We start from the raw sequence: 144,179 nt of genomic DNA, 5'->3' as shown, positions 1-144,179 counted from the left end.
GGGTGGGTTGCTGCCTGCATTACTGCTGGTTTGGTGCATGTGCAATTTTGCATGTGTGCTCTCACTTTGCTCGCGCATGCACCAGACATGCACTCTACATGCATAAATACGTTTGCCCATAATGCAATTACCATTATTCTCTGCTGGTGCAGAACTAAAAAACAAGATGGTGACACTGCCCGGGGAACCAGTTCAGGGGTGTGGAAGGCCTGTGTCGCTTCCGGTTCCAACAACCCAGGCTAGCAAAGCACTACCAGTTCGGCCCAGTTCGGCAGTAATCCAATAGTCCACATTGCTGTTGGTAAGTGAGAATCCCACAGGTCATTGTTCTGACCCTCCTCTTCGCTCATTACAAACGACAGCCAGACAGAACTTCAAAGGAAATATCTTTATCAGTCCCGGCTCAAGCTGGCTGCGAGCCCAAAATAAACATAGATAAAGTCTCTGGCAAAAAGTTACACAGCAAATGCAAAAACAAAACTCTTACAGCAAACCAGGTTTACAGAAAGCAAATCACTTATCCAAGTGCCTCTTTGTATCATGGAACTGAACTCACGAATAAACGAACGACGTTGACTTCTGCAACTAAGGCGTGGCACCATCAGTCTTTTATCTTTAGGAGAAGACCCTAACGAGCAACAGCTGCTCATTATCCTGCAACAACTCACAGGTTTCTGCTGAGTCACAACAGGTCATTAAGCAAGGACCTCATGTGAGCATGACTTCCAACTTCCTGCTGGTTTCCAACAAACAAAGTCATTAGAAAGTCAGCAGGGTTACAATCTCAACCCTTTCCTTCTTAGGTGTCTCACAAGCAGGATGGCAAGCAAGAACTATGAGTGGGTGTATGGGTGAGATGGTGTTATGGACAGGCGTAAGTGCATGCATGTACTATAGAATATGAGGGCCCTGCTACCCAGGGGGTCCTCAAGAAAAAAAGTGCATGATATTTTGCTGGCTTTCCCATTGACTTTGCTTCTGGGAAACCTGCAGATAAGGTCACAAATCATGATCATGTCTCCACAAGACATGCTTGCTGGGGAATTTTGGGAGTTTACAAGTCTTAAAGTTGCCAAGATTGGACAACCCTGATCTAAAACAAACAGGTTATGGAGCTAGTTATATCAAGGCTAGAGTCCAGAATCATCTAGCAAACAATAATCTCTGTAATCCAGGTAATTCTAGACATATATATACACATATACATATACATATACATATACATATACATATACATATACATATACATATACATATACATATACATATACATATACATATACATATACATATACATATACATATACATATACATATACATATACATATACATATACATATACATATACATATACATATACATATACATATACATATACATATACATCAGGGGTGGGTTTCAAAAATTGTTCGAACCACCTCTGTGGGCGTGGCCTCCTTTGTGGGAGTGGCTTGCCGCCCATGTGACTGGATGGGAGTGGCTTGCCGCCCATGTGACTGGATGGGAGTGGCTTGCCGCCCATGTGACTGGATGGGAGTGGCCTGCCACCCATGTGACCTGGTGGGAGTGGCCAAGACGATGTTATTACTAGATATTACTAATCACTAGATATTATTAATATTACTAGATCATTATTAATGCATAGATAACTGTGGGACATTACACACCCACCCACACCCACAAACTATGACAGTGCTAGGAAAACACCAAAAAAATAAAAATCCCCCCCCCCCCCAAAAGAAAGACTGCCAATGAAACCAGTTTTTTTTTTCCTAAGCCTAAGAACAGGAAAGACAAAGTCACTGGAATAAAAACCATCAAGGCAATGTGGAAAATTATAAAGGACAGGCACTCACAGAACCATCAACCACCTCAGAATTACCTAAACAAGTAAGGTGACCAGATTTTCAGATTGGTAAAGAGGGACACCATTGACCGGGAGGGGGGAGCTAGGCCGCAGCAGTTACTGCCAGCCCGCGACCTCGCTAGGGACGTCTGGTCACCTTAATTATATACATCCTCTCTCTCTCTATCCATCCATCCATCTGTCTGTCTATCTGCCTGCCTATTTAGTTATGGTATCCCTCTCCCTCTTTCCCCCTCTCTTTCTCCATCCATCTATCTGCTTGCCTACCTATCTCTCTCTCTTTCTCTCTATCCATCCGTCTATCTGCCTGCCTATCTGTCTATCTAGTTATGGTCTCTCTCTCTCTCTCCCTCTCCCTCCCTCATTATCATCTATCTCAGTGTTTCTCCACCTTTTTATAAAAATTATTTTTTTATTTTTTTTTGTTACATAGACGACACATACCCACAACAATAAAAACAAAACAAAACAAAAAGAAAAAAACCCATCATCACATATAGCATGTCGTTTGGTTACAAGTGTTTTAACATTTATCATTCTTATACATTTATTATTTCATTTAATAGGTTATAATATACAGTTTGGGTTGCTTTGTTTACCATCCCTTCCTCCTGTTATAACACCATCTTATTTTCCCTTTCTTTTCTCCCTTCCTCCCTTCTCTACTTTCTTCCTTCCTGCTCTCCTTTCCCTTCCTTCTTCCTGTACCTTTCTCCTACTCCTGCTCTTCCTCATCCCCTTCCTACCCTCTCTGCTCCTCTTTCTCTCCTTTCCATCCTCCTCTCCTTACCTCTTTCTTTTCACCCTCCCTCCCTTCTCTACTTTCCTCCTTCTTCCTCTCCTTCCCCTTCCTTCTTCCCTTCCCTTTCTCCTACTCCTGCTCTTCCTCTTCCCCTTTCTACCCTCTCTCCCCCTCTTTCTCTCCTTTCCATCCTCCTCTCCTTACCTCTTTCTTCTTTCCCCCATCTTCCTTTCATTCTCTCCTCCTTTCTCCCTTTCTCCCAACTCCCTTTCTGGGAGTTGAAGTCCACACACTTTCAAGTCTCCAAGATGGAGAAAGACTGATCTATCTAATTGATATAATTATTTCTCCCTCTCTTTTTCACTCTCTTTCCAGCGCACACACGCAAATGCATAGGGCAGCCCACCTCACACACAGGTAACTCCGGGCGGCTTACGGGAAGAGGACAGCCAACCACACACCCACGCAGGGGAGGGGGGGCAGGATTTCGCCAAGAAAAGTTAACTTTCCTGCGAAAGGGGCCGGCAGCCTCTCAGCTCTTCCCGGCCGGGAAGACCTCCCCCCACTTCCACTCCTGCGACCCTCCTCCTGCCTCCTCGGAGCTTCAAGCAAGCTAACTGGGAAGGCTGGGGAAGAAGAAGAAATGGAGGCGCGAGGTCAGCGGTCCTTGGGGGCGCGGCGGAAGCCCTGCAAAAGCGCTCCTTTCCTGGCTCGGCTGCCGTTGCTGCTGCTGCGGGCAGAAGGGGAGGAGGAGGAGGAAGAAGATAAAGCGACGGGGCGGTCCCTGCAGCCGCCGACGCGGGAAAGGTGCGCTTTGACAGGGCTCCCACAGCCCTGCTAAAGCGCCCCTTTCCCAGCTCGGCTGCCGTTGCTGCTGCTCAGGGCAGAAGGGGAGGAGGAGGAGGAGGAGGAAGAGAAAGCAGCGGGGCAGTCCCTGCAGCCGCCGAGGCAGGAAAGGTGCGCTTTGACAGGGCTCCCACAGCCCTGCTAAAGCGCCCCTTTCCCAGCTCGGCTGCCGTTGCTGCTGCTCATAGCAGAAGGGGAGGAGGAGGAGGAGGAAGAGAAAGCGGTGGGGTGGCCCCTGCAGCCGCCGACGCGGGAAAGGTGCGCTTTGACAGGGCTCCCACAGCCCTGCTAAAGCGCCCCTTTCCCAGCTCGGCTGCCATTGCTGCTGCTCAGGGCAGAAGGGGAGGAGGAGGAGGAGGAAGAGAAAGTGGTGGGGTGGTCCCTGCAGCCGCCGAGGCAGGAAAGGTGCGCTTTGACAGGGCTCCCACAGCCCTGCTATAGCGCCCCTTTCCCAGCTCAGCTGCCGCTGCTGCTGCTCAGGGCAGAAGGGGAGGAGGAGGAGGAGGAGGAAGAGAAAGTGGTGGGGTGGTCCCTGCAGCCGCCGAGGCAGGAAAGGTGCGCTTTGACAGGGCTTCCACAGCCCTGCTAAAGCGCCCCTTTCCCAGCTCGGCTGCCGTTGCTGCTGCTCAGGGCAGAATGGGAGGAGGAGGAGGAGGAAGAGAAAGCGGTGGGGTGGTCCCTGCAGCCGCCGAGGCAGGAAAAGTGCGCTTTGACAGGGCTTCCTCTCCGGAGAGGCGTTTTTTAAAAAGAAAAACCCTGCAGGCACCCAGCGACAGGGGCTAGGAACCCGGAAGTTAATTACTTCCGGGTTCACTGACGAACCGGATCGCAAGAACCGGTGCGAACCGGGAGGAACCCACCCCTGATATACATATACATATACATATACATATACATATACATATACATATACATATACATATACATATACATATACATATACATATACATATACATATACATATACATATACATATACATATACATATACATATACATATACATATACATATACATATACATATACATATACATACATACATACATATATTCAGGCTCTGGAGATATATATATATATCTCCAGAGCCTGAATATATTAGGAGAGCAAACCGAGGGATCTATAGACCAACAAAAGCCAAGTCTTTGTTAGATATTTATGTCATCAACACTTTTGCTTTCAAATTCATCATAGACTTCATAGACTTCTTTTTTGGCAAGAGACCATTGCATCTGCATAATTTTTTCAGAGTTTACTGTTCCCCCAAAATGACACATTGTACTCAGGTGCTAATATTCTTTTTTCCCCACTTTTCTTTACTCTTATTGTGTTTGCAGTTATTCTACAACTGTAATTTGTTCCATCACAAGCCTTAGCAAATGGTCTTCTAAACTCTGAGTTTATTCAGTGTTTGGTTACTTTATTTATACCCTTCACACTTCTGCCAAATTTTAAATTAATTGATTTCAAGAATATAAGGCTCTACCTACAGCTGACTAGACTCTTATTGTTTAAGTTTAATTAGTGTTTGCAAAGGAAGTTCTTATAACATCATCTTCCCTCATGGGTGTTTTATTACATCATTAAGAAATATTCTTTCCTTTGGAAATAAAAGTAGTACTAGAAAAAAAAGGTCAGGACCAAATACATTTCCACAATAATCTTGCAGAATTCTCAGTAGGCTACATCTGAATCATCTTCTTATGAGCTATATCTTGTACTAACTAAATGCACCTCACAACCATTCTTGTATCTTCCTGTACTATTTTCCAGATGCTTGTAATTGCTGATCAGATATATTAAAAAAATATTTCTGATGGCTAGATGGACAAATCCACATATTCCTCTCTGAGAGCATAACAAAAGTAGTTTGCTGTTACCTTTCTTCTGAGAGGACTTTTTCAATTTCTCTCAAGTTGATAGATTTAGCTTTTTCTGATGATTTCCCATCCAAGTACTTATTGCTATCTTGTGAGGCTCAGATGCAATCTTATTCCATTGTATACCTTGCTCTATGGAATACTGTCTCTCCAACCAAGATCTGAAAGCCCCCAACCATTCTATCCTTCTGGAGAGTACTTAAAACCTGGTTCTTTCCCCAATTTTGGGATAGGGTAAGGCTAAGGTGGGTTGAGAAAGTGAGTGAAGGCAGGAGGTGGGTCTATTCCACTAGGTTTTTCTGTTATTTTTATATTGGTTTTTTTTACTGTTTTTATACTTTGTTGTTGGTTGTAAACCTCCCAGAGTTGTTTTAAGTTAGGTAGCTATATAACCTTTTGGAATAACTGACTAACAAAGTCCAATCCTGCTTAGCTTTTCAAGTTCCCCAAGGTCAGTTAGGAGCTGTCCCCATCTGTTTTGGTATGTGGGAATAACTTTGGGAAATGTGGGAAAGAAAGGCTGCCTAGGGAACAATCAGATAAGAAGGGACGGGACCTCATGGATATGTGTGTGTGTGTGTGCATGTGTGTGCACGTGCGCATGTGTGTATGTGGTGTAGTAGTAGTAGTAGTAGTAGTAGTAGTAGTAGTAGTAGTAGTAGTAGTAGTATACTGTATATATTGTTCTCAAGAAGAGAACTCATTGACCTAAATGTACAGCTGTTAGGTCAATGAAGAACTAATTTCATTTTAATCTTAGATTATCAATGAATGAGTTCTGAGAAATGCTACCTATACTTTTGTCCAAATTAAAATGATCTTTTAGTAACTGAAGCAAATCAGCATATCAGTGGCTTCCAACATAGTTCCATATTGTATGTTAAGTCATAATATTTTTTGGAGTCTGACAAAATGTGTTTTAAAAACCATTCAGTCTTCATATCAAAGAGGGGGGATTACAAGCTATATCAAGTCAGTGATTACAAGCTGTATCAAGTACTACTTTTTCTGTAGTATGTCATGGAAGCTCTGAAGAAAACAAGACTATCTTAATATACTAACAAATCCTAGGCAAGAAAGAGAAATATTGCTGAGATACTGACAGAGACATACTGTACTAAGGCAGAATGCACTTAACCACAGATTCTTGACTTGCCATAGATGGTTGTGTTTACACAATATCCTAAACCAATGGTTCTTAAACTGTTTGATCCAATTACCAATTTTACTAGTCTCAAATAATGTTAACACACACAAAAATTCCCAAATGGTTTTACCTATGCTTCTCAGTGGTGGCAATCTCAAATTGGATCTCAATTCATAAACAATTCCATGTAGTTCTATGTTAACAATGGTAATTAGGAATGGAATTTCTGTTGCTAAGCAATGCAGTTGTAAAGCATTTGTTATTTGGCCATGTCAGAGATGGGTTGCTCCCAGTGACGTGTGGTGAGGTTTATGGCTGGTGAGGCACTGATACAGTGGTGGGTTTCAAATTTTTTTAGACTTGTGGACTTCAACTCCCACAATTCCACAGCCATGCATGCTGTTCCAATTTAAAGCGACAGCATTTGTTTTTCTCCTTTGCGAAAAAGTTTCCTTCATTCTTTTTCTTCTTCCTCCCCCTTCTTCTTCCCTTTCTACCTCCGTCCCCCATCTCTCAAACAGACACACACACAGAGAGAATTTGGATTGGACTATCTCTCCTACCCCCTTCCCTCTCTCACTCACTCACTCTCAAACAAACACAAATACAGAAGTTGGATTGGTTATATTTTCCAATGTCTTGAAAGCAGCTCCTCTGCCATACCCTCTCCCATTCCCCTGCTGCCTTCCCCAAACACCTCCACCATTAGCAAATGCAGCCTGCTTTCTGGGTGGGAAATGCCTGAAATGCAATAAAGCCGACCCACCCACTCACCTCCTGCTTGTAGGCTGGGGTGAGAGAAGAGGCAGAGAAGCCGGAGGGGAGCCAATCTGAGCCTTTGATTGCAGGTGGAGCCATGTTACCTTTTCAAACTTGTAATCAATGAAGCTGGGCTTATATAGTTTTATCCAGAGCTGTGTGTGTGTATGTGTGTGTGTGTGTGTGTGTTTGAAAAGGCAATGTGGCTCTGCCTGCAATCAAACTACACTTAGGGAGAGATCTACACTTGAGGATGAAGTTTGAATTCCTCCCCCTCCCTCCGACCCACACATACCTTTTCCAGCTGTTTCAGAGAGCATTTCAACTCTGCTCTTGCCTGTCATCATGAAAAGAAAAAAAATGTAAAAGGAAAAAGGCAAGAGCTGAGGTCAGGCTGAGCTAGTTGGTGCCAGAGACACCGTGGATGACTCTGCTTAACTGTTTAAAAAAGCCTCTAAAAAAGTGCCCTCTACAGGAGGAGGCAGAAGAACGACGTGCCTCACCTACGTCAGGAATTTTTCGGCTTTTAACCCTTGCTTAACTCTGCTGAAGTGATCATAAAACACCTAAAGTCAGACTAGAATAGGCACGTCATTGCCTAATTCACTGTGACTCTGGCAGCAACTAGCTCAGCCTGACCTCAGCTCTTGCCTTTTTCCTTTTACACTTTTTTTTCTTTTCATGATGACAGTGGTGAGGCTCTGCCTCCCCTGCCTCCCATGACTGCACGTCCCTGGTTGCTCCTGGTTCGGCCCAGATCAGGCGAACCAGTAATACTGGCAATGGGAGGCTCCGCCCACTCACCCAGACACTTCTGAACATGCACAGAAGTATAATGCATGAGCACACCCAAAGCAGTAGTAAAAAAATTGGCAACCCACCACTAAGCCATGTCACTTAGCAATGGCAGATCCAGCACTTCTCAGTTGCTATTATCAGGTGACTCCAACGCCATCATTAAGTGAGGGTATTACATGGTCTCCATTTGCAACTTTTTCCTGGCTTCCTCATTGACATTATGTATAGAAAGCTGGCAAAAGTTACAAAGGATAAACATGTGATTGCTGCAATGGCCAGATCTTCAGGAATCAGTTGTAAGTTCCACTCATTCTATGCCATTGCACATTTGAATGGTAGTCAAGCAAGAACCTCCTATACCAGAGGTGTCAAACTTGCATCATCATGGCATCATCACCTGACATATCATGACTTTTTCCCCCTTTGCTAAACCAGGCATGGGTATGATCAGCACGCGATGCATCAGCCCTGCGGGCCACAAGTTTGACACCCCTGACCTATACAAATAGCTCTATTTCACCTGGTTTAAAAAAACACTATCCTAAGCATTAACCTTGCTCCATAAACTGCAATGTCACCCAGTGAACTTAACCACATTTGGCTTAGTGTAAAGGTAAAAAATCTAAAGGCCCAGGGCTATGTGCAGCCAACCAAGTCCTGGGTGTTTTTCCAAGTATCTTTTTCCAAGTTGCCACTGAATTATCATTTTTAATGTGGTATAAGTGGAAACTGAATACATGTAATGTATAATTAGACTATAATTAATCGTAATGACACATGAATTAAATCAAGGGTAGCTTTTGAATCAACTCCATCTACTTTGTGTGCTGTTCAACCTTCTATTGGCTGATATTAAAATATGTATAAATAGTGGTCCAGACCAACATTACGGCTGTCAAACAGAAAATACAATGTTAAAAGATTTCATCTGAGACACTTTCTCACAAAACTCTTGTGAATAGAGTTTTCTACAGAATATTATAAAATGCATAAACTGTTTGTGTTCTTCAGTTTGTTTACCATAATAGCCACCAAGCCCAGGAAACTAACCCGATATCATTGCATCAATAATGAATACATTCACTCTGATACCCTGTAATGCAGGAACATCTTTCTCCATCCAGTGGCAATCAGAACATTGTTGTTGTTCAAAATACTTTGCTCTTCTAAGCTTTTATGACACATTGCATTTCTGGTACTTGCAAACTCTGAAAAGATTTTAATAATTTATTGAGGCACTGGGGAGTTACCATATGAAATAAAGATGAGGCATTATTTCTGTCACAAAGGGGCAAAGCATCCTTCTGATCCTTTCTCACTTCCCTACTGATTCTTGAAGACTTTACATTTTCTATGTACAAAATGCTTCCCACCTGAGAACAACAAACTGACTTGATCAGCTGCAATCTTCAACGCAGAAGGCTGAAAAAGCAGAAGAAACACATTGTAATTGTAGCTTCAGAAATCAGTTTCAACTGGGAACTCCAGGTGGGCTTTGTGCTTTTATACACAAGAAATAAATGGTTATCCCAACCCAGTAATATGTTTGGTTGCACAGTCAGTCAGATGTTTAGTCTGGTTTTGGCATTTTGGTCCACCTATCAAGTCCTTCCCAAGGGACCCAGAATAGGCAGATGTTGTTCAGCAAAGTTAAAGGTACCATTGTAGGATATAAGCTATTCCAAGTAAAGCTGCATTTTGCCATTGACTGATAGTTATTTTGTCAATGTCAATGGAGTTCAAGTGGTGTTCCAGATATTTTGAGAATATACCAAAGAGACCTATTGCTGTTGATATTATTTTTTGCTTTCTTTTGCACTGTCATTATGTTACAGTTTGCAAGTCTTTGTAATTTGTGATTCCCTCCACTTGTTTTTCATCTATTTTGCAGCCTCTACTATCATCCACTAACCAGACATTGTCTTTTTTCTTAACAATTGTTATGTCTGGGGTGCTATGTGGCAGGTATTTCTTTAATTGAATCTAAAGTCCCAGAATACGTACTTTAGCTTCTTTGTCAGTGGTGGGATTCATTTACCTTCGCTACCGGTTTGCAAATGTGAGCATGCTCTCACAGAAGGTCAAGGATTACATCGAGACAGGTGGGCGGAGCCTCCAGCAGCTCCCACTACCGGTCCATCTGAACCGGTAAGAACCGGCAAATACCACCACTGTTCTTCATTTATCTGTACTTTGTCTATTTTGAGTTCCTATCAGTTCTTTGTAGTAATGGATCAAATGCCCTTTTACAATCAATCCTGATCATATGTAAATTCCTTTCTCAGCTTTTGCAATTCTCCAGAAGTACTTTATCAATCGGAAATTTATAACTTGATAAATTGTTTTTTATCAGGACAACCTTGTCTACCCAAATATGGGACAGAGCATGCTGGCTCCACTTTTACTTTTCAGCCCCAATCCAGGAGCCTTCCCAGACAGTCGCTTTCATGACAAACTATTTTTGTGTTAATTTGTGTTAATTTGTTGGTAAATATAAATTCGATAAATTGAAGTTGACAATGCATGATATTGGTGTGTAGTTTCCAGGTATCATCCCTTTCACTAGGTCTTTTTGAATCAAGTAAGTTTTGCCAGTTATTACCCAGTCACTGATGTCTCCTTTATGAAATACTTCATTAAGTTATTTAGCTTTAATTAGATTTAAACTAGTCAGATATTTGAATCTAAAACCATGTAACTGATCATTTCCAGGACATGTCATCTTTTAACCCTTTTTACCATTTCTTCTACTATTATTAGTTCTTCCATTTGATTTTCACTAAATATTGTATTATTTAGTAACATTTGTGTGTTTACTTACCTACTAGGAAAAATATTGGCAATGTTTTTAGGGTTATTGTGCAATCTTGGGGGAAAATGATTTAAGTAAAATTTTAAAATATCTAATAAAGAAGAATATTTGTAGTTCAGGATTGAAATGAGAGCTCCTTGGTGTTCTCTGAGTTTGGTTGTTTTCTTGAGGACATTTCATTACCCAAAATAGATAACAATAGGTAATAATAAAATATCTACACAACAACAACCAAACTCAGAAAGCACTAAGGATCCTCATTTAAAATGTCTGTTGATTGAAAGGTTTTTGCCAAACTTATGAGATTTGCAGCATTTTAAAAGATATATTTATAGGGATTTTGTAGATGCCATCTGGAATATCATGCTGTGACTCATGGATCATAATTGTTTCCATAATATTGTTATCATTAACCTCAAGCAATATTTATTTACTTGTCTTACATGTTGCTTCATAGAGCCAAACCTCTGTGCTCAGAGAACGTCTGTATTGTGATCAAGTAATACCTTAAATGTATAAACACACACACACAGAGAGAGAGAGAGTATAAGCAACTGTGAATAGCTGAGTCTGTAAGGAGATACTGCAGTCAAATCCAGACTGGAGTAGAAAAGCATGTGGATGAACATTTGTTTTCATATTTTATATATCTGTTCTGGATAATACAAGCTAAATTCATGGAACTGCAAGAAAGGAAACTTTAACAAAGTATAAAGTATGTAGAATTTGTGAGAGCAAATGTTTAAAATCTGGTGCATGGTTTAAATATACAGAGCAGGAGTCCTCAAACTTTTTAAACAGGGGGGGCCAATTCATGATCCCTCAGACTGGACTGGCTGGATGGTTATGGCTATGTGGTCATGTGACTGGATAGGTGTGGCTAGTCCATTCAACAATGCACACAAATTAAACTTTAATTTGTTTTGCTCCTGGAGGTATTTTATTTGCTTTTGTTTGCATGTTGCTCTTTTGATTGCCTTTTCTTTTTACTAGATCATTTTTTCAGTTGTTTAGGAGTCTAGTGGTCCACTTCAGGAAATGCAGTTTTGCAGCAATTCTTCTCAGCCCCAAGAGCTTGAGAAATATATATATATATCTCCCTCCCCCCCTCTCTCTATTTCTTTCTCTCTTTGTTTCTGTCTCTCTTTTTTATCTTTCTCCCTCTCTCTTTCTCTCTCTCTCTCTTTCTGTTTCTCTCTCTATCTATATCTATATCTATATCTATATCTATATCTATATCTATATCTATATCTATATCTATATCTATATCTATATCTATATCTATATCTATATCTATATCTATATCTATATCTATATCTATATCTATATCATCTATATCTATATCTATATCTATATCTATATCTATATCTATATCTATATCTATATCTATATCTATATCTATATCTATATCTATCTATCTATCTATCTATCTATCTATCTATCTATCTATCTATCTATCTATCTATCTATCTATCTATCTATATATATATATATATATATATATATATAAAATAAAAATAAAAATAAAAATAAAAATCTAATAGATACCTTTCACCCTGGCTTCGCTGATAAACGGATGAGAGCCTGTGGCCTAATGGCTAAGATCTCTGCCTAGTATGCCTAGTGTGCAATATAGCCCAGGTTTAAATCCCAGTAAGGGTATGGCTAGCTGATGAGAGCTAAATAGCTTGAAATAGATCTATACTAGTCTCCCTTTATTTATTTATCAGCACAAATAAAAAAACACAAATATAACAAAGGCAACAGTAAAAATATTGGGTTTCTGTCATGATGGACTCTTGTGACGAGCCGAAGGACAGATGATGGAAGCAGTTAGCTTCCTCCCATAATTGGGGCTTACCAGGGGTTGTAAAAATAAAAAATAAAAAAATCTTATATATATATATATATATATATATATATATATATATATATATATATATATATATATATATATATATATATATATATATATATATATATATATATATATATATATATATATATATATATATATATATATAGTGAGGCACTTTTTAGACTTGTGGACTTCAACTCCCAGAATTCCACAGCCAGGCATGCTCAGTTCCGATTTAAAGCGACAGCATTTTTCCCCCTTGCAAAATAAGTTTTCCCATTCTTTTTCTTCTCCTTCCCTCTCCTTCCTCCCTCTCTCCCTCCATGCCCCCTCTCTCAAACAGACACACGCACACAGAGAACTTAGATCCCTCTCTCATTCACTCACTCTCAAACACAAACACAGAAGTTGGATTGGATATATTTTCCAAAAGCTTGAAAGCAGCTCCTCTGCCATACCTCCCCCCTTCCCCTGCTGCCTTCCGATCAAACCTTTTGAATTCCTCCCCCTCCCCACATGCACCTTTTCCAGCTGTTTTAGAGACGATTTCAACTCTGCTTCTCCCTGCCCTGCCCTGCCCTCCCCTCTTGAAAAGCCAGAGCTCTGAGTCAGACTGAGCTAGTTGCTCCCAGAGAACTCTAAAAAGCCTCTAAAAATGCCCTCTATAGGAGGCAAGATAATACGTGCCTCATTTGCATAAGGAATTCTTTGCTTGTTAACCCTTGCTTAACTCTTAAAAGGCGAAAAATTCCTTATGCAAAAGAGGCCCCTAGTTCTCTGGCCTGCTCCTAGTTAATACTGAGAGCAGACACCAAGCCACCGTGACTTGAAATCTGGTAGCAACTACCCTGGCTTTAATTATTTTAAGAAAATTATTTAAAATCCTTTCCTTTCTCTGAGGAGACTGGTGAGGCCCTGCCTCCCTTGCCTCTAGTGACTGCACGTCCCTGCTATCTCTCTCTCTCTCTCTCTCTCTCTCTCTCTCTCTCTCTCTCTCTCTCTCTCTCTCTCTCTCTCTCTCTCTCTCTCTCTCTCTTTATCTTCTGGAAGCAGGGAAATGGGCAATGGCCCATTTTCACCAGTTGTTTGGCCTCCTGGGGCATCTGTGCACCCTGTTTTCCACCCTCACTACCTCCAGAAGCATTCTACAAGCCAAAATATGGCAAAAATGGCTCGGGTTTGGGCTAAAAATGCGCCTTTTTCATCCATTTTTGGCCTCCTGGGGTGTCTGTGCACCCTGTTGTTCACCTCCCCCACCTCCAGAACATCTCTGCAGGCCAAAATTGTTGGCCTTACCTTTCAGTTCCATCCTGCCCTCGGCCAAAGGGTGGGTGGGGCGAGGTGGGCGGGGCAGCCTTGTGGTCCTGCAGGAGCCGGATGAATGGTTTCAGAGGGCTACAAGCAGCCCACGTGCCATAGTTTGAGGACCCATGGAACAGAGGTTGAAAAGAGGCAAACAGAAATCCATTGTAATATTCCATTTAAATTAAATTTAAATTCAAAATTATTTATTTTAATTAATTACAAAATTAAAAGACTCGGAAAATAATCTTTAACAGAAACAGCTGACATGCTCTCTACTTTTTCTTCAACTTTTGAATTTTAGGTTATTATCAACTGATTAAGCATGCCTGTGATTTAGTACTATCACTCAATTGACTTGGGCTGCCTGTATATCATGCAATTTTTGCAGACTCTCTGGAATTACTCTTTGCTGAAGTTTCATTAAATCTGCTGCTCACTCTAGTCTTTGTTTGATCAGTGGAAAAGACACAATCTCCTCCAGTGCCTCTTGTCTAACACACAAACAAAATAGTAATAGGAAAAAAAATATTACAATAATTGCACCCATTTAATTCAAGGAAATGAACATATGGAAGTTAGTGTTTTTAAAGCACTAGCCATTTTTTTTCTTCTACACACAAACTGTACACATTTTATAGTACTGACGTATTTTTCACTTCTGTTGTTGCCTTCAGTTTCAGCTATTTTAATGCTTGCTTCAACTAGAGTAAACTGCTGCACTAATTGATTGCCACTTATAGTAATTTGTATTTTATGTGTTAATGGACATTTTTTGCTCAATGCAAGAAAGCTCAGCTGTATTTAAAAGGCAGAACTAATTAATCCAAGAAACCATTTTGATGTTTTATATGTTTTTATTATTGATTTCCTATGCAGCTTATTTTTGTATTTTTACTCTTTAAATAACTTCATAATCCATCCAGGGGACTCAGATTATTTATCAGATTAGAAATAGTAATAACAGTAATAAAATAAAGTTATTCTGAATTTATTTTAATGTTGGTAACCACTTCCATATAATTTTAATGGTAATAGTATGGTGTTTTGCCATCTTCTAACATCCTCATAAATCAATTAATATAACATCAAATATAAATTCCTCAAGGGGTTGTTGCAATATTTGTATTATTGTCTGTTCACAACAGCTGCCACCTCTTTAGCTAAGGTTGACCTTCATATGCATCAAGTTCTTCCCAATAATCAAGATGCTGCATTGTAATGGTATAGTATATGTGTGGATCAGAGGTGGTATTCAGCAGGTTCTGACCAGTTCTGGAGAACCGTTAGTGGAAATTTTGAGTAGTTCAGAGAACTGGTAAATACCACCTCTTACTGGCCCTGCGCCCATCTATTCGCTGCCTCCCGAGTCCCAGCTGATCAGGAGGAAATGGGGATTTTGCAGTAACCTTCCCTGGAGTGGGATGGGTGTGAAGATTTTACAGTATCATTCCCCTGCTACACCCCACAGAGCCAGTAGTAAAAATGTTTGAATCCCATTCACTGGTGTGGATCCCAGAGAATGGCCTTTTGCAATTGACAGATGACAATTTTGTAAGGCCATTGTCTGTATTCAGTCTATATGATCTTGCAAGCAGCTAACTACTGTACGTAGTCCATTGTTTCTTCAGCTTCTTTACAAGGGCAGCATTGTTGGTTGCTGTCTTCTCAATTCTGATTTTGTATGCATTTGTTTTGCTTAGTCTTTTTCAGCTAGAATTAACCCCTCTGTTTCTTTCTTCAGTTTTCCTTCTCTTAGCCATTGTCAGGTCTTACTATTATCTGATTTGTCTGCTAGGTTTTTTTTATGTACTTACCATGTAATAGTTTGCCTGGCCTTATCTCTTTTATTCTTCATATTATCTTTCTTGAAGGCCAGTTTGGTCTCTCCAATACTCAGTAAACTATCATGGTATACTAGCTTCAATGCATTTTCTTTACTTTCCTTCAAATATTTTGTCAATGCCCATTTTTCTTCTTCAACTGTCTCTTGTACTTGCAATATTCCTTGCTTAAATATGATATTACAGTTTTGTCATCTTTTAGGATGTATGATAGCTATTTCTTTGGAACAAGCTTCATTGCAGGCAACCTTATTCTTATGTTTTTGTGCTATTCTAAATGCTCAGTTATTCTTTATTTCAATTCTTCTTTAGTTGAAGGCTTGTTCTTTCTGAGGAAAAGGCAAAGGATAGGATGTCTGGTTTGGGGATGAAAATGATTCAGTATCAATGCTCACTTCCTCTTCCACTGATTCCTCCTGGTTTGCCTCTACAGTCTGAACTATATTTGGCAAGGCTTCAATTTCTTTGAGACCTTTACAGTTCTTCCACATCTGCTTTTGTGAATATTTTATTTCATATTATAAACATTATAAATAAACATTGATCTGCTAGCCTCTGTTCATTGTTTCGGATTCTGGAAACAACGTGCAGAAATAATGATTCTGCAAGTTCTCTCACTTCTCTCTGAAATGGTATACATATCCTCTTCTCATTGGACTTGATTTGTAATAACAGATAATTATTTGTTTTCAATCTTTATATATTTGCAAAAAGTAAATACTTTTTGTCCTAGTAAGAGCTGCAGTAATTAGAATGCAGTATTGCAGGATGCTTCTGCTGACTGCAATTTGGCAGATCAAAATCTCACCAGGCTCAAGGTTGACTTAGCCTTCATCCTTCCCGGGTCAATAAAATGAGAGCCCAGACTGTTGGGGGCAATATGCTGACTCTGTAAACTGCTGTAAAAGCACTGTGAAGCGGTATATAAATCTAAGTGCTATTGCTATTACTAGTAATTCTGCAACTGCTGGTCCTGGCTGCTCAGCCAATCGTTCTGAGTTCTTTAGCCCATTTGTCACCAGTTATCCAGGAACTTCAATACCAAGTGTAGTTCTAACAGACCTGGGCAACCACTTATCTGATTTGAGTTTCTATAAATTAAGTACATATTGTTTAGGAGGGAAACATTCTTCCTTTGGTTCCTCTGATGAGATCTGTCCAGCTTGGTTGGACCCCTTAGGATTGCTTTCATCTTCTTCAGAGCATGTGAGCCTCACAAGCATATCAAGGTAGTGCCTGATAGAGGGATTATTATTAACTATATTTTAATCTTCACCCCTGCTATCACCATTTTTATATAATAATTTTATATAATCATATAGTGTTTCTTTAATCTGTGTAGTTATTTTTATCTGTCGCACCCACTATTACAATTCAAGTTCTTAATCATAGAAAAGACATGACATGACATTTCCAACATAACAACTTTCCTCTGTGTGTAGATAACATAAATTCACTTCTAGCATAGAACATGTCTAGGCAGGAAATGTTCAGATAACCTGAAGGTATTTTATACATAACAATGGTGATCATGCCATCTCTTGCGCTCTCAAGGTGCAGATAACATAACTGAGTTCATCTGAAGCAAAATTAGGCATAATGTTTCAGGTTCCATTTAATTCAATGGAAGAGTTAAGAACCACTCTCTTGAACTTAATGAGACTTAAAATTGCTTAATTGTTTTGCATTCATGTCCATTCATAAGTTTGAGATCTGGTGTGGGATTATTGAGATGTGTCCGTGAACTAAGAGGATTCTTAGGCACAAAAGAATCATTCTTCTAATCCTTTCCAACTTTTGATTTCATGTATTACTTTTTGCAGCTAATCCTGAAGAAATTCTACATGAAAGAAAATAGTGTGAGGATAAAGGTTTGCTACTCAAAGGACAATTTCTACAGATGGCATTTTTCTTCTTGCAAAAGATGGAATAGAAATGCTGTCATAAATGATTCAAAGAAAAAGTCAATAATGTGTTGTTTGGAAAATGTTAGCTGGCACAGCTCTACTCTTTGTTCACTGCAACCTTTTCCCTTGACACAATCACATCTAAGCACCCAGCATTCTTTTGACATTAAAAAAGGGGGAACCACTTCATACATCAGTGTCAGAATTACCTATGAAGTGCACTCATGGAATCTTTTATTTGGAAGACAAAGCAGGATGTTTTCAGAACATTGAGATGAATTTTACAGAAGATAATGTGTGAAAGAGAAAGGGTTCCAGCAGTCCAATCATTTAAGGGCTAGTCATCAACAGCATTGCAGTGGGCAGAGCTTGGTGTATGGAAATGTAGTCTGGCTAAACTTCTGCACAATTGCTCTGAGGTTCCTTGGACTTTTCACTAAATTAAATGACCTCCAATAGAAATCAATATGAATATATTGCAGCTGTTTAGCATTTGTATTAACTTTGTCCTAAAAACAGGTTACTCTTCCTGTTCACCCTTTGAGATTAACCAGACAAGAAGTATTAACTATGAATATTAACACTATCTTTATCACAGTGACATGCGGTCAGCTTTATGCCTGGTGAGGCACTTTTTAGACTTGTGGACTTCAACTCCCAGAATTCCACAGCCAGGCATGCTCAGTTTCGATTTAAAGCGACAGCATTTTTCCCCCTTGCAAAATAAGTTTTCCCATTCTTTTTCTTCTCCCTCCCCCTCCTTCCTCCCTCTCTCCTTCCCTGCCCCCTCTCTCAAACAGACACACACACACAGAGAACTTCGATCCCTCTCTCATTCACTCACTCTCAAACACAAACACAGAAGTTGGATTGGATATATTTTCCAAAGGCTTGAAAGCAACTCCTCTGCCATACCCCCCCCTTCCCCTGCTGCCTTCCAATCAAACTTTTTGAATTCCTCCCCCCTCCCCACACGCACCTTTTCCAGCTGTTTCAGAGACGATTTCAATTCTGCTTCTCCCTGCCCTGCCCTCCCCTCTTGAAAAGCCAGAGCTCTGTCAGACTGAGCTAGTTGCTCCCAGAGAACTCTAAAAAGCCTCTAAAAATGCCCTCTACAGGAGGCGAGAGAATATGTACCTCATTTGCATAAGGAATTCTTTGCTTGTTAACCCTTGCTTAACTCTTAAAAGGTGAAAAATTCCTTATGCAAAAGAGGCCCCTAGTTCTCTGGCCTCCTCCTAGTTAATACTGAGAGCAGACACCAAGCCACTGTGACTTGAAATCTGGTAAATAAAACTTACTTATTTCCTTGGGTCAGCTGATAAGGGAGTAGAGCCTGTGGCTTAGTGGCTAATACAACTGCCTAACATGTAAAAAGTAGCCCAGGTTCACATCCCAGTAAGGATATGGCTAGCTCATGGCTAGCTATTTCAAGCTAAATAGCTTGAAATAGATCTATACTAGTCTCCCTTTATTTATTTATCAGCCCAAATGCAACACAAAAATGGTTTCCTGCCTGGAAGGCTCCTAGGGTGGAGTTGAAAGGCAAAAGGAAAGCAGTATGCTCCCTCCCATATTTGGGCATATATTCTAACACATTTGGGCATATATAGTCTAACACATGCTTGATGAAATAAATAAATAAAGTTTCATGAAGCAGGGCCCACAAAACCCAGGAAGTGCATGTCAAAGCAAACATGTGTTCCTGACAAACCATTTCTCCCAGCATCTAAATCATTCTACACTCTGAGTATGAGCAGTGCTGCTTCTTCGTGAGCAATTTCACAGAATGCCTCTATGCCTCCCTCTGCTCTGCTCGCCACACCTATGGACCGGGGGGGGGGGGGAGGAAGCTGTTCCTCATCGGAGGTGATCTAGGGCCTGTCATCGCTGCTAACTTAGAAGGTATGTTTGTCACTTGAATTGACCATATAAATATATAGATGCATCTATCTACCCATATATACTCTATCCTCTATCATCTATTACCTATCAATTATCCATCCACCTATCATCTATCAATCTATATCTATCTTAGGATATAAATCTAATTATCGTCACCTTCATTAAGGCCAAAAATTGTTCTGCATTTCCTTAGATTGGACATTCCAATTGTCATTAATAAACACAGATTTCTAAAGATTATAAATTAGTCTGAAGACCATGTTAATACTGGTGTTTTATGGTGCTCTAATCTATGTTATATGGAATGGGTTGCTGTAGTTTGGAATAATATTTTTAAAAGCAACAAGGCAGTTATCTATTAAAATGCAGCAAAATCATTTTAAAATGTATGGTTTCAGCTATAAAAAATATTTACAATGGTACCTCAGTACACAGCCGCTTTGAAACCCATTGAATTTGGTACTCGATGCATTTTGATGCAAAAAAAATGTCCTGATAGTTGTCATTTGTTTGCTACTTTTTGGTGTTGGCTACCTCCTGATTCACTATCTTTTCCAGCTTAAACAAAAGGCCACGTGTTAGTCACGCGGTTTGTTTGATACTCATTTTTAATAGTTGTTGTACCTCCCTTAACCAATTAACAATGACTGCTGAGATATCATTGTGTTTAGAAAAAATATTTCCCCAAAATCTATGAACTAAAAATACGAAACAAACAGCAATTTTTAGAACATACTACTTTATTGAAAGCAAAACCCTTACCCTTACTGCAATTGTCAATGTACCAGTTTGTCAACACTTATCAAAACACAGCTAGGTCAAACCATTTTATTTTTGTTTTCCCATCATTAAATTCACTTGATCCTATTCAAAGGGGTTATAGAAAATTGTAACAATGCTTGCATAGATTTATTCAGAGTATTGATGTTTCCTCTGAATAATAAATAATATGTGTTACAGCTGCTTTACATCAAACTAGAGAAGTATCTACAGCAGGGGTGTCAAACTGGATTTCTTTTTTCTGGTTGTATTAATTTTTATTTTAAACACATAAGCACATCAACAGAAACAACACATGACTTAAAAACAACATAGGAACAATAAGTTCCATCGTATATCATACAGCAGTTCAGAATCGGTTTCTTTGCAGTTAGTGTTTTCCCTTCTATACATTTCTATCTTGCGTTCATAATCTCCTTATTCGTTATCCATTTTTATGTACAATTCTTTATTTATTTATACTTAGCTACTTATGACCAAATATTATTTACCTATATTGTGCTTTATATTTTTACTGTCATTTATTGTCTTACATATAGTTATAGGTATACATTCACATAGTTATTCTTTTTCTTTGCCATTCTTATATTATTATTATTCCATTTAAAAGGTTCTAAGGTATAGTTTGGAATGCTTTGTTTACCATCCTTCGCACCTGCTATGACACCATCTTATTTTCTCTTTCTTTTCTTTTCTCCCTCCCTTCTCTACTTCTTCCTTCCTCCTCTCCTTCCCCTTCTTCCTTCCCTTACCTCTCCCCTACTCCTACCCTCTTTCTTCTCCTTCCTACCCTCTCTCCTTCTCTTTCTCTCTCTTCCTCCCTCCTCTCCTTCTCTTTCTCTCCCTTCCACCCACCTCTCCTTACCTCTTTCTTCTTCCCTTACCTCTCCTCCACATTTCTTCTTCCTCTCCTACTATCTCTCCTTCTCTTTCTCTCTGCTCCTCCCTCCTCTCCTTCTCTTTCTCTCCCTTCCACCACCTCTCCTTACCTCTTTCTTCTTCCCCTACCTCTCCTCCACATTTCTTCTTCCTCTCCTACTATCTCTCCTTCTCTTTCTCTCTTTTCCACCCTCCACTCCTTTCCATTCCTTCCTCCCTCCATTCTCTACTTCCTTCCTCCCCTCCTTTCCTTCCTGGATTTCTTTGAGGGCTGGATCAGCATCGTAGTTCTCCTCTGCAGGCTGTCGGGGGGGGTGAGGAGTAGGGAGATGGGATGAACGCCCTCCTGCAGCACTTTGCTGGCCAAACAATGGTGCAGGGGGGCTCACATGGGCCCCTGCGGCCCATTTTTGGTATCCACAGCATCCTGCAACACTCTGCCAGATGAAAATGGGCCTCACAAGGATCCACCCCACAGTCCTTGAGTTTGACACTCCTGATCTATAGTATATGACTACAAATATCTTGAATTTGAAACATTTCTCACCTAGGACCTATAACCCAGGAGTCAAAATTTGGTGGAGCTGAGGGGATAGCAGATAGTTTCTAGACATTTCTGAAACAAAGACAGAGATACAGCTGGATCATGATTAATGCACATTCAAATATGTGATATTCCATTCATTGTAAATTGTACCATGATCCAAGGTCACATTATCTTCTATTGATCCCAGGTCACGTTTAATAAGAACCAAAATTTAGTTAACGCAAGGTTGGCACACGTGCAGTTGAAGTTAATGAGGTTAAACCTAATGCAGTTAGGGTTATAGGTACTCCTACTTCAGTCTTCACTTGTTTTTTTCGTGTTACGTACTGCCATTCGGCATTTCCGTTTTTTCATTTTTTAAAGAATATCCATAAGAAAATCTACCAATGGTAGATTCCTTTATACGTATACAAATACTACTACAAATGCAAAAAAAAGAAGCTCCTGGAAACATTTTTCATTGACTATTTTAATCAATCTGGAATCAATTACCATGTTTTATGCATAATATGGGAACATTTCATGGGACTCATTATCTGCACTTATGGAGACTTAGCTGTAAGCATATTGGATGTAAGCCAAGCTTTATCCAAGAAAAGGTTTTTTTTCATTCATGTTCATAGATTTGTTACTTGTTTGCATTCTTTTTAACCAGGTGCTTTCCAACTGATTGACACCATCTACTGAAAAGGGACCAAACATTCTTTTCCCCTCAAGATCTGTTCATTTTTAAAACCTGTCTCTGGATGAACCCAACCAAGGTCAACTGGCTGTGGATAATGAGTTCATCTACATTTGCGGGAAATCCATCTTTAAACTTCAATATAGCAGTAGCAGTAGACTTATATACCGCTTCATAGGGCTTTCAGCCCTCTCTAAGCGGTTTACAGAGCGTCAGCATATTGCCCCCAACAATAGCAATAGCAATATAGCAGTAGACTTATATACCGCTTCATAGGCCTTTCAGGCCTCTCTAAGCGGTTTACAGAGAGTCAGCATATTGCCCCCAACAATCTGGGTCCTCATTTTACCCACCTCGGAAGGATGGAAGGCTGAGTCAACCCTGAGCCGGTGAGATTTGAACCGCTGACCTGCTGATCTAGCAGTAGCCTGCAGTGCTGCATTTAACCACTGCGCCACCTTGGCTCTACAACCTACAATGAGGTTGTACTTTTCCCTTCAAGGGTAGTTCATCGTCCGATTTTTTCCTTGTATCCATAGCTTCTGATTTGATGAGCAGGCAGCAGCTCTGGCCAAGAAGGCCATTGCTTAGCTTCATTTGGTATGCCAGGTACATCCTTTCCTGAGTCAAGAAGCTCTTCAGACAGTCACTCAATATCCTAGTCTCCTCATGGTTCAATTATCGCTACGATGGTGCTGCTCTTGAATATTCTATTCAGAATATTCAATTGATCCACAGTGCAGCAGCACGGGAAGTGATAAACATGGCTAGGTAGTACCATATGACAACCCTACACCACCAGTTACACTGCCTGTTTGCTTCTGGGTGCTTTTCAAGGTGCTAGTTATGGCTTATAAAGCTCTAGAGGTCCCCCAGTTTCTATTTCTACTCTGGTTTGCCACACAAGAGCAATTTCACATTATAGACTAAGCTGTTTCTCTCCCATGATGCACCTAGGCATTTCTTAACTTCAGAAAATCCAGCCTAAATTGCTGTGCATTGATTGGTGCTCAGTCTGGAGACTGCAAAACCTAACTGGTGGTTTCCTTACTTTCTGCCTTTCCCATCCAAGCAAGGAAACTAAGCTTTCCTGACTGGGTCTTGTACAGACCTGTCTATAGTGTGTGCCTTTTTCTTTTAGGGATAGTTTCATCATCTGTGATCCTGGTAGCCTTGTACCAATGTTTCAGTCATTGATGCCTTCACATATTGATGCTTCCTTTCCCACATTATGTCCTTCAACGCTAAAACAGGCCACTTCTTTTTAAATTCTACCTCCCTTACTGTAGCATTATTGCTCTGAATGATCAAACCAAAGACTGGGTTTTTTTTGTTTTTGTTTTTTGTTTTTGTTTCCTCTGTAGATCCATAGAAACTCTGCTATAAGGAGAGTTCAGGTCTGTAGAAATGAAATAAGTACGAACATTCTTGTGTTCTGGCTGGCGTATTTTTCTTTAAAAAATAGTAAGAAAAATTTCACAGTACTAGATAAAAGGAGTGGAAAACTAAGGGGAGAATGTTTCATGCTGCCTGGGCAGAAACCAAAAGGGTGCCCACTGGGAGACATAAGACTTGAATGGAATGTGAGTTTCTAAGATTTATTGACTTGAGTTGGATTAACTGCAAAATTATTATTTTTTAAAAAAAATAGCAACTGCCAACGAGAACAGATTATGGCAGCCTGGCAGGCCAAGATAAAACGGCTGCACAGGGCAGTAACCAGCTGCTGGAGGGTAAGGGGATATCAGCTCTGCTACCAGTTGATCTGGGGCTACTTATAGAGTGGAACTAAATGATGTAGACCATCCATTTGGAAAGGTTTAACTTGCCTTAGGTTGGAAAATCAAAATTTTGAACTGGGGGGGGGGGCATTTCCAATAGATTGGGGACGACAATGTTATTATCCATTCTTACACTTAGGAAAGAATACTAAGCACAAAGTGTGGAATAGAATAGGTCTATAGGGAAAGGATTTGTTTAATCCAGAGTGTTAGGAAGCTCATTTGCCTATTCCATAAATTTCTGTACTCAAAACAGTTTAGCTTTAAGGTTAAATCCTGTGTTTTTATGAGTTCAGAATGGAGCCATTTCATGCTCAAAATACTTTGGAATTGTCGGAACAATGTATGGAATACCTCCAGTAAATCTGGAACATATATTTACAACTCAGCACCAGAGAAGTGGGGGGAGACCTCTCATGCAGAACTTTTAGCTCAAAAAATACTTTCGATTTGAAATATCTTGCACATTATTAGTATACGTGTAATTATGTGAGAAGGCTGAAGTATACTTAAAAATAACAACAAAAAGTATTCTCTAATGAAGCAAATATAGTTTAACCCTACTGTTCTTCACACTGTTTATGCTTGCATAAAAATATAACACATTTTTCAGGCATTGAGTGGAATCCCATACCAATATTTACTTTCTTATATCACCTTGTCATTTCATGAAAGGACTGAAAATAACAGCTTTAAATTTAAAAAGGCAAAGAATTAGTCTCTAAATTTAATTCTATGAAAATGTTTAAGGGAAAAAAAAGCATTTGTCACTGCCTGCATTCTCTGAGGCACAGAAACACCAATAACCATATAGATATTATTTGCCTGATGATGTCATTTTGGCTTCTCCTGATTTTTTTTATTTTGCTATTTTCATTGTCTTCCTAAATAGATTGAACCCATTTCAAATTAATGCTATTGTGGCTTGTAAAATGTGGAGAAAAACCCACTTAACAATGCTCTTGCTTAGCAACCAAAATGTTGACTCAGAAACTGGCATTTGAAGCACGCAAGTCTTAAAGCTGTCAAGTTACAAGATCCTTACACCCCTAACTCTTTAGGGGGAAAAAACCAGGGGTGTTCAAACTTGACAGCTTTAAGACTTGTGGACTTCAACTCCCAGAATTCGTCCTCTCACTCTTCATCTTGATGATGTGAGGATGGGCAGGGGGAGGGAGCTGGAACCGGTTCTAAATGGCACTGTAGATTTGTGGAACCTCTTCTATAGAAGAGGTTAGAACTGGCAGGAACCCACCCCTGGTGCTGAGGAACCATATGCTTGTTTTAATATATTGCTCCTGTACAGTGATCCACAGTCATTTTTCATACTTGACCAAAAAAAAAAACCAAAATGATATGGCCAGGATAGTTTCCAATTATTTTGCTTATGTCACATTTTTGGCTGAATTGTAAGAAAAGGATTATTATAGGTCACTTAGTTTATACAGCTACAGTAGAACAAGAAATTCTGTTATATAAGACAATGACAGTTCTAAATTGTGGTGGTGGAGGGGAGTAAATCAGTAAAATAAGCAGAAACAGATGGCAAGCTTAGAAAACTTTCTCCACAGAAGTTCACCAACTTCAGAGAGGGCTGAAAGCCCTATGAAGCGGTATATAAGTCTAATAAATAAATAAATAAATAAATAAATAAATAAATAAATAAATAAATAAATAAATAAATAAATAAATAAATAAATAAATAAATAAATAAATAAATAAATAAATAAATAAATAAATAAATAAATAAATAAACTATATCAAGGATCTACCACTCTGAATGTCACAAAAGGCAACATGAGGATTAATTTATTAGCCTGAGGGCTACAACTCTGAAGCCTTTTCATAATTGGTTATAAAAGCTTCTAGTGAGTCAAAAATTAATAAAATTAAATATATCACAGGATGATTAAACATTGGACATTTATTAAATAAAAACATTTACTCCAAAACAGACTGCTTTTTTTTACCATTTCAGTTTGATATTTTTTCTGCAACCTGCTTTGCACTGGGTTTTATACTCTTAAGGTGAAACTAACTACTGTGTTGCTGGCAAATATTTATCACTTGTCCTTAATATCAATGCTCTACAGATTTGTTGACTTTCAGAGATTAGAAAAACTGTTTGTATAAACCTCCATTGTTAGTAAGCAATGACTAACATCGAATATGTTTCTGAAGAATGAGGGTTATAAAATTCTGTTATTCGAACAACCATATACTTTTGCTTCAAAATGGTGTTATGCTGAAATTCAACTAATTTCATACTTCCTCTTAAACATTGTCAATTTCTGTAGGAAACTGGTACAGAAAAAACTGAAATTGTAGATTAAATTGTTCCAAATCATAAAATTATCCTAAGTAGCTCTCATGACAGCTTCATAGAAGTAGTTGAGGATTTCTTCTAAATTTGGCATTAGACATGAAGAGTAGCAACAGCACCTCCTTACCCATTCCTAGATAGCCAAACCTAGGCCATTTACATGAACTGGGCTCATTCAGCCTGTAATGGTCTCCTGAACCGAACCCTCTGTCCACTTGAGGAAAAGTAGGGCACATATCATCAAAGCTAATGTTGGAACCAAAAATGGGACCTACTCCCTCTGCCACCATTGCATCTTCTCCTAGCTGTAGCTGACAGTTAAAAAGTGAGATTACGGAAGAAGGTGCCCAATATATGCGTACAACATAAGGAAATGAGATATAAATTGTAAACAGTGATTTGGAAAGAAGGATAGAAAACTTTGTTATTAAATATTACGGATGTTTAGCTAGAATAGGACATAAGGATTTAGTGTCATTGGAGGATTTTAGAAATAGTAAATGAAATGCCAATATGTGGCTATGTATTAAATCTTGGTGTATTTTATGATGGGACGTTTAAACAATTATAGTCAAATGAAAATGGAGGTATGATGACGGTAACATGTATAAATATCTGAGTTAAAATACTTCAATTAATATGAATTATGCTTGATGACTGTGGAAGAGATGCATGAAAGTCTTTTGTAACCAACTGATACACTTTCTACAGTATGTAAAAAAAGGAAGATTTTATGTGTTGTGTTTATTTTGAAAATTAAAAAAAAACTTTAAAAAAGTGAGATTGCATTTCTAGCCTCACACTGAGATGTGGTCACAAGAGTTAGGACTGGGACTATTTCATTGCTTCTTTGCCAAATTTTTAGAGTGAAAGATTCAGCCCAGATGCAAGCAGTAAACTGACAGGAGCTTTGATGTGGTGTTAAGAATCTAAATACCTATCAGTCTTCCCCACCCAGTCACTGAGACATAGTTTGATTCCTGACAGTTTAAGGAAGAATCCATTTTATTATGTAGTATTGAAGTATATACTGCTCAAAATCAGTAGAGAGCTACAGGTGACTTATGGGCCATGAGTTTAAAAACCCTCTTCTACACATTGCTAAAGATGAAGAACTAGCACATTTTATTCTTTCCCACAATCAAAAATAATATAGCTAACAATGCTAATGATAGAAAGACATATCACACTGATTATAGTTTTTTTTTCTGATTCTGATAAGTGTTATCTTACCAAAAAAATCAAAAAGATGTGAAATTTTAAGGAGAGTATAATACATATATTCTGCATTCTTCATTTTTGTATTAACCCTTGCCTTTGTTTTAAAGATAAAAAGGGGGAAGATGAAAGCTTTCCAATCCAGCATTAAGTTATGCTCATTTAATATTACTGAAACCAATAATATAAGCATTGACGTATGGCAGAGTTGTAGCCAAGGGACATTGCTCTGCTCCCATCTATTTGCTGCTTCCTGAGTCCCAGCTGATCAGCATCACAGCTGATTGGCTGGGTCTTCTTCTATTTCTATGCACAGGAGAACTAAGCTGGAAAGCAGGTTAGTGGGGTGGGGAGGGAATGGATATTTTACAGTATCCTTGCTTTGGAGTGAGGTGGAAATGGAGATTTTACAGAATTCTTCCCCCAGGAGTGGGCAGAGAATATGGATTTTGCAGTATCCTTCCCCTGCCATGCCCACAGAACTGATAGTAAAATATTCTAGGCTTAAACCTTGTTTTATGTGATAATTGCCTGGATAACAGATCCTCTTCCCTGTGTCCTTCAAGACCATTCTTTATAGTCTCAGCAAACACTGAAAGAGCAGTTCATAGAAAGTTGGTCAACAACATTGCTGCCAAGAAGGAGGACTTCTACAGCTCTGCCATGATCAACATGCCACCAAATAGCTGAGTGGTTTGCTTGCTAAGAACTGACTTATGGTTCCAGCTCTGGCTGCTTCATTGCTTTCACCAGTGCCTCTCTTCACTATCAGTGCCTCTCTGATCTCTGACAACAACTCCTAAGAACTATTGTTCTATCTACTCAACCAGGCCAGTGTATCAGGGAGAATTTTATCACCTTGCCAAGAATGCTGTTCATAAGCTAGGAAAAATGGAACTGGCAAAAACTGTGCTTGTCTACTGAGAGTAGAGTAATCTCTCCTACCTGTCTACAAACTTTCAAAGCTATGAGACATCCACCCAACCACCTCAACCTCCTCAGTCAGCCTTACTATCTATGGTAATAAAATTGCTCCAGACCCATCACCACAATGGGAAGGGGAAAATGTGTCCATCTGTGTTTTTAATTTGGATTTTTTTTCTACATGTAATAGAAGTTGAAATCTTCTAGAAGAAAACCTTCCACCTAATGGACCTCATAAACTGAATTTTTCATATATTTTCAGCACCATCTCCCAAATATATCTTTCAAGAAGTATAGGAATCAAACAATTACAGATTGGTATATAGTCCTGATAACAATAAGGTGACAGGAAGAAGTACTGAAACTTCCTATTCTCTTCACTAGAATTCCATTTGTCAGATCAGCCTCCCCCTACAACTTTTGTAAGAGGAAACACATCATACTCCTTGCAAGGCCTGTAATCAAAGAAAAAAGCAACTGAGATGATGACAAGATATCTCAGGCAGGAGGCATAAATCAATCTAGGAGAGAGGAAAAGAGAGGGACAAGAAGAACAGATATAAGAGCACCTCCTTAGCATCAAGGACAGATAGCCAGAACTGATAATTTCCAGAAACAAGACAGCAAATATCAGATCTCTCTGCCGTTCTGTACATTGTTGATGCAAGCAGTGATCTCAAGTAGCATTGTTTGGCCCATCCTTGTGTATTTATAAATGATATCATGTGAAATTATGGGAAGCACCTTCCTTTAGCCTTTAGAAGCAAGAGCAAAAGTAGTATCTAGTTAATTCAGTTCAATTCAAGCTGCTGTTAACCTGTTCTACTCACTGGAGCATCTAAGTCAAAATCACAGTCTTTTTTACATGTTAATCTAGGAAGGAGAGCCTAGGCAAATCTACAGTCATGACAGTCCAGACTCCAGGTTTTACAGGCAACTGGTTGGTCCAAACATATGGAAAAAGTGCACTGGTATTATAAGATTGGGGGGAAATGGGATTTACCTGAAGTGCTTAATAAATAATTTTAATTTCTATCTGTTCTATTAAGTGGAACTTGCTTACATAATTATAGTTTATGGATGAAAAATGTACAAAGTAACAGGGCTCAGAATCATCATGAAATCCCTCTCTCTCTCCCTCTCTCTCTCTCCCTCTTTCTCTCTCTCTCTCTCTGTCATGCCATTGTTCTCATCTCTCTTTTTCAAGAACTCCTTTCAATCATGACTTTCTAAATCTTTCCGTTCCTCTTGATTCAGACTTCTTTCATATATTTGCTTTGCAATTCAATCCTTATTCATTCTCTCTATGTGATCAAAAACATCCCAATCTATTTTTTTATACCCCTCGGTGATTTTTGTATTCGGTCCACGTCCATTCAGCACTAGCTCCTTTCTGATCCTATTCTTTCTTACTTTGTCACACACATTTCTTAAATATCCTTTTCCCATTGCATTTCGCTTCCTTTCATGTTTTCTTGACATACCCAGCTCTTATTAATAATAAATACAAGTAAACGTGGGCACACTAATAAAACGTTCTAAGCCAGGAATCTGGTTACTGTGGCATAGCTGTCACATGTTCTGAATACTAAGATTCATTTTTAAGGAGTGTGTGATTATCAAGGTGACAGAACAATGCTTTTTGAAACCTCTTGAAGCCTCTGAATGTAGCATAGGTGTCAAAATACACATGAGCCTGTTAGGTTCAAGCCAAATATGTTCTCACTTGGGTCAACAGTCAAAAACTCAAGCAGAACAAGCATTTCTCACTATGTATGAAAAGTGTAAAATACGTAACCTTGGAAGGAGGCCATGTACGGATATCGCAGCAAAAGAAGGAAAACCTGCAGAATTTTTCTGCAAATGCTAGTCCGACTTTAGTTTCTGAGCTGTTACTGTGACAAAGAAGAAAATTTGAAGGTCAAAATATATCCCATATTTTTAGCATTATAGCAGACTAACATTTCATAAGAAATGCAAATAAGACAATGCTATATTATGTGTTTTTCATGTACAAGCTTGAGTGTCAAACTCACGGTCCACGGGCCAGATATGTCATGCGCTGGCCACCCAGTTTAGCAGCTCCAGTTTAGCAAAGGGCTAAAAATAATGATACATCACCTGACGACAACTTGACATCACAAGTTTGACACCCATACAGTATATTAAGGCAAATGTGACCTTAACTATTAATATGCATACTAACTGGTCAATGTGATTATTTCTTACTCCTAATTGTGAATGTGCAACTGCTTATTCCACAAAAAGATTGAATTGGGCATATTTCCCAGTGTATATACATTTCCAAAATAACTTTGGACATTACTCAGGCATACAGTGTGAATACAGTATTCTCTATTAGACCTTGTGCAATAGGCAAATCTGAATGGCATTCTTTATACTGTCTGGTCAACACACACACACACACATACACACACAAATTAATAAGCCTATTATCCATGAAATTTAGAGCAAAGGTAAACTATCTCTCAGGGTGTTTGTTTCTCTCCATATCAGTTGAATCAGACCTGTCTGTCATATTCATAGGTTGACCTGACCACAGCTTTATATATGTTTTAATAACCTCCTTGTTTGATTACTGCAATTTGATATATATGTGTCTGCCTTTGCAAAGGCTTCAGAAATCTCAGATTCTTTGAGCTGAGGCTATTATCACGCAAACACCCTTCTTTCAAACAGCTAGCACTACCAGAGCAGGAGTCGTCCATCTGGAAGAATTCTCCACATTGTTCGCAGCATATAACACATAGGTTCTTGGTGGGATTCACAATTATAAAGAAGTTCAGGCAGAACTTGAACTTCACTGGCTTCCTCATCTGTTATAAGACATAATTGGTTTTCAACTTCAGTGCCTGAAGCAGCCCAGCACTCAGTCTATTTTGAACAGGCTCACAGAGGGTTAGGCTTGTACTTATGATGAATGTGCCTGGTTCCTGAAACATGCATTACAAAGCCAGATGCTTGGTTCTTGTTTGCAAGTTGAAAACTGTGATGAAGAGAGCGTTTTCTTGTTGATGGAACTCTCTTCCATGGAAGATCTGCCTTTTTGTTATCGGACTGATGCCGGGATCACCTTTTGATTTTAAATGTTCTGTGTTTATTCTTCAGCTTAATTTCACTCCTTTTGTTTGTATTCTAAGGGAGAACCCAGGGATGACATTTAGTTGCAGAAGTAAAATTCCTCTTTTAAATGAAAAGAGGCCACAATTGCCCAGTGAGCTTATTTCTTTTTTTTATTAAAAGTTTTTTAGTTTTAGTTTTCAAAACAGACACACACACAAAATCCTCTTTCTTTCTACATACTGTAGAAAGTGTATCAGTTGGTTACAAAAAAGTTTCGTGCATTTCTTCCACAGTCACCCATGATTCATATTAATTCTAGTATTTTAAATCAAATATATTTGTATATATTACCATCATCCTACCCCCATTTCGTGCATTTCTTCCACAGTCACCCATGATTCATATTAATTCTAGTATTTTAAATCAAATATATTTATATATATTACCATCATCCTACCCCCATTTTCATTTGACTATAATTGTTTAAATGTCCTTCATCATAAAACATACCAAAACTCAAGACATAACCACATAATGGCATCTCATTTGCTATTTCTAGTATCCCAATAACACTATTCCTCATGGGCTATTTTAGCTAAACTTCAATAGCATTTAGAACAAAGGTTTCTAATCTTCCTTTCCAAATCACTGTTTACAATTTACATCCAATTTCCCCATGTACCTATACCTATATATACATTGTTATCATTATCTCTTCTTTATTTGACTATATCCATTATCATAATTTAGTTATTTTTTATTAATCTTTATATGTAACCAGACCATTTCTCATCTTCCTTTCATAGGTACCATTCAATATTCATATCCAATTACTACTTCTTGTACCAATACATATGTATACATTATTATCATTTTCAATTGTTTATTTAACCATATCTATTGTCACTAAATTTCACTAACTCCAACTAGTTTTAGATTAAACACTTTCATCTATCAGCCTGTATCTTTCCAGTTAGGTAAACATCCATTATATTTAATAAGAAAGTTTTCTAATCCTCCTTTCCAAATCACTGTTTAAAATTTACATCCAGTTTCCTTATGTTATACCCATATCTATATATGCATTGTTATTCTTATCCCTCCTTTATTTGATTATATCCTGTATCATAACATTTTCCCCCTAATAATCAAAACTTTAATTGTATCTAACTTAGTTCTATTACTATTATTATACAATTGTATCACAGCGGCCAGTTGTTTTGCCGGATTTGGCATTGGTTACTAGTCGGGCCCCACCCAGGGGCCTAGGACGTCGTAACGTATTTTCGTAATATGCATGCAGATCCAAGCAGTGCGGCTTTTTGCATTTGACTGATGGTGATTTTGTCAATTTTTAACTGTTTTAAATGTAATTCCAGTGCTTTTGGTATAGCACCCAGTGTGCCAATTACCACTGGAATTATCACTGCTGGTTTGTGCCATAGTCATTGAATTTCGATTTTTAAGTCCCGGTATCTTGCGATTTTTTCATGTTCCTTCTCAGCGACCCTGCTATCACCTGGTATTGCGATGTCTATGATTGTGACCTTATTTTTCTCAACCAATGTGATGTCTGGTGTATTATGCGCCAGTATTTTGTCTGTTTGTATACGGAAATCCCACAAGATCTTGACCATCTGATTTTCGGTGACTTTTTCAGGCTGATGTTCCCACCAGTTTGTTGCTGTTTTAATATTATAATTTTTGCACAAATTCCAATGGATCATTTGTGCTACTGAATTGTGCCGCAATTTATAATCAGTCTGCGTGATTTTTTTACAGCAGCTGAGTATGTGATCAACAGTTTCATCAGCTTCTTTGCAAAGTCTGCATTTGGCATCATCAGAGGATTTTTCGATTTTGGCCTTAATGGCATTTGTGCGGATAGCTTGTTCTTGCGCAGCCAGGATTAGTGACTCTGTTTCTTTCTTTAATGTACCTGTTATTAACCATAACCAAGTTTGTTCACTGTCCACTTTATCTTTTATTTTTTCCAGAAATTGGCCATGCAGTGCTTTGTTCTGCCAACTCTCTATTCTTGATTTTATCACATCTTTTCTGTATTCTTGTTTTGTCGGTTGGGCCTTCAGTAGATTTTTGTTCTTTACTTCGATTAATAGATGTTCTTGACTTTCTTTTAAATAATCAGCCAGTGCATGTTTTTCTTCTTCAACTGTTTGCTTCACTTGTAATAATCCTCTGCCACCTGATTTTTGGGGCAGGTATAGTCTATCAGTATCACCACGTGGATGTAAACTGTAGTGCATTGTCATTAGTTTCCTGGTTTTTCGGTCCAAAAGGTCCAAATCAGCTTGTGTCCAGTTAACTATACCAACTGTGTATCTTATAACTGGTATTGCCCAGGTATTTATGGCCTTGATTGTATTTCCACCATTCAATTTAGATTTCAAAATTTTCCTAACTCAGTTGGTGTACTCTCGCCTGACAATAGTTTTTACTTCTCCATGCTTGATGTTATCCAACTGCAGAATGCCTAAGTATTTGTAGGCTTCATTTTCTTTGCATTTAATTAATTGGCCATTGGGCATTTCAATTCCCTCACATGCAGTGATTTTGCCCCTTTTTATGGATACAGTGGTGCATTTTTCCATGCCAAACTGCATTGAAATATCGGTGCTGAATACTCGGACTGTGTTTGTCAATGATTGGATTTCTATTTCTGACTTTCCATAGAGTTTCAAATCATCCATATATAGTAAATGCGAAGTTTTTTCAGCTTCTTTGGCTGTTTGGTAGCCTAATTTCATTTTTTTTAAGATTACCGATAGTGGGATCATTGCGATGATGAAGAGAAGAGGTGAAAGTGAATCACCCTGGAAAATTCCTCGCTTGATATTAACCATTCCGTAGATCTCATTCCCTACTGCCAACTCAGTTCTCCATTGTTTCATCGCCTTTTCAGTAAAGGATGTAATATTTTTGCTAATGCCAGTTGTTTCTAAGCATTTTATGATCCAACTATGTGGCAGTGAGTCAAATGCCTTTTTGTAATCAATCCAGACCATATTCAAGTTCGTTTTTCTGTTCTTACAATTTTCTAATATCATTTTATCAATTAGGAACTGATCTTTTGTGCCCCTGCTCCTTCTTTTGTTGCCTTTTTGCTCTACTGGCAAGATGTTGTTTGTTTTCAAATAATCCATCATGTTATCTGCAATAATGCCTGTGAGTAATTTGAAGGTTGTTGGCAAGCATGTTATTGGTCTGTAGTTTTCAGGTGTTGTTCCTTTAGTTGCATCTTTCTGAATCAAGTATGTTTTTCCAGTTGTCAACCATTCATCAATTTGGCCCTTTTGTAAAATATCATTCAGTTGCCTGGCCAATATTGCATGTAAACTGGTCAGATATTTGAGCCAGAAACCATGTAATTGGTCCTTTCCAGGTGATGTCCAATTCTTTACCTTTTTAACTTGATTTTTGACCATCTCAGTTGTTATTTCTAATACTTGCATTTGTTTGTTGCCAATGCTTTTCTCAAAGTCATGTATCCACTTTGCTTCTTTGTTGTAGTCCTTTGCATTTTCCCACAATTCTTTCCAGAATTCAACTGTGGCCTGTTTTTCTGGTTTTTCACTTTTGGTGTCACCATTCACATTAAGACTTTGATAAAAACGCCATTGGTCTGATCGAAATTGCTGATTTTGTTTATATTGGATGATTTGTGCCTCATATCTTTCAATTTTTCTAGCTGTTGCTGTTATCTGCTGTTTTACAATCTCTACAGCTTCACTGATGTTTCTTGTATCCAATCTATATCTTCTGATTAGTCGATCTATGATTTTGTTGTTTTTAAGCCGTTGCTCATGCCTGTTCTTTAAGTTACTAGCATCTGCCCTTAATTTTTTGATTTTTTGTTCTAAACGGATTTTCCACTTTGGCTTTGATGCTTTTTCTGTTGTGTGACTAGGTACTTTAATTTTAATGCCTAGTTCATTAGTGACTATTACAGCTGCGCTGTACATTAACTGGTTTGTTTCCAAGATGGATCCCGGTTCAATTGTTGAAAACACTGCATTAACCATTTTCATGACAGGGGCCAAAATTTTCTTAGGCACAGTTTTTAGTGATGGTACACGTTGCCTTTCCTCATTAAGCAGAAAATGGTCCATGATCTTATCCTTCAATTCTTTTTGTTTTTGAGTTAGTTCATCAGTTGGTTCAGTGATAACTGGTTTTAGTGGTGGTGATGTTATTTCCTCCCCGAGAGCTTCTTCTGGGAGTTCTACTATAATGTCTTTAATTGTGTCTTGAATATCAGTTATTTCCACTTGTGATATTGTTTTTTGGGTTTTGTAATTTGCCTGAATTTCCTCATGTTCAACTTCACTAAACACTTTATTCCGTATAATAAATCGCCTTTGATCTGCTAGTTGTTGTTCACTAACATTTGAATCTGGATATTGTTGTTTCCATAATTCATACATTCGCTTTAAATAGCCTCTTTTTTCTGGCTCTGAGTTGTAGTAACAGGCCATTATGGCACGGTTTTCATCTGCACTATATTTTTGTCATTTTGTTGGCTGGTCCACTTGTAGCCCACTTGTCGACGGATGTCCAGGGACCCCAACATCTGCCACGGCCCTTGTTAACCCGCACGATGACCGATGCAGTATGGAATTCTTATTTGTTTTTTTCACCATATTGTATAGGTTGGCGGGGTTTTTTTTACGGGACCAGATGCCAACCTGACCCCAACCCTCCTCCTTTCTCATCCGGGCTTGGGACCGGCAACGGCGGAGTTTTATTATTATTATTATTATACAATTGTATCACAGCGGCCAGTTGTTTTGCCGGATTTGGCATTGGTTACTAGTCGGGCCCCACCCAGGGGCCTAGGACATCGTAACCTATTTTCGTAATATGCGTGCAGATCCAAGCAGTGCGGCTTTTTGCATTTGACTGATGGTGATTTTGTCAATTTTTAACTGTTTTAAATGTAATTCCAGTGCTTTTGGAATAGCACCCAGTGGGCCAATTACCACTGGAATTACCACTGCTGGTTTGTGCCATAGTCCTTGAATTTCAATTTTTAAGTCCCGGTATTTTGCGATTTTTTCATGTTCCTTCTCAGCGACCCTGCTATCACCTGGTATTGCGATGTCTATGATTGTGACCTTATTTTTCTCAACCAATGTGATGTCTGGTGTATTATGCGCCAGTATTTTGTCTGTTTGTATGCGAAAATCCCACAAGATCTTGACCATCTGATTTTCGGTGACTTTTTCAGGCTGATGTTCCCACCAGTTTGTTGCTGTTTTAATATTATAATTTTTGCACAAATTCCAATGGATCATTTGTGCTACTGAATTGTGCCGCAATTTATAATCAGTCTGCGTGATTTTTTTACAGCAGCTGAGTATGTGATCAACAGTTTCATCAGCTTCTTTGCAAAGTCTGCATTTGGCATCATCAGAGGATTTTTCGATTTTGACCTTAATGGCATTTGTGCGGATAGCTTGTTCTTGCGCAGCCAGGATTAGTGACTCTGTTTCTTTCTTTAATGTACCTGTTGTTAACCATAACCACGTTTGTTCACTGTCCACTTTATCTTTTATTTTTTCCAGAAAGTGGCCATGCAGTGCTTTGTTCTGCCAACTCTCCATTCTTGATTTTATCACAATAATTTTTGTTTCTTAAACAATACATGCCCACACCAGTGGGAAAAGAAAAAATCAAAAGAGAACCCCCCCCCCCAAAAGGAACACAGATATATATTATTTAAAAAAAAAGTATATCAGCTGGTTACAACATGTTTTGGTGCATCTCTTCCATTAATTCATATTAATTCAAATATCTTAACTCAGATGTTTACCATATTGACATCATTATACCTCCACTTTTAGTTGACTACAGTTATTTAAATATCCTTCATCCTTAAATATGCCAAAGATTTAATCCATAACCACATGCTGACATTTCACTTACTTGTTTATAAAATCCTCTATTAACATCAAATCCTCATATCCTGTTTTAGCTGAACATCCATAATATTTAATACCAAAAATTCCATCTTCCATGCAGTATAGTTTATTATCATTCTCCCTTCTTTATATAATTATATCGTATATCGTAACATTTTCCCCATATTAGTTAACATTTAACTGTATATATTTTATTCTATTTTTAATAGTGATAATTATTGTGATTAATAACCTTTGTATATGGTCCAAAAATATTTCCAACCTTCCCTTCTCATATCCAATTATTATTTATCATATCAACTCCACATTATATACATTACTATCAATATCAATTATTATTCAGCTATGTCTATTACAAATAAGAGTAATTAGATTTAGCTAATTTTAAATTGTATTCTTCCATCTATCAGCCTATGTCTCTCCAATAACAAAACCTTCTTAGTCCTATTGCCATTTGTGGAACAGGTTTACCAAATGTTTTTATAAGCAAGTCCAAACAGGAATATCTTCGCACCTTTTTGCTCAGGATGCCTCTGATGTAATAATAACGTTGTCCTCGGCTTGTTACACTTTTCAGTTTGTTTTTAATTCTCAAGGGTGATATCGAAAATTCTGCAAATGATGTTTCATAAAGTATAGATTCTTTAATGCTTCACATTCCTCCTGCACTCTGTCTTTTGAAATAAATCTTCTGTATGGCTGCCCCCCTTTCAAACGTTGCATCTCTTTCTCCCTCCGAAGTAAACCAGACGCCCAGCGTGTCAGCAAGTTGAAAGACTTCATTTCTGACATTCTTCATTTGTATTTCAGGAACATTCAAACATTCAACGTTCTCACTTTTTTCTTCATATTTTAATGTTAAATAGTCCAGTTTTTTTTCCAAATCTTTCATATGAGTCAAACAACTTTTGAAATGCAGAGAAAATCATTTGAAAGAAATCATTTGAAGTGTATGTAGTCGCCATGTTGTGACGCAGCTAGAAGCTTTAAAATATTTGCAAGTAAGAACACGCTGGGAGCTGTGCGATCTTATCTGATCTTAGACCAACACAGCCAAGCAATAAAAGTGTCAGATTGTGAAAAGCCAGATTGTAGTAAATTGGTTTACAGCCCACTTAAGAAGAGTCAGAGGGAATGTTGGAGTAATCTTTCCTTTATCCACGTAAATATCATTAAAAGCATTTAAGAAATAGGGTAACCACCGACCATAAATCCATTAAAAAAAAAACAATTCGCCGCTAGATTTTTCTGTTCTTTGGCTTCAATTAGCTTAAGTTTTAATGCGGACCGTATCTCTTTGAGTAATAAAATCAGCTTACCAGTTGAAATCACTTCCACCATTCTTAGGGGCAACCTGCAGTTTCGGTTAGCTTACAGCTAATCCAGAAGGAGCTGGCAAAAGGGGTTAAATTCCAAGCCCGCAGAGACTTGCGAACGTCTCTGAGGTCACTGGATCTCCCCTAACCTTTCACTGTCTCTCCGGGACAGCTAGGATCGGAAACGACCCGTCCAATTTCCTTCGGAATAGGGGAATTTCAGGAATAGCCTGAAACTCCATCTTCTCACTGCTAAGCCCCGCCTTCTTCCTCCTCTAATCATCTTCTTGAATAGCTTTGTATGGACTTCTCTTAGCAACTCCTTGCTTGTAATATCTCTCATATAATCTTTATGCCCTCTTTCTGTTTCCTCATTCAGCTTATCTTTAATTGTCAGCAGTGTTATCAATGCTTTTGCTAATAGAATTTCTCTCCTTAAATCCATAGATTCTTTAGTTTTTTTCTTCTTCTGTATCTTGCCCTCTGGAATAGATTTCCCCTCCATTTAATTCCTCTTTCAGTATTCCATTCTTTCCATTTTCACAAACAAACCAATTACCATAAATATCAGCAAGTTTAATCTCTTTATATTCATTTCCATTTTTTTTAGTTTCAATCACCCCATTTCAATCACCCCATTCATCATATTTTATTGTTATGTGCTCTAAGTATTCCAGTTTTTTCTCTATTCTTTCATATATATTTGATAATTTCTGTATTTCTGAAAGTATCTTTTGCAAATTTGCCATTCTAACAAACATGGCTACTCTAGCTTGGAAGTTTAATAAGATTAAAGCATAGATTCACAAAGGATGTTATTTGCACTTCAATGGGCCATCTGTGTGTTTCCCTTCTTATCACCCTTTGTAACCAAGCAGTAAAGTCTTATGGTGCCAGGTCAAAAACAACCCGTGAAAGAACAAAAGCCTCCCAGCCTCCGAGCAGCGGTAGCACTGTTAAAAAGTTTCCTTTTGTATCTTTGTAACTTGTATTTCAAGTTAGAAAAAAGAGTCAAATCTTTAAATGAATTAGAAAAATACCCATAGCAATGAAAGAGGAAGACTTTAGCCTATAGATTACAGAGAATCATTAATAGAAGGTGGAAGAAGAAAACTTAATCCATCCATTTCAAAAGGCTTGCATAAATTCCTTCCATGAAGATAGCATTTAAAAAGTAAGATAACTGTTGTCCAAAACCATTCCAAATTTAATTCCGCTGCTTGACTCTTCTATTCTTCAATTTAAATTAATTTTTAAGTTTTTATAGGCAGTCTCTTTTTAAAACAATAAAAGTTCCTCACCACCTGGAAACATTTTCACTTTCTGTATCCTTCAGTTTTGAAGCCGCCCTGACTTTGTCAACCTTGGCTGGATTTTTTACCACCAGCTTGAAGAGCTTCTCTTGCTTCTTTCAGGGATTTTGCGATATCCCCGAGATCAGCAAGACGTATTCTTCCTGTTCACCATATCTTTGGGATGGTTTAGGTCCGTTTTGACCACCGAGCAGCAAAAGTATTGGCTGCGGTCTCAGAGCATCGAGACCGCACGAACATATTGTCGCGACTTTGGCTCCTCCTCCCCCAGTGAGCTTATTTCTTAAGACTTTGTTCCAACAACCTTTTCCACCTGCACCAAGATGAGTAAATGCCACATTTAATGCTGTTTCAATAAAAAAAAATATTTGTTTTAATATTTCTGAGTTATCACACACACAATTTATAAACCTCTGTAATCCACCCTCCAAAATTTGAAATGTCTGTTGTGATAATAAGATAAAAAGTTAGTAATTTAGTACATTTAGTCAAATCATAGTTAAAACATTATGCTAACTGTACAATGACAATTTTGTTGTTCAAATCTTATGCTCATGCAACATTTGGAAACAGAAGGTTTTGATGATGTATCCATAAATTTGGCCCATGGCAATTTAGCCCTGAGGAATAATCTTAGGCTTAATCAAAGATATGCTTTGAAATATGATTTCCCATTATATTAAATTCAATGGTTAAAAGCCAGCAAAAGTCATTTGTATTTTAACTGAGTGCATATATTCCAATATTCTTGTTAAAAATTACCTAGCACAAAGGAACTGAGAAGGGAAAGAAATGGATATGAACCAATAAGTAAGAAGCATTAAAAACACTCAAAGAAACATTAAACTTGACATTTGGCAGCATGTAAAAAGCAAGGAAGCATTTCCATAAAAAATGTTTCCTTCAATTAAACTTATTTGGTTCATATTTTAATTCTATGTGGTATCTTGATACCTACAATTACATTTCCTTTGGCTTATCAAAGTGATATTTCACAATATTGCCAGTGAAGCCAACCAACGAATCAATGACTGGATGGGATAGAAATTTATCATGTCAATGACTCAATAATATGAATTATTTGACCTAGTTCCTTTATGTTATCCTTGTTTAGATATTTATATAGTGTTTTAGATGCATCAAAATAAAATACTAGCTGTTATTAAAATCAAACTGGGCATAAAATTACTTCCAGATTTAGCCTTATCACACTTAAAAATAACCACAACATAGACAGCATGGGAAAGCCTAACCCAGTTCAGAACTACTACATGAACAGAAAAAGGCAGATTATTTCATGGTGCCAAGGCACCAATTCAGATCTTAGACCATTATGCTAGTGGGTTTTTTTAATGGGAAGAAGACACTAGCTGGCAAGCAAAGAGTCATTTGCGTTCCATAGCAAATATTTGAGATATTTTTTCATATAAAAAGCAAGACATATAAATATTTTTTAAAAGCATGCATGTCAATGGATAGCACTTTGCCTAATTTGAGTCTTACATCATCATTTTATAATTATGATTTGCTCCATTGCAACCAATACTAAATTGCTTGTCACAACTTTAGGTTTGATAGTGTTCTTAGCTAATGCTTCCAAATAGTCTGTAGGAACAGACACTTAGAATTTATTATTCTTCCCACTTATTAGGTCGCAATAAGTTTATCAGGTATTTGGACAGGCAGAAGAGAATATAGACAGGAAAAGAAATCAGAGGACATGTAATGGGATGAGGTAAGGAAGTGGATTCCCAAGAGAGAGGGGGAATTCTAAAGAAATAAATGGAAACTCAGTCCCAATATTATGTGTGAGAGAAAGAGGGTGAAGACATTTTCTCCCATAGCTCATAGAGCTCATAGAGTATATTAAAGATCAGATAGTAGAGTGCTCAGTCTGGAAATATTTTCTCTATAGGTGTAGAAACAATAAAGAACTCAGCTTGGCAAAAAAAAATCACATGTCTTTCTTGGGTTTTAGCTTTACAGACAGAAAGACACTATTTAAATTTTTTGGCAACTGCACCAAATCACAGGTCTGCAAAAAAAAAATTTCGATAGCTGTTTTAGTTATTCCATGTAATTGTTATGTTTTTTGGTGCGCTGAATCCGAAAATGACCTCCATTTGGTCATAGGACATCACGTTTCCTGACAATTTAGGTAACTATGTTAAACAAGGCAATACCTCAAAATAAATGGAAATAGACTTATAAAATTAAAGTTTTATTACAATATTTTCATGAAAATCCTTTTTGAACCTACAGACACTAAACTCAATTCTTCTTCCTTCTGAGGCTTCTCTTGGTGCATTTACGCTTGTGAATAGCATCTGGAATGTCTCTCTGAAGCATCCAACAGTAGTCTGCCATCATTGTAATGCTCCATTTTCCCTGGTATCTCCTTTCCATCTCTTTAATGTCTTGGTGGAATCATTCACCTTGTTCCTCACTCACAGCTCCCAAATTTTCAGGAAAGTAGTTAAGGTGGGACTGGAGGAAATGCACTTTCAAACTCATCAAGCAACCTAAAGCTTGAAATGCTTTCAGCATTCTTCCAAAAATCTTTTTGTAATGAGGATCTTTGTTATTGCCTAAAAAATTCTGTACGACTTCTTTAAATGCAATCCACCATTTTGAGGATCTGTCATGGCATTGACAAACTCTTGATCAATTATAACCCTTCTAATGTCTGGTCCGATGAACACACCTTCCTTCAATTTTGCCTCTGACAGGCATGGAAACTTGGTGACCAAGTATTTGAAGCATTCTCCATCTCTTGGAAGTGATTTTACGAATTGCTTCATCAATCCCAATTTTATGTGGAGAGGTGGTAGAAGACTTTATGGGAAGGTACCAAAGTTTCTCAGAGGACATTTTTTTCACTGACTGTTAGCACCCTCAGTGGCCAATTCTTCTTGGTCCAGTGATTTTGTCGGTCTCGACTGTCCCATAGACACAGAAAACAAGGGTATTTGGTATACCCAGCTTGTTGCCCGAGCAGCATGCACAAGACCTTCAAGTCCCCACACGCTTGCCAACCATAGTCTTAATAATTAAGTTTACGAAGAACCAATTCCAAGTTCTCATAGGTTTCCTTCAAGTGTATGGAATGACCTACAGGTATGGAAGCGTAAAAACCGTTGTGAAGTAAAACTGCTTTGAGACTTCTTTTTGAAGAATCTATTAAAAAACGCCATTGCTCTGAATCATATTGGATTTTAAATTGACCCATCAGGCCTTCGACATTGATGCAATAAACCAACTTGTCTTCCTGGGTGAAGTAAGGAACAAACTCCTGTTCACAATGTCTGAACAATAAATTCCTGCTTTTCAGCTTTAATCCGAGTAACTCAGTGGCATCTTTGGAAAGTTTCAAGTCTCTTACCAAATCATTCATCTCTTCCTGAGAAAACAATTTTGGTCTTGAATCATCTTCAAAGTCAGAACTTGATTCGTCATCTGGTTCAGATATGACTTCACCTTCATCGGAGCTAGGTATCTCTTCCAAGGTAGCAGGGGGCTTGGGTATTGGTATATCTTTGCCATGGGGGATTGGACAAATTGCTGAGTAAAGATTTGGGTATGAAATGGAATTAAACCCTTTCACATTGCATGAACAAAAGTAACAGTCATCACTATGGTTCTTCTGCTCTCGCCATACCATAGGAATCCCATAATGGAAAGATTTTTTACCTTGAACCAGTTTTGGAGGTCCTCAACACACCGTTTGCACACTTTATGAGGCACCCAAACTTTATCTTGATCTCCAATTTTTAGTCCAAAGTATGCAAAGTATACTTTTTTCACAAAGTCTGTAATATTCTGCTGTTGCTTCAACACTGTATATTCACCACAGATGAAACAGAAACTGTCTGGCGAATTAATACACTTTCACGGAGCCGTAACATAATGGTTGAAGAATGATGAGCTAACATGAATTGCGATGAAAAAGTGTGAACAGCCTAGAACCAAGAACCTGATGATGATTCATGCACAAGTGTGGCATGCAGGAGAGAGCAGCTCTGTGTCTGTACACGAGATGTCACAGTGCTGGGTTGCCCCCTGCACTGACCGGAGATGCTGCTATCTGCCCTGAGTCTCCCTCCCACTGGATTCTTCAGGAAAGATTAACCCCTTCTACCATTAGAAGCACAGACTTAAAACTCGCTTAGCTTATGTATATATTGCTGACCATCAGATTTACAGTGCTATATATTTTTTACATAACTCGGACAAACCCTTTAAGGTTTTTTTGGCATTTTATATCTTAAATACACTTATGTGAATTAATTAATAGTAATTTGGACTTTAAATTTGGTTAAAAACTCATAATATAAAAAAATATCAAAAATTTAAAAAAAATTGATAAATTTAAAGACAATTTTGCATGTTGTGGCAAATCATGACGTCTAGGAGTTTTTTAAATATTTTATTTATTTTCAGCACACCAAAATACATGGAAATTAGATGAAAATAATCAAACAGCTTTTTAGTCGCAGACTTATATATAAGTTCCATTATCCTCCCCAAACATTGCTCTGTTGAAGCCTTTCCACTTTTGTGCATATGATGGTCCTATTGTAGCATATATAAAAGCAAAGTTTTGTGGCTTTTTCCTAATTGTTTGTCCATTAGTCCAAAAGAAAAGTCTTTGTTGTACTTTAACCTTTAAAAATCCTGTGAATTAATGTATCCATTTGTATCCAAAATATTTTGGCTTTTTACACTCCTTCATGTTATTTGCATTTCCAGCAGTGATTCAAAATACCCTCATGTGTTCCAGAAATTTGTTTTGGACAAATATCAACAATGCATCAATTTGTAAAAAGTCTCTTTAAGAATATAACATAATGTAAAATGTAAATCCTTTCAACTACAGAGTTTCCCACTGGTCTATTTGTATATCCAACATTCTTAATCCATTTTAAAATATATTCTTTCATTTGTTCTTTTTCTGTCTCACATTTCAAGAAAAATGTATACATTTTAGGCTCATCATAAGTACATAATTCTATTTTAAATTCACTCTTACTCTGTTCAAAACTTACAATATTTACATGATTAAAACCTGTTAATTTTACGTAAGAAAACTATTGATACGAATATACTTCTTCTTCACATCTTATCTTGTTTCCATTTTACAATCCCCTTTAGAAAATTCTAGTATGTCTAAGGAGCCATTTACGCTTTCTTAACATTTCACATCTACAAAAAGCTTCTAGTGCTGAAAGCCATGAAGGTGTTTTCTGAAAAAAATCTAAGTTTATATTTATTCTATACTGTTAGGAGTAGCGGATTTGTTTCTTTTTATCCCAGGTTACTACTTCTTTAAAAGCTGAAGCCATTTTGGTAAGCCCATTCTCACATCAGCTTTTCTCCTTCTGCTTCTAAGGAAAGGTGAATTATAAATATCTATATATAAATAAAAATGTAAATGTTCATTTGTTCAAAATCTTAAATCTCTGAAAGTTCTTCAACGATTGCTTTGAAATTTTGACACAACGTTGCATTTGAATACGCGTAAGTTTTTATATACCTATATTATATAGATGTCACACCTGTGACAGGTAAAAACATGCTTTTTTGAAAGCCAGCACCATCTATTGGATGTAAAAGCAACACACACTATACTAAATATTTCACAATTCCATTTCAATGTTTCTGATTGCATTGTTATATTGAATTTTCATAGATTTCGATTTATTTTCATTTTGATTTAATTATTTCGTGTGACATTGCGTTGGAATTGAGCTGTGTCATTTACCGTAGTGTTCATTTCATGAGAATAGTATATTCAGAACAGTTCGGCCTCCCTCCAGCTCTGTCCCAATGGTCCCTTTATATATGTGGCTGGGCTGCGGTCACATCCTTTTCCCTTTCCGTCCCCCCTCCGATGAGCTTTGGCCATTTCTGCCAAGAGGAGCCAAAGCCCTTCGGCCTCCCCCTCCCCTCTCTCCCCTCTCCTCCCGCTGGGCCTTTGTTGTCTACGGTGGGACAGTGCCTGCACTATCACTCAGCCGCCTCTCCTGCCCTTAAGCTGGCCTCCTCGCACCCAGCCCAGCAGAGCTCCAGAGAAGCAGGGTGTCTCTTCAGCCAGGCTGGCTGCATGCGCTCTCCACCCCCCTCACAGCGAGCCAGCAAGATGGCTCCGATGGGAGGGGGCAGCGCCTGGGGAAGGCATCATTGTCATTGGTGGTGGTGGTGGGCCTTCCTCCTGCCAACCCCAATTCAGCAGCAGCCGCAGCAGCCACAACCTGACTCAATGGCAGAGGCATAGGAGAGGAAAAAGATGGCACAGCCCGGGATGCTGCATCGCCGGGCCAGCAGCAGCAGCAGGAGCAGCAGCAGCTTGGAGGACTTCCTGTCCAACCTGCTGGCCCAGCCTATGCCGCCTCCCCCCGCCTCCGTTTCGGTCTTCTCCTGCCCTCCTGGGGCACCTCCGGCGCAGAGCCTGGCGTTGTTCTTGCAAGAAGGAGGAGGCATAGGGGATCTGGCGGGCACCTAGTTGAAGAAAAAGAGAGTCTTCCAGATCACCAGCGTGATCCTGGTGCAGATCTTGGCCAGCCTCAGCTCCAACAATAACATTGCAGAGAGCTACGATGACCTGGATGAGTCGCACACCAAGGACTTCTCCTCCTGCGAGATCCTGAACATCTTGTTCTCCTGGCCACCGACTCCTCTGAGGAGACGCTCAAAAACTTCCATGAGGCCAACAGCCCTGGCGCTGTCTCCCCTAACCAGCCTCACCCAGCCCAGTAGCCCTGAGGCCTGACCAATGGCAGCACCCACCCACCGCCTCACTATGCCCACAGGGGACACCCCCAGCCTCCCTCCCATGCTGGGGTCCCCCGACCATGTCCTGAGGGGCCCCATCCAGCCCGTCATTTTGGAGGCTGCCCATTGCAGGGAGCTTGGAGAGCGCCAAGCCGGGGCCTGCATGAGCGTCTTCTGTGGCAGCTCTTGAAGGGCCACCATGGTTCATTTCCTCTGGTGGAGAAGCCATGGCCAGTGCAGCGAATGGCAGGGCCTGCCAGGTGGGCAAGACCCTCCGAACCTTGCCGCTGCTGGCAACAGCATGACCCAGCCCGGAGAGAACCACCCTGGGAATGTTTCTTTCTTCACATGCTGTTGGTAAATGTGCCCGATCCAACGTCTTTCCAGCAATTGAAAATTGATTCTCACACGGATAATTATATGTTGCGTGTTCTAGAGTTGGCAAACCAGACAATCTCTATATCTGCACAGACAATGGAACAACAAAAAATATTGCATACCCACAAGCATTGTGAAATTAAACATATTAGAAACTTGCACTTTCTCTTTTCTTTCTTTTCCATTTAACCAGACTGGGCCACAGCAACGCGTGGCTGGGTACAGCTAGTAACAAATAAATACATTTCTTGTCATAATATAGCCTTTATTGTCATTGTACAAAATAAATAGAACAAAATTGGTTATATTTCATATGCCTTCTTTACCTAAAAGCACACTGCAATATAAAATTACTAGCATTCTTCCCAAATTGCTACCAGTTTGTGTCAGCTGAATAAAATGAGATACATTGAGTTATTTCTCTAACCAAAAACAAGCAACTTCTTGCTACATGTCTATAGTATATTAGGTTACAAAATATTTTGAATTATGCTGGGATATTTGTGTACTTTTGCAACTTCCAGTTATAGTATTTGCCTACAACATAAAAGGTAAAGCAAAAAAGAATAGGTAATTGTAAGGTTGTAATAGAAAGGTCAGAAGGTCAGCAGTTTGGTGGTTCAAATCCCTAGTGCCGCATAACGGAGTGAGCTCCTGTTATTTGTCTCAGCTTCTGCCAACCTAGCAGTTTGAAAGCATGTAAAAATGCAAGTAGAAAAATAGGGACCACCTTGGTGGGAAGGTAATAGTTTTCCGTGTGCCTTCAGCATTCAGTCATGCCGGCCACATGACCATGGAGATATCTTCAGACAGGGCTGGCTCTTTGTCTTTGAAATGGAGATGAGCACCTTCCCCTAGAGTCAGGAATGACTAGCACATATGTGCGAGAGGAACCTTTACCTTTACCTTTACATAGTCAGAATAGGCTGGGACTGCACATTTCAGGTGTAACTGATATTCAGAATTAAACCACTAGGCAGTAGCCTGTAAAGGGGTTACCATTAATATTTTAAAAGAGTGGGTGGCATGAAGTCCGATTATTCCTTTTTATGCTTCCATATAGTTGCTGAACTGCTTATTAATTTGTTTCTGGGTCCTCTTCAAAGTGATTGTCACCATAAAAATCCTACAATATTATGATACAGGATACAGTCAAATAAAGGAGGGATAATGATAACAACGTGTGTGTGTGTGTGTGTGTGTGTGTGTGTGTGTGTGTGTGCAACATAAGGAAATTGGATGTAAATTGTAAACAGTGATTTGGAAAGGAGGATTAGAAATTTTTGTTACTAAATATTATGGATGTTTAGCTAAAATAGGCCATAAGGATTCAATGTTATTGGAGGATTTACAAATAGCAAATGAAATGTCAGTATGTAGTTATGTTTTAAATCTTGGTATATTTTATGATTAAGGACGTTTAAACAATTATAGTCAAATGAAAAAGGAGGTATGATGATGGTAATATGTATAAATATCTGAGTTAAAATACTTGAGTTAATATGAATTATGGTTGATGACTGTGGAAGAGATGCACGAAAGTCTTTTGTAACCAACTGATACATTTTCTACAGTATATAAAGAAGGAGGATTTTTTGTGTTTACTTTGAAAAATAAAAATAAATATTTTAAAAAATCCTACATGGTTTGGCATACAATATTTTCTGGAGTATAAGATGCTCCAGAAAAGTTTTTGGGGAGGAAAATAAGAAAAAAAATTCTGTCTCTGCCTACCAGCAACAGGAACGCTGTTACCTTCCCACCAAAGGTGGTTCCTATTTTTCCACTTGCATTTTTACATGCTTTCGAACTGCTAGGTTGGCAGAAGCTGGGTCAAGTAACAGGAGTTCACTCCGTTACGTGGCACTAGGGATTTGAACCACCGAACTGCCAACCTTTCTGATTGACAAGCTCAGCATCTTAGCTACTGAGCTACTGCGTCTCTGGCTATATGGACATGAAGTAAAGGTTAAATAATTCTTTCTCATGAGAAGATAAGTGTGAGTTTATCCTAAGCAACCTTTCTTATCCTGCCATCCTCCTATATTAAAACTTATATCCCATCATTCTAAACTGAGTAACATGTTAATCAAGGATTATGGAAAGTGTCACATTGGATACAACCAAATTCTGAAAGCATGGGCCAGAGATTGAATTTAAATATGGGGCTAACAGAGATCTAATTATCAAGTAGATGCAATGCTTCAAGGAAACTCACTTAGAAAAAACACTAGCCACCGGAGAAGCTTGCATATTCCATCACTATATTCCCACCTTTTTTTAAAAAAAGCTTGCCACAAACCTCAGGAGGAAAAGACTCAGATCAGATATAGTTCACCTGCAATTTTTTCTTTATAACATTCAAATCCCCAAAGTTCTAACTGAAAAGTTCGGTACCTCAGGATAAAAGTAGACGTGGCACGGAAGCCCCATGATTAGAACTCCTCATGTCTTTTTCTGCTACATAAAAAGCAGCTGCCTCAGTGGCAGCGTATGTGACTTACATGCAAACAGTCCTGTCTCTGGCAACTCCTGACTGATACCTGGAGAAAATATCAGTGTAGAAAATGAACAAGGCTGTTCCTTCTTCAAATCAGTAAACGTATCACCTTTATTCAGGGCTCGATTAAGAATTTGCAGCAAAGAGAGAAGGAAAAAAGAAATCTTTTCCTTTGGGATCTTAAATGAAAATGTTATTATTTCCAAAGCTTTGTTTCTCCCATATGAATGTAACTAAAAAAAAAGTACTGCAATTTTTCCAGTCTGTCCAACTGCATTAAATGGCAGTTTGGGGAGAAACAGAATTTTCTAGAAGAAAATAATACATCTGGAAAAACAAATGTAGCCCCTTCTTTCACTCTCTACTCCAGACTAAAATCTCTTGAGTATATTTGGAGTTTGGAGTTTGGAGTTTATTCAATTTGTAGGCCGCCCTATTCCCCGAAGGGACTCAGGGCGGCTGAACAAAGCCAAGGGAGGGGAAATTACAAAAAGTAAGACAAAGACAATCAGACAATACGAACAATTTAAAAGCACAACAGACACAGCAAATTCGAGTGGGGGGGGGGAACTCAACCCCAGGCTTGCTGGGACATCCAGGTCTTCACAGCCATCCGGAAGGCCTGAAGGGTGGAGAGGGTCCAAATCTCCACGGGGAGCTCATTCCAAAGGGCTGGGGCAGCCACAGAGAAGGCCCTCCTCCGAGTAGTCGCCAGCCGACATTGGCTGGCAGATGGAATACGGAGGAGGCCTAATCTGTGGGATCGAATGGGTCTGTGGGAGGTAATCGGCAGAAGGCAGTCTCTCAAATACCCAGGTCCAATACCTGGGTATTTTTTGTTCCCCCCAAAAATAAGGATACCTAAAAGCTTCAATTCTAAATTTACAATGTTTCATCTATTTTGATGGCCGAACTACATTCATACAGCCCAATTCTTTTCCAGTATATCACATACAAAGTAACTTCATCCATGGAATGGTTTGGAAAACATAAATGGGAAATTTCTAGGATATTAAATGAGATCAGAAAATATTTTGATCACAAGTACGAACAGGAAAACTTAGTCTCAATAATGCAATGGTTTAAAAAGAGGTACAATTATATTACATTCCAAATCTCAACCTTAGATTAAACTCAAATTCATACCCAGTACAAAGAAAAGGTCCTTCATTTTGATCAAATGCTTCAGTTGCAACTCAGTGGTGCAGAGGACCTCAGCTGATGCCTCGTTTAATACCACCATCATGCTAGAATCAAGAAATGCCACAACTAGAGAACAGAGTTAGTAGCTGAGATAGTATTCGGCTGGTTTGGACCGGTTCAGGCGAACCGGTAGCGGCCCTTCCACCTGTCTTCACTCTATGCAGTCCTATTTAGAAAAGTTTTTTAGGCATGCGCATGCGTGGAAGGCACGTGCATGAATAAAGCACATGTGCAGAAGATGTGCATGCACATGAAGCGAGCATGCGCACGCACGGACAATTGGTGGTAGAAATAAGTGAAACCTACTGCTGGTTAGTAGGAATGTATAACTATCAACCTATCCTGGGTATTCATTCCAGGGATTTAATTTCACATTTTTCGCTGGAACTAAAGTAGGTCATTCTAAATTGGTTGGATTGTTCCTGGAGAGCTGTTTCTTTCTTTTTCAGAGTTCTATATACAGCAAAAACATTTACTGTGCAAAATCTTGCTTGTAGCTATTTGCTCTTTCTTACAGCAGTTGTAATCCCTTGATCTGTACAGGAAGTCAATAAAGTGAATACCGTTCCAAGACAAAGGAGTAGATCAGATAATCTTCTTGAAAATTTTAGTCTGTAGTTGTAAAGATGAAGTTGTGATTTGTGTAAACTCCATAGATATTATATAAATAACATTGATCCAGAAATAAGAAGCCTGGTATTTTGTATTCATTTATTTACTTTTTTGGCTAATTTCATATCTAAGTAAAATTCACATTTTTTTAAAGATAGCAAGAGAAGGATGAGGTAAAATCATAGATCAAGGTCATGAAATTATTATATAGAGTATCATGAAACTATATATGTGAAATCAGAATAAAAAATATTAAAATGGTGGTGCCGTTTTCATTTTAACAAATGTCATGGGAAATCAGCCTTCATTACTATGCATCCTTCATCAGCTGGGGCCAAAAGAGTTCAAGACTTATCTCATTTTCATTGCTTTGTAGAGAGAAATTCCCTCTGGCATTTAATAACTGTATAAGATGTGCATCACACTTCATTTCTACTAATTTGATTCCATTACACTCCCCATTCATCTGTCAAATATAAGGAAAGGAATTCTAATTGAGGAAATAAAGTATGTGTGGATATATATTTATATGCCTGAGAGGAGGGAAGAAAGATTTTTGATAAAATGAAACCAAGTTATATTTTCTGTTCTTAGCTAAAGCAGTATCCAGCGCTTGTTTTTCACTCAAGTGTTAAGAACTCTTCAGTTTAGGACTTTTTAAAAGAGAAGTGAGGGAGGGGTGGAACTGTAAGTCAAAAGATAGTTGAGTGCCTATAGTTCAGAAGTCTACTAATTCCAAGCTAAATAAGTTTTGTCTTTTGATGGTGTTATGCTCACCAAAGAGAACTGATGTAGAACTTGGAAGGTCCTTCTGTTGTTTCCAGAGCAAAAGAGTCTAAACTCCCATTTTTAAGTAAAATAGGGAGAAAAGGAAAATCACATCTAAAATTCTAGAAATTTCTGTATATAAAAAATTGGACCAATAATAGCTTTCAGTTAAGTCGCTAATTTTGTAGAACTCATTATTGTTGAATATTGAATATGCAAATACCAGCTGCGGCCTGATTGGCTGGTCATTTTGACAGTTGGTCTGAGTGCTAGTATAAATACCCTGGCCGTTCAGAGAAAGTTCGAATCGCTGTCATCTCTGTCATAATAAAGATCTGTCTTGCATCCATGGCTCCTGCATCTCTTTCCCTCACAACACACATTTACAATACTGGCGACGAGGATGGGATTTGCGATTCCCGCAGAGCCTAAGACAGAAGCGAGGGAACAACATCAGCCAACGTGAACGCAGGAAAAAAAGTTTCTTTTCTTTCCTCCATTGAGGGCCTGTCAGAGCCGCCCAAGTTTTAGCCAACCTGAGTAAGCAATCAGGCGCGGCCTCCATCCGTCCGAGGGACGGGCTTTCTACGCTTAACCTCGACTGGAGCCGCCGCCGCTACTCAGGGACGAGCTATGGACCGCGACGGCTAAACCGCACTCTCAGCATTACATGGCTGTCGAGAGGCCCAAGGAACCAACCGACGTGTTCAACCAACCGCCTCGTTCCAACTGCCGCGTTCAGAAAACCGCCTCATTCTCCAAGCTGCCACCTAGCATGCACCAGCTACGCTCGCTCAGCCTGTCTAAATTTGAAGGGGCTCAGCCTGCATAAATTTGAAGAGCTGAAGCTTTCATCAGTAACCGAAGTTTCCACCAGTAACCGCTTTTAGCGCCTCTGAAGTCTGCCCTCTGGTAGCAGCCGCTCGACCGATCCCTGCTAACAACCGCACAGCCTCTCCAACATGGCCGTCTCGCTATATACACTCGCTAGCACACTCACTATATACACCAGGCTGACCTACTCCTCTGGCCACTCCTCGTTACACTATCAGACCTGAATTATTCCTCAACTTAACTATAAAGCCGCTTGCACGCCTCTACATCTGAGCACGCCTCTACACCTGTGCAATCTGTTTGCCTCCACCTACAGCTCTGCCGCTAGCCTCTCCAATGCCTAGTTCCGCGCCGCTTCTTCCAAAAGAGCACTCGAGGAGCACAGGACGACTGAAGCTCTCTCTACGCGGCCACCGCTTGCCTCTCGACCCAGCGAGAGCCGTCCGAGACTCTAAAACCCAACGAGAACCTCCCTAAAACACAACGAGAGCCTCCCCCGCCGCAAAGACCCCAAAGGACCTGATTTCTATCCTGGTTCCCAATTTTCGCTACGTAGGACTCACCAGCAAGCCAGCAACAACGACACATGCGCAGAACTGGGGGGAAGGAGAAAGTTTGAATATGCAAATAGTCTTTAGAACTGGGGGGAAGGAGTGTTGAATATTGAATATGCAAATAGTCTTTAGAACTGGGGGGAATGAGTGTTGAATATTGAATATGCAAATACCAGCTGCGGCCTGATTGGCTGGTCATTTTGACAGTTGGTCTGAGTGCTAGTATAAATACCCTGGCCGTTCAGGGAAAGTTCGAATCGCTGTCATCTCTGTCATAATAAAGATCTGTCTTGCATCCATGGCTCCTGCGTCTCTTTCCCTCACAACACACATTTACAATAATTATACCCTACCACGACTATAGGATAAACGTCATTAGTATTTCTTACAATTATTTTGAGCATCCACATGTTAGATTGATGCTAAAATATGCCTCAGCAAATCATCTCGACATCAGAGGTGAGGCTGGTGATGATCCATTTCTAGGATCTTCTTACTGATGCAGTTCCATCTGCTACAAGTAATTTTTGAAAAGATTTCCTGCACCAATTCCGATTTTCAACAATATTTAAATTAGACAACAACTATTTCTGATGTTAATTTGCAACTGTCAAATTATTAACAAGCAAGCAATTGCCCTTTTTTTGGTCCAAACTGTACATTAAATGGTAAATTAATATATCACAATATATTAGTAGTAGTACCTTGAAAATAAGACAGAGTTTTTTCTTTTGACCGCTGAAATAAGTGCTTGACCTTATTTTGGGGGAGATCTTATTATTTTTGAGGTACAAGTAGCAGTGAGTATGGTCACCTCATGGCTGTTGCTGTATTGCAATATTTTGGGGAGGGCTTATTTTCAGGGGAGGGCTTATTTTAGCACATGCGCTCACAAGCCCAATTGGGCTTATTATCCATGGAGGTCTTACTTGCAGGGAAGCAGGGTAATAGTTCCGTAGTAGTAGCAGTAGTAACAGCAGCAGCAACCATCCTTGTAAAACATCAACAAGACCAAAATCCCAATTGTAATAATGAACTGGATTAATACGTTCAGATGTATTATAAATTCCTACAAGAAATTAAAGGAATTGTCTTGTAAAGCATAATCCCACAATTGCTAAATTCATATTCTGAAAGTTAATTAAATAATGCATAGTATGCAATGTACTAAGCCATTAATGCGACATTGTTTGGCTAAGGTGCTTATAGTGACTGATCAAATAATTGGTTCTTATTCTAACAAATAATGAAATTAGTATCTGGATCAATGAAGGCTGAAAATTAGATATAACTGCTGTACTTACTAGATGCATAATAATCAGGCACTCAATATTACTGTCAAAGAACATATCCCATGGACTAAGCAAGTCAATCTTTGAGCTGTAGTCTAAGAGCTGTGTATTGATGGTTGGCTTTTCTCAACTTCTATATCTTTTGCTGCAATTTTGTTATGTTCTTTTATCTTGCTTTTAAGTATTGTTAACTGCCCAGAGTCATGGATTTGAAATGGACATCCATGAAAATTTAATGAATGAATGAGGGTTACCATAGGATTAGACCTATTCCCTATCCTCTTTAAAATCGTCATGAAACAATTGTAGAAGGTTATCTAATGGTTTGGGGTGAAATACCATCATTATGCTTAAATTACCTAGCTGTGTTCATCCTCGGTTGAGAAGAAGAAATGGTGGAAGTCCAGATCTGGCACCTGATGGTTGTGAAAGACTGGATCAGATTAAAAAAAGGCTTAGAACTGGTATCAGAAAAGTAGAGATGCTGTTTATACATACACCTTCAATATCTGTAGCTCCTCTATATTTAATTCTATATGGATTAGCACCTTATCAGAAGGAGCAACACTGAAAAGGTTTTCCAGAATATTTCTTCTGCTGCTGGAACATCAAGTCAAAAGCTAGGATGGCACTTGCTCAACTTCGACTGGTGCACCAGTTGAAGCCTTTTCTGGATCAGAAAACTGTAGCAACAGTTATCCATGCCTTCATCATCTCAGGGTTAGCCTTACTGAATTTACTTTAGGGGAATACTTGAAAAATATTTTTTGTATTTATTAATTTTATATCCTAACCATCTCACTATCCAAAGTTTGATATTGAATAGCTATTATTCTCAAAAATATTGGGAAGCTGGTTCACAGTGTAGTTGCCTGCATTTGAAAGCACCAGCATGGCAAATAACATTAACTACAAAAGTAAAATGTCTGCCAGCTTCAGTCTGATTTATGTTGCTAGTTACCACCTAAAACCCCTTTATGGCCTTTGTATGGTTAAGACAGTAAGATGAGAATCCCTCTCAGGATGCCATGGAAATTTGTTCTGAAACAAGATTTTAAGTAGCAGTCCCACTCCTGCTAAAATTCAAATAGCCCCTTTTCTGCCATCAATTTGGATGACAATGAAGACTGTTGTCTTCCAGGAAGCTTTGGTTTGGAAGGTGAGAACTTCTGAAAGGGTATAACAAGTAAACAGCTGCATAATGTATTATATTTGCCATAAGTTAGAATGTGTGTTTGGTATATAAGCTACTATCTATAGAAGTAGTACCACACATATACGTTTTTAAAAAGGCAAATCAGGTCACTACACCTTGTTTAACAAACCAAGCTTAAACTAAATCATGGTTCAGCATAACATGAATACAACTTCTGCATTTAATCTACCCTGAGTTTGATTGTTCTATTTATCTTTCCCACTGAAATCAGGTGAGGTTGTAATCTCATTCGCCCATTCACCTCATTCACCCATTTGCCCAAATGTGAGAAAAATATAAGGGGAGAGGATTTTTGTAAATGTTTCCCCAGCCTCTCTATATTGAGATAAATGAATCGAAATGGAACCTTGCTCAGATTCAGTTGAATGTAGTAGAATGATCTAGGTAGAAGTATAAGTATAATCTTTATTGTCATTGTACTTAAATACAACAAAATTGGTTGTAGGGCTTTAATGTTAGATCCTGTGGAAAACTATACTCACATGAAATACTGTACAGCCCTCTTCCAAAACATCTGCCTGGTATAGAAAAGTTGGATAATTGTGGAGATGAGGGCTGTGTATATTATCTCCCTAATTTTTCTTCAGATATTTAAGAGACTGACTAAATTGACCTTAGGCAGTTACTTGATTAATTCTTAGAGGCAATCATCATCTGAACGGGGGCCAATAAGATGGAGATGCTATGGATTGAGAGTTTCCATGCCCAGGAATTAGGAAGGCAACTTGATTTAAGATGATTATATTCTTTCTCTAAAAAATGTAGGTCTTAGAACAGGAAGTCCAAATAATTAAAATAACAGGAAGATCTTGTTACAGCTTTAACTATGGACATTCCTAAAGAGTGATAACCTTTCCATAACATTCCATATTCTGGTAATATTTCAAATATCATATAAATGAAAGAGAATTCTATTCATTTATTAAACTTCTATGCTACCCACCACAATAAGGATTGTTTAGAATTTCTCCACACACGCAACATCTAGCCACAACAAAGAAGAAGAATTGGATCATGTTTAAAAATAGACAGAACTACATTAAAACTATTATTGATAGATATAGGCACAAATTTCAGGATAATAAACAATTTAAATGGAAATGCAGTGAATATCACTACAAAGTGAAATATTTGATAAGGTATTCAGCTCAGCACGTAATCAGAAGTAATTAATAGAAGTTTCAAAGTTACTGATGTCTGTTGTTACAGTTTTTGTCTCTCCTTGAGACCTGGATTATAATAAAGACAAATTCATATAAAAGATTATGTTCCGCAAGTAGAACATGTGACAATCTTATATCCTGTCTAAATAAAAATCCTAGGTGATTCAAATGTTAAAGCTTCCCTTAGAAGACTGATTAATGGATCCTTTTTTCATGTTACAGTTAGTCCTTGAAAAAAATATATTGCATGCAAGATTTTGCAGCTGACCTTGGAAAAGGTATGAAACAGCATTGAGGAAAGGAAGAAACATTGAACAGACTTACACAATACAGAGATTGAAGCACAGATGAGAAGAAAACTCAAAATAACTCTGATTTGATTTTGTTTTGCGTAATGTAAACAAAATAAAATGGTGTTTCAAGATTGTAATTTTAGCTTACTACAATAAATCCCTGCCATTCCCATTTCTTGACCTGACCTACCTATCTCACAGGGATAATAGTTATGCTAACTGTTTTTCAGAGTTTTCACAAGCTCTGGGTATAGTAATAGACCAAATATTGACTTTGAAGTCAATGTTTCAGCTGAGAATCAGTACAATTTTGTAAGATGCCAGTCATTTGCACATAACGCTACAACAGGATTCTTTAAGAGTACTTCATGATCAAGTAAATGAGACTATTTCATTCATAACCTTAAATTAAAGTTGTAAAAAGTGTGTAGCCCATTTGTGGACCCCAAAGTAATGGAGCCAACAATTTGGCCCTTAGTTTTTGCTTTCTTGGCAGAGGGGAGAGAATTAAGGCATGGAATGAGTGCCTTGAGGCTTATAAACTATCTTTAGATATAAGTAGAAAATTTATCTAATGAATATACTATATTATCATTAAATTAGGTCTTCTTATATATGAGTGGATTTCTGGGCTTGAAAAAAATGCAGTCATCCTCTGATGAACATTGGCTTCCATGAACACCTAATTTCAGAGTTTACTTAAGATTTGTTTATCAGAACAAAACTAGACATACATTGAAATTTATGCAGCTTCAGACAGCAAATTAGCCAAGCATTCCCCTGTGTTTTTGTAGACTATAATATTACATGTTTTAGGCCTTACTTACAGATAAGCTTTCCTTCAGCTATCAAGTGTATGATCTCATTTATCTTGCAATAAAAGCAGTTTTCCACTACGACAGAAAAAGGTTGCTTATTAAATGTCAGGTCTTCCTGAAACTTTATCTGGAATGATAAAATATTTTATGGGAAATTGCATACACATTTTGTTGTGTTTTCCCTGAATGAGAAGCTCCTGGAAAGTAGTTAGTAATATCCAAAGTATTACTTCGATTTAAGTACCCATATACAAAGTAAAGCAACATTTCTACAATGTACCAACCTGAAAACAGATTGATAGAAAGATCTTTATCTGCCTTAACATTCAATCAGCTCAGGTATGTTGTGTTTGACTGTTGTAGTAATTGTCTTTATGTGAAATACAAGATGGGATATGGAATATAATGATATCTCACTCCAAGAATGGAAAGATGCTTACATATAATGAGAACATCTTATATTATCAATTCTCATTAATTAAGTATAAACTGATTTCCATGGACTTTTACTCAGACATTGAGAAGAATGCTTTCTTAAATATCTGTAGAAACAGGGAATGGCTCTGTTAGATGCAACTACAGTATGAATATAGGAACTAGTGAGCAGTCTATACTTCTTTACCTACATATGTTTATAAGGGCTTCTTTAAGTGGAAATTGGAATCTTGGAACCAATCAGGACCCCATCTTGTATTTAGGACATCTATGTAGAGCTGTAGGGCCAATAATTGTATAAGTGGGATGTTCATTAATACTTAGGCACAGGCCAACATATTTATGCATATTTTAACTACTGAAGGAATGTGTATGTATTCATTTAGTAGTGAATTTCTTTCTTCAGTGAGAGGAAATGGTGTCCCACACAGAGCCAAGACCATTCTTGTGTGTAATTACAAGTTGCTGATGCCCATAACCATCCAGATAGTTGTCCTTTATGGTGAACATTTTATATTGCCCATTCCCTTGCTAAATGCTCAGTGAAGTGTATTATGAGTAGACTTGCCAATATAAGCTCATCTTACATAAAATGAAATTAAAAGGGAAGATCTACATAAAATACTTACTTGTGGAAAATTCCAAGGTCAATTCTTGATAAATTCTGTTAATAGGTAATAGACCTATTTTTGCCTGAGATTTAGCACCAAGAGACTCCAGTTTTGGGGGATAGTGAGAACATTTGGAATGTGGAGAGCATGTTATAGAACTTTCATAAACCTGTCTGTCCACAAAACAACTGTCATCATGGCTGTGGCTAGTTACAAGTAAATGAAAGCAAGTTAATGAAATTACTGCATGGTACTCCTAGTTCCTCAGGCTACACTGCCAGGTTATTTTTTTTCTTTTTTTTTCCTAAGCAAATGGACCATTTCCTCTAAACATAGCACTGTGTTGAAGCCACCCCATTGGTTTTATTTTCTCAGAATATGCATTGGAATCAATGTGGACCTCCTAGAAAGTCGTGGAAATAAAAATGATGCCAGAGGCAAGCACTTGGCTTTACAAATGCCAGCTTCCCATTAAGAATTAGTAGATGTAAACTATAATAAAATAAGTCAGATGAAATGGGAATCCAAATATACAAAGGATATATGGTTTAACCTTGGAAATAGCAGTTTTATAATTTGAAAACTGATCCTGAAATGGGGAAAAATGTTTGGGAAGTATCTGAAAACAGGTTTGAATAAGTATTTCAGCTGCCCTAGTTTTGTTAATATTCTAAACGCAGTTTCAGAGATTATTTGCCTCAAGGGAAGAGCAAGGACCAAGTCCCTTCAGAAATTTTAGGAAATGCTAATCTATCATTCTCACAGAAAACCAGTTTTTCACCTTTTGGGAAAGAGCTGGAGATTAATTTCTATGGACGTATCCCTTTTTATTATATTCACATCCCTCAGAAATAAATCAATATTTTCAAAGTAATTAACTGATTAATTACTATGATTTCCTAAATAATACTTATTCAGTTAATTAGAATTTCCAAATGAATGTTTATTTGCCCCTTTCTTTCTTCCTTCTATTTGGAATGAACAAGCTATCTTAAAGAATTTTCAGCTTCAATTAAAAAAAAAAAAAAATCAAAAAGCAGAGATACAATATTTCTCATTAATACAGGAATCATTATTTAAGACGTAAAATGTATTACTGATAACATTCACACTGAATCCTCAGAAAGATATAACTTAAACAAAATACCTTGTAGAATTATATTTTATCAACTTCATTCTTCTATGTATATGTATATTGTTGTTGTTGCTGTTAATCGCGAAGTCATGTCCAACCTATTGTGACCCCATGGACAACGTTCCTCCAAGCCTTCCTGTCCTCTGCCATCCTCTGGCTCTGAAGCTCACACCAACTGCTTCAATGGCTCCATCCAGACACTTCATTCTCTGTTGTCCTCTTCTTCTTTTACCCTCAATCAATCCCAGAATTAGGCTCTTCTCCAGTGAGTCCTTCCTTCTCATTAGGTGGCCAAAGTATTTGAGTTTCATCTTCAGGATCTGGCCTTCTAAAGAGAAGTCAAGGTTGATCTCCTCTAGGACTGACTGGTTTGATTTTCCTTGCAGTCCAAGGGACTCGCATAAGTCTTCTCCATAGTTCAAAGGCCTCAATTATTTAGCACTCAGTCATCCTTATGGTCCAACTTTCACAGCCATACATTGCAACTGGGAAAACCATAGCCTTGACTATACATACTTTTGTTGGCAGGGTGATGTCACTGATTTTTAGTATGCTTCTCTATGTTTATTTCTATGTCTATGTCTATGTCTATGTCTATGTCTATGTCTATATATATATGTATATGTATATGTGAATGTGTGTTTGTCAAAGTAAATGAATGCGATTTTCCCCTACTACATATGCAAAAACAACCTGGCAAAAATTGGAATATTAACTTTGGGTAGCCAGCGGGATTGATTATGGTATTTTCAACAGACCACTTAAATTTTTTATAACAATGGTAATTCTATTTTTTTTTTTTTTTGACAACTTGTCTTCTGCCTCGGATTGATTGATAGAATTGATTCTGTCTCTGCCTACTTCTCTCACCACTGTCAATTGTTTAAAATGTGAGGAAGGGGTGGGTCCTGCTCTCTCTTCTTTTCTTTCTGCTTTCCTGGTTACAAAGGGGACATGAAATGGGAGGTTCTAGAACTTGGCATGGGTTCTTGGCAAGGATTTCATTAACTATTCCAAATCTCCCAATTGCTTCAGTTCCAATCAGTGCATATCATTACATTACTTAGAAGAATGAAATGAAGAGGATAAAAGGGAGAAAAAAAATCAAACAGACTTCACAGCTGCTGTAATTATCCTTTTTAAAGCTGTGAACCATAGGAAGGGAGCCCAGCATTCTTATTGGAATCTGTTTGCGATTTTCCAATACGAGTTGCAGCTGCCACACCATACCTTTGATTAAAGAAAATGAATAATTATAAACCTGAATGCCATAAAAAAGAACTTTTACCAGGAAGGGAGGAGAATTTGGTATTATGTATTTTGCTTTTAGGTGGAAGAGTTATTATGGATCTGGTTTGTACACTCCATTTAGTATACAGAAAAGCTGTTCAAAACAGTTTGTGTGGATGGTTCTTTCTGAAATTATAGTTATTTCAATTACATTTTAAGCTCTACAAAAAGTAAAGAGAAGAATAATGGCATATTCAACTGTAGCTCAAAAAGACTTGGAAAATTACTTACATACCAGTTGATGTAAATGAATTGTCTCATGTGTTATTTATTTGAAACAAGACTGGCACATAGAGAAAAATACATAGTGCCTATTCCAGAAATTATTATGTTTAAACAAAACACAAATGAAAGAGACATTGTGCCATGGAATTAATAAGAACCAGGGTAGAAATGGGAAAACCCTCTTGGACCCAAACACTCAGTGGATTTCTTTTTGCTGTGGTAAAATGAGTTGAGTTACACTTGAGTTCAATGACTGAAATAATAGCAGTAAATGAAATAAATGTATGATTTTTAAAATGCACGCACACACACACATACACACATACACACACTGATTCAGTGGAATGTCTATGCACAGTTTGTTTCATTGCAACATGACTGTTATTCTTGCAGAATCCAGTGAATATGGGCTCTTTAGGAATAAATATCAGCCCCTGCCATCTGTTTTAACGGTTGTCCCAATACCCATATAATAGTCTATAATGGCCCTGCTTACTATGAAGTGCTGTCCATGGACTGGTTCATCCTTCGGCAGCTGTGCATACAGTACTAATGGAATCTGTGTCCTGCATTATAACAGGGTTGTGTTAATTAAGAAGCTTTCTTAGACTCCTAATTTGAAGTCAGATAACATGAGAATGTTGATGGGAAATCTTACAATGACTAGAAAAAATATGTTAAGTGATTATAAATATAATTAAAATATAATAAATTTGCAGCCAACCTCCAAAAGGCAAAACTGTGAACATTTCTTAACTGGTTTAAAATTGTTATTCTTCCTAGAAGAGAATTTATTCTCATTCAAGAATTTATTAAATCTGAATGGGATTTTTATTCATGCATATATTTTACTCAAAATGTGCACGTGGTCTTATGCATCGAAAACATATATTATATGAAGGTATCTTGTCCATTATATCCAAAATTTGTTAAAGTTCGCTATAAGATAATGGTAAAGGTTCCCCTCGCACATATGTGCTAGTCTTTCCCGACTCTAGGGGGCGGTGCTCATCTCTGTTTTAAAGCCAAAGAGCTAGCTCCGTGGTCATGTGGCCAGCATGACTAAGGTGGTTCCTATTTTTCTACTTGCATTTTTACATGCTTTCAAACTGTTAGGTTGGCAGAAGCTGGGACAAGTAATGGGCACACACTCCGTTATGCAGCACTAGGGATTCGAGCCGCCAAACTGCCGACCTTTCTGATTGGCAAGCTCAGCATCTTAACCTCTGGGCCACTGCTTTCCTCTAAATTTATCTTTAAATTGTAAATTTTATTGTCATCATGACCATCCAGTGCACCAGCCACACACAACAAGCATACAAATCAAACACATGTGCTCTTTTCTACATTTTGGTCTGGCCCTAAGCAACAACAAAAAAAATGCTCTTTTTTTCTGACAAAAGGGAGATGAAGAAATCCCTTTTGTACAAGTTTGTAGTATCAAAAATTTCCAGCTTTAATATCTGATAAAAATAAACAGCCTTTGTAATAATGAAGTGTTGGTTTTGTAATGCTGTAATTATGCAAATTATTTCTTAAGTGACACAATCCTCTATTTGGCTTCATGCAGCAAAATTTCAATGATTGGGAGATAGGAGTCTGTTACTGAGGGATAACAATGGAAAGGACTCAAAAGAGGCTTTCAATGAAAAATGCAGATATTTACATAACAAATAAAGTGTGTGCCCATACTTTGTATGTATAAACTGTATCCCACTAACTGCTGGGTTTTCTTTGCTTTTCCGTGTCATTCTTTGGTTGGCTTAAAACAAGATCACATAATCCTTATTTCCGCTATTCTAAATGGTTGTTGACCCCCTATTTATCTAATCTGTTATACGAATATGCATATTCATAAATATGCTGTGATTGGTGCAGCTGCCATGCTGCCATTAACTGTGTCAAGTTTCTTTCCATTCAAGTTCAAGAGGGTGTAAGAATAATCCCTCTTCTTGGAAAGTACTCATAAAAACCTCTGGGCATTGTCAGTGTTAATCAGAAGCAACTAAACAAAATCCACAGTATTAATTTATGCCCCATGTTCTCAACAAAATAAGGCAGGGCCAATGCCTTCAATCTCATTTTGTGTAGACAGTGATTCAGTGGTGGGATTCAAAAAAAATTACTACCAGTTCTGTGGGAGTGGCTTGGTGGGCATGGCAGGGGAAGGATACTGTAAACTCTCCATTTCCACCCCACTCCAGGGAAGGATACTGTACAATCTTCATTCTCTCCCCACTCCAGGGGAAGGATAATTCAAAATCCCCATTTCCTCCCGATCAGCTGGGACTCGGGAGATAGAGAATATATGGGGTGGGGCCAGTCAGAGATGGTATTTACCAGTTGTCTGAACTACTCAAAATTTCCGCTACCAGTTCTCCAGAACTGGTCAAAACCTGATGAATACCACCTCTGCAGTGATTGAAAAAGCAGAGACTTATATTTTTACTTATATTCTATAAATAAATATAGTCTAAAACATCTATAAGTAAAACCTCTATAAGTAAAAATACCTTAATATACTCTTATATACTTTATAACTGCTGATACTCTACTGGATTTTCTCTGCAGAATGAATTACAAATGTATCACCCTGATAGAACATGAAGTTTATGGGCCTCTTTCAAACTATGTAGAATCAATTCAATGGGAAGATAGGCAAAAATGTAGCCTCCATTGCTTTAAATTTGCTTCCCTTCTTATCACCTAATATTTAGGTGGGTTGGTATTTTGCTTTGTCCAAATAGACATTTTCATTTTTTGAGATCACAATGTCTTATCTTTTGTTCATGCATTTTCTCATGGATTCTACTTGTAATTGTTGGTTCATATCTTACACATCCAATCTCTTCAATTATTTGCTGTCCTTAGTTCCTAGACTTTTCTGCAACAATATTTGCAATAGATATACACAGTTGTGTAGTGGGAATGTGGAAGACTATTCTTATTCCAAGGAGTTTAAGTGGCCTATTTTGATTTCTCCTTCATATTAATAAAGCCCTAAATGTTTATGGCTCATTCTAACATGCCTGTTTTTCATTCTTGTTTGTCAAATAAAGGGGAAGGGGGAATCTTCACATAGCTGCAAAGTTTTTCTTATCTGTGAAAGTCTCAGTCTTTCTGTTCCCATCCTTCATTCAAGAGCTCCAGCTCAAGATCAGTTCTTGTAGTTTCATGAACATGGAAGCAGGGTCATAAAGCCAATTTTTAATAAAACTTTAGAACTGATCTTGATGTTTGGCGTTTCTGCACAAAATCTAGCATTGGGTACTTTAGAAATTTGCTACTCTTGGGATATTTCTGCTATCGCTCTTAAGGAGCTCCTGACCACTTGTGAGAGATTTGGGCATCATCTTCCTTGGTACATACACTTTTTATGTTATGCTTTTAGATCTGTTCAATTGAATTAATAATAAAGCTTTTTTTTTTATTCATTGGGTATGGAACCAAAAGAATAAATTACCTGATCACTACCCTGACATTTAGCAAAACAACAATGTAGGTCAAGGCTGCATTTGATTCTTCTCCTAACACCTCCAGAAACTGTTACCAAATGATACAAAAGTGGAAAATAATTAAACAGCTTATTAAAGAGTAATGCAATATACAACTTAGATTAACGTGTTAGTGAAATAAGTACAATGTCATATCTGTCCGGAACTTATTTATTCCTTTCTAGAACATAAGAAATATGGATCTAAACTTTAACCTATTTTCTACTCAACAAAAGAATAAACTACCTGCAGAAAATACTGGAATGATTGTGTGAAAAGTGTTTAATATTGGATGTTTTGGATAATCCCCAGAAAATAATCAAGTTACTCAATCAATGAAAAAAGAGAACAATGTCATATATAAAACTGGAATGTTTTGATCTTGAAAAAAAGAATAGCTTGCCAAGGACAAGGCAAGGGCAGCGAACAAATCCCAGACAGGCAAACATTAAAAAGGGAAGCAATACTCTGCTCTTTCAAAATTTAATTATCTCTGAAATAGCAAGTGACATGCACTGCAATCAAATTCCCTATGCCAAGCTGAAATTGGCTTGGTGTGTACTACTACAGGCAAGTTCTTTTTAAAATAATTCAAAAAATACTAACAAGATTGGGAAACTGAGTGTAAAATTAAAACACTGGTGATTCTTCTAAGATTGCATAAATCTGATGAAAAGATTTTTAAAAAAGCAACCAAAGAAAAGAAACTTTTCTTATATAGCAATCCCTAAAATGACCTTCTTTGAAAAAATGCCAGAGATATCTTTCCTTGTGTGTATATCAAATCTAGTATATGTTAAAAAAATGTTCTTCAGACAGAACTCAATTGTTCAATACCAGCATTCATAATAAAATAAAAATATACAACCAGTAGGTTGTAGTGTAGACTACAACCAAAATAGATAGCTACACTGTCTTGTAGCTGTGAAGAATGGATCTCATACAACTGGTAGGTAGGTAGGTAGGTAGGTAGGTAGGTAGGTAGGTAGGTAGGTAGATAGATAGATAGATAGATAGATAGATAGATAGATAGATAGATAGATAGATAGATAGATGATAGATAGATAGATAGATAGATAGATAGATAGATAGATAGATGATAGATAGATAGATAGATAGATAGATAGATAGATAGATAGATGGATAGATGGATAGATGGATAGATGGATAGCGAGATAGTTAGATAGCTAGATAGCTACATAGCTAGATAGCTACATAGCTACATAGCTACATAGCTAGAAAGATATAATAGATACAGTAGGTAGGTAGGTAGATAGATGGATGGATGGATGGATGGATGGATGGATGGAAGGAAGGAGTGGATAGATAGATAGATAGATAGATAGATAGATAGATAGATAGATAGATAGATAGATAGATAGACATTCAGATAACTAGATAGCTAGATAGCTACATAGATATGTGAGATACGGTAGATAGATAGATAGATAGATAGATAGATAGATAGATAGATAGATAGATAGATAGATAGATAGATAGAGAGCTAGATCGCTAAATAGATAGATAGATAGATAGATAGATAGATAGATAGATAGATAGATAGATAGATAGATAGATAGATAGATAGATAGATAGATATAGTAGATAGATAGGTAGATAGATAGATAGATAGATAGATAGATAGATAGATAGATAGATAGATAGATATAGTAGATAAGATAGATAGATAGATAGATAGATAGATAGATAGATAGATAGATAGATAGATAGACAGACAGACAGACAGACAGACAGACAGATATAGTAGATAAGATAGATAGATAGATGGAGTGGATAGATAGATAGGTAGGTAGGTAGGTAGGTAGGTAGGTAGGTAGATAGATAGATAGATAGATAGATAGATAGATAGATAGATAGATAGACAGACAGACAGACAGACAGACAGACAGACAGACAGACAGACAGACAGACAGACAGATAGACTAATGAATGGATGGATTGATGGATGGATGGAGTAGATAGATAGATAGATAGATAGATAGATAGAGAGAGAGAGAGAGAGAGAGAGAGAGAGAGAGAGAGAGAGAGAGAGAGAGATAGATAGATAGATAGATAGATAGATAGATAGATAGATATAGTAGATAGATATAGTAGATAGATAGGTAGGTAGGTAGGTAGGTAGGTAGGTAGGTAGGTAGGTAGGTAGGTAGATAGATAGATAGATAGATAGATAGATAGATAGATAGATAGATAGATAGATAGATAGATAGATAGATGGATAGCGAGATAGTTAGATAGCTAGATAGCTACATAGCTAGATAGCTACATAGCTACATAGCTACATAGCTACATAGCTAGAAAGATATAATAGATACAGTAGGTAGGTAGGTAGATAGATGGATGGATGGATGGATGGATGGATGGATGGATGGAAGGAAGGAGTGGATAGATAGATAGATAGATAGATAGATAGATAGATAGATAGACAGACAGACAGACAGACAGACAGACAGACAGACAGACAGACAGACAGACAGACAGACAGACATAGTTATATATAGATGATAGATGATAAGTAGATGCTTGCCTGTTTATTTCCCCTGCAGAGTCTAATTTGTTCCACCTATTGTTACAACTGCTAAGGAGATACAGTCAGAGGGTGAAATATAAGAGTTTTTCCAAAAGAATCAAGACTATTTTGGCACACATCTAATTAATCAAACCCAGACATGTTTCTGCATTCCATATTCTGTAAACAGTTTGAAGGAAGGTTACCAGGAAAGGAAAGAAATAAATATTGAATGGTTGGAGAGTAGTCAATATAATAAGTAAAACAATTCAGAATAATAAATTAATTATTACATACCGTATAAAAGAAAAAAAATAGAACAGGGTAGGATGTACACATACACACGTGCACACGTGCACCCATGCACGCACGCACATACACCTCCATTAAAAAATTTGTTGAAGCCAAACCAGCTGCAGCCCAACATGTGCATTGTACAGACAAGTGAAATCTCTTACTGTGATTCGGCATGTGTGATCACTTTCCTTTCGAGAAAAATGTCATAATAATGGCACCCTTGACTTTAAATGCAGTTTCAAGAATCTTATTTTATATAGTTTAGAACAGTCCTTTCATTTATGAAACTACTGTAACTACTTTACTTTACTTTACTAAAATCTTTTCATTCTCTACAGCCAGCATTTCTTATTTTTAAGACCTGGGAAATTTTGTCACCTATATGACCTGCTATTATACACCACAGGATGGAAGAAATTAGGGCATTTTTTACTATGTCTTAAAAAACCTTAGCTATTAGTTTGCAATATTGTAGTAATAGTAGAATGATTTATTTGTCTTATTTGACCACCAAATTGGAAAAATTCATGGTGGCTTGTATGTTTCAATGTTATAAAAAGAGAATGAAAGGGAAAGGGAAAAAAGGAAAAAGATGTTTTGCCCCTAGATTTTTTTAATACCTCTATGTAGTCTATATGGTCCAGGGGATTTGTTTTAGATTCCATATGAATAGTGTTACAGATTTACTTAAGGTTCATGAGCACTAAATCACCTAACCATATATCCCAAATTTCTAGGACATTTATTACACATTTAAAAATCATATTTTCAGGACTGAATCTTCTGAAAGAAATGGTGGACTAAATAAGGTTCTTTCTACCCATGTTTGGATTTTTTTTTCAAGACACTATAAAGATAAATAAGTTTTGAAAATTGGACATTAGAGAGAACTAAATATTTTAGTTAAAGGAGAAAAATACCCATGTTTGTTTAATAATTAATTAACTAATTGGCAGACAACATTATTACTTTGAAAATACTAAAGAATACTTTTGAAAGATGGAATCAGAAGTTAGTATCCACAATAGCAATACTTGTTCTATATATAGACTATGTCTAAAAGATGTTATAGAAGCAATGCAGTGGTGAGTTGCAGGCGGTAAGCCCCGATACGGGCGTACTGGACCCTGCCTGGAGCACTGGATACCGCTCTGGTATGGTGCTCCAGAGGGCCCACCCATGCTCCTTACATGTCTTTACAGTCTTCGGTGCTTCCACGCACGTGCAGGGTGCATACAGCACCTGCGCTGCACAACACCAAGCAGCTGGAGCAGCTGGATGGCAAGATGCATGCACACGCTGCGCGTGTGCATGAGGACAACACCGGGCCCATTCCAACCGTACCGGTTGGAACAGGATCTGGAACCCACCACTGAAGCAATGGCAGATGGATAACAAGTTTTATTCTATAAGATCTATTATTTGTAGAAGCTACAAGAATGATTTGAATGAGGATCAGTCACTGAAAATATAAAGTAACCTGCTTGGTGTTTCAAAAATCAAACACAAATAATAAATCAAATGGGTGATTGGGATATTTTTTTACATTGGATTTGGGACAAAGAAAAAATGAAGAGAAATCAAATTATATGACATTTAAATGGACTAAGAGTTAAGTCTTAAAAAAGGAATATAAAATTGGTTTATTTGATCAAAGTTAAAATAAAATATGCTGTTGTTTCTGGTAAACTTTATTGGATTTTCTGCTGACATCAGGCAGGACTGAAAAAACGATGACATACGTACATATACACATAACTTAGATCTAGATGTCTGTTTCAATAGATTCAGTGCAGTCTATCTGAAATGAGTCTAGAAATCATTTTACTGTTTCTATTAAAATCTCTCTATCTTGTAAATCAAAACATCCATTCAAACTTTTTTTTTACTGGACCTTGTATGCCATCCAGGTTTCCTTGGACAGCTTTCGCGTGTTGTTCTTGTTGTCTCACATAGTTAAAGATGATTTTAATTTCTCATTTGGTTCAGTCTTACCTTTTTGTTCTTTTAACTGCTTCTTGATTTCATACATCTCCTCTCAATCTTAACAACAGGGTAAGCAAATTCTAAGAGTTCCCAGAAAACTGTCGATTTAGTGAGAACAGTTTTTAAATTGTTTACTTCACAAAAATAACTTCAGACAGAATTTTGGGTGTAAAAATAGCTTTCTATGTATTTCTTAATTGAATTGAGATGTCATTGAATTGAGATGTCACCCACAGTTCCCAACTAGATTTGGGAATAATTTACCTCTTGTATAAAACTTCACTCCATCCAGGGAAATGATCTGGGAAATAAAATTCAAACATAGGCAGAGGTAAATCAGTTGCAGATGATGCAGGAGAATATTACAAATAGACTCAGATGCGTACACATAAACACATGAATCCCTTGGGTATAAAAGAGAGAGAATGCAGACAGAGAAAAATTTGCAAAAAAAAACCCTGTTACTATAGCCCATTTCTATTAAGAACTGTTCTCCATCTCCTGATCTGATCTATTTTGAAGGACTGGTTTTCCCTAACTGTATAACAACATCTCCAAAGCATCCATGTTGTCAGGGGAAAAAGGAATGAAAACAAGAAAGATGCTTTTTCCTAGATTTATATGGCATTAATATCTTCCAAAAGTCCAGGATCAGCACAAGGAATTTGATTAACGTTATGCTCTGCAATCTTCAAATGCAGTCCACAAATTTTATTTTGCAGTTGATTGGGTAAAGAGAAATAAACTGGATCTTAGCATATCTTAGTATTTTCCCTCGTATTAGAAGTTACATTTTTTTCAATAAAAATGCTGCAAAGATTAGCATATTTTTCTTGAGGTTTCTTCCAAGACTGAAGTGAACTATCTTAATCTCACCTGCAATTATTATGTTATTGTTCAGAGATAGGGACTCTTAAACGGGTTCAGGAGACCAGCTTAAAAGATGGAAGACCTGACTTTTTAACATATGGACTGCCTTGATGGCATTCATTTTCTGCACAAGAATACATGGTTGACATTCTGCTCCAGAGGTGGGTTCCTACCCATTTAAAAACTGGTTTCCTGAGCGCTGCACATGTGTGCGCAGTTTACAAAATACTTACATTTCAGATTGTTGCTTGGGAAGGAAAACAGCTGAGGCGCCGCAATTTGCTCTGCCATGTGACTCATCTGAGAAGATAAATGTAGGTAAAACGCAGGGGTGGGCAGGTGGGCCCACTTGCTTGTGGGACCAAACCAGTTCGCTCCCAGCCGATCTTCAAATCTACAGGTTTGCCCAAACTGGTTCCCACCTTGTCTTGTTCCATATGCTGAAAACTATTTGTACATGACAAAATTGAACATCTGGAAGGGTGACTTTGCTGGTCCCACACATTCCCATTGAGGAAGCATTGTTTTTGTAGGCACGTTACAAATTTTGTGTTCCATAGATTTTGTAACTGGGGAAGTTATGGGTTTATGCCAGGGAACCACTCTTAAGGATATGGTAGCTGGGATATTTACAAGAATACCTTTTATGTCTATAAAAGGAACAAATTATGTAAGTAAGTGTTTAGAGAGCTCTTGTATAGCTATCTTACATTTACGAATCTGTGGGAATTGCAGCAGGTTACCAAATATGACACCAGGGAAGATACTTCCTTTCCATAGTGTATGGAAGTATTTCAATGGTTCACCCTTCCAAAGCCCGTTGCAGCTCCAGGAGTTCCAAGCTACAAAGTTCTCATCCTTTTATCATGCCATTCATTTTTAAACTGATTCATTAATAAGCAATGCCAATTCCTGAAGATAGTTTTTAGGTGCTGGGAAATCTTCCAGAATAACCTAATTAAGAGCCAAACCAATGGCTTGAAGGCATAATAGTCGGCAGCATGGAGCTAGATTAAGCTGAAACAAATGCATAAAAAAGCTTTAGTTCTCTTTTGCTTCTCCTATGTTATCTAAAAGCCATTACATGGATTACTTAAGGGAATGTTCCATTGCAATTCTTCTACTGATTTGCAGAAAAAAAATCACAAAAACCTCTAGAAATCCATAACATTGGCACAAAGAAAATACAAAAAGGCCTTGAGACAGACAGCAGGGACATTTTTTTCTTTTCTTTGAAACTCATACCTTGACTCAATTCATATCTCTCCATCTTCCAGAAGAAGGAAAATGATTTAGCAAAACTCAGTGCACTGACTTTATGAAGACTTTTGCACTGTTATGTCAAGATACATAATTAAGCATCATTGGTTCTGATCCATTTTCAAACTTTCCCATCTTAGCTTCTGCACCACATCAGAATTTGTCCCATTCTGTTCTGTTTTCAAAGACTTAACCTGATGATGGTCAGACAGATGGTTGGACAGAATCCCGAGACGCTTTGCATAATTCATTTCCAGCATTCTGTTGGATTGTAAAGAATAAAAACAATGCAAAAAAAACCCCCGTACTCAGATGAACAATGGAATATTAATGCAAAGCTAGCCGCAGAGTAGTAAGCCTGACAGAGAAAAATGCCAGCAATCCTTTTTGGCAACACCATTTCCATACATATTGAACAAATAAGAACCCAAATCCTGTGTGTAATGGGTGGTTTAAAAGTGCAAGAAACAAATTTGATTGTGACATGCTAAGTCAATTGGAACATTTAGTTTTGTTTAGCATATTTTACGTCCTGGTTATTTGGGACTCTACAGTGCATATAGCTTCCAGCTGAAATACTTTGTATTGTGTTTTATATCCAGAGTCTTAAAGATCCTAAAAGTAAAGTTCTACTTGCAAAAAAGTAGGCATAAACTGATACATTTCCTATGATGTTCCTCTCTATGATTTTTAACTTCTGAAATATGAGAGAACATAAAAAGACGATAACTCATGTAATTTAGTAGGAATATAAAGAAGCAATATTTATTGTATTTATTTATTAAACAAATTTATATAGCCATCCAACTGACACACAAGGTGCTATACAACTTTAAAAACCCTCAGTTAAAAAGCCACAGTTTAACTCTCCTCCCCCCCCCCCGCCCCCATCCCACTCCATGGCAGTGACAAGATAATCCGACAAATCACTTGATTGGCTCCAAATTGGGTCTCCAAACTAGCTGACAAAGCCACATTTTCAAAGACTTGCAAAGAAGCAAGAAGATGGAAGCCAAACTTATCTCTGAGAGAATGATGTTCCAATAGCTAAATTGGAAAACAGCTGAATTCTTAGCTGAACAGCTAATAACACTATTTTTTAAAAAAGGGGAAGGAAAACTATGTACTGCATTCTCTCTTTGTCCACTGCCACTTATGAACCACTCACCTTTTTTTTTTTAATTTAGGAACTGACAATGTTGTTGTCCATCCAGGAACAACCCACCATAAATATATCTCTGATTCTGCTTAAAATGAACATTTCCATCCTGAGCTACCTTAACATTTCCACATTCTTAGACTATTGTACTTCATTCCACTTTAGTGATAACCACACTATGCATTGCCTGCTGTGATTAGAATGATTTTCCCTTCCTCGGTCTGACCGGTGCCTTGTACAGTATTTGCTTCCTGGCTACCAACTGCTACACAAGTAATTTTTGAGTTATAACAGTTCACTTAGTGACCATTCAAAGTTACGATATTAACACCACCACCCCCAAAGTACTTACAATACCAGAGTTACAAATGATGCAGCACCAGGGCAGTCGTTCATCCTTATGAATGACCACAGAGACACTGTAACATTTGCCCTGCCTGTTTTCCCCCACCTCTGGCCAGGTCTCCAGAGGCACTGGGACATCTAATGAGTCTTCAGTTTCTTGGCATGCTTCGGTGCTTCAGGCCTTTGATGCATTTGTAGTGAATGGAGACCTAAAGTACCATGAGATCACATGAGTCCCATGGTGAGTTGGCCATGTCAAGTTGACTGCAGTGAATTGACTGTGGCAAGATGGCCATGGTGAGTTGGCTACAGCGAGTTGTCCCATAACTTCCCTACAATCTGTGAATTCCATTAAACCTCCTTTTTTTCACTCTTCTCCTAGTACATCTGTCCTACATTTACATCTCAGTGAGCATCCTTTTAATATTTTGCAGTGTAAGAGCTGTGGCACACCATAAAGCCCCTTTGCACTTGCCAGAGCATAGGGTCTTTGTGCCATGCTGTTAGGGGCTTTCTGGGGTACAGTAGATTTGTGCTGTCCTACTGGGCCAGATTGGGGTGGCTAAGACTTCTAGGAGTGGCTGCCTCTTTGTACTGCACTGAAAAGCCCCAAAGCCACAGCATATATTTTTCTCCAGCTCCCTGTACTTGCACACATGCATGCACATATGCCTCCATATTCTCTTTCCCTGACCTCCTTAAAGTCACACTAATAACCCCCTCCCCACAACTCACACATGCCTTGTGCCAGGCTTTCCAGGGCTCCCTCCATGTTTCTTATCTGGCACTTCCCACTTCCAGCTTCTGTTTCCTGCTTCCCTGCTTTAACAACCCACACATCTGAAGTTACAAGGGCAATTGGGGCATCATGCTTTACAATGGCATAACGTAGCAACAGAAGTTCCAGTTCTAGTTGTGGCTGTAATCAAGTGCTACTTCATTCAGCCAGTACGCTAAAGTATTTATATGGTGGCTGTTGTGTGTAGATTAGGATGGTTGGCGGAAGGACTTAATAGCCAACCATCAACACCCCAATCTACATCTAAGACACAGAACAACCACCATCTAAACACCTAAACAACCACACACACAACAGCCCTGATCACACAGAGAAGTTCTCTGAGGATGGACTCCAGCACGAATCTGAAATCTTGGAAGACAAAACCTTTGCTTCCAGTGCCTGACCTAGATTGGATCCTACAACACTATCCTGGAACATGTATATTCGTCTTCAAACTTCTACACACTTCAACTAGAGCATCGTCATATTGCAGTTTGATGTTCATCAAGCACATGTACAATATATAAAAACAGAGACACTGAGGAACATATATAAAAGCAACAGCCACTATGATTCACAGAGCCTGAAAAAAAATCCTGAACAAGTTCCAAAATAGTATTTATGGGCTCAAATAAGCAGGAAGTGCTTGGAATGAAAAATTGAATCAACTGTTGCTTTACGCAACGTTCCCACAAGGCAAGCTGGCCCCTGTTCATATGCCAGATGTTAGAATAAGGAAAAGACATATGTTTTAATTTATCTTGATTATATATTATGTGGTGTAAGGATGAAAAGAGAGTCAAGAAAAAAAATCAGTCAAAAGTTGCCCTCTCATCTACAGGACAATACGTATCTGTAGCACAAGTCTGTCAAGAACTAACTTGGCTCTACAAACCGATATTGCGTTTTAGAAGGAAGAGCCAAGAAAGAGGCAATTATGCACAGGGACAAAAAAGTTGAATTCCGATTTCCAAAGTTATTTCACATAGAAAGTACTTTAATATCAAGTATTATGTGCGAAGTATATAGCACAATGAGCTGGCTGAGCTGAAGTGCTTTCTTTCTTCCCATAGAAAAGATAGATGATATACTTTGATTACACCAATATTCTCAGGGCTTTTCATCACAGTTCCTCTCAGCCTTGCTCTTCAGATCTGATCTATGCAGTTCAAGTATTTGCCTACTAGCTCTCTTTCCATAATAGAGGACAGCACATTATAGCTCTTAACTGTAGTACTAAAGGTAGGTACTCGTGTTTCCTGTGTCTATATTGTTGCCAAAATCAAACTTATCTTTTTCTTTTACATAAGCACTACTCTCATTTTCTTTTAAAAGTTATACACCTAACCTTAGTCTTTCTCACATTCCTTCTGCTTGCTCATATAATTATCTACCATCTGAAAAATACATATTCTCTGTGACTGTAATTTCATTACTATCCTCGTGTTTTTGTGAGGAAAACACGTCTGTTTTTGTTACAGATAGGCCTAATCAAATGTAAGTATCCTTAGCCATCCAAACCATATCTATGCCTACCTCTCTATGCATTGGGATTGCAACCATTTCCTGCAAGGGAAAATGATGTGCTTTACCATAACTCAAATTTCATGGAAACAAGGCAAAAATCAGAAAGATTATATATTCTTCTTCTACTGTAATTCATGTAGAGCTATGCAAAGTGTGTTTTAAGGACCGTAAACCTCTGATCTTAGGCTCAGCTGGATCTACACTGGGGAAAATAAACCTAATTATTACAGATTTTTCAGCAAAAAAAATTCCACGAAACTCCATACAAGAGATTTAAAGAGCTTTCATCGAACAAAGAATACAGTTCAAAAATGACTTCATAATTTTTTTCTGTACTCTTAGCATTCATTTCATTTATCTATTAAAATATAATGTATTTGACAGCTATCTTTGGAATTGCTACTATAAGTGGTCAGCAAAAAGACCAGTTTTAAGAATTGTTAATCCTCTTGTGACTGTTGAGTCATCAACCTGCACACCATAACATAAAGGCTCCTTTAAAAATCACTGGCAATCATACAAGCTCCTTATTTCTAGCCTTTTAGTTAGGTTAAAGTCCCTTTTGCTTCAAGAAGTAAAGAAAATTGGATATTTGGGGAGAAGAGGTATTAATACTTTACCAATGCAAAAGTAGCCTTACAGTTCTTCTATATTGTTGCATCCTTAAGGCTTGGGCGGGGTGGTGGTGGCAGACTTTCTCAATACAAAATTCAAAAATCCCAGAGCATTATTACTCTCCTGCAAGATTATTGTACAGTTTCCCATTATAAGCAAGTAACCCGAAGCCCTCGATAGATGGCTATTCCCTGTGTCTAAAGCATCTAGGTATCAGAACTGTTCGAAAAAGGTTCTTCAGAATATACAGGGGTCTGTATTAAGAAGTGCTTCTTTTCAAATAATTGAAGTAACTACATATTTTTCCAAGCATCTATGGCTGACCCAAGAGGCTGCTCCTGACTTGTCCCTGCACACATGTGGTTTGGAAACAGCTTTGTTCAAAAATTTGCAGTCATAGAAGATATATACATTTTAATTGGCTGACTAAAGCTCTGATAATGACACGCCTAAGGCATTTCCACTACCATTAAGTACTGTATTTTTTTTTTAAAGCTGTATCACTTTCCTAAGCAGAAAGAAAGGGGGAAAGATGCAAAAACAGATTGTAAAATATATAAAAGACAAGCCAGTTTTTAAACATATAAACTATGAGCATAGGGAACAATATTTTCTATTACATCAATAAAGAACCAGGTTCATAAACAGAATGTGGTTACATATCATCAATAAAAGTTTTAAAACCAGGACCCAGGAATCCCATTATAAAACTTTTAAAAAAATATCCCATTTAAATAAACCAGTCTTTCATATATTGGTATATTCCAAAATGTTGGTATATTAACAGAAAGTGTAAAATTATATTTCTATCCCAACAGCATCCATGTATGTCTTGCAGTCTGCAATGCTGGAAATCCAATTCAATTTTGACTAAGAAAAAGAACCAAATCCCTGCCAAGATATAAAACTGCCTTCTAATTATGCCTATTGTGGTTACTGTAGTTGAGCCCTTGGGTCTCACAGAGAAACAAAGGTCAAAATGAAGATATTTTCCATGTTCAATATTTTCTTTTCTTATCCAGTGAGACCACCACTGGCAATTTTAGTTTTTCTTGAATGTATCTTTAAAATATCAATTATTGTGTACTCTAATACATTAGAGATTTGTTACTCTATTGCAAAGTCAAATTGTTTGGGAGGGTCAGTATTATTTGCCAAGACAAACTACATGTCAGGATAATCGTTTAAAAGGATTTTTTTCCATAATCAGCAGTCTTTCAAAATTAAACCACATTAAACAAAGCTGGAGAAGCTTTATTCAGACAAGGTAAAGAAGGAAGACTTTGGGAATTCTTTTCAATTATTTACATTAACTGTGCTCAGAGTATCAATTTATATTTGCTCAGAAACTTGCTGATTGTTCTATTCTCAGCTCCCCTCCCTTTCCCCCTTATGCAGTGGGATGCACTGGGGGGGGGATTTTAGACACATTCTGTACTTTAGCTCATTTGAAGTACTTGGATCAAATTGTTGCCCTAGGAAGCATCATTTTGCACAGTTAAAGGTCATGATGAGAGTTTTAGTAGTATATAGATAATGACAGTGCTTGCTGAGATCAATGCGGAATAGTAGGCTGTGCTATAGATTTTTGAAACAGGGCAAGATTTTTGTATTCAATGGAAATGGAAAGGAATAAAATGGATGCCTTCGGAATAAATTTTCAATTCACATTTGTGCTACAACTGCTGTAAATGTAAGTACATACATTTCTTCCACAAACGCTGTTAAAGAGACTTTTTTAGTTCAGTATTCTGAGGAAAGCTTAAGAATCATAAATCATATTACAAGAAGGACTCTGTAATGAAGTCACTTAATCTTGAATACTTTGATTGTAACAGTTTTAAAATCTCTAGCACTTTAGTAATATTTCCAATCAGATGTTTTCTAGTTTCCTGTGAATTAATCACTAAGGATTTTAATTATTTTCTGATTGTTAAATTCAAATCAAAGAGTGCAAATAATGGGTACTTTTACAGTGTTATGCAACTGTACATAACTCTTTTTCTTAATTACTTTGGACCAGGAAGAAATTCAGCAGAAGCTAAAGCTCATAATTGTTCATTTTATTCAGAAACTCTCATTTTCTTTAGATCCGTAATTTATCACAAGAGTAATTTAAACAAAGACCAAATGACTTTTCTGCTAAGCAATTAATAAAAAAACAAAGATATAAACCCTGGGACTAAGTTCATTGATTTGTCATCTTATCAAGTAAAGTTAATTATCTTTTATCAGCCCCAGTAACAAGGCCTTCGAGGTGGATTACTAAATTATTAACATAATAAAAGTACCAAAATTTGAACAGAATTTTCTTATTGCACTCTGCACTTTTGCACCATACATTCCCCATTTACAACCATATTATTTTTTTCTGATCCTGCTAGAAAATCCTTTATCCAACATCTAGTTTTTAAGAATGATTTTAAGTCCTTTTCTCCCTCAGATTTTATATGTTGAAGCTGGATCTTTTCTTAGAATTTATGGATTTCTTTGCTATTTGAAGACTAGCATCTATCTTGTTTTTCTTCTGCATCATACCAGGTTAAGATTCATCTTACCACCTTCCCCCAGCTATTCCCTGCTTCTTGTCTTTTTAGAAGGATGTGGTTTGAGAACTAGGGCTTAGTATATAGGTCAGACACAGTCAAGCAAATTCAAAATTCTGAATCAAAACTAAACCTCTAGATACCAACAAAAAGCTACGTCTTTTTCCTTAACTTTGTCCATGCAGAATATCCTATTTGGTTTCTACTCAACTAATCCTAACACTAAACCTACTTGCCCTTCTCAATTTATTACATATTTGCAGTGATGGGATACTACCAGTTTAACAGTTTGGTGATTGCGCGGTTTGCGCACGGACGCTGACTTTGCTGTCACGTGCACCTAATGCTTGCTGCATGCATGTGCAGTTTTGAGAAAAAGTACCTTCCGCTTTACTCCTGGGAAGGAAAACAGTTGTGGCGTGGCAATCTGCTCTGCTACACAACTCAGCTGATATGAGGTATAGGTGAGTTAAGTACGGGGGCGGTTGGGCGGGATGTTCCGGTTTGCTCCCAGCTTATGGTCGGAGCTACCGGTTCACCCAAACGGGTCCGAACCGGTAGAATCTCACCTTTGCATATTTGCATCTCGTCCTCTATTTTTCTGAAATGAAAGCAACTTGTCCTTTTCACCTTCCAAAATTCTGTATGCAACTAACCAAAACAGCTGTCTTATGGGCTACACAGATATTTTTTAAAGTATACCATCCATTGTATGTATTGTCTATTGCTTTTCCCAGCTAGAGCAATCTTAATTGTTGCTGCAAACTACTTTTGATTAAAGATCCAAGATATGTGCCTTTAGATACAGATGTTTTAGAGAGAGTATGTGCTAAACCGCTTCAGCTAGATATGATCTGAGTGCATCTGCATATTTTGTTTTACTTTTCAAGACCAATTTTAATGATTATAATCATAGGGAATGGGAATAGCAGAATGAAATGCTTGATAGTACAACAGAAGCCAGAAAGAAATGGGCCACACACAGGAATTCACAGGAGACTGAAATGATATGACATCCAGTAACTTCAGCATTAATCCAATTGCAGAAATTAAAACTATTGCATGTTTAAAAATATACTGTAATTTTTGCTGCTGGATTACTTTAAATTCTTTATTATGACTTGTGTTCCCAAGCTTTTAAGCTACCAAATGATGGAAGCTTCTCTACTGGCAGGGTTCACACATTTTGCTAACCCATCATTTGATTAACTTTGATTTAATGAACAAAATGTTTACCAGAAGTTATGTAATATGCTAAATAAATTGCATTTCAGTTTAGCACAATGTGTGAACTAAATCTATGTTGGTAGCTCCTAGGAACTATCATAGGCTAGAGATGAATGCACCAATCTCCAAAATTCTTCAACTTATATATGTTTTTTTTCTAAATAACAACTTATTTTATTTGTCTTTATTGCAGGCTGCAGACTAACCAGCATATCAAAGTAAAATACAATAAAATACAGTCCTCTCCTCTCCCCTTAATATAACCACTAATCAATCCCCAGTTAATTTGCTTTTTAGCAAATGATGAGTTCTATAGGCTAAGGATCTAATTAACTAAGAAATCTGTTTTACGCCACTGAAAAGAAGTAGAAACAAAATCAGCTGGTTAGTATCAAAGTTTATTTACTTACATTTAGATTTCATAAGAAATATATTAATTACATTTTTAATTAAAGAAGAATAAGGAAGAGACATAAATCAAGTATCCTCCCATAAGATGCTTTCACAGTGAATTGTATAATAAAACCCCATCATCTGCAATATTAAGGATACCAGCCGGAGGAGATCTGGTACAAAGCCTCGCAATATAGAAGAAAAGAGAAGAAACAGTAATAATCAACTGTCTGAATCTGCAAGAATCAAGACTACTTTCATCTTAGCAATAAAGTAGTTTGGAAATTATCTAATACAGAATTAGCATAACATTTCAGATTGTTCTAAAAAAAATGAAAGAACTACTTCTTTCTCCTGCTAGCTGAAATTGTTTCTTTTTTGCTTCAGAAGGTAAATCATTTCAGCAGGGAATTCACAGCTTTGCATATTGTTGTAATATCGTCCCTAGTTTCTGGCTCAGCATGATGTTTCCTTTAACTTTTAGCTTACCAGTGACAAATGCCTATAAGTAGGAAGAGGAAAGAAAAACAATTAAATGTACCTGAAAGTGGAACCTTAGAAACAGTTAAAACCAACTAAGACCAAATTTGTACAATAAACCACAATTATGCACATACTTCAACTGCAACCAATGAAAAGAAATAAAACCCAATGACATAATGACTATTTTCAATATCCAACGTGGTCACCTTCATTAGATAACTTGCCAAGATTATGGAGAAGACATAAGAAGTAGAAGAAAAGCAATTGAGAGGGAAAAGTTGTTCTTTTTCTTCATTGTGCTTAGAACCCTATATATATATATAAAGATTTTTACAACCCCTGGTAAGCCCCAATTATGGGAGGAAGCCAACTGCTTCCATCATCTGTCAATCGGCTCGTCACAAGAGTCCATCACGACAGAAACCCAATATTTTTACTGTTGCCTTTGTTATATTTGTGGTTTTTTAACAAAGGCAACAGTAAAAATATTGGGTTTCTGTCGTGATGGACTCTTGTGACGAGCCGATTGACAGATGATGGAAGCAGTTGGCTTCCTCCCATAATTGGGGCTTACCAGGGGTTGTAAAAATCTAATAGATACCTTCCACCCTGGCTTCGCTGATAACGGATAAGAGCCTGTGGCCTAATGGCTAAGATCTCTGCCTAGTATGCCTAGTATGCAATATAGCCCAGGTTCAAATCCCAGTAAGGGTATGGCTAGCTGATGAGAGCTAAATAGCTTGAAATAGATCTATACTAGTCTCCCTTTATTTATTTATCAGCACAAATAAAAACACACACACACACACACACACACACACACACACACACACACACACACACACAGGAACTTGCCTTCATTTTGAAAATCTGAGAATAATTTCATCTGGGCTTTAAATATTATGCTTTACAGCCTTATTACCCAGAAAGTCAAACCACTGTCACGAAACCCTTATAACCGCAATGTTTCAATACTGTATTCAAGAAATCAGTAATGCTTCCAATATCTCTAAACACACAACCAAAAACTAAATCCCACAATTTTAAGAAAAAAGGCTGAAATCTGGAGTCGCTGAAATCTCAACTGATGTGTAATTCTTGGCCAAGTTTATTTTTAAAATGGCTTTGATATCTGAGCTATTGTGATAGAAAATATTTCAAAATTGATGCACATCCCATGTTAACACAACCCCAAGAGAAGGAAGAATTCGGGGGGGGGGGATGAGACTTGTTGCATATATGGAACACTTGCATGTTTAGGCATACCAAATTATATGAGGTTAACAAGAGACTTCCATATATATTCCTCTCTACACAGTGAAAACAGTCCTTTTTCAGTTAAAAGAACATGAATATATTGCTCCTTCCTTCCATTTCCCCCAAAGTAAAAACCTGGGTTTAGGCCGAAAGAAAATGATTGGCCTACAATTATGTCTTTTTTTCCTACTTATCTTTCTTTTTCTTTTTTCATTTATTCTCGCTTTGCAAATTGATGTCATGCGGGCCCCATGGCCGTGGACATGTGCTAGCTCAACAGACCTTGAAACGAAGATGAGCGCCACCTTCTACAGTCAGCAATGACTAGGCAACTAAAATCCGCAGGGGCTCCTTTTACCACTTTGCAAAAACAGGTAGTCCTCAACTTACAACCATTCATTTAATGACCATTCAAAGTTACAACGGTATGTATACCTTCTGTGGATTGATCTTGCCTAGTATTATGTCGATAAAGTCTTCATCTGCCACAGTGAAAACAGTATCAGCTTTTCCACGGGCAGGTCCTTGGTATAAATCTCCAGAACCATTCTTTAAGTCTATAGCTGGTGAGAAAAAAATGATACCAAAAAGAAACATTAAGAGAAAGAGGAAATGTGGACTTAATTATTTAAAACTATCTGTAGGAGCATTGGAGGGAAAAAAGTTAATGAAGAAAATAAGAGGATTTTCTTCATGCTTCCTGGAAAACATATTTTTCCATCCAAAAACTTTAGTTCAAGATGGGTGCTATAGTAGATGACAGAATACTAGTAACTCAAGAAAATGAGTTTAATTTATACATTGAATTAGTTTTAAAAACTAAACATTAAATAGGAAATAATATAGTTACAGAAATTATGAAAACCACCCTCTTCCCACTTAGTTTCAAACTTCTAATCATAGACTTCTTAAATTAATTTAATAAAGCACAGAAGTAATAACATATACCTAATTATGCGCATCCCGTGCAATCATTCTAGTCATTAATCATTCTAGTTTCTGTATTAATGTGCTAAGAGAATGGTTGGAGTTAGGGATAAATGCAAAGCTTTCTATACCGATTTTTCCCCAGTGGTATTTTTTATCCAATTGGAACTTGAAGCAATTCAAAGAGAATCGTCACCTTTCAATATGACTCACAAATTCCAGTTGAATCTTGAATCACTTTCCAGTTTGAAATTTGAATAGCATCTTTGCTGATTTATCCATACACGGGGTATGCATCATATTATGACATGAACATGTTCTTCTCTTCTGTAACCCTCTAACCAGTGAAAGTGACCAAATGTAAATAGTAAATGAACCGAACAGGCTTTTCAGAATTTAAGTTCAATGTCTGCCTAAAATCCTTCCATGTGACTGCTATTCACTGAGCATGCACTGAATACAGCTTCTAATTAAGTAAATAAATGAAAAATGCCTTAAAGAGAGGAGCCATGAAATTAATAAAAAAGATTTTGTTTTATATTATGATTAATAACTGTAATAGAACAGAACTTCCACTTCAATATGCCAATATCAACTACTTCAAGAACATTAGTCATGGAAAGTCATCTGACCCGACCTACAAGGACAGAACATAGGACAAAGTCCAATCCACACCATGGTTCTTTCTTTATTCTATTTAAAAATGTTATTTTTCTTCATGGGCTTTTTTTCCTGCTACTTTTCTAGATTGTCTAGATGGCGAACCTTTATGCCTTGGGGGCCAAAATCACGTGTGTGCTATCGCCCCCCCCCCATAATTTAATGTCCCCTCGTGCTATGCTCCCGGCCCATGGGTGTGTTCCCCCCCTGCACATGTGCGCACGGCTTCCTTGCAGCCTGGGGAGGGCAAAAACGGCCTGCCCCGCCATCTGGAGGCCCTCTGAAGGCCGTAAATGTCCCATTTTCTTACTTCCGGTGGGCCTTGTAGGTCCGTTTTGTGCCCTCCCCAGGCTCCAGAAGCTTTGTAGGAGCCTGGGGAGTGTGAAAACAGCCTCCCCCCCCCCGGAGGGCAGAAATAACCCATTTTCTGTCTTCCGGCCTGGTAGGTCTATTTTTCGCCATTTCAAGGAGCCTGAAGGAGACAAAAACCGGACTTCCAGGTTGCCCGTTGGGCGGTTTTTCTCCCTCTGGAGGCTTCAGGAGGCTTCCCTGAAGCCTCCTGAGGGTGCAAAAGAGCCCAACGTGCAAACCAGAAGTCAGTTCCCGAACTTTCGGTTTGCGCATTGGGCTTAGGGAAGCCTCCAGAGGGCGAAAAATGGCCAAATATGAAAGCTGAAAATCAGCTGACCAGTGCGCACATGTGTGCTGGAGCTGACAGAGCAATGCCTCGCGTGCCCTTAGAAATGGCTCCATGTGACACCTGTGTCATACATGCTATAGGCGCGCCATCACGGATCTAGAATGTAGTAGGGAAAGTATTATTTCTAGTTGAGAATGGATTTTAGGAGCTCTTCTATTTTATAACCTCTTATTATATTTGACAACACAGTATCAGCAGTAGAGTACTTCAAGTTTTTCTACTCTATAATCTCCCAGGATTTGAAATGGGCACCCAAAATTAGAACCATGATTAAAAAGGCACAACAAAGAATGTTCTTCCTGCATCAACCAGGTTACCCTAGGATCTGTTGATAGGAATTTTTTAATGAGTCTGTCTTTTGTACTTCTATAACTGTCTGGATTGGTATAGCAACCAAACAGGACAGGCACAGCCTCCAATGGATAGTTAAGACTGTAGAAAGAATAACTGCAACCAGCCTGTCTTCCATAGAAGATCTGCATATTGAGCAGACCAGAAGAAAGGTTTAGAAAATAACTACAGACTGCTCACAACCTGGACATAAATTGTTTCAACTCCTCCCCTCAGGTGCCGCTGTACAACTGCAACTAGAAACAGGGACAGTTTTTTCCTTTGTGCATCACTCTGCTGAACACCCAATTCTCACATTATTGTTTAAGGTCTATGCATGTTTACCCATGTTGTGTGGCTGTAATATTACTATTATCCTTCTTATCTTCTTTACTACCCCATCTTATTGGTATTGGTATTCTGTTGCTTTGCAAGTACATTGAGAGCTTCTGCACCAGAGACCATTCCTTGGATGTCTAATCACACTTGGTCAAATAAAGTATTCTAATTCTAATTCTAGCTGTGGTGGTACAGTGGTTAAAATGCAATATTGCAGGCTAACCAGGAATGGGTTTCAAAAACCTTTACTACTGGTTCTGTGGGCGTGGCTTGTTTGGTGGGTGTGGCTTGTTGGTCATGTGATGGTGGCCATGGCTTGTTGGTCATGTGACTGGGCAGGCACGGCTCCATGGTCATGTGACTGGGTGGGCATGTGACTGGGTGGGTATGGCCAACTTGATATCACTCACCAGGAGATGTCATGGATTGAGTAAAATGTGGTGAAGCTCACTTCACAATGCTCTTGCTTAGCAACCAAACTTTTGGGCTCAATTGCAGTCATAAGGACTATCCCTGCTTTCCTCTGCATGCAGCATTGTCCTAGTAAACTGCTTCTCCTTTCAGGCAATTTTCCTCTCTGTTAGATGCACCAAAATAATTCAGACAATGTAAGGTTTCCTGCTGCAGCAGGGGGTTGGACTAGATGACCTCCGAGTAGTCTTCTAGTCCTAAATTGGTGTGCTGTTTTTCTTTCTTTCTTTCTTAAACAGTTCTTTCTTTCTTAAAAAAAACCCAAGCTTCTGACAATCGTGCGCCTCACAGCTGAGCCCCGCAATTGTCAGAAGCTTTTTTAAAAAACTTTTTAAAGCCTTTTTTTCCTGCCCATTCAGGCAAATCAACTGGGGAAAATGGCTTTTAAAAGCTAGGCTAGCGTGAATGCTGCTTACCTGTGTGTAGGCAGGAGCCAGGAGGAGGAAGCTCTGTGGATCCACATGGCGAAAGTGAGGGAGGGCGAGCGTCAGAGCAAGCAAGCATAGCCAAACAGTACAATAAAAATTGTTCTGCATATGTGCAGAAGCAAAATCCAAGATGGCAGAGCCAATGGCGCCACCAAGAGAACCATTTGGAGGCGTGGTCAGGCTATCATTACTACTGGTTTGGAAAGGTACACCAGATTTCTACTAGTTATTCAGCTGGACCGAACCAGTTGGAACCCATCTCTGAGGCTAACTCTGTCCATAGCTAGGTGTTCAATCTTGACCGGCTCAAGGTTGACTCAGCCTGCCCTTCTGCTGAGATTGGTAAAATGAAGACCCAGATTGGTGGGGGTAATATGCTGACACTTTAAACTGCTTAGAGAGGGCTGTAAAGCACTATGAAATGATATATGTCTAAGTGCTATTGCTATTCTATTTTAATTGGTGCTCACAAGTGCTGTGAAACTGCAGAGTGGAAAAGAAATACACAAAGGCATTTGCTCAGATTGCTGGCATAAACTACTCAATGTTAAATCTTATATTTGAAAAAGAGAGACATGGCTCTACAAATTATTACATATTTTTATCATTCAGTCTCATGGAAATGTGCTGAATTTTCTCCACTGCATTCTTACTGAAAAAGACATAACCATCCAAGACTCTAATCAAATAGCATATTTAATAAGTGGGTTTTTTCACAGTTGTGATTGGGAAAAACAGAAAGCAGCATACGTTTATTCTTTTATAAATATTTAAGGAGAAATTATTATTTAATTCTGATTTCCTAGACAGGAAATCACAGGCTTTCTTCAGTGAACACACATGCAATAATGCAGTATTTTTTGCTGTTGTTTTTTCTTTAAAACAGTTTCACTCAGTACCCTGAATCTCAGCCATGTATATCTCCTTTCTTCAAGAAATACTACTATTTTTCAAAGCGTCTGATTTTCAAAGTCCTATTTCTTGCACAAGATGCCCTGCCAAAATGATCTACTGCGAGGTACCTAAATTGTAAGGTATCATGATGTTAGCAATGGAGAATGTTATGACAAAATTGTGTTCTGACAATTCGTTTTCATGTCTTGCGGACTTTCAGAATTATTTTTTCCTCTCATTCCATATAAGGAGTGGAAAACCAAAGACAGTGTTAATTATTATTCTTGTACGAACCTGGCAGATTTAATTATGATGTTGTGGCAATCTTGCCATCATAAGGCAACAATTTGAAAGCTGCTTTACTCTTTTCCTACAAATATTTTCATCTAAACCAATTTTATATTTTTTAAAATATTTTAATATAAAATAGTTTTACATTTACCAATGCACATGAAAAATCTGCTTTGATTTATTAGTTTGTTTAAAAACCTGCTCCATTTACAATTGCATAATACATGTACTGAAAGGGCTAAGTCATGTTACTCATTTTGAAGAACAGAGCTTGATCAAGGTTCATGAAACAGAAAACAATTATTTTTTGATAGAGAGATTTTAGGATGTATAGGTAGAAATACTAGAACTCAGCTGAATACATGTGTATATCAATAATTTAATGTTTTGGACAAGAGTATAAGCAACGGTCAAAATGCTATTGGGCAGTATTGAGTGTCAGGATTTAGTGGCTATGGTCAGACAGACTTCGTGAAGTTTAACCAGCAGTTATGACTACGCAGACCACATTTGGTGCAGATTGGTGAAGACTATCTCTGATTGGTTCTTTGTGCCTGATCTTGATTGGTCATTTTAATGGTGTATATACCTGATTCATTTATTGTCCATGCTGGTTGGTTAATTTCACTTGCATCAATTGGAAACTAATTCAGCTAAAGATCAATCAAAAGTCAAATCACCTGGCTATATAAAGCCCAGTCAATTTCTGCTCAGTTGCCTGTGGTCTGTGAAGAGACCACCTTGCCTCTGAAAATGCCAGCCACCCTTGTCTGTGGAAAAAAAAACAAAAACCTACTGTCCAGATAAATCTTGAAGTTCAACACTGCCATGAAAGTCTACACCAGTACATACCCAGGGAATCCTAGATTCACATTTCACTTTACCTACAAAAACATTAGGCGACTTGCTCTCTGCTAAACTATACCTCTGTTTATCATCAGCAGTATGGGATCATATAGTAGTACAGACCAACTCTACATAGTTTCTGTTTAATTGAATTTACAATGCATATGTGCAGGACTGGTCTATTGGTGTTCATATACACGGAGTTCTGGACACTTGAAAGATGCTGCATGAATATAAATGCTAAATAGCCTCACAAAGCTAGTTCATCAGGGAAGGAAAATGGTCCTGATTTAAACATGGTATGTCTCTTTGTGGGAGGAGGTAAGGAGATAGAAACAAGGAATTGTCCTGATATATCAAACAAATTTTTGCTCAGCCTGCAAATAAAATCTTGTTATTATTAAAATAAGCTGCTAAAAGTTTCACAGTGAAGAATTCCCACTCCCATTGCAAATATTAATTCTAGTTCACGTACTCCAGCCGCTAAGGGACACTAATGAAATGAAGAGGTTGGCGTGATATGAGGGAGGAGGCTACAGACAATTGCACAAAGCAATAAAAGCTTTTTTGGCAGTCATGAATTTGGGAAGAATAAAATTATTGGCCATGTCAACCAGAACTGCAAATCATTTCCTTAAGGGCTTTCTCTCCCCCATCCTCTTCCTGACATGCAGCCCAAGGACATCAGGCAAAGTTGCCAGAGTTTAAATCACCGCCCACAACAGCTACAAATTGCAGGATTTCTGAAGGTAGCCAGGGCTGTCAGCAGCCACAGGGTCCAGAACAGCAGAAGGCCAGGGAACGGTGAAAAGGCAAAGCCAAGGTAGGCTGCAATACATGGTTAATGATACAAGCAAACATAGCAGGTCAGGCAGGAAAAAAGAAAGTGCCAGAAGCTAACATCTGTAGTTAAATTTCAGTTTTACTAGCTATTAACAACAGAGGATCCAAGAAGAAAGGTTGTGGGGAGTGACAAAAACTCAAGTAAAAACAAGCAAGCAAGCAAGCAAGCGTTATCCAAAATTAAACAAAAATAGAGGGGGATTATACCCAGGTTTGTTGTTATAAAAATGCCACTCTGAAAGGGTAAATTCAGTGGTGGAATTCAAATAATTTAACTACCGGTTCTCTGCCCTAATGACCCACTGGGTAGGCATGGCTCAGTGGTTATGTGACCGTGTGGGCATGGCCAACTCAACGTCATTCAGGTCGATGGGCGCGTCGCCTTAGCTGTTATAATATACTAAGGGCTAACCGGAGAGGCAGTTTCTGCAAGCAGGGCAATAAGGCTAGAAACAGCACCAGAATGTTTCCTTTCTGCCTTCCTTACGGGATTAGCCCTGTAAAGTGGGGAAAAAACAAAATGAGATTTCTTCCAACAACCGGTTCTCCAAACTGCTTAGAAAGTTAACAACCGGTTCTCCCGGATACGTGTGAGCTGGCTGAATCCCACCACTGGATATTCAATATGAAAAAAAGCAGAATTTAGGACATAATAATGTTTTGGTCAATCTATCTCATGTCTGAATTGAAATATTAACTAGCCAGAACCTATGCATTTGTCGTCCCCCCCCCCAATCTTCCTCAGACAGATGCTGATCCAGAGGCTTCGGCATATGAAGCTTTGCCTTTAAAATGGAAATCCAAGGGTGGCTCCAGATACATTTCTGCTTTCGCCTAAAGACAAGGTAAGTCAATTCCCTATGCACTTACTATTTTTGCTCACATAGAATATTCTATAGAGACTGTTTTAGTTCTTCTTAAAGGTAACTTCTGAATGTAAATCTTGGCCGCATATAAAATATATAATAATAATATTAAATGTTTATGATCTTGTGGAGCCACATTACCAGCTGTCCAGGGCCACATCAATCAATTATTAATATTATTATACGTTGGTTAAAAGCAGGTTTTAAGCAAGTCAGAATCTACATAATGTGAGGGCTACAATATAAAAGAAATTATGATAGCAACACAAAACATGGCATTCATTCAATTATTAGATTGAAATGCTGCCTTTCTTCATAAATTCAAGGTTGCACAAACCTTTTTGTGTCCATTTCTTTTCCTGCAACAAATCTATGTGACAAGTTGAGCCAAGACATAACCACTGGCTCAAATTTATGAATGTCCATGGCCGACAAAGGCACAATTACAATTGTCAGCTCTAGGAGAAGTGAACATTATGTTGCTGCTTTTCATGTAGCGGGATTTAGAAACAAGATTCACTAATTCCATTAGAGGACATAATAAGACACTCTATAAATTAATTAATTTTGCAACTTACTCCACTGCACTGCAGGCTTGTCATCCTTATTGATGTTCCACTGAAATACAGCATTTACTTTCTTCACCAGCTCATTTCCAACTTCTTTGATACGGCGACCAATTTCTTCAAAAATAAGATTGCTCTGCAACTCTGTTGCCTAGCATATAAATTGAATGTTCTCTGAGAGATATTGTGGTTACCAAATCACCCAAGCCCGGCTCACGTCCATATTATTTAAATCAGCCACTTTTATATAACATTATGCCCCCCTCCCCCACTAATAGAGAATAACTAAACTGAAAGAGAAATGAGATTAATATGCTACTATTCATTAAATCAGGGAACAATTCAAGTCATTCATAACCTGATCACCTAAAAAGCCTTATATGGCATAGGATACAGCTACTTTGAGGCACTGCCTATCTTCCCTAATATCTGCCTGTCGACTTGCATCCAATAGGGTTTCTGTGCTCTTTCCTTCAACTGAACAATGCCATCTGTAAGTGCACCTTCCTGTCTTGTGAAATGAGGTTCCTCCTGAGATTCAGGTAATTCTCATAGGAGTAATGTCTCGGAGAGCCTTCAAGACTTGGCTCCTTGCCCATGACTTTAGCTAGGAAGGGCATAGCCTCTTTTGAAGAGGTGTGTGATTTGTTGCTAGTTTTTTCATCCATATTTTTTTCCATTTCACCATTTATTGCTGTACTGTTTTATAATTCTACTATTTTTCTTATGATCAATTGCGCAGTGTACAAAATAGAAATATGTAACAGAATAGTAGAAACATACCAGATTTTGAGCTAAATCATTATGGAAGACTACTGTGCAGATAAACATTTTGCCTATCGTACAGTCTAAAGACAAAGTATTTTTGAACGTTGTAGCAACCAAATATATTGGTCGAATTATAGAATAGCATCTCTCAATAGAATGCATTTTTCATATTTTTTGTCATGACTCTATATACCTCTAGGATTGAGGTATATTCAGGGTGTAGATATCTAAGTCTATTTCACTAATTGTAATGCTCTTATACACTTTGGGATGTAGCCCATTTAAGTGATATGAAACAATTTAAAAGTCTTTTTTTCTAACCTGAAATATTCAGATTATCCTCCCTTCCAATTTATGTTCTCAATCTCTCACTCGCCAAAGAAAATGCCAAGACTATTGGATTAAAAATACACCGTTCTTATATGTTTGAATATTATTAATAAGCATTGATGCTCATACGTAGAAAGAGTTCAATTTAGAAAACACAAGAGTTGACCATATAACTAGCAAGAAGAATATGAGTGGCTAAATGAAAGTGGCCTCAACAGCTTAAATAAAATGCAGAGCCAGAATTCTCACAGAGCAAATAAACAGATATTGGCTACATGTAAACAGGCAATATAATTTGGACTTTAGTGGAAGTGTGAATGCTATATGCAAAAGCTGTTGCTATTTCTGATGGAAAGCAGACATAAGAAAACATAAATCTGGACCAGAGGCTACTTGTGTTTTTCCTACCTTAGGCTCCTTAGCTGAAGGCTGCATAGAAGATGACACTAGATCCACATAAGCTCCTGCAATTGCAACATTCCCAGTTTCTTTGACCTGTAGAAGGGGGAAAAATGGAAGTGGGTTTTTCATCTCCATTACATCACAATTATAAACAAGGTTAATTGTTATGCTTTATGTCAATTGAGAAATCCTCTCCATTCCTTTCATTGCACAATTTAGGTCAACAAACTAAGCAACAGTATGAGGGGAATGAAAAAGTGAAAGAATTAGAAATCATAAAAAAGCAAACCTTCCTAAACATAAAACAATTGTGCTTGCAACTATTCATTATGATAATTCAAGTATCAGTTAATGAAAGAAAATCTACAACTCCTGACACAATTACGGATAAAACCCGCACGCACAGAAAAGAATCACTTCTAGTATTAAATGTAGATTTATAAAGAGCAGGCTGCATATTTTAAGCAAACTGCAAATGGAACAACAAGCTTCTAGCATTTAATAAACTGCAGCCATTTAACTTGGAATCTGTTTTGTTTGTTTCAATAAAATACACTTTACGTTTTTCAAAATCTTTATTTACTTCAACAGTTCCACAGCAATAGCTCTTCTCAGTTTGCTGTGGGCTTTTTACAAAAATACAGGAAGAAAATGTGTTTTAGAAAAATTGAGATGAATGAAAAATAAAAGTTGGAGGGGGTGGGTGATGCCAAGAGACTCCAAGCCAGGGGCAGTATCAACAAAGCCTATTTACATGGATCTTTTTTTAAAGGCCAACAAAGTCTGAGTGCAGCTTTTAAGAGAAGAGAGATTCAAGCACATGAAACAGGAGCTTTTAAAAGCTATTTTAATTCTTTTCTCCCTGACTTTTAATGTAAGTTTAAAAGACAAGATAAACTCTTCAAAGCAATGGCACTTAAATTGTTATATCAAGTCCTATGAAGGGAAAAAAAGAAGTGAAGGCGATTATCTAGCAATCCGACAGAGCACATGACAAAAATCCTAGTTTCTGTTTATCTGCAGTTAAAAATAAGGATTGGGGAAGTGATCAGAAAAACTTTCTTTAAACCTTAGATTGCTCCCTCCAGCTAGGGCAGGAAGTTAGGTCAAGTATCTTACGATATAAAGTAACTCTAAATTCTCCATTTATTTATTTATTTATTTATTTATTTATTTATTATTTATTTATTTATTTATTTATTTAAAACACTCATTAGTGGGAAGACAGTAGCATTGACCAATCAGTCAGTTTTGGAGGACACAACAGAATGTCAAGTGGAATTTCCTCAAGGGCGTTACTTAGGGGCAGGTTGGTCAGGAAGCTGGAGAACTAGTTGGAAGACATGCAGAGAAGGCCACCATGAACCAGAGTTCCATTCCACATTGACTTGTCCTGTCCTTGTGTCCATTCCTATGTTTGCCCATGGTTTAATACAAATCGTGCCTAAGAATAAATGTCATTATGGCTCCAACCCAATTTTGTCCATGGCCATACATGCATCTGTCTAGATATTTATTTTAATCTCGAACATTGCTTCTCTAGCCCACAGGCAACAGCAGCTTATCAGATGGGAATAGAGAGGACTGTCTAGAATGCCAGGAATACGAAACTATTCACTTTTGAAACTGAAAAAAAAATACTGGTGCAAGCAAACCACCTCAACATGAAACCTAGACATATGTTAGGCAACTCACACTATTCTTGGTCATGAGGATTGGAATTGTAACACAGCACACCCAGAAGACACAGTGTAGTGTTAAAACAGGTTTCAAAATGGAAAAATGGAACTGGGGTTATTGTTGGATACACCATGTACAGTAAATGCTGGTAATTAAAGTGGAATGTTCAGGGAATGAGAAATCTTCATTATATTCTAAAAGTGTTTTTATTGTTAGTACTGATTATCTAAAAACAAAATATGAATAATGTGAACATGTATCAAAATCTATAGGCTGAATTTAAATATATGCCTACATGATTTATCCTTCCACTTTTCATCAAAAAATTTCCTTATCCCATATCTAGAATTCTCCACATGCAGTTTTAAACTGTTTTAGACACTAAAAGAAGTTCATGCTTATATGTTTAGGAAGTCTGGATACAAAAAGACGCATCTTAGTTTCTTCTGTTTATTCCCCAATGAAATCAGTGAGATTTGTACAAACGCTATACTTTTGAGACTCTGACCTTGGTTTGAATGTGAATTCTATTTCCTTCCTTCCACATTTCTGTTTGCAAAGTTTGCCCTGGGAAAACTGGTTTTGCAAAACGAATCTGTCATAAGAAAAAAAATCAAAGAAATTAAATATAGGTAAAACATAATTGCATAACACAAACATTTGCAATTTCTGCCTTTTTGCTACAAGAAGTCACATGTAAGAAAGAAAGAAAATGCAGACAACTTTGTTGTGAAGATCCTGCATAACTTCATCAAGCCAGTATGGGCATCTAAGGTGTTCTAGGTTAGGCGTTATCTGTGCCATGCGGATATGGCTAGGACAATTGGTAAAGACTGTCCTACTGCTATGACCTCCTCTTTTTTATATAATAACTGAATATCAGCATGTAGAAAATAAAAACTGAAAACAGTTTTATGGAAACTTTTATAAAGCACTCTGGAATATGTAAACTGTATTTAAGAGTTAATGAAAAGCAAAAAAAAAAAGTATTTCATTAGCTGTTCTAAAAAAAGATGATTGGTGCATATTTGTACATTTGAGGCACATTTGGAAATTTAATATTAAGAAAAGCGAATAATGGTTGTGAAACTACTCTCAAAATTAAGTCTCACTGTGGAATAATTGCTAGGATTGGATATTATAATAAGCCAGAACCATAGAGTCTTGAATTATCAAGAAATCCACTTGTTCCTTCCTGTAGTCAGGAGAAGCTCAAAAGTCATTACAGTTCAATTCTTGCTTTATTGCTGCAGGAGTGGAAAATGTACGGACCCCAGAGCCTTCTGAATGACATCTTAATGATGGATGAGCCAGTGTGGCCCATGATAAAGGGTTCTGGCAGTGATAAGTCAGAAACATCTTAGGAGCCATAGATTCCCCATAGGATGTACCAAACTGGAAATTGAGGTTTGTTTGTTTAAACAAAAATAGTAACTTAAAAACCAAACAATGACTTTTTCTGGCTTGTTTGAACAGCATAGCATACCACTTTTGTAATTTTAAGAACTGTATTTAAGAAAAGTAATCTTCTATACTTAATGAAAACACAAACACATACAGACCTTAACTGCCTTGAATTTGGTCACATCATTATTAGCAAAGTGTTTCAAAACATGCCTGGCAGCAAATCCCAAAGTGCAAAGTCCATGCAATATGGGTTTCTGAAATCCTATTAGGAGAACACAATTTTTTTTCTAAGAGTTTATTTCTTATTTACATTCCTCAGTTTAAACACAGACTCTAGGGATCATGACTATTTATTGTTTTACAAACCTATTCATATGCACACACGCACAGAGTTAGAATCTGTCTGCCAGCAAAAATTCTGAAATTAGTACAGATGGCTACATGAAATAATTGCAATATAACACATTGCTGGCTAAAGGACTGTAATCCGGTCACTCTCCAAAGCCTCAACTGGTGCATAACACAGCAGCCAATTTGCTAACCAGGATTCACAGTGTGGAACTGGAGGGAACAAAGGATATATATCATCAGATCAAAGCCTGCCTTATGGAGTTTTTTGATCCATGAAGATGCCAACAGAAAGCCAATAAACAGGCCATAACTATAGTAGCACTGCTTGTGGATTCCAACAGTTGCATATATTATAATATATAGCCTTGTAACTAGGACTCAGAAACAGCTTTATTCCCTATGAATTTGCCCAATCTCCCTTTAAAGCCACCTGATGTTAAAACTGGCAACATATCTTGCAATAGTAAATTCCCTTTATTTTTTCGGAGAAATAAAAGGTACTGTGCAGTTAATTCTGGTTGTATTTAAATGCTGTGATCTATGAATGTCTTGACCTCCAGTGTATGAAGGACAATATTCCCTTTTAGGAAATTTCTTCTTTATTACATTCTACTTCCAGGCTGAAAAAGTGGCTAAAAATATCTGCTTGGTGACTCCCTGTTTATGGAACATCTTTTCCAAGAACGCAGCGTTACTTTTTTTCTTCTTTTGGTATTAGATAAAATTAGTCATTTCTCCCACCCTTCAACATTTCATTGTTTCAATCACCACGAGTTAATTTTAGATAAATTTAGTTTTCTCAATGCACTCAATATTTCTTTTGATGACTGTCTCTAATCTTGAAGAACAATAATTCCCCTCCCCCCAAGCGGTTGTTACTGTTATACATTTGAAACATTCTTTCATGTCTCTAAAAACACCATCGTATTTTACATAAGGGAAAAACAAAAGCAACTTACAGCCATTTTATACCAGGGAAAGAAGACTGTTTGCTACAATTCAAACATTCTAACCCAGTGTTTCTCAACCTTGGCAGAGCTGGCTGGGGCGATTCTGGGAGTTGAAGTCCACAGGACTTAAAGTCGCCAAGGTTGAGAAACACTGTTCTAACCCTTAATTATATATATATATTTTTCAAAAAATGACATTTAAAAAAAAAAAAGTAATAGTCATTCATTTTCTTGGAGAAGCTACTCAAACTCACCTGCAACGGCTGCAAACCCAGGGTCAATGTGCAAAGGATTCCAATCGCCACTAAGCCGATACAAGGCAGCCTGCAGAACAAAAATCATTCGAAAGACATGATCAACAAATAAATAAAAGTTTACTTTTTTTCCTGGTGACTAAGAACAGAATCTGCTCCAAAATGCATTAATTTGCAATGCACTCTACAGTTTCTCTTTCCATACCGATGGGAAATAAAGTGACTAACATCATAAAATAAAAGTTGTTAAAAACACACAACAACAAATTTCAAGGAACAGAAGCTAAGCAGGAGGTGTCTGTCACAAGGCACATCACTGGTGCTGTAACACAACCAAACAGGCTCAATTCAGTTGCATTTCTTGGCACAACCAGCAAGCCAGAATGAAGACAGAATGGAAAGTCTTCTGTGTTTGCATCCTTCAGAACAGATTGACGCAGTGTACGGAGTGTATGTCTCCTGATTCGACTCAACGGGCTGGGATGGTACATAGAATGAGAGATGGAGAAGGTTTCTATCCAACTTTATTTTGAATCAACTAGTCAACCACAACAATTTGTAAACAAACAAACAAAGAAACTGAAGCATGTCAATTGAGCTACCAATTACAGTGTCAAAATCTGAGAAGTTGGTTCCAGTTCTGTTTCAATATACTACTACTGCTATCTATATGAAATACAATGCTTTTGGAATGTTTTATTTAACATGTCAGCTAAGCCAACTATGCCATTTTGCAAGACTCTTCCAAATGCTCTATTTGACTTTTTTTCTTCTTCTTCACAGTGTCCAGTGAGGTGATAGCATCTATCTGACCTGAACTGGGTTCAGGGAAAAAAGAAAAGCAGGTAAGAAGAGTGAAATCAGTTAATACAGAACTTAGATGATCACTCCCAAATCCTAGGGCTTTAGGCTAGACAGAGAAGCTCCAAATCTTGGAACAAGGCAACATCAAGCCACTTCTGCATTATCACCATGAAACCACATAAACAACACAACATTGCTAACCATGAAGCTCTGTTTGACAGAATATTTGCTTTGGTTTGATAATAATGAGGAACCATCTTCTGTCTAAGGAGAATGACTAGTATTCATTGAATTTAGATTTGAAGAAGAGACCAAATGTTATTTGGAGTATGACAAAACTTAAGATTTCCTAAGCCTTCAGGTATGTCTGTCTTGTGTGTAATTAAGTTGTGGTGTTTTGTTTTTGGTTTTGTTTTGCTATAGGGGCTGGCACCTGAAAAATGAGTTTGCTATTGTTGCACATACAAACATGTGTTTGTTGCACACACAAACAAGTGTGTGTGACTGTGTGAGTGTGCGTGTGGAATTTGTGTGGGTGGAGATATATAGTTGTACCAAATTCATATTTAAAGAGACACTTCAAAATCAAGACAGATGCTCTAAATATAACCAACAGCAACATTTTGGATTCTTTTTCTTCCATGAAAACCTTTAGCATTTATGCCACTCTTTATTTCTTTTCCATCTTCAGACTGACCCTCTGGGCAGAGAATATTCTTTAGGCACATATTAATATTCTTTTTCCATAAGCTATATGTGCAACTGAACAAACCTTAAATTTATGCCTCATGTTTCTTCCTGATAATCCAAATGCTGTTTGTTACTGCATATTTATATCTTTTCAGCTTAAGAATTGCTATTAATATTGGAAAGCTAAGATTCGGGTTTTGCTGTATAAATTTTTGACAAGATAACTGACACATGAAAGAACTCAATGGGATCAGATCTGCAATGCTGTTAAGCTGTGAAGATCCAGAAGAATCACTTAGGTTCTTGCATGTGATTCTCCACAGTTCATTTAAAAAAATCCATATTATGGTACAGTAAGGTCATCTGCGTCAGAACATATATTTACTAAATTCCATATCTGAATAAAAGAATTAATTGTAAATATAGTGACATAGTAACCTGGTCTAAAGAGACATATTTGGTCTTTGGTCTATAAACTGCACTGGAGGAATCTTCAATGGAAGAAAATAACAGTCCACCATATCTGGAGGTTGACGAAGGCTGATGTACAGTTAGAGTGAACTTGCTCATATGTTAGTATATGTTACTTTACTATATAACTGAGACATTTAGGACTGATGGGGAGCAGGCAGCAACCAGATGTTTCTTAAGGTAGAACTAGAGTATATAAGAATGCAGAATTGTTCCAGAAGCATAAAGGTTCCCCTCGCACATATGTGCTAGTCGTTCCCAACTCTAGGGGGCAGTGCTCATCTCTGTTTCAAAGCCGAAGAGCCAGCACAGTCCAAAGATGTCTCCATGGTCATGTGGCCAGCATGACAAAACGCCGAAGGCACATGGAATGCTGTTACCTTCCCACCAAAGGTGGTTCCTATTTTTCTACTTGCATTTTTACATGCTTTCGAACTGCTAGGTTGGCAGAAGCTGGGACAAGTAATGGGAGTTCACTCCATTATGTGACACTAGGAATTATATCCTGCCTTTATTATTTTTGTAAATAACTCAACATACTGGTATCTAATACTCCTCCCTTCTCATATTTTCCCCACTAAAACAACCCTGTCAGAAGTCACCCAGCTGGCTTTCATGCCTAAGGTAGGACTAGAAATCACAGTCTCCGGGTATCTGCTCTGGTACTTTAACCAATAGACCAAACTGGCTTTCAAATTTGCCACTTGCTTAATTAATGTTCATACTTCCAAAAATCACTTTGCCATGTCGAATGAGCCTTTCAAATTCTGTCTTAGTTAAAAGTAATTTAAAGCACAGATAAAATTGGTGAAAGGGAACTGAAAAACAAAAGAAAGAAAAATATGCAATTTTTGCATGCCCACAACAATGGTATTTCCTTTCATTTTCAATATCATGTAAAAATGGATCCCTCTCTGGACCATGACAAAAATCAAATCATTAGGAGCAATAGACTGAAGTCAGTTGTGATATGGTTCGATTGTTCTCCAATTAATAACAGAAACTGTCAAATTTTATTTCCTAACAATTTAGACGTTCTGCCAGATCAAAAGTGGAAAAACAATATCCAGTCTGTCTGTAGCAATTTTTCAGTATTGCCAGCTGTCAACAGTAAAGGTTACATGCAAAACTAACATAAATTGAAGCCAACAATATCAGCATGCATTATTTTATGAATGAGAGAAAATGAACCAGTCTCTCCCTTTCTCTCAAGTAAAAATTGTTTTAATCAAATATACCTCCAGATCTAGAATAAAACAAACAATCATAGTGGCATAGTATAGATAAATAATTAATAAAGGTAAATTGGAAGATATGTGGATCCACAACTTAATTTCTTATCCCATTCCACTTTGATAAAGAGCAGTCCTGCCCCTATCTGGTGGAGGATTACAGTTCTCAAAAAAGGAAAATGGTGAAGACTTTTTGTTGCAGTACTTTTTTACAAAAGCACTGAAAATTCTTCTCTTCCCTTAATTACAAAATATAACACATACCAATGCAAGTGTACATGTGGCATTTTATAGAGCTCTTCATAATAAAAACTGAAAGAAGCTATGTGGATGGGAGTATCACGTGCACATTTTCCCATTTATCTATTCTTGTGTGAATACCTGCACAGAACTAGGTTCTCATTGGCCTCTTGCTATCAATCTAAAACATACCAATGAAAGGCTACATTTAGTGTAGCCAAATTCAAGTTGGTCCTGAGTAAAATGATTAGGATTGTTATTTGACTTTCTGCTTGAGCACCAAATAGTTTCAAAAATATTTACAGTGGAGAAGAAAATGTGTGAAAACTGAATGTCTTGAAAGTATCACATATTTAAAGTTTAAAATAAAGCTCTTGAAAGTTTGACTTTTTATGTAAGCAAAATATGTTGTATAAGAGAATGTACTTGGGGATAGAAAAAATATCAGTAGCTTCACATACACACACACACATATAAAAGGGAATGTTTGCTCTGAAAATTGATATAACAAGGGATGCTATAAAGATAAATTCCGTTGTCAAATATTAAACATTTGTGTAAGAGAGAAAACACAATGTCTGACAAATCCCTTAAGCTACAGTTTTATCCCCTATCATCTAGAAATCAACACAGTGACCAAAGGACACTTAAAAAAACCTTCTAAGCTAGAATTAGGTCTGCCCTTCTGCAAGATTAATCCCATACAAGATTATTTTCTATAATAACAAACAGCAGCACTGTGAATTAAGGCCAGCCCTCTTGTTTAACTCCATAACCCTATCAAAGAGCAGCTGAAATAGCAAGGGAAGAAAAACAAAAATAAAAGAACACCAAAGCATCCAAGCCTGTGTAATTTGTAGAGGAAAAAATCAATCTATGGCAGAAACAATATACATACATTTGCGGCATGTCATGTTACCAAATTAAAAGCAAATATTACAAAGACCCACAGGTTTCAGTTTGACAATGAATCTCCCTCGCCTTCCTTGAAGTTGAGCAAAACTTTGAGATGTGGAAGGATAGGAGGAAGAGAATTAAACTAAAGATGAGGTAATGAAACCGATGTTCATTGAACATACATCCACGTTCTGAGAATGCTTTTGTTTTCCTGAATCAGAGAGGCTATTACAAGTATCCTTTTAAAATATTTAACAGGCACATATTTCTGCTCATAAATTTCTGCTGTAAGATATACAGTCCTGGGATGCAGGTGCTGCTGCTACTGAGTTGGCAAAAGACCTGTTTGGTCTGTTAAGTCCTTTGAAATCTTCCTTTCTTTTATGTGACTAGGCTGCTGTCTGGATTCCTGGATTTGCTGTTTATTGCTATGCTATTCCACTGCTTGTTTATGCTTACTATAAGAGTTGAAAACAAAGAGGTCGCCATATGTAGAACATCTGAAGTTTCCCACCTCCCCCAATCTTTAATAGTATACTTTAAGTAGCATTTTAATATCCAGCACAATTCAATGCAATTACAGTAAGAGACATAATAACAGAGGCCAAACTGAACCCAGATTAGGAATAGTATGAATTGTACAGGTCACCAATAAATAAAGCCTAGAGGTAGAGCCTTTGACTATGCTAAAGCCTTTGATTGTGTGGATCATAACAAATTGTGGCAACTTCTTAAAGAGATGGGAGTACCAGACCATCTTATTTGTCGCTTGAGAAACCTATATGCAGGTCACACTGAGAACAGGACACGAAATCACTGTTTGGTTCAAAATTGGGAAAGAAGTCCAGCAAGGCTGTATACTGTTGCCCTGCCTATTTAACTTATATGCAGAGCACATCATGAAAAAGGTGGGGTTAGATAAATCAAAAGTTGGAATTAAGATTGCCAGAAGGCGTATCAACAACCTCAGATATGCAGATGATACCACTGTAATGGCAGAAAGTGAAGAGGAACTAAAGCGCCACTCGATGCAGGAACAAGAAGAGTGCAAAAGTCAACTTTAAGAAAACTAAGATCATGGCATCTGGCCTTCTCAACTCTTGGCAAATAGATGGAGAAGAAATGGAGGTAGTGGCAGATTTTATTTTCCTGGGCTCCAAAATCACTGCAGAATGGGACTGCAGCCAGGAAATTAAAAGACGCTTGCTCCTGGGGAGGAAAGCTATGGCAAATCTAGACAGCAAAGACATTACCCTGCCAACAAAAGTGTGTATAGTCAAGGCTATGGTTTTCCAAGTTGCAATGTATGGCTGTGAAAGTTGGACCATAAGAAAGGCTGAGCGCTAAAGAATTGAGGCCTTTGAACTATGGTGCTGGAGAAGATTCCTGTGAGTCCCTTGGACTGCAAGGCGATCCAACCGGTCAGTCCTAGAGAAGATCAACCCTGACTGCTCTTTAGAAGGCCAGATCCTGAAGATGAAACTCAAATACTTTGGCTACCTAATGAGAAGGAAGGACTCACTAGAGAAGAGCCTAATGCTGGGAAAAATTGAGGGCAAAAGAAGTAGGGGACTACAGAGAAAGAGGTGGTTGGATGGAGCCATTGAAGCAGTTGGCGTGAGTTTAAATGGACTCCAGAGGATGGTAGAGGACAGGAAAGCCTGGAGGAACATTGTCCATGGGGTCGCGATGGTCGGACACGACTTTGTAACTAACAACAAGAGGTAGGAAAATTTAACTGGCTGAAAAATGGTACCTACTAGTGGAACCTCCTATACAAGTATCTCATGGTTTTTCTCTAAGCATCAGTTCAGTGCAAAGGTGTTCATGGGTTCCTCAAACAGAGAAATTCTCTGCATGTACCTTTGTCTCAGTAAAGGTCTCTTTCACATTGACACAAAGCTGTAGTTCTGTATGTCCATGCCATTCAATATATAGAGGTGCAACTACTGATAGATCCTTTCAATCTCTTTCATAATCTTCTCCACTGTGAATCATTTAAAAACTATTGCAATGCTGGGTTTGAATTGCTCTACTGTAGAGAGTAAAGAAGGTGGCATTGAAGGAGAGACAGGAAAACCATTCCCAAGGGCAGGAAAAGGAAAATTTAGATTGAATCTGTGACATGTAGAAAGTGTACACAAACTTCTCAGCCACCTTCCCTATTTACACTATTATTTTAAAAAAGGAAGAAGCGGAAGCTCAATCAACTTGCAGGATGATGTTACTATAGCCAGTCCAAATAAAAATAATGTTTAGTTTTGTGTGAAGTTTATTTCTTTATCTTGTCTGCCTAGTAGCATTAACATCTGTGCTGAATTATTATACAACTCTGTATTCAATCTTAAGAACAGCTTCTAGTATGACAGGATATTTGGACCATCCTGATGGGGGAGATGTTCCACCTTTAATCTGAGGGGAGGTTGAACTTCCCTCTTTAGGACTGGTGCACAATTTGAGGAATCTTCTCAGATTTATTGTTCCTGCTCAAGGACAAGGTGAGTGGGGGCAGCTGTTTGAAACCAATTTAGGAGATAGCGTTTGTTTTTTCTGGACATTATTTTTGCAGTTGTGGAATGTTGTAATCTAAATGTTATATATTGTATCATGCTTAGGGTCATATTGGAGTTGAACAGTTGATACATTTAATAAATAAATAAACTACTAACAAAGACTTTAAAACCCTATTTTTACATAGCAGTATGACAAAAGATGGAAGCTGAACAGTGAAAGTTTTACACAACAAATTTAAAGGCAAAGCTGTTGAAAATTCAGTATTTCATGGAATCTGTGCTTTATAGCAAAGTCCTTGGTACTTTCTTCACCTAGGACTGAAGATGTTACCTAGTTGGCTAATGAAACTTCTAGAGGAAAACAACCACATTCAGAAAACACCAAGCATCCCACAGCTCAATTCTGAGCTACACATATTCTTTTCTAGTGGTTTATAGTACATATTAAGAAAATACTGTAATCCTAATAAAATGCCTTTTTAGGTACTAGCTTCAACCAGCTTTAGGAAGGTTGTGTATATTCCAATATATTTGTATAACTACAACAGCTGAAATACAATTAATTCCTAGACATGCATAGAGATATTTTATCAATCAACACTTATTAGGTCAATTTATAATATTTGCACAATAAGTGTTGAAAGAATCAAACAGAAAGGAATTAAAAAGCAACACATGAAAACTGAGAATATATCCGGCATTAATACCAGAGGTATTTGTACTCTGTGGAAAAGAATGGAATTAAAACTCCATTAAGTTAGTCTTGGAGGAATACAGGGCATTATATGTGTTACCAATGACACAACTGTTGCCCAAATGGCTGCCTATGATCCTTGCCGTTATTCTTTGCCACAATTTATTTTCTCCTCAGTGCCTTCAAATGGTAGGAGTTTGTGAAAATTGATTTCTTATTAACCCTTTTCCAAAAGCCATCATAGACAGATCAGGAGATGACTCCCAATAGGGAAACAAATCCCTTGACAAAATATTTATCTTTTCATTGATTTAAAACCTCATTCTGATAAATTGGCAGTACTGAGAAGCAGCTTTTAAACTCTGTAGTAAGAGCATCCCCTTGTGGGACTGAACATGGGTATGTTCATCGGTCCACAAATTGTTAACAATTAAATGCTTTTAGATTTAGTTTAATCTTCTGTCAACACTTTTGCATGATGGGAAGATTAAACAGAAGAAAACACACTTGAAAGAAGCTCACGTTACAAAGAAGCAACGGGAAGGGTAGGGGAGGGAAAGGCAGCACTTGCTCTTCATGACTGAACAAAAAATCTCTTTTTAAATTTATGTTGAAACTTTTAGAACACATTACTTCATTCATCCAGAATCCAGCCTGATTTTAGATCACTATATATTCTTATGACAAGCTGTTAGTGTTCTTCTCCCTCCTCCTTCACTGTTTTAAGGCAGAGAGCCTCAAATCATGGGGCTGCTAGAGAAGATGGGAGACTTTTTAGAAATATTTGCTCTCTTGCACTTTGATGTATGGAAGAAGTTATAAAACAAACTCTTACCCTCAGCTCATTAAATTATTTCCTTCATTATCCCTCCTCACAGTCAAGGAAATGAGCCTCGTGTTTCACTGCTGGTCCTATTCTCCTTGGTTAGTATTGATTCATTGGCCAAAAGCCTGACTTTAACAGATTAGGGGCAAAGTCAGTCACTCTGTGCAAAAGCAGATGGAAGAATATTTGCTATATGCTTCAAAGGCCGAGAGAGAGAGAGATAAAGAAAAGGACCTAAGGCTTCTGATATGACAGCAACCCCTGCTACCTCCATCACTCCTGTCTTCATGCTTTCCAATGCAAGCTGTGACAGATGATGGGGATTTTCAGTATGGAGTGAATGCAAGAAAGGTTTTGACAATGACATAAACGTCTGCCTAAGAACATTTTCTTCATCCTCTGACTCCTTCTGTCTCTCTAGGTATGACTGAGGCAAAGAGAAAAAGACTAATTCCTGCCAATAGTTATTCAGCCATATATTAGAAAATTGTACTGTGGCTGGTTAAAGCCTTTGCCGTTCAATGCCATGAATAAAATATGGTGCAAATGAAATCCTAGATTCAGAGAGTTGTTGAAATGAGCTGGTATCGTCTCTCATTCCCTGGGTTCAAATTCTTTCTCTTTCATGGAAGATCGGTCTGTGACTTTGGCCCTGGCCTACCCCAGAGTGTTGCTTCTGGGGCACTTACTAAACAAAGGACATCATTAGATCTGTATCCCACATCAAGCTTTTGGGAAAAGGTAGTATACTAATCTAAAAAAAATAAAAAAAATAATACAACCATATTGTCCTTTAAAATGAGCACGTCCTTAAATGACATGCGGCAGTGCATCAATAAAAATCCCTGGATTTACAGATAGTTCTCCACTTGCAACAGTTCATTTAATGACTGTTCACAATTACAATGGAACTGAAAAATGTGACTTATGACCATTTTTCACAGTTACGAAGTTTTGCAGCATCCCCATGAACATGTGATCAAGATTCAGATGCTTGGCAAGTGGTTCATATTTATGACCTTTGCTGTGTCCCAAGATCATGTGATCCCCTTTTGCGACCTTCTGACAAGCAAAGCCAATGGGGAAGCCAGATTCACTTAACAACCAGATTACCAACTTATCAACCGCAGTGATTCACTTAACAACTGTGGCAAGAAAGGTCGTAAAATGGGGCAAAACTCACTTAACTAATGTCTCATTTAATAATAGAAATTTGGGGCTCAATCGTGGTCGTAAGTTGAGGACTACCTGTACTTTATGTAAGGACGTACCCTAAATAGGACTCTCTTAGATGTGAATATTTGGTTCCACCACAAAAGCGCGTAGGACAAAATCGCGCTCGACAAAAGCGCGCTGTGACGTCATCACAGCGCGACGAAAAAGTTCGAAAAAATGTAAAAATAAAGCTAAAACCTTCCCCTAACCCCCCCAAACCTAACCCTAAACCTAACCCTAACCCTAACTCTTAACCTAACCCTAAACCTAACCCTAAACCTAACCGTTAAAGTAACGAAAAACCTAACGCTAACCCTTAACCTAACCCTAACGCTAACGCTAACGCTAACGCTCTAAAGCTAACCCTAACCCTTAACCTAACCCTAACCCTAACCCTAAACCTAACCCTTACCTTTATGTGAATCGGCTTGCTTTAATTTAATTTTTATTAATTTTTATTTGAATTTTTCGATCTTTTTCGTCGCGCTGTGATGACGTCAAAGGCGCAATTTTGTCGATCGCGATTTTGTCGTCCGCGCTTTTGACGGGTCACGGAATATTTTTATTTAAAAAACAAAGTTCTATTAATGGATGTTTAAGGCATGTTTTAAAAAGGTAGCATTGGGGAAGGAGGATGTTTACAGTAGAATACAAGACCTAAGTTAGTCCAAGACCCAAATGGATTCAAGCAGTTAGCTACCAGCTGGTACTGCTCACAAGCTCTGTATTGCAAAATTCTAAAATCATTAATCAACTCCTCTAATTTTGGTAGTAACTTAGTATTTCTAAAAAAATGTGAACTGAGATTCATCATAAGAAATTGTACAGGTGGAACTTTTCACTAAGAATTAAAGTATTTACCTGATCTACTGTAGTGGCATCAGTGATTACAACATCTGGTGGTCTCTTGGGGGCTTCCACTGTGACCTAAAAGAGAGGAATGAATAAATGAATATAGAAGAAATAAAATGAAGAAACATACTTTTTCTTTATGAAATGTTGGATGTTTGATAGTTTTACACAAATTGGTGAACTCTAAAGCTTTAACTAGAGTGGGCAGTTTCTCAGGTAGAGAGCTTGTACTGAAAATTACAAGAGGTAGTACTTAGAATATACTGTGTTTTCCCAAAAATAGGACTGGGTCTTATTTTCTTTTGACCCCCAAAATAAGTGCTTGGCCTTATTTTCAGAGAGGTCTTATTATTTTTGAGGTGCAGGAGGCGGCGACCGTGGTCACCTCATGGCTGCTGCTGTGTTGCAATATTTTCGGGGAGGGCTATTTTAGCACATGCGCCGGGGTGGATTCTAGCTGGCGTTACTGCAGGTTCGCTTGTGTGCACGCATGCACAGTTCAATGGAAATTGTTCTGTGCATGCGCAGAACTCCAAAAAAAGATGGCAACGGCAGCAACTGGGAAACTGGTTTGGGGGCACGGCCAGCCTGGGTGGCTGCTAGTTCTGCAACCCAGCCCGGCATACCACTACTGGTTCAGCTGAACTGTAGGAACCCACCTCTGGCATATGCTCAAAAGCCCTTATTATCCAGGGAGGTCTTATTTTCAGGGTAGATTCCAGGGGGCAACCAATTGGTCTTTAGGTATAGTGCAAAATCTTAAACTGAGGTAATAATACATCAAAGTAAAATTAGTTCAAGGATCAGCAATCTGACCACCCTCCCTAAATAGCAAATGTTGTCAAGGTGCCCTACCATCCGCCCTGCTTAGCTCAACCAATGAAATAGATACATTTTGAGAGGCTGATGGTAGGGAGCATATTATACGCTGAACAGAACTTAGTGTTTAAAAAAATCAACTTCCAAGTGAGTGAACTGAATTCAGGGAGTAATTATTTTTTATGACTGTTAAGTAATTGGCAGTACATTTGAAATTCAGTAGCCTAACACAAAACTCATATTACCTTGGCTTTCTCGGATGATCGCTTTCCACCAAATCCTCCAGCTCCAATAGCAAAGATAGAGAACTGATTATAGCACAAAAGATCCTTTCCATGGTATGTGTGTACTAGAGAGGAAGAGGAAGCCAAAAAAGATGCCTTTTTAAATTTTAATTTTAACCTTGTTTTTTTTTAAAAAAAATGAATAGAGTGGCTTGGGTGTTACACTTTTCAAAGGTAAAAAACTAAAATCATTGGGAGAGCATTAACTTTGCTGAAGGTCCAATCTGGAAGGAGAAATATTCACATGCTTTGAGCTTATATTATTATTCTATATTGTTTTGAAACTGATAGAACTATGACACTATAATGATTGATGATTCTTAAGAGATTCTTTTGCTATCCTAAACTCTATCACTGGCATATGAAATATATCATCATGACTAGAGCTATGAATGAACTGAGTACTGTGTGAGCTAGTTATAAAACACTAGAAGGGGAAGATTGGCTTCTGTATTACAACACTGGTAGGCAGAAATCTGGCTTATGGCTCAGGAATTCTGGGAGTTGAAGTCCGTAAGTCATACAAGGGCCCACCGCTGGCATAAGTAATGTGTATAGCAGCTGCTGGTTCATTATAGTATTGAGTTGTATTGTATTATATAGATGAGGGTTTTTTAGTTCTATGAAGGGCAGAAGAATGAACTAGAATTATTTCTCTGTCCTCAGAGGGAAGATAAGGAGGACATGACTATTCTGGCAATGTACAAGGACTGGACTAGGACAAATCAGAATTACTATAGGTTTAGTTTCAATTTAATTATTTAACCAAAATCACTTTGTTGTTCTGGTACCCCCAGGATCTTACTTATTGACTCTATCGAGCTGGAAATCATGAATTTCACCCCATTCATTTCCAATGACAACCTCAACTTAGGACCGCAACTGAGCCCAAAATTTCTGTTGCTAAGCAAGACATTTTTCAAGTAAGCTTTGCCCCATTTTACCACCTTTCTTGCCACATTTATTAAGTGAATCACTACAGCTGTGAAGTTACCTACAATAAGTGAACCTGGTTTCCCTATTGACTTTGCTTGTCAAAAGGTTGCCAAAGATGAACACATGACTCTGAGACACTGCAACCATCATAAATATGAGACAGTTGCCAAGCATCTGAATTTTGATCATGTGACCCCAGGGATGCTGCAATCGTTGTGTGAAAACTGGCCGTAAGTCACTTTTTTCATTGCTGCTGTAACTTTGAACAGTCACTAAATGAACTGTTGTAAGTCAAGTACTACCTTTATTACTCTATTTTTAGCCCTTATGTCAAGGCTTGGCATGTTCAGTTAAAGCCATACAGAGCTAATACTTTGGGACAACTGAACATCCCTAGTACATCTAGAGGAATTTAAGTTACATGAGGCTTTTCCATATGCTCTATCACTTTTCCCTCTGAGATCAGGAAATTAGCTACTGGTGAATATGCCAGCTCTATATCATTTTTGGTTTTGAATGTTTTTATTTTATTCTGACCTGACTATTTATATCAACTGGATGGAGACTTTATTCTACCTATTTGTTAAAATTTGTAGTTTGTTTTCATTGCTCATTTTAAGATTTCGACAAGCTATTGTAGGAACAGCTAAAAGGAATTGTAAAGGTATTTTAAATACAACAGATTACATTTAAAATGTATCAAGAATAGGGTTGTAAGTGAAAACAAGAATGTTTGATTGGTGTAAGAGGTTCTAGGCTTCAATATGCCTTCTAAAAGTTTGGACTTCATAACTATAGCAATAGCAGTTAGACTTATATACCGCTTCATAGGGCTTTCAGCCCTCTCTAAGCGGTTTACAGAATCAGCATATTGCCCCCAACAATCCGGGTCCTCATTTTACCCACCTCGGAAGGATGGAAGGCTGAGTCAACCTGAGCCGGTGAGATTTGAACAGCCGAACTGCAGAACTGCAGTCAGCTGAAGTAGCCTGCAGTGCTGCACTCTAACCACTGCGCCACCTAACTATAAATTTTCCAGTTATATATGAACACACATATCATTTACTTTTTCAGATTATTGCCTCGCATTGTAAAAAAAAGAGCCACAATATTACATTGTAGAAATTGAATGCTATGGAAATGGTTTGGAAAAGCCAGGGAAAACTGAAGCGTCTGGTAAAATTGAGTGTTTCCAATTCATTTTATATGACTTTCCCCTGAGATGGCTCCCGGCCTTCCAAGTTATCATCAACTAGTTTTCAGGGCAGTTTCTATCCCAACACTCCAGCTATTTATCCATCACAAAATCCAAGAGAATTACCATCTAAAAGTATAACAGCTCCCGAGCCTTTATCAAGAATGTCAGCAATAGTGGTTTGTGAAGTCAGTTTTCCTAAAATGTAAAACAAAATCAATAATAATTAATTTAACAATAATTTAACAATAATTTAACAATAATTTAACAATAATTTAACAATAATTTAACAATAATTTAACAATAATTTAACAATAATTTAACAATAATTTAACAATAATTTAACAATAATTTAACAATAATTTAACAATAATTTAACAATAATTTAACAATAATTTAACAATAATTCAACAATAATTCAACAATAATTCAACAATAATTCAACAAGGTTGGATGACTAATAACAAATAAGTACTAAAAAACCCCATATATTTTTATGTTTTCTTCATAGTATGAATGATTATTTTTAAAACAGCACAGAATAGATATGAAACAATAACATTTTATTTGGACCAAGGACATTTGAGGGAAACCAAGTACAGTCAAGAGGGCATGTGCAACCATGTGACTGAAGCCCCAAGACTTTTTCACTTCCATTGTGATACACATAAAAAGGAGGCAGGGTTTCAACTGGAGAGTTGTGGCAATCATTTGAACAGTTTGGGCCCCTTGCATGCAAAAGGTGCATTCTTCTGCACAAAAACATTAACTCATCCTACAAAAACATAGTCTTCAGAAACATTTTCACTTCCATTATTCCTAGGTGGCATGGATTATTTGAACCTTAACCAATCTGGAGACACTTAATTGAAGAAGATTATATTGAATACTTGCTCTGCTCTTTGATTCGTGATAGTACTTAGAAAATCTCCCCTTAAGAGCAGGAAGAAAAGATATATCTTAGATATAGCTCTATAGTATTAAGGAGTGGTTCAATTCCAGTGGAACTCTTATTCATATAACTACATAGAGAGAAAAACAATAACTAGAAGAGAAGAAGAGAAATAGTGTGGTACATTTATGGAAATACAATATATTCTAATGAAGCTAATTAGATATGTAAAAGTCTCACCTGATGTAGGAAACGGTTTGTACAACTCCAAATATTGTTCACCATGTAAAGCCTAAGGGGAAAAATATTTTTCACAAAATATAGAACTGAAATATACATCAAACTATTTTCTTAAATACATTACCAGTTTAATTTGGCAAAGTGGGGGGGCGGGGGGAGGGGAAACAGGACTAAAGTTCAAATTGAGGATTTTCCCAATAAAAGACATTAATTTTTTTATTTGTTGAAAAGTAATGAAAGTAATGAGGCATTACTATTTTATGGCCTTGTAAATCTTCATTGTCTGGAAGTGAATATGCCATTAGATGCAAAATATCCTTATCTCTTCCAAGGGTCCAATTTAAAAAGTAGTTTTCATTTAATTCACTTCCTTTTATTCCTTTCACTAAACTTTCAGTGATTGGGTATTGTTTTTTAAATCATATTGTCAGTATCCCTCATAGTTTGTTTATTTTTTCTTTCTTCTGAAAGTAGAAATTAAAGTGTAAAATACCTCAAGCTCATTACTACTTCAGTCTGGTTTCAAAAAAGCATTGAAAAAACACCTACACGAAATGTCTAGCAAAGCATATCCAATTACTTTGTTATTCCATCCCAATAAAATTATTGTGATGGCTATTAGGCTGCTGTGATATTCATATCAATGCTACAGAACTGAGTCCACCCGACTCCCAAACTTCCACATTATCTTGGACACCGAGGAAAAACGGGAAGCCAAACTATGGATTTGGTACTTTGATTTTAAAGTTTTATTTATTTTATTTTATTTTATTTATTTATAAAACTCTTTCCATTTCCCCATTTTGTACTGGCAATGAACACAGTTTTCTATTAGGTTGTAACATAAAACAAATTAGTTGCTCTATTGCATCCTTACTCTTGTTAAATCAACATTGAGTCCTGGAATACTGGCTATGCCACCATCAATCATGGAAGCTTGTGCTGGTATGACTGCAAAAGTAGGAAGGCAGCAAAACTCTTCACTCCCTTCAAACAGGAATTTCAGATTATCCGGATCCTTGGTGGACATACCCACTCCAAGCGCATACAAAATGGGCTGCAAATGAGTGTATTCATATGCAAACTCGGGTAACTTGTGGCCAATGCTTTTTGCCTGTGGGTATTAAACACACATATTATTTGTTGATTTAGATGTTTAGCTACTAATATTTGCCATTAGTTCAAGGAGTTTAAAGTGTTTAAAGTTTGTAAATAAACACTTGCCATAAGTGATGATAATCATATCTAGTTCTTTCAAGGTGTATACATACTTACAGGAAAACACTTGGTTCACATTTCTCAGAAAAGGATTTTACATATTTTAACAACATCTATTTTATTTATATAAATAACAACACATTAAGCATTTTATTGACTAATACATTTTACCAACTAACATATAGGGCAACACTGTTGCTGAACCCCCACTGCCAGTAATTCTACTCAGTGTAAGAATGAGACACTCCTAATGTAAATGAAGGTGTGGGTCAGTTGGCGAGGTGGCGCAGTGGTTAAATGCAGCACTGCAGGCTACTTCAGCTGACTGCAGTTCTGCTACTTCAGCTGACTGCAGTTCTGCAGTTCGGCTGTTCAAATCTCACCAGCTCAGGGTTGACTCAGCCTTCCATCCTTCCGAGGTGGGTAAAATGAGGACCCGGATTGTTGTTGGGGGCAATATGCTGACTCTGTAAACCGCTTAGAGAGGGCTGAAAGCCCTATGAAGCGGTATATAAGTCTAACTGCTATTGCTATTGCTATAGTTATAAAAAATCATTTTAGAAATTAGCATATAATCCTAATAAATCTTATCAAGATTTAAATCATTCCAAACATAACAAATTATTTCTTTGATTCTAAGCATTAAAATGTCAGGAAGGCTGAAGGTAAATGTATTATGGGTTAATTATAACCCAAAAGCCAAATGCACCCTTATTTCAATATCTCTATGTAAGGTTAGGGTTAGGGTTAGGGTTGAGCAGGGCTTTGGAAATCTAGTCCAACCCCTGCTCAAGCAGAAGCTTTCTGGTGTCTTCTTAAAAGCCTCCAGTGATGGAGCATCCACAAATTCTGAAGGCAAGCTATTCCACTGGTTAATTGTTCTGTTAGAAAATTTATCCTAAGTTCTAGGTTGCTTCTCTCTTTGATCAGTTTCTTTTCTGACCCCCTCCTCTGTCCAGTAACGAATGCCGAGACAAGCTTAAATGGAATGTCCTTTAATAACAAGACACCAAAACCTCGGTGGCTGAAAGCCAAGCAAAACAAACAGATAAGGACCTTGGCAGCAACTCAGACAAACTCAGGCAGCAATAAACACAGATAAGGCTTGGCAGCAATCCAGCCTGCCAAGCTCCCAGTACTGTCCTCCAACATTCAATCCTGCATTGACATCTGCAAGAGGGGCGTGTCACAAGCAGTCTTTTTTATAGTCTGGAGAGGAGCCTAATGACCACCAGCTGAGTGCAATTACCTCCTGTAATTGCGTAATTGTTCCTGATGCCGAGTAGCTCTTCAATGGCATCCAGGAACAACTCACTGCTGACTTCTGGATCACTCTCCCTTGTCTCCTCCCCACTGGTCCAAGGCTCAGGTGCCACCTGGTGGCCAACCAGTCTCTCTGCACCCTGCTCGCAGTCGGAACCCTGTCCAGGGTCCTCCACATCTCCAGAGCTGACTCATAGGGCCCCTAGCTGTCGGAGTCTAGTGGCAGCTCCAATGGCCCCTGCTGGGCCACAACAAGTTTCTATCCATTATTTTTTATCTTGCCTTCTGGTGTTTTGGAAAATAGATTGACCCCCTTTTCTTTGTGACAGTCCCTCAAATATTAGAAATAAAGGATAGAGGACCTGAGTGTATCCAATGAGAAACACTTACCAAAATAGATAGCTCCAATTAACAATGCTTGTTATAGGAATGACTTTATTAAGCAGAATGGTCAAATATCCCCCAAAGTGATCATGATATTTGATTGTGGAAGACTGGTGGGGTGGGCTTTAGAAGTGGGGAAAGCAGGAGAAAGTCCACTTGTCAAAATAAAAGGCAGCTAATGTGTTGGGATTCAGCCATAGTTCTTCCATGTCTTCTTTAACTCAATTCTTGTATGATTAAACAACAGGTTCCACTTTTCTATTTGCTAGGTGACCCAGCTCCATTTTTTAAATTATCATATTCTGCAAAATGAAATGTAGTAAGACAGCTTAAAGGTAAAGGTTGCACTTGCACATATGTGCTAGTCGTTCCCAACTCTAGGGGGCAGAGCTCATCTCTGTTTCAAAGCCGAAGAGCCAGCGCTGTCTGAAGATGTCTGTGGTCATGTGGCCAGTATGACTAAATGCTGAAGGCGCATGGAACACTGTTATCTTCCCACCAAAGGTGGTCCCTATTTTTCTACTTGCATTTTTACATGCTTTTGAATTGCTAGGTTGGCAGAAGCTGGGACAAATAACAGGAGTTCACTCTGTTACGCAGCGCTAGGGATTTGAACTGCCAAACTGCTGACCTTTATGATCGACAAGCTCAGTGTCTTAGCCACTGAGTCACCGTGTCCCTCTTACAAGGTACAAATAACCCTAGGATATAAATGTCCTTTCTACTTTTAATTGTTTAAAAGGCATTGCTGCAGTATATTGTCTGGGATATTAAGTCACAATATTAGAATCATGAATTGGAATACTTTTATTTTTGGCAAAAACTGTACTTTGTTTTACTGCTTAGAAAAATTAAATCTATTTTTTAAAAAAAACATTAAGAGTTGGAATTCTCCAGAGCAAAACCAATTCATCTCTCACCTAATCAATGCAATGGTTCTTATAAAAGCTATTTAAGGAATAAAACAGTTAAGAGTGACAGAAAGATATTTTCGTTCCTTTGTCTTTTTGAAATTGAACTTTTAAGACTATACACTGCATCTTCTGATTCACATCTGTAACAAGTTTCTTGTGGTTTCAGGCAAGTGGAATGTCTTCCAGTACAATAATGAGCATATGCATTTTACTTACAGGGTTAATGTCAGTAGAGGATGTGGGCGCATTGTGGCTTACAGGATTTGCAGAGACATTCTGAGACTCTATTTGATTCAGCACTTCATTCTGCATAATAAAAGATTCTGGAAATAGAAAAAATAGTGGTTTCAAAGCTATAAAAATAAAATAATCTTTCCATAGCTATCTCTGGAGCTGTAACACGACCAACAAAAAATGTTACATGGCATTTGATTTCACACGAAGAGGTGTGTTTTTTTTAACTGCGTCATACTTGGAATGTCAGATACATTTTGTAAATTGCAGAAGTGTTACTTGATTCGAATGAATAAGAAACTTCTATAGTTAAGCAGGGACGGTGTATGTAAGTCTGCTATTCCTGTATGTTGTGTTATCACAGCATAAATAAATGTTCACATGGGTGCTTTGGAAACTGCTTCTGTCTCCACAAAGGAGGACAGCTGCAAGCAGATTCCAAAGAATCACACTGAGGCTAAAAATCATTTGAAGAAAGGGAGTCTGTATTCCTAAACATCGTAAAACATATTTCAATACTTTTGCAGGTGTGGTTGGAAGCAAAATCATTGTTTTTTAAATGAGGGTGGTGTTAGAACATTTAGATAGAGATTATACATATATATTGTATTTTTTAGCCAATGCTATCACAATGAGTGACAGATTATACTTCAGTTTGGTTTAATTCTATATCTTGTTCATATTGTTTGTGTGAAATGAAACAAAGTAGGGATTCAGTATGATTAATAAAAAGATAGGTTTCGGAGCCCTATTCTGCTAATTTCTTTAAATACAATTGGACAAAATTTACCTTGTGCAAATGGTTACAGTGAGATTTTGTCTTAGTTTTTGAAGTGAGTAACACTGGCTCTTAACTTTACAAACCTTCACAATTGGCCTTTACAAGCCAACTAATAGTCCCATCTGGCCCAAAATGTTTGATACCAGAGAAGAGAATGCCACACAGAAGAAAAAAAAAACCTATTTGAAAAGCTATCCAGCTTCATATATGATATCTTTATGGTGTATTCATTCCTTGTTACCTTTGTATCTCATCTTAACTCAAAAGTTCAGCGTGACCTTCTAACCGAACACAATATTTAAGACAGGGCAATTTGACAAATGAACTTAAGAGCTAAGAGAATTTCACTCCCAAGCATGAGCCAACTCAACATAATTGGCTAGTCTTAAGATATGGCAGGCCTCCACATAAGCATATATCCAAATGGAAGATTATAGTAACTTATTACATTACTTACTTATTACAGTAACTTACATCATTGATTATTTGCTTCCTTAATAGTATTTTTGGGACAAAGATGCTATACCATATTTTTCAGAGGTAAATTTAAAAAAAAAGTTTTTGCACTCTGTAGCCCTCACAAACCCTCTGCACGCCTCATTTTTTTGTTTGAGAGGTCTGCAAAGTGCTCCTGGGGACTGTGGGGGAGGGAAACGAGCAAAAACGACCTGTTTTTCACGAAAATGAAATGCCAAAAAAAGGACATGCATAGCCTTTAGGAGGCTTGTACAGTGCTCCCGGGAGCTGGAGGTGGGCAAAAACGAGCAAAAAGGCCAATTTTTCACTCGTTTTTGCCCTCCCCAGCCCCCAGGAGCACTTTTCAGGCAACCCTCTGCATGTTTATTTTTGTGAAGGGGCAGGATTTCAGGAGGCCAAAAATGCTGCATTCAGTGTATAAGATGCACCCAGATTTTCACCCACCTTTCGGGGGGGGGGGGGGGAAGGTGCGTTTTATACTCCGAAAAATCATTACGAAAAGAAAACACTTTTGAAATGATACAGCACTCAACGTTTCATGCTTGTTAAAGTCAGGAAAATGAAAATTTATATTATGCTTTCAGAGACTAAAATATCTGCATATCATTCTGAGCCACAATTTATAATTATATAAACTATGGTTAGTACAGCCTGTGCTTAGCATCTTTCTGAGGCGAAATAGTATATGAGGCCCAATTTGGGGATTTAGTAAACCAGAAGAGTTAGAAGTAGTCCAGAGTAAATTCATAAATTTAATATTAGTCTTATTCCCATGCATACCAATAGCAATGTTGGGATTACAAGTGGGCCTTCCATCAATAAATATAAGGAAAAGAAAGCAATAATTTTATGTTATAGAAATATTATTGGAATATGCCCGATGCTTATTTGGCACAATAATGCTTCACAAACAATTTAATGCTAACAAATGGATGAATTAGTGTCTAAAACTACTCTCACAATTCTGACTAGATCAGAAACTTCTGAGTGATATAAATTAGCATACATTATTGAAGAACTATTTATTTTTAAAGGTTTTAGACAAGATATAAAGCAGGTTTGAAAGCTTAAGTTAGCTAAATGGTATCTATTTTTTTTAAAGAAGGACAAGGAATGTCATACTATTTAGTCTCTTACACCAATGAGAAAAGCTTTCACAGAGCTGTTTTCAAACAATGCCAACAGATTATTTCGATGGAAGATAAAAAGGATTGCCAATTACACATCACTTATGCATTTGTAATAACTTATAGGTGTGCAAACTTTATCAGGAAGTTAGAGCTAGATTCACCCTTGTTAATCCAAGTGAATCAGTCTAGTTTAGAAGAAAAAAAATCTGAGAGAGACAAATGTAACAAAACAAATTGCTGTTTGCAATGGTTGCAAAGGAACATATGAAACCACATCGGCAAATAGTACTGTTAATATTAGAGAGCATGTGTTGAACGGCCGAAATTCTATATGCATTTTGCTAAATCCTATGGTTGCAAATAAATACAACTCTAGGTAATCCTTACAAATGATAGGTAAAGGCTTACGCTAATTGATATTTTTGTATAATTATATGCAATGGTTTAGTGTATAACAGCTTTTCACAACATTAATTTACTTACATTAATGCTGTGATAGTTTTTAATGAAATCTTCTAGGATAGCTTGAATTTGCAGATATAAAGGCTTCAATTTTAATGTAAATACTCTTAATTAGTTTTTCTTACTTCAGTGTCTTCAGGCATTAAGGGAGAAAGTTTTTTTAATTGTCTAATTTCCTAATGCTCTAATACAGAAAAACTAAATAGTCTATCAGATATATGCAGCATTTTTATTTTCCTCTTTTGCTTATTCTCACAGGTGAAGATTCAAAAGTTGGACTCTTATCCCAAAACCACGCAGAATGCCTTTTTTAGTAGAAAACTAAAAGACACGCTATATATAACAAGCTATATTCTTATTGATGTGTCCAAATCAAAAAGAATAATGCAAAGCAGAACTAATAATTTTTGTATCAGGTATCATTTCATATCAGACTCTCAAAGTTGACTATATGCCATGAAGTCAGTGTCAACTGTTAGCAAACTGGCCCTAATCTTAAAACACTTGCATATTTAGTTAAGATACCTATTTATCATATCTAGGTAGCAATGGTCTGTGACAGATTGACCTATCTAGAGTCCACCTGGATTTGCTAGAAAGAACATGAAGAAGGGGGGAAAGTGCTTGAAATCGCTCTTTTCTGCATTAAGTAATCAGAGCTTAAAAACATAGGAAGCAACCTTACATTAACTCAGATCATTCATAAATTTAACCCAATACTGTCCACACTGACAGTAAGGATTTTTAAGGATCTGGGGCAGAGATGATATTCTATTTTCTTCACTACCAGTTTGGTAGGGGGAGCGCACGCGAAGCTCCTTGATGACATCAGGGTGGGTAGGCGGAGCCTCACGCCACTGCCACTACAGCTTTGCCCAAACCAGTGCGAACTGGCAGCATACCACTTGATTTGGGGGGGGATCCAATTCTTGAGTTTACCAATGGGGCTTACTGAATGCAAAGCATATGTTGTATTCCTGAACTATTGATCAACTATTTAGAAATAAATTATATTTTGTTAATGAAACAAACTAATACCCAAAGTGTTTATTTGAAATGAAGATATGGAGATAAAAGAGAGTGCCACCATCTTTGCCCCTCGATATGCCTTTTTCCCTAATTCTTCCAAAAATTAGTACCTGTAATGTGTATTTAGGCTTATTTGTTCAAATTGTCCCAGAAACATAATCTGGACATAATTTTCAGCATTCAGCCCACAATTACAATACAATAAAGTACAATAAATGCCAAATGATCAGTTCTAAAATAAGGTTGTAGATAGTTTTTTTAAATTCAATCAATTAGAAATCTCATGGCCATTTCCAATCACAGCAAAAATGTTTTTCACTGTTAAATAATGAAGGTAGGATTATTGAATTGACAGTCAATGATTTATCAGCAATTTCTTAGTTGTCATTTAATACTGGCTGAAATTCTGAAAAAGGATGAATAGGTGTTGGATAATGTATATGCCTGCTATCATTTTATTGATCTGTTGTTGGAATTATATACAATAAATTGTACATCGGTCTGGATAAATTGATAAATGATTAAGCATATATTTACACACAGACCCATTTGATTAGCTTTGGGATGAAACTTTGGACTTTAGCCTTTATGGAAAAGGTAATTTATAAATTAGTAACATTAAGGAAAGAAAATGGAAACATTTTATGCAAATTGGTATGACATAATATCTACTTATATTATACAAAATGTATAACCTTAAAAAAATCAAAAACTTTGGGAAAAATGAATTATTATGAAAAAAAATACTTTCTAAAGCTATACAGAAGACATAAGTAGATGAATACACACACAAACACACATATATTAAAATTAAAATAAATCATTATGCACTTTTATTTTTATATACTGTAATATTTACAGTTTGTAACCTTACAAAATATGTAATGAATATAAAGTTGCTTGTACCTCCAACTTCTTTAGGTTTTTGGGCATTATCAAAATTACAAATCTTTTCCCAATTATGTTCCACGGCTTCTGGTGTCATTAGGTGGTTCTTATTCCTGACAACGGCTCCCAGGGATCGCTCCCAGCGTACTAAGGAAATAGCAATTAGAAAGGTTATTAAACACCAATTAAAAATAACCATTCAGGTGTAGCTGCATCACTAGTTCCTTTTATAAATGTTAAATTTTTTTCTGATCAAAACAAAGTATGGATTATCTTCCCTGCAGATAGCAAATTGGAACTTAGCATACTATGCACATTCTTGAGAACTCTGAATAGAGTATTTATTCCAATCTGAAACTGCAGCAGCTTTTCTTGATTTGTCATCAACACATTGTTTGTTTGTGCTGGACACCAGAACCATTTTGACAGCTAAGAATAGTTAACGGTGGAATTAAAAAAAAAATTATTGAGGGCCCTGGTGAAGGTAAAGCTGTGATGGCACAGTGGTTAGAGTGCAGTACTGCAGGCTACTTCTGCTGCCTGCCAGCTGCCTGTAATTTGGCAGCTCAAAGCTCACCCGGCTCAAGGTTGACTCAGCCTTCCATCCTTTCTGAGGTGAGTAAAATGAGGAGCCAGATTGTTGTTGCTGACTCTGTAAACTGCTGAGAGAAGGCTATAAAGTACTGCAAAGCAGTATCTAAGTCTAAGTGCTATTGCCATTAAAGCAAACTGCATTTACCAACTATCTATGATTAATCTCTTTTAACCAAACCAAATAAACAAACAAATGAACAAAATCCAATCCTAATATAGTAAGAAAGAGAGCAAGGGCAGGAGGCTCAGATGAGAGTCAGTGAAATTATCCTCAAATTCTACCACTCTTAAAATGAAATGATTTAATGTTGTTATAATCTAGTTTAACACATTAGTTTGGATTTTGTGTCAAATTCAGATTCTTTCTCACTAGACCAAATGAGCAAGAAGACTTACATTTTCCAATCCAGCCAGCTCCAACCTGTAACATACAGTTTTAAAAATCAATATAATTTACAAAGAAAACTGCAAATGAAGCATGGACAGCAAATCTTATGGGAGTAGCTCCCATTTAATCACAACAGATTAGTTCCAATAGATCAAAATATGCATTTACTTTTTACCTCCATACGAAGTTGATTCTTACAAAAGGCCTTATGATTACATTTAGTTCAATTCAACCAATACATGACCAGCTTTAAACAGCGTTAGCTTCTTATATTACAAAGCATTGTTCTGATTTTTATGTCCTGTCTCCTCAGTTTTTTCCGCTCAACATCAGTCAACTTTAGGTTCTGAGCATGTTCATTCTCAGGGTATTAGTGTTCTCTATTTAAGATGATTTTCTAAACTTTTTCATATTTTTGCAAAAAGTGAGATTGTTGCAGGTCTAGTAATATTTCTCTGTTTCCCTTGGTCCTTGCCATTTGGGATGTGAATGTAGTGTTATCTGGAGTATGGAATTAGAATATAAGGTGATCATGTAGGATAAGGCTGAATTCCTTCTTCTTATGGTGATTATTGTCCCTAAGGTTCAATATGTGCTGGAATCGTTTTAATAAATATTCTTTTCACCATTGTGATAAAACATTTGATTTCAAATCCATTGCTGTTTTTCAGCATGATATTCACATGATATGTTCAACTTATCCTATAGAGGTAGTCCTTGACTTATGACCACAACGCAGCCCAAAATTTATGTTGTTAAGTAACAATTATTAACTGAGTTTTGCCTTATTTTAGGACTTTTCTTGCCACATATGTTAAGTGAATTACAGCAGTTATTAAGTTAGTAACATGGTTCTTAAGTGAATCTGGATTCCCCATCGACTGTGCTTGTCAGACCAGGACCACATGACCCCAGGACACTGCAACCATCATAAATATGAAGCAGTTGTCAAGCATCTGAATGTAAACTGTTACAAGGTGATAAGTGTCAAAAATGTTTGTAAGTCACTTTTTTCAGTGTCATTGTAATTGTGAAAGGTCACTCAATGAACTGTTGTAAGTCAAGGATTATCTGTAATGTGAGAACAGATTTCTGCATGGATTTGAATTGTGAAGAGAGGGAGGGAGGGGGAGGGACGAGGGATGGAGGGAGAGGGAGGGAGAGGGGGGAGGGAGGGAGAGAGAGAGAGAGAGAGGGGGAGAGAAGGAAAATGTGATGGATGCAAGGCCCATTGCTAGGAAAGAACAATAAATGGATATTACCTCAAACAGTCCACTGTTCTCTTGACATCTTTCATGACACAGCCAAAGGACAAGAGGGGCCACATATTCTGGTTTGAGGGCATCCAACATAGCTAGGGAAAATGAAATTTATGCAAAAACAAGCCTCAGGAGTAGAGAACAGAAGAGATATTTTATCATACACTCAAGCTAATTTGTTGGGAATGTTTACAATTATTTACCTGGAGGCATAACTGTCTGTGTCATCCTGGAGCCTGCCATGGGAGCAATCGTGTTGCAGTGGATGTTGTACTTCTTGCCTTCAACTGCAAGTGTGTTTGCCAGACCCAAAACGCCAAGTTTGGCAGCACTGTAATTAGCCTGGCCAAAGTTCCCATATATTCCAGCAGCTGAGGAAGTCATGATTATTCTTGAAAACAAACAGTAGGAAATTGAGATTAGAATACAGCAACAAAAAGCCTGATGGAAGGTTGAAAGGGACTGCATCAGTCAAAGCAATAGAATTGGGTGATACTGCATAAAAAAACATTTGGCTCAATACATAAACCTCTCTATAAAAAGCAGCAACAAGATGTAAAAATTGTGCTAATTAGACAACATTGCCATTTAACAAAGTTTTAAAGGGACAATGAACATTCTTTAAACAGAAAATAAACTGTTTTCAATATCTTCTCTTATTCTGCTTTAGGTTTCATAAAAAATATTGAAGTAGCTGTGTTTAAGGGACCCATTTAGCGTGTTACTGTGACTACCATCAGACAACTTTTAATCCAACGTCTTTGAAGAACTGATAGGCATGGAGTAACTACAAAAGTTATATTTCATAAGTACTGAATACAGAGATAGGTCCCAGTTAACTCACAGAGCAAATAAATTTGCTTTCAGAATGTGCTATTGGTAATGAAAATTAGCTGAATGTAGATCAAAATAGAATCAAAGAGTTGCAAGAAAAACAACAACTCACAGTCCTTATTTAGGGACAACTTATGGAAAACAGTTTACAAACTGAGAAAAGTGAATGCAGACAAAATAAAAACAGAACAAGCAATTCTTTTTTAATATGATCATTATTTCTAAACTGTATCATATTTAAATGTGATTAAGTGCAACCAATGACGCAAATGTAATGTAATAGGGAAATATCTTCCTAAAAATATTGAATTTTAGATTCAATCTATCAACATTAAAAGCATTAAAATTATTCAGAGAACTAGCATTTTACCCAAACAACAGGAGTAGTTTTCAGTTCTTACTGAGAACTATTCTTGCTGTTTGGGTGAAATGCTAGTTAGCAATGTTTTGGCTTTGGGGCTAATGGGAAAAAACTAATTAAAAACAACTTCCAATGTGTATGGTATATAGGAGTTCCAGAATCCAGCACCTCCATTGTCATAATTTCCAACTTGTGGATTTCAGATGTGGCTAATCATAATTTCCATAATGTCATAAAAGATCAGAAAGGGTTGTATTCTGACAGTGGTGAAGTTCAATTTTTTTTTACTACTGGTTCTGTGGGCATGGATTGGTGGGCGTGGCATGAGAAGGATACTGCAAAATCTCCATTCCCACCCCACTCCAGGAGAAGGATATTGCAAAATCCCCATTCCCACCCTACTATGGGGCTAGCCAGAGGTAGTATTTGCCGGTTCTCCGAACTACTCAAAATTTCCGTTACCGGTTCTCCAGAATCTATCAGAAGCTGCTGAATTTCATCCCTGTACTCCGGGCTTCCAATTAAACACTATTATGAATTGTACCACCCATGCTTCTTTTTCAAATTACTGCAGTACTCAGTAAGAAACCATTCATGGTAGCTTCAATTCCACTATCAACTCCACATTTGGAAATCTTAGGCAAGATTTCCAGGTTCAGTTGCAGCAGCTACAACATGGAAAATGTAGTTTATATGGCTGTGGAAAAGTTTATAGATAAAGAATGCAGGTTTTTTTCAGCACTTTAAATGCTACCTTGATTAGTATTAGCAATTATACAGTTGCTTTTTAAAAAAATCTAATAATATTCTGATATATGAATAGACCTCTATTTGGTTGCCTGTAGAGATGAGGATTCTACTTTAGATGTAGTTTTTCATGCTGAAGTTTTTATGAGAAATAACTATTGGTACAGTAGAATCACAAACCACAAACTATATTCTCTGTGTCTAATCTAATGGTTTTAGTCTGATCAGTATATATATTTGGTGAGCAATCATGTCTACTTACCTTCCAAATTTCTGATTTTTCATATGGTTCCATGCAGCTCGGGTTACGAGAAAGGATCCCCTCAAATGAACTTTGTGAATTATATCTAGAAACAATTCAAGCCATAGAATATATCTAGACCTCGAAAAGGCATGAAATACATTAAGTATATAATATGTTTATTTTAAAAATGGACTATGTATATAATTGTAACTGGGGTACAACTTACCCCAATCTTCGTCGCTGATCCTAGCAAAGGAACGGTCCCTCAATATCCTACGTGTCAAAGAAGAAAAAAGAGGAGAGAAATTGTCATAAATTGAATCAAAAATATTCCAGTGTAATGGGGAAAAAAATAAAATAACATTTAGATCAACTTACCCGGCATTATTGATCAGAATATCTGTAAATTAAATCAATACAAAATTATTAAGAAACAAATCTAGCTATTCTTGCTTCTGGCATGAAGGATAACATTTATTAACACCTTATTTGCATTTAATTTTGTCCTTACCCAAATAGATAAAGGAAAAAAGACTTTCAGAATTATTATGGTTATCAAAGGCTGGCAAACACCTTTGACACTGCATGTAGGTCTGAACTATGATCATCTCTTAAGCAGTAAAAATGAACTCAGACATAGAAAGGGACACTCTGCATTTTCGTAGAATGAATTTAATGGTTTCAGAATTCTGGGCAAGTGCAGCAGACAGCCATTTGCTTGCTTTCTGCAATAAGTTAAAACAGGCTTAACAGCCTCATTGTAATTCAAATGCATTTCTGTATCTCTATGAAGTAACATTTATAAAATAAAGAAAAAAGAACATGCTGATGCATACTATTGTAGCTATTTGCTGGTAAGCAAGTCCAGGTTTCAGGCCAGCATTCAATTTAGCATAAATATGCAGTTGCGCTGCTAATGGGAAAAAGATCTTATCTAAAAGAATAACCATATCAGTTTTTGCGTATGTGTAGTTTAAAGGGGGAAAAGTGAAAATTCTTATGAGGATTCTTTATTGTTGCTTTGTTTCCATCAATGGAATGTGGCTTTAAACAAAAAGAATTTATTATTTTTATTTTGCTCATGCCTCTACTTCAGGGCTGTCAAACTCACATTCTGGCCACACCCCCGCCCGGTTTAGTGAAGGGGAAAAGTCCCAATATGTCACGTGATGACGTGAGTTTGACAACCCCTCCTCTACTTGATGGAGAGGTCTTTTCATGATCAAACATATTTGGCTTGATTTCAGAGGAAGTTCAATTTCTTCTGAGGCAGAATTTTGTGTTGACCATGATAAAAGCTTTAATGATATCAAAAAATATAATTTAAAATTTACAGATGGAAGAGAAAAAATAAATAAATCTTAATCTTAAAAAAACTTAAAGAGAACTCATCTTGGAGAAAATATCTTGATTACTACTAGTACAAGTAATTACAGCTTTCATCAAAAAGTAAATTTGTTAAGGAGCTTGATACAGCCATTCCTTTGTTATGGCAGATTTTCTCCTGAATAATAGACTGCTTCATTTTTTTCATGAAATAATACAGAATAATAATAAGGAGGTTCCAGCTATCTAATCTAACAAACTATGCCTCTATTTGAAATGTACCTATTTTCCCAAAAGCATCCAGAGCGGTTTGCACAAGCTTTTCACCAGCTTCCACTGAATCTGAGAAGAAGAAAAACAGGAAAGAAAGAAACACAGATCAGAATCTATTGAAATGACGGAGATCCTAGCATAATGGGAGAGGAACACAAAATGGTAATATAATGTAATCTTGAGGGAATATTTTCTTTCATAAGCAAGTTATTCATTGGTATGCACTTACCAATGATAGCAAGTTCATGACAGAAAAAAAGACAGAAGTTGCTCCTATGACTGCAGCTACTGAAATCTTTCAACTGTATTCATAATTCCCTGAGGTGCTACTAACAAAAGTGGATAGCTATGGTTAGGAAGACAGGATGCACAGGGGAAAGACATGCTGATTTGGATTCTAAATATTCTTCTTTGTGAGTGGTAAAATTTAAGTTTAGGCATAAAAGCCAATATCCTCATTTCCCAATCTCCCCCAAACGTGCTATTCCAAAGAGATGCCTTTAAGGAATAACTACAAAAATAGTGACACAAGTGTCATGCCCCTGTCGGAGCATGAATCTGCGAAGGAAGATGAGTCTGAACTAGAGCTCACGGTGATCGAGGGGTCAGCTTCGTTGGCTTTGGAGAAATGTGGGAAGGAGCAGGCAGAGTCAGTCCAGGACTTTCAGGATTGGTGCAGCTTGTAGTCAGGGAGGAACAGGGGCAGGTTGACCAAGAAAGGCTAAGCAGTGAACATGAGCTGAGGAAGGACCATCCCCTCCTCGACCACGGAGACTAGAGAGAAGGCGGGAAGAGCGCTGGCTGACCTGACAACTTGGGAGGAAAGCGCCCTGCCCCACTTCACAAGGCACATCTGAGGACTGAGACTTAAGGACACATTGTGGAGAGGGGCATTTGTCAGGAACAAACGCTGAATTCATGGAGTATTGTGTGCCTTTGCCAACGTTTTCTGGACTTCTTTCTTTCTTGCTTGCTTCCTGGATTAACTGCCTTGTTCCTTTGCTTCCTGGACTCATCAACCTATTCCCTTGCCCTGCTGGATTTCTTGCTTTGCAGCAGTTGTGCTCACAGCATTGTGCTGGACTACTTGCAGCCAGAGGCTGCTGGAGGGTGTGTGTGTGTGTATGTGTGTGTGTTCACTTTGCTCTAGGACTTGCTAAAAACGTGAGAGCAATTGGGGAAAAGTTGGCGCAATAAAAGGGAGGTTTAAACTATTAGCTGACTGTGTTGCCTCTGTGCTGTGCCCCGGGTCATCACACATGGGGTCTGCTTGTGATAGCACTAGATGCAGTAAATGTGCAAATGAGAGTTTGCATCCAAGCTTTCTTATGCTCAGAAAAACATGGACTGTTAATGACACACGGATAAGTTGGATATGAAATTAGGAGAATGCAGTTGCCTTCAAATAACAAAATAAAATGTTCAGATATAAGAATTTATCAACAACCTCCACATTATACAGTGGCATGTGATAGTCTGCACTATTATATCTTTAAGTGAACATAAAACTCTGTGAAGCACAATGAATATATCAAGCTAAAGAATACGTTGTTTATCCACAAAGATCCTGAAGTTTTTAAAATAGGACTATTCTACCTGGATTTTTTTTCATGTAACGCATCTATATAATATATATTTCAAAATCAAACAACTACAACATAACAAAGAATAAAAATCTAACGGACAGTGAACCTCACTTTAAAATGATCACATTTTGGAATTACCGATCATGGCTCAATACTAGATGGTATGTATCTAACATGGATTTGCAATCACATACAATTCATGAGATTATTAAATATCATGCAATTCAAGGCACACCAGATCTCTCTCTCATCAGTGGCATGACCACTTTCTATTGACTGAAATAATTTATCATGAGACAGTCATTTAAATCTTCAAGGAACTTTCTGATTTTGTTTTGATTATCATTTACAACAATCATCTCAATGATAAATGGCAGATGATTTTCTTTCTAGCATTAACTATAGTAGAGATGTAATTTATCTGCAGATATTTTCACTGGAATACAGTGGGAGAAACATACCATAATTAGCTACTGCTTTTCCACCTTTAGCTTGTATTTCCTGAACCACCTTGTCAGCAGCTGAAGAACTCTTTCCCTGTCCCTTGATGTCAACTCCAAGATCATTCACTGTGACAGATATAAAAAAGACAAAGAGAGTCAGAGAAATTGAGTCCAACTAATACTCAGATAAAATAGCTGTCATTCTCTGCAGCCTTCAGTGATCATTCAGGCATTGCCTCACTGGTAGAGTGAAGATTTCATGCTATAATGAACATCGATGAAGATTCTCAGTTATCCAGGTAGAGTTGTCTGGAAGTTGAGTGATCGCAACTGGATTTCTTTTCTTGATGATTTGAAACATTTCAGTGCTTATTCAATTCTTATCTTCCAGACCGAAGAAGCTATTTGGATAAGCAACAAAACATTTCAAATCAACAAAAAAAGAGATCCAGTTGCTATAACTCAACTTCCAGATGCTGCAATGAATGTACGAATTTCAGACTTCAGGTTGGTGAGGTCAAATATCAGAAGTGTTAGCATCTCCTATGAAGGTGTGACAATAATATAAGTAGTTGCCATCCTGCAGGTAATTGAACTGAGTCTTTCTGTTAAGAAATAGTGTTTATATTGAACATACTGTTAATATTTGGGTCTCTTTCCATAAATTGCTATCTGAAGAGGTCTCTTTATTCTTGCAGCAGCTTTGCAGATATTAAGCAATTTGTCTTATCCAATCAACTGCTCTAAGTATTAAATATTATGCCATGGGTGAATAGGCGACAATATAAATTTAATAATAAATAAATATCATTTCCTGTATTTAAAGTGATTTATCACTTTCATTAATTTTAATCAGTGGCTTCTTCAAAACAGCATTATTATTTTTAAGATTTGCATGGATGCCTGAAAAAAATCTGGCTATTTTAAAGAATACCAGAGTTTAGGTAGCCCTCAACTTATAATTGGTCACCTAATAACCATTTAAAGTTATGACATACTTCTCCAGGATTACTTATAATCCAGATTCATAACTGGATGGTTGGAAAGTATCCCCCCCCCTCAGTCACATGATCACATTTTGGGTGCTCAGCAACCAGCCATCATTTATGGCCATTTTCAGGATCCAGCTGTCATAATTTATATTAAAAAAAATTACCTGAACCTGGCATTTATGTCCAATTCCTGGCAAAAAACACCCATTGTGGATAATGAATTCACTTAATGACCATGGTGATTCACTTTATGACCCACAAAAAAGTCTTAAAATTTGGTGCAGGCAGGCACATGGTGATCCACTTAATGACCAGGATAACATACAACTGTAATTTCAAATTTAATTATATTCATCCATTAGGTAGCTACACTTCATTTATTTATTTTCTTTGCTAACAGATCAAAGCCCATGAGGTCAAAGGAGTTATTCTTTTCAACTAGTGCTCATATCTAATTTACTTTTATACAGATACCCCTTACTGATTTAGTTTTACTGTACATTCAGATCAAAAGGTCTGAGCGGGTAAAATAAATTATACATTTTAAAAAGATTTTCAGAAAGAATATATAAACACTTTCCCACACAACATCACAAGTCCAATTTTACTTTTGTGGAATAGGTGAAAATAGTTTGGTTGAAGAATCTTGAGGAATCATCAAGTAATCCATATTTTTGATAAGTAAAAACATTTGTGAGAACAGGTGTGTGTTTGATGTACAAACTAAAAATAAAAATATGTGTTTTAAACCCTGGACAAACTTTTTGTGGCAATAAGCACAAAAGTCACCGATTCTTTTGAAAGTGCACCAACCTTTGACAGATCCAATAATTTATTACCCCTTCACAAACTATTTTTAATCCAAAAGGCAATTCCAAAACACTACATTTTTTCATGATAAATGGACTGCTAGCTATCTAAATAATAGAGAAAATTCCAAATTAAGCAATAATACTAGAAAACAATTCACCTAGAAGAAGAGTTTAAAATAGAACCAATTATACTAAAAAAATATCTGTTGTTATGAAGCAGCATCTCCCCCGTGTGGTCAAACCTAAAAATGTTTTAACCAGAAAAATATATTTAATCATTTATTTCACTCGATGGCATGTATTCAAAATAGACAGAATACATTTAGTCACCAGGAGTTGAGCTTGATTCAAGTGAGTCTTTATATTTTAATTGGCAGTATAGTTGAAGGGAACCGGTTTTGGGGGAAACTGACTTAAAAATCAGCAATTTTAAATTTCTAGCATTACTTTTTTATTTCAATGAGATCCTGCATTTTTTACAAAATTGTCTTCATTTTCTTTGCTAGCTAGTCTACTTTTTGCTTCCAAGTAGGTACAGACTATCCATGACATGAAAGCCAGTTTGGTGGAGTGATTAAAGCATCATTAAAGGAGCCGAGGTGGCGCAGTGGTTAGAGTGCCTTACTGCAGGCCACTTCAGCTGACTGTTATCTGCAGTTCGGCAGTTCAAATCTTACCGGCTCAAGGTTGACTCAGCTTTCCATCCTTCCGAGGTGGGTGAAATGAGGATCCAGACTGTGGGGGCAATATGCTGACTCTGTAAACCACTTAGAGAGGGCTGAAAGTCCTATGAAGCGGTATATAAGTCTATTGCTATTGCTAGCAGACTAGAAATCAGAAGGCACAAAGCCAGTTGGGTGACCTTGGCCCAGTCACTAACTTCCTTGTAGCCCTAGGAAGCAGGCAATGGCAAGCTACCCATGTTTCCCCTAAAATAAGACTGGGTCTTATTTTATTTTGGACATCAAATTAAGCACTAGAGCTTATTTTGGGGGGTGTCTTTTTTTCCATGTATGGCAGGCCATATATGGGAGGCTCTTCTGCTTGCTTGCGATGAGGCAGGAGGCCGAACGCTGTGCCAGTGCCACCACCACGAGGCAGGGGTGGTGGAGCTGCCCCATGCATACTGCACCAGCTTACCTCAGGGCTTCCGCAGCCAGGCCACCCATACCATGATACCGGCCTCACCTCACAGCTGTGGCATCAGCACACCGCTTGGCCTCCTGCTCTGTTGCGGCTGTGAGCAAGCAGAAGTGGGCTGGCAGCCACATGGCTCCTGCTGCACATGGCTGCTGGTGCTGCTGCTGTGAGGCAGGTGTCAGGGCATGGATGGCATGAATACTGGAGCCCTGGGGTAAGCTCCACCACCCTCGTGGCTATGGCACAACAACCAGACGGAATGGGTGAGCGAATTGCTGCATAGGCTCTTAAATAGGACCTACTTGGGGGTAGGGTTTATATTAGGTGCACATATAAAAAATATGCCAGATCTTATTTCGGGAAAGGTCTTATTTTCAGGGAAACAGGCTATTTTTAAAATCTTGGCAAGAAAACTGCAGGAATATGTCCAGGTAGTTACCAGGAGTCAGCCCTGACTCCAAACACCAAATATAGCCATGAAACAGAGAGATATGTACAGCACTTGTTCTTCTATTTTATACTTTTGTTTCTTTTTTTTAAATTCATTCTGCTTTGGCTTATGTTTATACTGGGCCATTATCAAGATTCAGGTAGGTCCAGCTCCTCTGAGGAGACAGGCTTCTCACTTCTCACCAAAGGGATGGGTGGACTGATGCAATGAACTGATGTACTGAACTATCCATATATAGCAGGTTTTCCAGTTGAAACCAAAGGTATTCATCCGGGTGCTTATATTTCATCTTAGAGGGTTTTGTTAACAAATCTTATTAATGACAACTCAGAAAACCTTGTTCCACTCTTGTTCATTCTAAAGAGGTCTGATCCTCACAAAAGCAAAATAGTAAACAAAATTGCTCATAGGCCAATACAAAATTCATGAAAGCTACTGAGAAAAAAATAGCTTCATACAAATTGGATTTTTATTCAAAAAGACTGTTTGCATTCAGTGTTTCTGGCAAGGATTCTGATTCCACTTAGCATTTATCTGTAAAATTATTCTGCTTATATTTATAGTCATTTGCTCAATACAGCAGCTATATAAAATATTCAATCATAAATATTTAATATTATGGTTATTTCAGTAACAGAAATGGAAAAATCCTTTTTTCCATTATTTAAAATATGGTTTTAAATTATAAATAATTATAAATAATTATTACGCTTTCCAACTCTGATTAACTCCCAATAATTCTGGGCATTTTATAGATAATTAAAAAGATCTAAAAAGAAGGAAGCAACAAAATTTATCCAGCTTGGAGTTTTGTTGCTATAAAACACTTGTTTTTGTATGTAATCTATAGGTTTAGTACAAAGTGATAAAGGCTTGTTCTAGCCACTTTTAATAATTTTCTGTAAAGCAAAGTTGGTCAACCTCGGCAATGCGGCTGATTCTCGGAGTTGAAGTCCACACATCAGAGGTAGTATTCAGCCAGTTCTGACAGGTTCTGGAGAACCGGTAGTGGAAATTTTGAGTAGTTTGGAAACCAGCAAATAGGCTAGACCTGTCTCCTGCTGCCTCCCAGACTCCCAGCTGATCTTCTTTTAACATGGCTTTTAAATGAATCTGGCTTCCCCATTGATTTTGCTTGTCAGAAGATCACGAAAGATGATTACATGATCCCAGGATACTGGAATTATCATGAATATGAGACCGTTATCAAGCGTACAAATGTTAATCGTGGCAATGGGAATCTTACAACGGTCGTAAGGTTGAAAAACAGTTCTAGGTCATTTTTCCCCCAGTGCTGTTGTATCTCTGAATGGTCAATAAATGAACTGTTATAAGTTGAGGACTACTTGTATTTGTATTGAGAAATATGAAGTCTCCTGGTTCAGAGGTACTTAAACATTTGCAAAGCTTCAGCTCCATATCTTAATTCAACTCATTAACAAAGACATTTAAAGACATGGTAAAATTCCCATCCATTCATACTTCCTAGCCTACTATCCTATCCTTTGATTTAATAGCTCAGTAGGTCGTTCAAAAATAAAATAGAATTCAAAGTGAACTCCAAATAGGACTGAAATTGGCTGAAATCTAAAGTCCTGGAAAACAAAAGGGAAAGTTAGGATTTGTGTGAGTCTGTCTATGTGGCAAAACATCCCCCATACACAAGTCTTGTTTCTATCTCATTGCAGGGTTGTATGGGGGAAAATGGGGAAAATAGGTTTGCTTGCTGGTGCTCCAAACAAAAAAAACAAGCAAAATCAATTCCTCACTTCTCTCCCTCTGCTGCCCCTTCTCTGTCAACCACTCAAGTCAGGATGTTTGGGAACGGCTACTTTGGGAGAAAAGGGCAGAGGTGGGAAGAAGGACCAATGTGATTCACCCAACTGACTCCCATCAAATGTGTGTTACCCTGCCCAAAATCTGAGAAGGATCCCTACCCTTCTGAAGGATCGTGAAGCTAAGTTGGGTTTTGAGTGGTAGGCTGTTTGGTGTGACAGTTGGAGGGGGGGGGGGAGAAAATATTCTAATTTTTATAATTTTTATGAATTATTGTGAGCTGCCTAAATCAATGGTGGCTAACCTTTTTGGCATGGAGTGCCAAAACAGAAGTGTCACACTTGCATTAGTGCACACGCACCAGTGCACCAATACCCAGAAGAGAGCAGCTGGCCAGTGAGCATGCCAGCCGCTCTCTTCCAGGTCCCATCACATGCATGTGTGTCAGCCAGCTGGTCTGCACACATGTGCATGTCAGAACCCAGAAGAGAGTGGCTGGCCACGTGTACATGCATGCCATCACTAGCTGCACTTCGGGTTTTGTTGCATGCATGTGCGAAGACCAGCTGGCTAGTGTGCATGCGCATGTTGGAACCTAGAAGAGAGTGGCTCACCGCACGCATACCATTGCTAGATGCACTTCCAGGTTCCAATGTTCGTATGCACACTGGCCAGCTGGCCGGCACGCATGCGTGTGATGGAACCCAGAAGAGAACGGCTGTCCACATGCGGATGCACACCAGACCAGCTAGCCGGAACGTATCCACACAATGGTACCCGGAAGTGCAGCTGGTGACGGCACTCATGCCCATAGACAGACCTCTGCATGCCATCTCTGGCACACGTGCCATAGGTTCGCCATCACGGGCCTAGATGTGAGATAGGCAGCAATATAAATTCTGCAAATAAATAAGTAAATACATACCTGGAAGACCCACAACTGCCAAAATATTTTTTCTACATCACAAGAGTGTACTTATTTGCTGTTTTGTATTTTCCTGCTTTTCATCAACAATAATCTGACATTTAGCAATATTGGCAGAAATGATTGCTTCTTACTAGAGGGTGATACAATACATGCCAAATGGAAGACAAAACATGATTTCCTCTTTCCTTTGAGAACTGCCAATGCCATTTCTATTACTGGGCACAACTGGAAATAATTTTCAGGCATAACATAATTGCCTCTTATAAGTAGAAGAATCCTGCCAAGGGATTTAATATTTTCATTTTATTCAACAACCAAACCAAACAATCTTGTAAATAATGAAAAAAACTGTCAGATAGGCAACCAAAATGAAATGGTGAAAAAGTAATTCTTTTGCAGAAAAAGGTTATTTTATTTAGTTAGTTAACTGGTTAGCTAAACTAGATTAATGACATGCCATGAAAATACTTTTTCCCTTTTCATTCACTGGAGACTTTTGTATCAAAGAATGAAAAACCTTTAAAGTTGAAGCCTTTGGGCTAATAAACCAATCCTCAGAGAACCCTCATAATAATTGCAGTTTCAGTTTAGCAATCTTATTCTAAACAAGAAAATGTATACTTTTTTCACATTGATTTCTCAATGACCTGCTGAAGATCAACTACATATTCCCTGCATTCCTCACTTTCTGCTCTTTAAAAGGGTGCAGGGGGAAATAATCATAAACTGGTACAATAACTTTCAAATAATCACAAACTGGTCAAAAAACTTTCCAGGCATACTTACAAAGTAATCTCCCTTTAAGTTTGGATTCATTTTTGCTATGTCTCTATTTCTAGACGCGAACAACAATGCATTCTTCCAATCAGAGCCACCCACTTCATATGTAAAATACATACATTTTAAATATTTTTTCCATTTAATACCTTCAAAATCCGTGTCTCATCATTTAATTTGTGTGTGTGTGTGTGTGTGTGTGTGTCTGTGTCTGTGTGTGTGTGTCTGTGTGTAAATATTGTAAATATACCTAATTTACTTTTCATCATTATTTGGAAATTTAACACCTCTATCACCAACAAATTTAGCCCCAAATTATTTTTAAATGAACCAAGATACACAGTCTTGCAAATCAGCAATTAAGCAGTGATGCTTAATTTATTTTACATTACTGAATTCCTGAATTAGGCTCATCATCACATTCTAGGTAAGCACACTGGGCTAAATTAGGTTGCCAGTCTAATAATCTTTTCCATTACTGCTAAGCTGAAGTTCAAAAGATAACCCTATTAGTTAGTGGCTGAACTATCCAGTCAGGATGTAATGGTTTGGCGTTCATTCTAAGTACCAGGTAATTTCAAGATATCATAATAATTCTTGCTTAAATGGAAACTGTTGTTGCTAAATCCAGTTGGCCAAAGTGCCTATTGGCTAATCCCAGATCTCTTTATTCAGAAACAATTCTCATGGATTAGAGTTAGGACAGCAGTGGGACCAGTTAGGACAGCAGTGTTAATATTGAAAAAGTACAGGGAATTACAAACACATGTCACTAAAGCAGATTTATGTATCTGTAGGAATTTTAATAAACTAAGGGTTACTGACATTCATTCTTTTGTAAAAAAAATAAAAATAAAAACCATTTCATTAATAATACAACTTAGATTGTTGTCATCTAAAGTTTCTCATTATTCTACTCTGTCTGCTGAGTAGTCTAAAACATTAGTCCCTATAGCACAGCTGGGAAGAAAAAATTAAAAGATACTTTGGATTCTATTGATAAAAGTCTAGAAAAACTAGTTAAAAATTCAAAGATAGCAATAGCAGTTAGACTTATATACCGCTTCATAGGGCTTTCAGCCCTCCCTAAGCGGTTTACAGAGTCAGCATATTGCCCCCAACAACAATCCGGGTCCTCATTTTACCCACCTCGGAAGGATGGAAGGCTGTGTCAACCCTGAGCTGGTGAGATTTGAACAGCCGAATTGCAGAACTGCAGTCAGCTGAAGTAGCCTGCAGTGCTGCATTTAACCACTGCGCCACCTCGGCTCACAAGTATTACCTGTGAAACTACATAGCCTGCATTGGACAAAGACCTTAGTATAGTATAGTCTTTATTGTCATTGTACAAAATAAATACAACAAAATTGGTTATTTAAAAAATTCTTTTTTCAAAATAATACAACTGTGTAAAAGCTTTTTTAAAATCCAAGTTATTATTCAACTCTTGTTGAATTCAACTATTTTTCAAGAGTTAGTATTCAAATACACAATTCTAAATTGAAGTCAAAAAAGAAAAAATTAATTTAGCTTCTTGGACGTTATCTACTTGAACAGGACCAGGGTTCAAAGATTATGAGGGTGGGGAAATGCTCCGTCCCACTCAAAAACATTCAGATTGAAAACAATACTAGTTTTTCACAGACTAATGTGAATATGAGAAAATCAGAAACTGACAGTTATTTAATTCCAAAGTACAATATCCTCTGTGGCTAGTTAGTGTCAGGGATCTCGCCAGCAAGTTGGAATGTTACCTAAATTTCTTAAAACTGTATATTTGCATTATAAAATTTCTTGCCAGCTCCTGCTGAATAAACTATTGTACAAGCTATTTTGTTCTTTGTTCCAAAAATAGGTATACTTTTTAAGATTTGGCTTTGCCAGGTTTTCTGACAGGATGCCAATTTACTAGACACTCTACACTCATTATTGAGTTACACCAGAATATGGACTTTGTAACATTTGCATTTTATCTTCCAATTTTCTCCAGTTCATTAGCTAAACTTGATTTAGTCTTCTGTAGGCATGTAAATATTATTTGGTTAACCTGTTACCTCTTCAGTGGACAAAACTAACATAGTCGGTGTACAAATATCTGTGGTAAGCAATTCCTTAATATTTCTTAATATGCTATGAAATACTTGTTGCAAAAGAGAGCTATAAATAAAAATGTATGCCAAATATACAAATTAATCTCTTAACTTTCACAATGTTATCTGTGTAGGCTAGTGTTGTACACAGGATTTAGAAACAGTCCTCTAAGGCATTTCAGAAAGCATAATATTAAATGAACCTGTTTTTCAGGAATTAAACATTCCCTAACCACTAACTACCATTGTAACTTAGCAATATGTTCCCCATAAATAAGTAGCAGTAGTGGGTAAGGTGGCACATTAATACCGTGTTTCCCCGAACATAAGACCTTGTCTTATATTTTTTTGCCCCCCAAAAAGATACCAGGTCTTATTTTGGGAGGGATGTTGTCCATTGATTCATCTCACTTGCACGTGTCACCCGTGGCCTCTTTTCGCTATCAGAGTCTTTCAGGAACTTCTTCGTCTGGCAAAGCCAACAAGGCTTTCCTGAAGACCTCTGCAGCCAATAACAGAGCTCTGGATTGATCTGGAGCTCTGTTATCGGCTACAGAGACCTTCAGCAAAGTCTTGCCGGCTGCAAAAGAAATGGTTCGAGGTGTGCGAGGCCTGGCTGCAATTGTCTGAAGGTAAGTAGTACGACAGCTCCATCCCCACCGTAGTTTAATTTTACCTGTGTACTCTGGAGTAGGCAGGGTCTTAATTAGGGCTTATTTTGAGGATAGAGCTTATATTCGGCACATATGTAAAATAAGGTAGGGCTTATTTTCTGAGTAGGTCAAATTTTCAAGGAAACACGAAAGTATCTTAGTATGCTAAGTGACAAACCTCCTTGGATCTTCATTACCATAGCAAATCATTTTTGTCATGAGGAATTTTAATGGAAAAGAAGCAAAAATAATTGAAGAGTAAAGAAAATAATTTTATTAAGAAAAAGGTGAAGATGATTAGAATAAGTTTCATTTTAAAACACAATTATGAATTTAACAGTTACTGGCAGAAAAAAAAAATACTTACCAACCACAGAAGCTCCTCTTTCAGCAAAAGCCAATGCATATGCTCTGCCCAGTCCTAGCATAAAGAAAAAATAAAGTATTTTATAACCTCACCGTTTTTTTAAAAAACCACACAGGAAGTCAACATCAAAGGAGACAATTATATACTTAAAAGTAAAATGTGGTATTGCTCTTAGATATGAGTATAGTGATAGCACTTAGACTTATACACTGCTTTATAGTGCTTTACATCCCTCTCTAAGCGGTTTACAGAATCAGTATATTGCCAACCTCATTTTACCAACCTTGGAAGGATGGAAGGCTGAGTCAACCTTGAGCCTGGTGAGATTCAATCTGCCAAATTGCAGGCAGCCGGCAGGCAGCAGAAGTAGCCTGCAGTACTGCATTCTAACCACTGCACCACCATGGCTCCTCTGATGCATGTATCTGATGTATAGGATTAAACAGAAGTAGAAAAATGCTCAGTCTTGATGACATGTGATCTAGACAAGTTTTGCTCAATCCTGGCAACTTTTAAGATGCATAGACTTTGATTCCTAGAAATTTCCAGGAGCATGTCTTAAAAGTTATCAAGGTTAAGAAACATTGTCGAATCAATTGGGAATTCCAAATAGGTCACTACAGAAGAAAAGGCAAAGAACTACTCAGAATACAGCAGATTAATACAATTCAATTAAGCCACAAAACTTTAAAAGGTATCCTCCTTTTTATACATCCAAAGAAATAAATTTTCCATTAAAGAGAAAAAGAAATTTGTTTTCTTTAAAAGAGGCTGCATGACACTACTGTAAATTTGTAAGCCTTTTTTAAAGAAAAGTTTGACACATGAGAAAATTACTTGAAGTTCTTTTCAGTATAAGTGAAATAGTTTAAAAAACATCTCGACTAAACAGAAAAGGATACATATGATCTGAAATATTTTCACAGTGTCCTTTTCTTGAATTTTATCCTGAGATCGTTCTTGAGGCTGTCTTCTCCACTCCGATAAAATTATTGTGAAGATAAACTATGCAGTTCTGATATCTACAGCATTTAGAAACTAAAATCACATTTTCAAACTGAGGCAAGATTGATAATTAACTTTCTTTACATAGGCAATCTCTGATCTGAATATATCGGAGAATATATGAGATATATCACTTTCAAACAGAATGATTCAATGTCCTTTTTTCAATGAAAAGTTCCAAAGAATTATGCTGACAAGGTATTAATTCATCTTTGATTATTGTATTTCTTTAGCAAACTTCAACTGAGATCTTGGTGGTTCTAATGTAGGAAGGTAGCACCCACCCCTCTCCTAGAAGAATGAAATATCCTAGGAAATATTCAAAATATTAAGAATATTATATTTGCCTGGATGTGAAAAGGGAGAAACATGTTTTTAAAGACAAAGTAGCTCCCTACAGCTTCCTGCTCCCCCCCCTTGTCAATGGGCCAGTCTATTCTACATAACAACAGTAGGATTAGTCTTCTACCCATCTCACAGCATAGCACCTGGGAGGATTGCATCAGTCAGCAGGACAAACAGGCTTGGATCTCAGGACAGTCTACAGAGTTGCCCTGCAAGGCCCTATTGGAGTGAGAACCAATCAAAGTGCATTTCTTGTACAGGAACGGGAGGCCCTGAGATAGGCCCAACAGAGGACATAAAACCCAGGGACTCTCAGCAAGCCAGTATCTTTCCTCTCCTTAATTGTAGTTAAAGCTAGTGATAGATTCTATTTCCAAATGTGAGCAAAGTTAACAACTTGGTGAATTTATTAACTGATGATTTCATAATCCAAACAAGTTTGTTTTGGTGAGAATGACTCTAATCTTGTATGAACAGTTTCAATGTATTACATCTGTCAGTGCAATCCTCTACATATTGCTCAAAAATCTCATAAATTTTCTGCGGCTCCCTCAATTCACTATATTTAGGAGTGTAATTTCATTTTGTTTTATATACAATAAGTATAAACTATACTTAATAGCTTACAAGTAGAACAAATTTTCCTTTCATTCCAGCTTTCCAAAGATCTTAAATCTTCTCTGGAGACCTGAAAGATCTTACAGAGCTGATTTGGAGTATCTGGGCATGAGCAGAGATTGAGAGTAAAAAGTCCAAAACCCTTATTAAAATGGTGTACTTGGACATCTGATGTTGCATGAATTAAACAGTCTGCCAATTTCATCCATTTTTTTAAAAAAAATGCTCTAATTTCAGTAATGTTTCAATACTCTTGGCTAAATTTCTGTCAAATTCAAATACATAGTGGTATTTCTTTTATTTAATTTTAAAATACATTGCACTGGGAAAAAATCAGATGGGTGATTATTTTGTACTGAACATGACAAATCAGAACCTACATACCTTATTCTAAAGTATTAATAGATGTTAATTAGCCTCTGTCTCCTAAAGTCAATTTTCCATAACTTAAAAGACAAAAAGTGCATAAGTAATGCCATTAAAACAAAAAAAATCACTATCAGCAAATGAATTGCTAATGGAGAAAGACTGATACAAAAAGTATCTTATTCCATAAAACTAGTTTGACAAGTCAATGGTGAGTATAAATTATCACATAATCTATCTTTGTTATCCCTGTTTGGTGTCAAGCTTCTTCATCTCTGAATAGGCAGTATAGCTTTAAAACTATGTAATTATCAAATCTCTGCCTAGCTAAGACTAGGAATATTTTACAGACATTTTAAAACAGACTTTTTTTTACTATTCTTTAATCATTTCTAATATTATATGTACATATGGTTTTTAGTGTTAGTAGAGAAATAATCACCAAAGAAAAATGGATTCAAAGGGACCAGATCATGTCATTTTGAATTATGATTTGAGTGCATGAATTACTAGACTTAATTCACAGAATTTACTGCCAGGTGGGTTCCGCAGGGTATCTCCCAACTTCCAGGCTCAATCCGGAAACTAACAAGAAGTATGTGAACAGATATTATTAGGCTGAGGATTTAAACAACGAATCGTCACCACTAAATAAACGACTTTGTTTCTGGACGGAAAACAAGCTGCACTTACAAAGGTCTATCATTGGATCTAACTTAAAAGTAAAGTCCGGAGAGGCATGGACAGAATTATAATCTCAGCTTCACTTAAAAAAGTGGTTTACGTATCTTCGTCCTTAAGGAGAAATGCAAACAAGAATACAAGAAAGCTGCAAAGATCTCCTTGCAGCCTCTTTGCGAAAGCTGCAAAGATCTCCTTGCAGCCTCTTTGCAATCAAGCACACTTACAAAGAAAACTCTGGAAAATCAACAGTCATCGTGATCCACTACTTACCTCCCCCAGCACCGGTCACCAGAACTACCCGCCCGTCAAATCTCAAGGGAGAAGACATTCTGCGTCCGATCAACGCAAAATCAGCCTTCCGATGAGTCCTGCTGGACTAAATAGAATCTGGGCAAAGGGCACGGGGGAATGCGCACGCGCGCAATAGCTTGCTGCATCCTGGGAAACGTAGTTTTCTATGGCGCACCTGGCTCAAGCGGGACTTTTGCAGTTTCCCTATTGGTTGCTCTGCTTGACAGCTCCTCTATAAATAGCTGTCAAGCAGAGCGTGGGGCTGAATTACTTGTTCTCTTGTTAGCTTGCTGTTTAAAATAAAAGTTACTTGTTTCACGGTTACCGCACAGAGTCCTCTCTTCTGTTAACCAGTTCACTACACTGAGTTAGGCGGATTTCATTGTATAATTACCGTACATCCCGCTCCCACCCACCCACACTAGTTTCACTATAGCAGCCTCCCCAATCGGGGTAAAGCCATTGTGTAATGGGAATAAGGATAATTATAGGGAGTGTTTATGGATAGTTAAATTAAATTGGCATATTCAACCCCAATTCCTGAGTACGTTCAACCACAGGAATTAGATACTGTTCACAACACACTAAGCAAAAGCTAATTAGTGGTGGGCTAATTTATAACTGAGAGTACCATGAGATGAGACCGAGAATCAACTACATCTGGAAGGTACTAAGGTGAACTGAGCCCTCATATACTAAAAGCAGGTCTGAGATCCAGATTGTGGTTATTATGCAAAGCACTTCAGTAAAGCCCTTTGACTTCGAAAACATTCCTCCCCTCTTTAAGCCAGTGTTTCTCAATTTGCTGGCTGTGAGATTCTGTGTGTTGAAATCCGCCCACCTTTAAATTGCCAAGTTTGAAAACTTTGTCACTTTGAATGTACACTAATCGGCGTACATTAAAATGAAATTTATACTTCCAATATATACTACATACACATCACAAAATAAATAAATACAAAATTATGAATATACCCCCCTATATTATATTACACAGAGAATGACAGTTTAAGCCTTTCTTTGCATCAGAACTGCACGCCCATGTCTAATATAGGAGTGGTGGTGCATATCCATAAAACTGAAAGGTATTCACTTCTCTAAGAGAGACTTTTAAAAAATGTTTCTCCTGGGGAACCATCTTTGCAGAGGCCATCTGCCCAGTCCTAGACCTGCTTCTCTTTTTTCCCTGCGTCCACAAGCCACAATTGAAAGCTGAGGCCATTAAAAAGGCTAGAAATAGCTCAGTGGTGGGGATTAATTTTTTTTTTTTGTATCAGTTCTGTGGGTGTGGATGGACATGGCATGGCTTGGTGGGTGTGGCTTGGTGGGCGTGGAAGGGGAGGGATGCTGCAAAATCCCCATTACCTCCCCACTCCTGGAGGAAGGTTACTGCAAAATCCCCATTCTCTCCCCACCCCACTAACTTGCTTTCCAGCTCTGTTCTCCTGTTCAGGGCAACAATAGAAGATAGGCTGGGAGGCAGCAGGGGCAGGCCCCACCTATTTGCTGGTTCTCCAAACTACTCAAAATTTCCATTACTGGTTCTCCAGAACCGGTCAGAACTGGTTGAATACCATCTCTGAAATAGCTGTATGGTACCGAACCCTCCAGCATAAGCAAAAT

General features: G+C 37.6%; 1 protein-coding gene across 1 annotated transcript; it reads right to left on the bottom strand.

The window, feature by feature from the left end:
• Window positions 1-81,567: 81,567 nt before the first annotated feature.
• Window positions 81,568-142,660, bottom strand: HSD17B4 (hydroxysteroid 17-beta dehydrogenase 4). The gene is made up of 24 exons (XM_087715837.1): window positions 142,536-142,660; window positions 139,248-139,301; window positions 129,280-129,387; window positions 127,242-127,301; window positions 126,012-126,033; window positions 125,860-125,906; window positions 125,652-125,736; window positions 123,651-123,838; window positions 123,451-123,542; window positions 122,197-122,221; window positions 121,225-121,353; window positions 116,422-116,528; window positions 113,304-113,540; window positions 112,427-112,478; window positions 111,421-111,492; window positions 109,125-109,228; window positions 108,070-108,135; window positions 97,627-97,696; window positions 96,227-96,333; window positions 95,173-95,259; window positions 92,991-93,077; window positions 91,497-91,635; window positions 83,759-83,886; window positions 81,568-82,085 (listed from the first exon to the last, which is right to left on the bottom strand). Exons 1-24 carry the CDS (start codon window positions 142,591-142,593, stop codon window positions 81,996-81,998), a joined length of 2,214 nt encoding a protein of 737 aa, XP_087571963.1. The 5' UTR covers window positions 142,594-142,660; the 3' UTR covers window positions 81,568-81,995.
• Window positions 142,661-144,179: the final 1,519 nt, after the last annotated feature.

The sequence above is a fragment of the Thamnophis sirtalis genome, unplaced genomic scaffold (genome assembly GCF_051295495.1).
Source record: "Thamnophis sirtalis isolate CommonGarterSnake01/CBP01778 unplaced genomic scaffold, rThaSir2_p1.2 scaffold_5, whole genome shotgun sequence".
Classification (NCBI taxonomy): domain Eukaryota; kingdom Metazoa; phylum Chordata; class Lepidosauria; order Squamata; family Natricidae; genus Thamnophis; species Thamnophis sirtalis.
The sequence above is the reverse complement of the archived record's forward strand: the minus strand, read 5'-3'. Positions and strand labels throughout refer to the sequence as shown.

Excerpts from the sequence above, each read along its gene's own strand:
- HSD17B4 (XM_087715837.1), bottom strand. The coding sequence starts at position 142,593 with ATGTCTTCTCCCTTGAGATTTGACGGGCGGGTAGTTCTGGTGACCGGT. Across the intron at positions 139,302-142,535 it reads GGTGACCGGTGCTGGGGGAG|GACTGGGCAGAGCATATGCA; the intron begins GTAAGTAGTGGA and ends TCTTTATGCTAG. Across the intron at positions 83,887-91,496 it reads CAAGCCTGCAGTGCAGTGGA|CTATAGACTTAAAGAATGGT; the intron begins GTAAGTTGCAAA and ends TTTTCTCACCAG.